The following is a 130,381-nucleotide window of genomic DNA, read 5'->3' on the forward strand; positions in this document are numbered from 1 at the left end:
TTAGAAAATGCTCAGTAGTGGGCTCGATAAAAACACGGCTCAATAAGCGGGATCGATAAGCTGCTTGATAAGCCTATGGCTTGTTTCAATTGCGATCCTTTTTTAAACTCATCACATTGAATGACAGATCAAAGTACTGTACAGAAGATATCATCAAAAAAACAGTCATAAAACGCTGCAAATGAAGGGTATTTACAATAGAAGGGTGGGGGGTGGCAAGGATGGACTTTGTTTTCATTTACCAGTCTCGAGTAGCAGGTTATTGCACAAGACTAGTATTTCGGTATCTTACTCCAGTTTGCTGGCTTTGGTTCAGGTTCTGGAGTGCTGTTTGTCTGGTGAGGTACTTAAAGGCCCAGTTCACCTCTGGGACAACCAGATCTTATTGTATTGTTGTTGGGGACAAGATCAACACAATCCTTAGTTATTTTTTCATGCATGTTATGATATGATATGATATAGTACTTTATTGTCAGTTCACACTGAAATTTGTCTTGCGACACAGCACGTCATGTATGCGACACATAACATATAAACAAACATTTTAACACATGTAACAAAGAAAAACAAGACAGGTTTACATACATAAGGACAATATAGACAAGAGCAGTGTCCACCTACAGGCCTCTGGAACACCATATCTCCTTCCTGAAGGCAGCAACCTATATTCTCTACGCAACACATGGCTACTATTAGAGGTAATATTTCTTGCCAACCTTAGAATGCTGTTATCATACGTAGTCGTATATAGCCTCTGAAGTGGTTGTCCAACTATCTTTGAACAAATGTTCAGTTGTTGCAGCAGTTGTGACTTTAGGGCTGCAGACAAGCATCCATACCAGGTGGTACTACAGTATTGAAGAACACTCATAATGACAGACGTGAAAAACATAAGAAGAATCTGTCTACTAGCACCAAATGATCTTAAACGGCGAAGGAAGTAGATTCTTTGCTTTGTTTTCTTACACACAGATTCAATCTGATCTTTCCATGACAAAAGATGGTCTATTACTACTCCGAGGTACGTATACGAAAATACCTGGTTGATCTGTTCACCATGAACAGTAATGGGAGTTCTGTGTGTATCTGGTGGTGCACCAAAAACAATCTCTTCTGTCTTTTTTGTGTTAATGATGAGAGCGTTGTTATCACTCCATTCAACGACCTTATTCACTCCGAGTTGGTGCAGTCCAGGATCACTGGAACAATCTAAGAGTGAAATTAAAACTGTATCATCAGAGTACAGTATTTGCCCTCTTAGTGTGAATGAATTAACATTCATATTTCGACATATTGAAGGTCTGGGCATTCAGAAATGTTTAGCAACTTGCTTCTCCAGCCTTGTGAGAAGGCAGAGTTGCATCTCCATGAGCTGTTCCAGGTGAGCCATCTGTTGGAAGAACACACACGGAAAGATGAGTAAAACAGGAAAACACTGTTCTTTAAATCGTTCCTACAAAATAATTCAATACAAATCCCATTTATTAATGTATGCTTATATAGTATAATATACCTTCTATTTGTGCAATGTTTGGGCATTTTGAAAATACATGCACACTGTGCAGGTTGAAACTGGTTAAATGATCCACTGTGATGTAAAAGATATACAAAATACAGATCTAAACGATACTCAGGTGTACATCATCAATGCATTAGAACGTTGGGTTCTGGCTGATAAAGCCAGCACAAAAAAAAGCATTATGCCTTAAGCAGAAGCAGTGTGCAGGATAAAATGAGGCGCTTTTCCACTGCAAGGTGGAACCAGAACTTTCAGGAACCAGAACCTATTTTTTTGGTTCTGGTTTTGTTTCCATTGCGAACGGCCCGGTTCCAGACGAGGTTCCTGGAACCTCCTGGAACCTTTTTTCGGTCCTGCTCCTGAGGTAGAACTAAACTTGAGTTCTGGGAACCTATGGGCGGGGCTAGCAGCGCTCCTGCTCTTGATTGGTTGAGCCGAGCCGCTCGAGCAGAGACTACACAACACAGAGGAGAACTGGGAGAAATCCCAAATCTCTCACAACACAACACCGTCATTTTTAAAATCCTATTCCGAGTCCGACAGACAGAAACACACAAACAGTATGGACGCGACGCCAGTCTACACTTCTACATTCATTCGCACGACTCGCAAGGGCGAGACCCGCAGACGAGCTCAGGACATGACTGTTTCCTTGTGTCACTACACAGTGTGTGTGTGCGCGCGCGTGCGAGAGAGAGACACTGTTTGCATTGCATCGCATTGCATTAATTATTTAATAATCTTTACGAGTGTGATATGCGCTCACTCCGTTCAATGAAAATAGGACTAAAATAAAGGGATTGCAAAGTTCAACGTGGTCCACGCGGTGGAAACAGCGGCTCGCGCTGTCGTGTACACACACTGTGGACACACACGCACGCACGCACACGCACACACACGGGAGCAAGGAGGTGATTCTCCCTAGAGCACAGGCAGCGTACCGAGCAAACGCTCAGTACAGTTATAATAGCTGCAGCGTGTTTGAACGTTCTATTGTTATATATTTTTTTATCCAGACGTATTTCTTACTACAGCTGAGCTGTTATTTTAGACTTTAGATTCCCGAATGTGCTGCTGTTCAAATGACCAGCTGTTTTGTCTCAGCCAAATCAGGCTACCAGTGGAGCTTCCCAGTTGGGTCTGGTTATATGGAAACAAAAGCAGAACTTGGTTCTGGAACTTCACAGGTTCTTGAAAGTTCTTGGTTCTGGAAAGTTCTGGTTCTGGTTCTGGCTTGGCCCTGCAGTGGAAATGCGCCTATAATGAGATGAGGATGCTCTGACCTTGGTCTTCAGCTCTACACAGCAGCAGACAGGCCTGTCAGCACCTAGGGTCCAACAAATCAAGTAACAGTGTTCAATTCAACATTTAAACATAACATTGACATTGTTACATTCCATATACAATTCAATTCGATCTTTATTAGCGGACTCGGGTCCATAAAACAAGGTACAAGAAATATACAAAAGAAACACGACAGGCAATAAAAATCATTAAGAAAATATACCCACAGTAACACACACAGGCATTTTAGCCAGTGTACCCTTAGTCTGGATGTATAGTGTGAACTGATCATAATGGGGCTTGAAAGCGCCACAATGATGCCGTTAGTAGATACATCCAGCCGTTGCATGAATTTGAATATTAAAGGTGCTTTAAAAGCAGGTATCATCTAAACATAAAAGAGCAGTTTGCGACATTAGCCACGGATACATAGCCTATAGACAACACTAACAAACAAAACTACTGTATAGGCAGCTACAGTAGCCTCCTAAAGATCCACGCAGCCACGCTGTACAACACTCACTACTGGTGAAGTATATTAGACGTACCTTTACATTCTGTAGGAGGGCTGCCCTGGGGTGTCATTTGCTCCGCCGTCTTCTGTGCAGCATCTCCTTGAAAAGAACCTCACTTAATATTTATTTTTATTTTGAATATTTACACACAGTTTTTAGCTGTGACCTTTAAGTGAATAATGGACTAAGTGAAGTAGTAGTAAATAGTATTTGGAGATTCATAACAATATGTAATCCTTTCTTTACCAGCAACAGCAAGCTCTGCCTCCTCGGGCATCGACCCAGTGACGTCAGCGCTGCCGCTCAGCAGTTCCGGCTCTACGGGGAATCCTGTGGCATCAGCAGTTGCGTCCGTGCTGCCGGCAGGCTGCTCCGGCTCTATGGGTGTAGCTGAGGGAGTAGGGCTCTGCACGGACGCCCCGGCGTGGGCCAGTTGGGGTTCGGGGGCGACTTCAGCTCTGGGAGGAGGAGGAGTCTCAGCCCGTGGCTGGAGTGCGTTCAGCATCAGCGTGTTGAGGTGTCCCCCACCCATGTGGGGGGGCAGGGTGACAGACAACAGGTGGACGGAGTCGTCGCGGCACTCCACGGAGGCGCTGACTCCTTCAGAGAGCAGGGTTTTGAACATGGCCACCTCCTCTGCCGGCCAGACCGAGGGGAATCCCTCCTTACCTGCATGTATTTGTTGCATATGAAATCAAATGTTACTTTTTTGACATGTTAAGCAATTCATCCATCTGAATTCAGATACCTAATCAGAATTTGCCATCATTTAGCACATGACCACTTATTGGCTATATACTTTGTCATATGACGAATAGGGAAATTCACAAAGCATTGCAAGTGGTTATTACCATATTTTGTCACCGTTTTATGATGTTCATCACTGAATCAATTACATGATCAATAGTTTCACCTTTACACTTACCACTTAGTGCACAGTGGGCAATTTGGACGGGGACCTGTAGAAGGTGTGGGGGTATGGGCAGGATGCTGGAGTAGGGAAGGGTCTCTGTGTTGCCATAGTCGGCATACAGGACGGTGACACCACTGTCTGCCGTCTCCAGGACCACGGCTCTGTACCAGTTGTCATCACCTGACATCAAACCATAACGGAAGGAGCAGTTCATCACCTACAGTAGAGCCTACAGCACACCCTCAACACATCCTTAGCCAAGCCTTAACCACCTCAACCAAACCATGAGAGAGCCTGAGGGTGAAACGGTCAAATAATAATGATGTATTTGATCGAGGGATTTGATGAAGGGATCTATTAATAATAGATCCCTATTGTGGGCGTGTCATTCTAAGTGCAAAGGTGGGGTCGAGGGACCTTCGGGGTTCCCTAAGGAGGGTTCCAAATGGACCCTTAACTCAAGAGTTATGGGATTCTTTGGAAATAAGAAAAATTACTTTGAGAACTACTGTACTAGCACACAACAGAAGATGACCGGCCTGAACTCTGGCTCCCCCACCTCTTCCCCCCTTGAGAGAGAGAGAGAGAGAACAGTGCTCGATGCTGACCTGGTATCACAAGGGAATGGACTGCAGTGAAAAACAAACTATTACATTGTACTTGTTACTGCCTGTATGCACAGGCTGCCCAGTGAACTGCAGCGCCAGTGTATTCATGCATCAAATGTCATTTAGATCAGTGGTTCTCAACCTTTTCAGGCCGCAGCCCCCAAAATACACAAAACGAGGCGTTGTGAGCATGTAGATGTGCTATTTTTACAATTTCTGCCTCTACTAATTGACAATTTTGCTAACGTTTAATTTGTCATTTTAGAGGTATAAAAATGTCCTTAGATTGTCACTTTAGAAATGTGCAGATATCCTCTATAAACTTAAACTTTATGCTGGTTTGTTCACTGTTGAGTGAGAAAACAATGTAGCACAATAAGTTAATCATTATGGGGACCCCCAAAATAATTTGGGAGTCCCGACCCACAGGTTGAGAACCACTGATTTAAATGAGCTGTTAGATGGTGCTTGGTGTTTCCATGGACCAGAAAAAAAGAGTTTTCCAACTGAATGATGACATGAACAACCCTGTGTAGACGTTGTGTTTCCTACCAGTGAAACGTGCACAGCAAGCAGCCCCGACAGCTGGAGTTTGACCCTGACACAAGCCCTGGTTGGCGCTGCCGTACACAGCCAGCTCCATCATGACTTGTTGAAGTTCCTCCATTCCAACTGCGTGCTACAACTGGTGCAGCTGCCGTGCGTGCTTCAACAGGTGCAGCTGCCATGCGTGCTTCAACAGGTGCAGCTGCGGCGCGTGCTTCAACGGGTGCAGCTGCCGTGCGTGCTTCAACAGGTGCAGCTGCCATGCGTGCTTCAACAGGTGTAGCTGCAGTGTGTGCTTCAACGGGTGCAACTTCAGTGCGTGCTTCAACAGGTGCAGCTGCAGCGTGTGCTCCAATGGCCGTAGCTGTGGTGTGTGCTCCAACGGGTGTAGCTGCTGTGCGGGCTTCAGCCGTTGTGGCGTGTGCTCCAACGGGAGTAACTGCCATGCATGCTTCAGCATGTGTAGCTCCAGTGGGTGCTTCTACGGGCGTAGTTCCAGAGCGTGCTTCAATGGGCGCAGCTGCATGCTGTGCTTCAACACCGGTTTGTGCATCTACAGACAGAAGTGAGATTTAACACAAAGCTCCCAGGAAGGGTTACATGTACAGTCAGTAGCGATGTGGGCTCTAGGGCCGCGTTCTCTCCTCAGCGTCGTCAGTGCCCACGCTCTAGGTGGTAGCGATGCGTGGGTAATTCTTTTTTTCATAACCCGCACCGCCCACAGCCCGCACGGAACCTAACCCGCCCGCTCCGCCCCGCAGAACAATATGTAAATCAACGAATCGGAAAACATGAAGGCGCATTTTGAATTGTGTGATGTAAGGGTTAGACAGAGTTTAGAGAGAATGTTAAGAGAGTGCGCAGAGCATGTAGTTACCGTAGGCGTGGCTGTGAGCATCCAGCTGCTGGTCGGTGCCAAGAGGAGAGGCGAGGCGGAGGGTCAGCAACAGCTCGGCTACGTCTGCCTGAGGGTCGCTGCTCTCGTCCATCATGGCCACCAGGGCGGTGCCGTCGCGCTTCCCCAGGATCTCCACGCGCACCATGCGGTTGGACACCGCCTGCCGCAGGGCCTGGATGCAGTCATCAGACCAGCCCTCTCCCACTGGTCGCAGTCCTGGAGGAAAAAAATGGGGTAATCGCGATATTTCGACATCTCATTAGTCCCACTTAGGGTTAGGTTTAGGCATAGTTTTACTGAGGTTAGGGTAAAACAGGACAGGGACAAGGCAGTGTGTGCATGTTACTCAATGGATTTCATCGACTGAAACTATGATGAAAAATGTTGGTCGACTATCTTTTTTCCACTGACTAAGCTAAGCTATGATGACTAAAACTAAGACTAAATATAAGGCCAATTTCGTCAACAAATAAAAACTAGACTAAAATGTGGGCTGTGCTCTGAAAATAGCTAGATCAAATAGATCAAATAGAGTAAAACTAAAACACCAAATCAAATCAAAATCTGCTGTCAAAATCAACACTACCGTGTGTGCATGTGACTCAATGGACAATATAGGTGCATCACGTCTAGTAGCATGGCAGTTTCTCCAGAGTCTCAACGGACTTTGTACCCGGAGAACCGATCCCTGTGTGTCCTCACCTGCCAGGGCACAGGGGATGGCCTGCATGGGCAGAGCCAAGAGCGAGGGGCTGATGGGCCGCAGGCATCTCAGCTCCACCTCCTCAGAGGTACCAAAGTCGATGTATCCGACACACACATGGTCCTCGGACGAGTACGCCAGCACCTTTGCCAGACCTGAACCACTGCTTGTCTTCTGTGGGGGAGAGAAACAGAACTTAACTCACAAACAAGCCCGAGACACATATGAAGATTATTTCTAAAAGTCGAAATGGTTGTGTAATGAATTAGCCTAAAGAAATTCTTTGTAAACGCCACTGATTTCTTATGCTATGATCTTAAGTAATCGCATAGATTAGTCAGACTAGTCCTTGCCTGGGGGGGTGTGCACAGTGTCCAAAGTGCAGCCCGGGGACCAAATGCGGCACGATGACAAGTTTTATACAGCCCGCGGCTTCATTCCTAAATTGTACTATAAATGGCCCTCCAGCACCGTTAAACAAGAATATTTTATAGTATAATTTGTCAGTATTCCCTGCAGTCTCATTCTGAAGGGCTCAAAGAAAGGCTATTTTGTTGTATCTAATGTACTGTACTTTACCTGAAATCAAGTTTTCTGGAAATTGTCTGGTTGCAATTTACTGTAGTGTCTTATTGTTGAGAGGTTGCTGCCAACAAAAACTGTCCTCACACTGTGAACCAAAAGACAGATATCCTTGCAGTAGTAGAACAAGTGTTTACTACCTGAGAACTGGGAGCAGCACATGGTTCCAGGAGCTGGTCTGAAGTTATGGTTCACTGGAATCTGACTGCAGTGTTCCCTCAACATCAACTGCTGCCCATGGATCACAGCTGCAAACCACAACCTTTCACTTTAGACAGTTTAACGTTTAATCCATTTTTACTCAAATGCTGCCATCGTTTTCTTTTTTGCAGTACACCCGATTAGTTGCTAGAAGCAATGACACGATACTCACCAGCGTTGTCCACCTTCTGACAAATCATGTCTTGGGGTGACTGGAGGTTAGTGACCACAGCAGAGAAGCTGTCTCCCACACACTGGGTCAGGGGCTCAGGTGGCTGGGACCCTAAATTCTCATCCTTGCCATTGGACAGGCGCTTGTAGTTCTCCAGGGACGCGCTCACCAACTTGTCTGAAGACAAAAGAAAGAAACCGTTCCTCTACAGTCTCAAAGCTCAACTTCATACCAATGTTTCCACTCTCACCTGTATACATCATCATCATCATCCAGTTTTCACATTTCTACTGATTGTGCTGACCAAAATGACCTTTGCTCTAGCTGGCAAATCACTTTGTTTGGTTTGATATAGCTTGCAGGCCCTTTTAAAAAAATTGGTTTAGATGCTGGTGCGTGCGTGCAAGTCAACTCACTGATGTCCTGTTCAGAGGGTTTTTTAGTCTCCTTCGCTGCATAACCCTGGTCCAACAGGAACGTGCTCAGATGTTTACCTACAAGGATTGAAGGGAAGATTCATCATAAAATACAACTGATGAAGTGTTTAATGGGAATGCTTAGTGGTACCTTTATGTAATGAAAAATGTAACTTCTCTATGTAAGAGAAAGTATATTCCAAACGTATTCCTTGCAACAACAACATTAAAGCTTATTACTGTAAATGTTCTAAATCATAAATGTTACTGATTCATAACTCTCAAAACTATTGTTGTTTAATCTCAACAAGTGATCCATTTATTAGCCCTGATTCTGTAGCTTCATAACAATTTAGATTAAGATTAAGAAACACTACCATGTTTGTGTCCGTTATGTGCTCAAAGTGGGGTCCAGGGACCCTAAGGAGTTCTGAATTGATGCTTACAGGTCTATAACTACAACTTCCATTTGGTTCCATTTGTACAACCTCACTCCCTCAGAGCTATGGGGGTCCTTGACTTAATAATGTTTTAGACAGTAATTTAAGTTGACTGCAGACATTACTGTGATGTGGTTTGTTGGTAATGTTGTATTAAACGGAGCTGACCAAAGGCTGACAGCAGGATGTCCACGGTGAAGACGTGTCCATTCTCTGATGTGTCCATCACGCTGACGGGGAGACACTTCCCACTCATCACCTGCTTCACCACCATGCAACACTCTCTGGTCCAGCTGCCAGCCACTGGTTCCACACCAGAAAGACAGCACTCCAGAACCTTAAACCAAACCAAGCAACCAGGAGTTGGATACAATGCTACTGTACCACACCAGACAAACAGCCCTCTACGACCAGAACCAAACCCCAGCAATCTGGAATTAGATACATTGGTACAAGGACTATAACTATTGACTCTTTTCAAAGTCATAAATCTATAGATTACTTTTCTGATTAATCTGTCTAATCTAAAAGTAGTCTCGCAAGCCACTGTTGTCACAATTTTCAAATGCTTCTGTCATACAGTCTGGAGCACTGAAGCTCTGAAAATGATCAAGCGATAAAGCCAATGTGAAGCCTCCTCCCCATTTCAGTTTCATCTTTACAGTAGTGCAAACGTATCCTAATATCATTCATCGAAACATACTGTATACTGTAGCTTGCTGCTTAGTAGAAATGGAAATCAAATAAAAAAAGGATATTTCATGAACAGAAATGAGGAACAGATGACTGTTTCCTGCCTCGGATTTCGTGAGGTGTAGTTTCGGACTCTATAGCATTCAGAGATTGTGGAATAGTTGTCTGACTTTGCAAGACTAATCAAAAAGCTTAATTACAAAAAAAGAACCTGCATTGCAGAACCAATGCAAAGACTTCAGGGCAGTTCATCATGTCGGGATGGCATCAGAATTGGTTTCGAAGCAGTGGCATAAGTTTGCTAGCACCGTTTTCTCTGCTGGCATATCATTATTGAAAGCCCCAATGAATTTACAAGACTAAAGTTAATAAATTGGTAAGACTAATGGATGTACTCACACACGGAGGCAGCGCCTGCAGGTTGACGGGAAGTGGTTTGATCATGTTGCCGTCTATAGGAACGTCCTCCTCATTACCAAAGTCAACGTAGAGGACACTGGCTGTCTTCTGGTCCGCTGACACCGCCAGGACAAGGCCTCTGTACCAATTCTACACACACACACACACTTACTTTTTTTTTGTCTAAGACTGAAAGCATGTCACTAACACCTAGAATACAACAACCTAAACCGACTCATCATCTGTGGCTGCTTGGATGCAGGACTTCATGTATTGTGTGACAGGAGGCCAGGATGAATGGATGAATTCTCTTTTTATATCTGCATATGAACCTGTGTGTGTGTGTGTGTGTGTGTGTGTGTGTGTGTGTGTGTGTGTGTGTGTGTGTGTGTGTGTGTGTGTGTGTGTGTGTGTGTGTGTGTGTGTGTGTGTGTGTGTGTGTGTGTGTGTGATGCATGCGTGTCTCACCCCATCCATAGAGAATTGGACGGTGCACACCTCTCCTTGGTTGGGGGTGTACAAGGTGGTGGTGGGTTCATCGCTAGGAGTCTTCTGCAGCTCTGCGCTGATGCTCTGCATGTTCTCTGACACCTGGGGGTCCTGAGGCAACACGAAGAACCTACTGGGGCTGCTGAACTCTGCCACCATGCCCCACACACACACACACACACACACACACACACACACACACACACACACACACACACACACACACACACACACACACACACACACACACACACACACACACACACACACACACACACACACACACACACACACACACACACACACACACACACACACACACACACACACACACACACACACAGTGTTAAGTCTGTATGTGGGTTGCATAAATTGGAAAACATTGGAGCCAATGGTTATTTTCCCGATGTTCTTAAAGGGGTAGTTCACCCCCAAAATGGGGGTAAACTTATTGTAATCAAATGATTGACTTGACAAAAACCAAAAGATATTATTGAACTCAAGTCTCCATGGCAGGAGTAAAGCCCTTTGCACACAGGCGCGTTTAACCGCACAGATAAAACAGACAATATAATTTTTTGAAAAGAAAACAATGATTCTCTATGGCCGGCTACAGACCTAAAGGCACAAAAACGAGTGCGTGTCGTGTGGGGGAGGCGGGGGGCAGGCACAGCGCAATGCATTCCGGATGGGAGTCGAGTGGTTTGAAGTCGAGTGCGAGTCGTGTGGTGTTGTGTGGTTGCGTCCAACTTGCTCACGACTCGCACTAGACTTCAAACCACTCGACTTCCATCCGCAATGCATTGTGCTGTCTCTGCCCCCCGCCTCCCCCACACAACTCTCACTCAACTTGTGCGTTCCAGTCTGAGTGCAGCGTGAGACCTCATGCACACCGGCTCCGAATTAGCCGTGCGACGAGTGGCTGCCGCTGTGCGTTTTTTTCTCCATCGAAACCAGTTCGATTCGTGCGTCTTATCGCATGCGGTAAAAGACTCATCACTCCTTTTATGACTGCTTTTTGGATCCGCAGCGCCGATTCCGCACAGCCTTGCACACCAAATCCAATGCGTTTTATTCATGCCGCAAACGAAAAAAAACGCAACTGTCCTGTGTGCAAAGGGCTTAATCAATAGAAAAAAGTCTGGGCATACCAGGCACTGCCCAGCAGGGATTATTATGTGTTACAGTAAATATGTTATACACTTCAATCATTTAATGTAATCAATTTAATTATTTAATGTAATCAATTAAAAAAAAAAGTAATTTTGGCGGTGAACTACTCCTTTAAAAGTTACTGTTCTGGGCACACCCGGCAGTGATTATAACGCGTAATACTTTATACACTTTGCCAAATGAACAGCTGACATAAACATAAAGGCACTAGCTGGTTTTTAATTGTCAGGAGGTCTCTAAGCTGAACGGTGTATAGGAGACCTTCAGTTCTGTTCCTCTGGTGATGCTGTGTGTTTTCAGGTCCTTCAGATAGGTTCGCTGAGGGGAGGGGCTTCGCTGGGGAGCGGAGTCATCACTGGCATTCAGCTAAATCAGCCAAGACACAAACGGAGACATGTGTGGATTTTAAGGGACCGTCTTATGGGTCTAAACATGGTTTTCAAAAGTTTTAATTCATCCATTCTATTATTTAGAATTCTTGCCTCTCTGTGTGGATGTCATAAAAATGTCTGTAAAATCGTATGGTAAATATTCATGTCTAGATATAAGGCAAGTAATAAAGGATAGATAGATAAGATAGAGAGAACTTGTTTTCAATGGTTTTTCATTTGTACAAAATGTATATTTTCCAATATCAATCCTGAATATTTTAATGGGTTTCAGATTTGCCTCACTATGAATAAAAGCTGTGCATTCTCAGTCAAGACACACACACACACACACACACACACACTAATTACATGACGTTAAGTCTCTGGTGAAAATGTTCTCAGTACTGATCTGTGTTTTACCTTTGGCTGCAGTGGTGCAGTTGTCTCCCCCACCACGGCTGAAACTTGGCTCTCCAGAGGAGTTTCTCTGTCGATGGACACAATAAAATGTTTAAATTTAATTTGAAAAATAATGAAATGTGAGCACCTCAGAGCTGAGGTTTGCTTGCAAAGGCCACATCCCTGTGGCATCTTATTTTTAAGGTAACTTACTTGAATAACTGATACTCATAATCATTCCCCAGCTAAATTATTTGGTTCTATAAGACAACTTAAGTCGCCCATGGCAGTGAACTGTCGGATTTTGAAAGATCTTTGGTGGTGAATGTGATAATGGGTCAAACTAACAAGGTTGAGAATCAGTAACTTACGTGACACTGGTGTCTGCAGCGCTGGCCCAGCACCTGTGTCTGTGTGTCGGCCAGTCTTGTGTCTGACAGTGAATGGAGCAGTAGAAAGCTTTCTTACAGCGCACACATCGGAAATTCCCTGTCGGACGATAGTGACAGCGATGCTTCATTTATACTCTTGTTGTACAATGATGTCTCACACCCAAAGTGTAGATCTACAATGAGTTATTAGAGCTATTCTCGTTATTCGTATAGTATTATCATATAGTGTGTAAGTGGATGATCTTTATGATGTTAAGTCATATATATAATAAAAGGTGCATTTACAGAAAACAGCATACACAAATTATGTTCATCTGGGTATTCCTCTTCGATCTGGCTTCAGTTCGTAATGTAACATTTTGAATAAACACAAACAAAATGTTCTTAATATATTATGTTAGGGGAGACAGTTTTTTACCTTGCTTACTGCAATAGTTGCACACTGGGACAGTCAATGGATTTTCAGACCCTGCAGCAAATAAAACAACAGATATGAATCATGTTATATACAGTCATCTACTTGTTAACTAGTAGCTGATAATCACATTTCACACTTTAGTAAAGGTTTGGTCAAACATCCATTAAGAATTGGTGACTTGTGATTTCAGTGAAGTGTCAGTGAGGAAGCTGTTGTTACAGAGTACCCCTCTGCCATCTAGTGGCTGTAGTGTGCATTTCACAACATTCAAACTTGTTGACAGCCATTTGACAATAGATCTTAAAGATTTGATTCTTACTTATTTAGTTTGATGGTCAAAATAAATATATTTTGATTGATTACATCGACACTTCTATTACAAACGTGTGCATGCATAAATAATATACTGGGATTGTGGTTGTTTTTTCAACCCTGCAAGACAAATGATTGACTTTCAGAACTACGCCAGATCACAGCCCATATGGGGATGATCTTGACGTCATTACCAGGACGTCATATGGATAGGATTATTGTTATTATTTGTAATGTTAGTTGAAATATGATATATGAAATATAAATGAAGTTGAAATAATATCTTTAATATGTAGGCCAGGCCTATTTATTAACCCACAATAATATATGTATATAATTATAACTTAATTCTATTTACTTGCATAATGGGGATATTTTAGTGTGGTCATATGCATTTATCATGCAGACGTCATCTCTATAATTTATTTCATGAATCAATCAGCCACTGTTATCCAAACGTTCTCTGAGGACCGCTTCAGAACACCGGTCAGCATGCATACACCTACAGTAGTTAGCAGGACACATACTGTATGCAGCTCAAACGACTAGGTGCTGAACTAGAGGAGCAGCGCTGCACCACCACCCCACCTCCAGTACACCCCTGACAGTAGCTTCTATTAGAAACCCTAATTCAAGCTTTTCATTCACAGACTTTGAACCAATGGTGGCACACAAGCACACCTTGCAGCTCCATCCAAGAGGGCCCTCTGGGATCTCCCGTCATGTTCTGGAGTTCACCCGTGTGGACGTCATGTGGATGTCCTCTCATATCTGGAGCGGGTCCACTTCCCATCTGGCCCACATGCACGGGTGGTGTCTGGTGGGGTGGTGGTGCCCTGATGCAGCCCTGACTGGATGCGTACAAACACACAAACAGCGGAGTGAACTTTGAGTGAACAGCCCTCAGACTTGTTACCAGATTTCAAAATTACAAACTTCAGTGTATGTAGTATCACATCCACACACACACTGCAGGTCAGATAATCGCTTAAGATTCTCTCATCAGAGAAATGACTTCTCTTATGGAGGTCCCTACCCAGCTCAAAATATATTTTCAGACGAGGGTCTGTGGTAAAATACATTAAATGTGGGGGTCCTTGACATGAAAAGGTTTGATAACCAGTGGTTTAGGTCACTGGGTCAGGACCAATTTGTGGGTCGCGGACACATTTGTCATGACTATATACAAATAAATCTATTATTTTTCAAAAATACTTTCATGAATACATTTAAAAAAAATACAAAACTGAGAAGTTTCATAAATTAGAAAACAAATGTTTAAGAAGTAGTAAAAATATCAGATATACCGTATACAAGCTCAAAGTGCAGCGCGAAGCAGCGCGTTGTAAGCTTATAGATCTGCTGTTTAGGTCATGTGATTTTGATGAGAGTTCTTACCTTGGCACTATGACAAGCTCTCCAGTGGCAGACCGCAGGGCTCCACCTTTGGGGTCATCGGGGCCATTTCCCAGCAGGCCTCTGGGAGGAAGACCTGAGAGACACAAATCTTATATTAAAACACACATGAAATGCTCTAAAATCAGTGATACTCACTGAAATGTGCACAATCTGGACATGACACTATGCTAGTGTGTCACAGGGACTTATACAGTCTTTGCACACTGCTGTGCTTTTTTTTCCCGGAACACGTAAATAAAGAAATCGACCTCACGTTATGTCAATCACGTTTGCACACTGCTGCCGTTTCCTATTGTTTATTTTCGGACCAGGGTCGATTTTGCGGATTTCCAAAACGCAACAAAAAAACAGCAGTGTGCATTTGTGCAACCAGCTTGAACACAAACCCACCCCTTGGCTTGATGCTTAGTGCCAAGCAGGGGGGCTTTTGGGTCCCCATTTTCAACAGTCTTTGGTGGTTTGACCTGGCTGGGGATTGCAGCCTCTCAGGGCACTCTAACCACAATAGAAGGGTCAGGGGGGGTGGTAAGGATGGGGTTTGTTTTCACAGTAGCAGGTTATTGATCAATCAATCAATATACTAGTAAAACAGACCTAATTTGCAGTGTACTTGAGTTCTTTTTCAATCTATGGCAAACTCTTACACCAAAAATAGCTGATGTACAAACAAAATGTGTCACGTTGTGATTCGTTGTTAGCTTGTAGATCACCTATTTGTGGTGAAACTTCCCCCCACAGAATAGGGATGCTGGGGTTCAAGTGGTTAATTGTATAAAGTTATTTTCAGTCAATTCTGACGTAAACGTGTATTTCTCCATGACATAGCCTACCATATCAGGTGGAAATAAATAAATAAGGTGGAAAAATTATCTTTAATTGAATTGCCCCTAGTTTAGAGTAACTAGGGATATTGAAACAATTCACTACGACTACGACTAATACTGATCTCAGAAAATTAGAATATTGTGTAAAAAATCATCGCAGATGCCTTTGCACCCCAAATCATAACTGACTCTGGAAACCTCCCACTTGAATTCTTAAAATAACTTCAGAAGGTTGACATTTCTCTACTATAAATCTGTGTTGAGTGGTCTCATGTAATATTGTAATATTTTGAAACATGGACTTTTGATATTCATGAGCTGTATGCCATAAAAATGTTAACAAAAAAGGTTTGGAAGAATTCACTGAATGTCCAATGTATCTGGAATACATGAAAGTTTCAAGAAAAGTTTACTTTTACACAATATTCAAAATGTTCAAGATGGAGGAGAGGGTAACCGTTCCACATCCCATCCCCCCCCTGGAGGACCATCCTACTTGACTTCGAGTGATCGCCGATGATGATGGTGTGTGTGTGTGTGTGTGTGTGTGTGTGTGTGTGTGTGTGTGTGTGTGTGTGTGTGTGAGACTGTGTGAGAATGACAGAAAACTGTTGATAGGCATGCAAGTATTGTTACATTACATATACAGGTGAAGATTCAACATTAGTATTGTTACATTGCATATATACAGATACATAAAAGTAACATTTGGTTTCGGCACCTCAACATTGCAGCAACTATGACATTTGCTAAAAACTAATAACTAAAACGATACAATGCCAATCGCACAGTTTGAGTTAGGGCTCAACTTTTTTCTGTGGCAGTAAGACTACAAACTAACAGCCATATGTTCTCTACACACATAAATGTATACCAGCCTTCTCAATGCATACAGTATTACTGTTGCATCTTGTGTGCAGCACCAAATGTACCCAAACTAGAATTTCACCCGCCTTTGGCGGACTCATCCCAGTAGCGTGCGAACATGCACACACGCACAGCTGCTCCAAGCCATGTTGGCCACAAAAAAACACTGTTTCTTCATGTATGTTAAGTGTGTGTTGTGTGTGTGTGTGTGTCATTAATTAACAGTATTATTTATTATTATTAGCTATAAGTAAGCCTACTGAAATTGATTTGATGACTGAGGCAATAGGAGTTATGTTTAATAATAAGCACTAATTACTTAAACGTGACTATCTCTTTATAATCACAATCACTTCAATACATGGAGTGTATACTGTAGACTGTATGTGGGACTGGACTGGAGTTTATCCAGACAAAATAGTAACATTCCCACTCCGTCTGTGGCATTTGGGGGGGTGAGAAAGAACGCTATGACTTACACCTTTCAACAAAGAAAACACTCAAATACATGATACTGCGATAGCGATTTGCATATAAAAGAGGACATTAATAATGGGGCCGTTGAGGAATCCGTGATTAGCACGATTGAGGTGAAACATTTAGGCCAAGTAGAAAGTGATCCAAGTGTGAGCTAAACACGGCATACAGATACAGTACACACATGTGCACGATGTTTGACTGCTTTGCCTTTGTACTTTGGTACGTCTTGGTGTTAGATGCACGCCAGCACGGTCATTATAGTGTCTGTAGGGGTCCATTTTGTTCCATGTATTTGGAGGGACGTGCACGTGAAGTGTCTATTTTCGCAGAGCAGGTAAAATATGTCTTGGTGTTGTTATCTCCCGTAGCCTGCATGCAGAGCCGCGCGTGCGGATCCAAATATACGGTCGCTCGAAATGCGTGCTCACTGGTTGGTTCGCTGCAGGGAGCCGGATCTCTGGGACCCGTTCCTTTCAAAGAGCCGTTCAAAAGACAGTAAGACTGGCTCATTTTAGTTATTAGTTACTTTGTAGACTTCAATCCTACAGTATATATGTCACAGTTAGTTTGAGATTATCAGTTATATTGAGAACAGGAGCGCTCGTTTTTGTGCACAAGGTGGAGCAGGCGCCGCCTCCTTCAGGAAACTAGGAATAATTTGACTGAGGTTAGGATTAGGGTTAGGTTTAGGCATAGTTTTACTGAGGTTAGGTTTGGGGTTAGGTTTAGGGTAAGGTTTAGGGTTAGCGTTTAGGGTAAGGTTTTGGGTAAGGTTTAGGGTTAGGGTTTGGGGTTAGGTTTATGGTAAGGTTTAGGGTAAGGGTTAGGCATAGTAGCATTCACCAGGTTACCATTCACCAGCGTGGGACTAAAGCTGACTGCATGCTCTACCACTGGGACATGAGCTTCTTCCACATCCAGGTGAAAAAAACAAGTGCTCCTACCCCAATCTAACTGAGTTACCCAAACTAACTAACATATACACTCATGTGCATTTTAATTCCGAAGGTCTCCCAGCAAGCACGGTCAGGACCTGGACCAATCAGTGACGCCATGACTAGTCAGATCTGGCCTAGAATATCACCTGATTTCAACCAACATAAATCCTGCCCACGAAAACGGGCGTCCTGGATTAATCAGAGAGGGTTCGATCGAGGCCAGATAAATATCATAACTAGTCAGATATGTCCCAGAATATAACCTTACATTCTCATATTTCTACAATCAGCTCCGCATACGGAGATTTCGAACGTTTCGCAACAGTTCGGGAAAACCGCCATCGGGTCGAGCCGAGGCCTGGCACTGCACTCCGCGCCGGGGAACTCGCCTGAAGCCGGTGGGATGAACGGTTCTCGAGATATGTGGATTACATAGACGCAGACACGCACGCAGAGACTTCTCACATTATTCTAAGATAACAATAATCCTGTCAAACTAAAAAGTCAATATCACGTCCTGGTAATGATGTCACGATCATCCCTATATGGGCTGTGATCTGGCCTAGTTCTGAACGTCACCGGAGTCACCAGAGGACGTTATCATAACGTTAGCATGACGTCATTTGGCTTGCAGGGCTACTTGTGGCATTTCTATATTGCACAGGGGTTGACACTAAGGTCTCAGAGGCACTTGCCCATCGGGCAAGTACAGGTCATGTTCTACTTGCCCGAAGGTCATGCCCACTTGCCCGAAAAGTAAATCGTCCATTATAAAATGATAGGTACGATTTTAATTACCGCTCAATTTAACACTTATTTCTTTACTTTCTGGGGCTGTGCGATAAAATGTCATACCTCAATACCTTCAAATCCAAATACCAAATACTCTAGCTATGATTGAATATTAGTAAGGGGAACATAAGAAAATCTGCGAAGTAAATCGTTACCAAGAAATGTCTTCACCAATGTGTTTCTAAAGGTGTGTAATAATATGTACTAAAAGGTTGAAATTCAACTCCCGGGGGAAACCTCATAAAAAAAATTATTTGTGTTTGTGTCCCATTAATTTACTATACAGGAAAAACTACACAAAATAAATCTGCTTTAAGTAACATGTGAGGGGTCAAACTAGGGGTTTTTCATGATGCTGAATCCATTGCAAGAATTTGTTTTCCACGAAAAACATTCCATGGGCGACAAATGGACCCCACAAAACAGTGAAAAGTGATGATTCATCACTAAACCATCGTTTTGTGGGTCCGATTTTAGCCCAAGGAATGTTTTTCGTGCAAAACAAATGCTTGCAATCGATTCAGCATCATGAAAAACCCCTAGTTTGACCCCTCACATGCTACTTGAAGCAGATTTATTTTTTGTATTTTTATCCTGTATAGTAAATTAATGGGACACAAACACAAATCAGTTTTTTTATGAGGTTTCCCCCGGGAGTTGAATTTCAACCTTTTAGTACATATTATTACACACCTTTAGAAACACATTGATGAAGAAATTTCTTGGTAACGATTTACTTCGCAGATTGGTCAAATATCTTATAAAATCCCCTTACTATATGTCTATGGTTTCACACTAAATGTAGCAACAGTAAAAACAGCACATTATAGAGCTCTTATTTTACATTCCACAGACCAGAAGACACAGCGCACTGGCCACATTCAGGTGTTTAGACAGATATCTCGTGTTGTGTTTATAGACATTTGGGTCCCCTCTCAAATGAGCACTTGCCCTGTCGGGCAACCTGAAAGCCAACTTCACCTGCCCTGACGTCTTATTTACCTTCCGGGGGCAGGTGGGCAAGCCTTAGTGTCAATGCCTGTTGCAGTATTGATACTTTTACTTTTACTTAAAGAATTTACTCCCCCTCCTCAAAAAAAGGAACTGCTCAAAGGACTTGATTCGTTCGAGTCCCACCTCTAAGTTGGGGTTGGGGGGTAAGGAGGAGGAGTCTCAGCCCATGGTTGGAGTGCGTTCAGCATCAGCGTGTTGAGGTGTCCCCCACCCATGTAGGGGGGCAGGGTAACAGTCAACAGTTGGACGAGTCGCCCCGCTGCTCCACGGAGGTGCTGACGCCTTCAGAGAGCAGGGTTTGGAACATGGCCACCTCCTCTGGTGGCCAGACTTGGGGGAATCCCTCCTTACCTGCATGTATTTATTGCATATAAAAACAAATGTTACTTTTTTTAACAGCCGTTATTGACTGAATTCAGATGACCTAATCAGCATTTGCCATTGTTTAGCACATGACCACTTATTGGCTATATACTTTGTCATATGACAAATAGGGAAATTCACAAAGCATTGCAAGTGGTTATTACCTTATTTTGTCACATTTTATGGTGTTCATCACAGCTCGATGAATAGACTTAGTGCAAAGTGGGCGATTTGGACGAGGACCTGTAGGTGTAGGGGTATGGGCAGGATGCTGGAGTAGGAAAGGGTCTCTGTCTGCTTTCTCCAGGAGACCAGGACCAAGGCTCTGTACCAGTTGTTATCACCTGACATCAAACCATAAAGGGAAGAAGTTCACCCTCTACAGATCCTTAGCCCAGCCTTAACCACTTCAATCTAACCATAAGAATACCTGAGGGTGCAACAGTTAAAGAAAAAATATCTTGATTTGATGATATTGTAGGCATGGCATTGTAAGTGCAAAGGTGGGGTCGAGGGACCTTTCCCTGAAGACAGTCTAAAGAAATCCCATAGTTCAAATCAGATAATTTGAAGACTATTAAAGATTATACAGTAAGGTAAATGGTTTTCTGCTAGCTTCTTACATTTCTGAAGAGAAATTCTTGCCATAGGTAGAATCATTTTTTCCCCCCTATGCAAAATTGGTAATTCTTTACCTGAATTGACGCTTGAAATCAAGTTTTCTGGAGGATTGTTGCTGCCAACAAAAGATTGTTCTCACACTGTGAACCAAAAGACAGATGTCCTTGGAGGAATACATTACCTGAGAACTGGGAGCAGCACATGGTTTGCCCACTCAGATGAGAACGGTTGCGGCGAAGCCGCCCTCCAGGAGTGTCCACCACAGAGAGGACCCTTGTGTCTTTGCTGGCATGACCCACACTTTCTGTCCTGCTAGTAGAGGTGGCAGAGTCTGGGTGTGGTGCGATTGTATAGCTTTGCTGTGTTTTCAGAGCCTCGTCCTTCTCCCTGAAGTCCTCGAGATCTGGCCACTGTGGTTGTATGCTACAACCCAGGCAGGAGAACCGGGGCCCACCTGCAGAAGACTGCCTTGCACCTCTCCATGACCTGTTTTGCGGTAGTGTTACTGGGCAGGTTGCACACTTCTATATATCTGGAGAAGCAATCAACCAGGACTAGATAATCATTATTCCAATGGAAATGGAATCAGCCCCCACTCCCTGCCATGGTCCACTTGGCAAATCTGTTGTGATCAGGGGTTTGACTGGTGCCGGGGTTTCTCGTGGGCCATGCATGGGAAATCACGCAGGAGATGTTTAAGTCTTATTCTTGCGTGTGGGAGAAAGTTCACCATTTTCGCTTTTTCCTGATCATACTGCTCTCCTTGTCCTGTGAACTCAACAGCAATACCGCTTTCGAACTCAGCAATGGCTTTCTTGTACCACTCAATAGCCTCTTCCTTCACATTCATATCTCCTTCAATATGTACAGCCAGAGATAGGTATTCGAAAGCCCTCTTGTAATGGCCTTGAAAAACATTGACATTATTGTCTTTGTCACTACAATCATTTGTTGGTGTACATGTTTCTCTGGTGTTGTCCAAACCCATAGCCAAGTTAACACCAGGTTTGACGAACAACACAAAATACTGTTGCACTGTTTCACAAAACTGTCAACTTAGGTCAATCTACCTAATGTACTGTATATACGTGTTTCCTTCTGTCTCCTACCATGACAGTCTATATAAGATTCGGACAAGGGCTGTGGTCTGACATCACACATACAGTACATACATAGCAATGCCAATTTGCACAGGTCCATTCAAGTCGTATACCACTATACTGTACCAGGCTTTCCTCCGAGGTGGAAAGTGTGGTGGCGCGAGGTTAGCTGTCATGTGATACAACTTCACCCCCGACTTTCGGCACCTCCACGTGGTCCAAGTGAACACAATGGAGCTCTCCCTACCTCCGGTTTAGCCAATCTCAAGCTTCCGCGGTCGAATCTTAACTGTATCGGGGTGGGTTTTAGATACACGTCATGGTCTGGGACTGTATGAGTGCTGCCGGCACTGGGAAGCTACAGTTCATTGAGAGAACCATGAATGGCAACATGTACTGTGACATACTGAATCAGAGCATGATCCCCTCCCTTCGGAAACTGGGCCGCAGGGCAGTATTCCAACACGATAACGACCCCAAACACATGGGATGGACTGGCTAAGCATGTCTCCAGACCTAAACCCTATTGAGCATCTGTAGGGCATCCTCAAATGGAAGGCGGAGGAGCGCAAGGTCTCAAACATCCACCAGCTCTGTGATGTCGTCATGGAGGAGCGACCAGTGAAACCTGTGAAGCTCTGGTGAACTCCATGCCCAAAAGGGTTAAGGCAGTGCTAGAAAGTAATGGTGGCCACACAGAATATTGACATTTGAACCCCATTTGGTAATTTTCACTTAAGATGTACTCACTTTTGTTGCCAGCGGTTTAGACATTAATGGCTGTGCGCGGAGTTATTTTAACCGATTTAGTGCCAATCCCGAGAATACTCGTGAAAAGTACTCGAAAAGTACATGGTGCCGATCCAGAGTATACTCGTGAAAAGTAATATATTACTGTAACGGCGGGTATCCTACCAAGTACAATGGCGGAAGCTCCGGAGTCCATCTCCGTCGCTGATTCATCATCATCACGGCTCCACGGGCACAAAATAGTAATCCCATAACATTGAGGTGGACGGGGGATCTCATCTTTAATGTCCATTTTCTCAAAACTACACTTTAGAAGCGAAGATGGAGGCAGATTGCTCGCTTATAAAGCACATGTTGGAAAGCACGGAACCGATCCAGCATGGCACCACGTAAACACGATCGCTTCCTGTGAATGACGCGATGACGTCAGACCGGAAGTGTTCACGCTATGGACTTCTGGCCTTCAAAATAAGACAACGCTAGTGAATGGGACCGGGGGGAGGCGCGCTGGACATGTTAACCTGTTAATTTCAGGAGCACTAAATGAGTTAATGGGACAATACAACTACACTGTTATGCAAGCTGTACACCGAGTCACTGACTACTTTACATTCTATCAAAGTGTAATTTCTTCAGTGTCACATTAAAAGATATAATATTTGCAGAAATGAGAGGGGTCTAAAGTAAAAGTTGAAATTCCACAATGTAGAAATACTCTGAGTCGGTTACAAGTCAAAGATCATGTGCAAAGGTGGGGTCGAGGGACCTTTCCCTGAAGACAGTCTAAAGAAATCCCATAGTTCAAATCAGATAATTTGAAGACTATTAAAGATTATACAGTAAGGTAAATGGTTTTCTGCTAGCTTCTTACATTTCTGAAGAGAAATTCTTGCCATAGGTAGAATCATTTTTTCCCCCCTATGCAAAATTGGTAATTCTTTACCTGAATTGACGCTTGAAATCAAGTTTTCTGGAGGATTGTTGCTGCCAACAAAAGATTGTTCTCACACTGTGAACCAAAAGACAGATGTCCTTGGAGGAATACATTACCTGAGAACTGGGAGCAGCACATGGTTTGCCCACTCAGATGAGAACGGTTGCGGCGAAGCCGCCCTCCAGGAGTGTCCACCACAGAGAGGACCCTTGTGTCTTTGCTGGCATGACCCACACTTTCTGTCCTGCTAGTAGAGGTGGCAGAGTCTGGGTGTGGTGCGATTGTATAGCTTTGCTGTGTTTTCAGAGCCTCGTCCTTCTCCCTGAAGTCCTCGAGATCTGGCCACTGTGGTTGTATGCTACAACCCAGGCAGGAGAACCGGGGCCCACCTGCAGAAGACTGCCTTGCACCTCTCCATGACCTGTTTTGCGGTAGTGTTACTGGGCAGGTTGCACACTTCTATATATCTGGAGAAGCAATCAACCAGGACTAGATAATCATTATTCCAATGGAAATGGAATCAGCCCCCACTCCCTGCCATGGTCCACTTGGCAAATCTGTTGTGATCAGGGGTTTGACTGGTGCCGGGGTTTCTCGTGGGCCATGCATGGGAAATCACGCAGGAGATGTTTAAGTCTTATTCTTGCGTGTGGGAGAAAGTTCACCATTTTCGCTTTTTCCTGATCATACTGCTCTCCTTGTCCTGTGAACTCAACAGCAATACCGCTTTCGAACTCAGCAATGGCTTTCTTGTACCACTCAATAGCCTCTTCCTTCACATTCATATCTCCTTCAATATGTACAGCCAGAGATAGGTATTCGAAAGCCCTCTTGTAATGGCCTTGAAAAACATTGACATTGTCTTTGTCACTACAATCATTTGTTGGTGTACATGTTTCTCTGGTGTTGTCCAAACCCATAGCCAAGTTAACACCAGGTTTGACGAACAACACAAAATACTGTTGCACTGTTTCACAAAACTGTCAACTTAGGTCAATCTACCTAATGTACTGTATATACGTGTTTCCTTCTGTCTCCTACCATGACAGTCTATATAAGATTCGGACAAGGGCTGTGGTCTGACATCACACATACAGTACATACATAGCAATGCCAATTTGCACAGGTCCATTCAAGTCGTATACCACTATACTGTACCAGGCTTTCCTCCGAGGTGGAAAGTGTGGTGGCGCGAGGTTAGCTGTCATGTGATACAACTTCACCCCCGACTTTCGGCACCTCCACGTGGTCCAAGTGAACACAATGGAGCTCTCCCTACCTCCGGTTTAGCCAATCTCAAGCTTCCGCGGTCGAATCTTAACTGTATCGGGGTGGGTTTTAGATACACGTCATGGTCTGGGACTGTATGAGTGCTGCCGGCACTGGGAAGCTACAGTTCATTGAGAGAACCATGAATGGCAACATGTACTGTGACATACTGAATCAGAGCATGATCCCCTCCCTTCGGAAACTGGGCCGCAGGGCAGTATTCCAACACGATAACGACCCCAAACACATGGGATGGACTGGCTAAGCATGTCTCCAGACCTAAACCCTATTGAGCATCTGTAGGGCATCCTCAAATGGAAGGCGGAGGAGCGCAAGGTCTCAAACATCCACCAGCTCTGTGATGTCGTCATGGAGGAGCGACCAGTGAAACCTGTGAAGCTCTGGTGAACTCCATGCCCAAAAGGGTTAAGGCAGTGCTAGAAAGTAATGGTGGCCACACAGAATATTGACATTTGAACCCCATTTGGTAATTTTCACTTAAGATGTACTCACTTTTGTTGCCAGCGGTTTAGACATTAATGGCTGTGCGCGGAGTTATTTTAACCGATTTAGTGCCAATCCCGAGAATACTCGTGAAAAGTACTCGAAAAGTACATGGTGCCGATCCAGAGTATACTCGTGAAAAGTAATATATTACTGTAACGGCGGGTATCCTACCAAGTACAATGGCGGAAGCTCCGGAGTCCATCTCCGTCGCTGATTCATCATCATCACGGCTCCACGGGCACAAAATAGTAATCCCATAACATTGAGGTGGACGGGGGATCTCATCTTTAATGTCCATTTTCTCAAAACTACACTTTAGAAGCGAAGATGGAGGCAGATTGCTCGCTTATAAAGCACATGTTGGAAAGCACGGAACCGATCCAGCATGGCACCACGTAAACACGATCGCTTCCTGTGAATGACGCGATGACGTCAGACCGGAAGTGTTCACGCTATGGACTTCTGGCCTTCAAAATAAGACAACGCTAGTGAATGGGACCGGGGGGAGGCGCGCTGGACATGTTAACCTGTTAATTTCAGGAGCACTAAATGGGTTAATGGGACAATACAACTACACTGTTATGCAAGCTGTACACCGAGTCACTGACTACTTTACATTCTATCAAAGTGTAATTTCTTCAGTGTCACATTAAAAGATATAATATTTGCAGAAATGAGAGGGGTCTAAAGTAAAAGTTGAAATTCCACAATGTAGAAATACTCTGAGTCGGTTACAAGTCAAAGATCTGTATTCAAAACTTTACTTTAGTAAAAGAACAAAAGTGTTGGCATCACAATATGATTAAAGTACAAAAAGTAAAAGTACAAGCTTTTAAACTTAAAATAATCTATCTATAAATGCGAGAAGTCTCTGCGTGTGTGTTTGTAATCCGCGTATCTCGAGAACCGTTCGTCCCACCGGCTTCAGATTCGGCACGCGCGTTCTCCGCCGCGGCATGGAGTGCAGTGCCGGGCCTCGACCCGACCCGACGCGCGGTTTTCCCTAACCGGCGCGAAACGTTCGGAATCTCCTTATGCGGAAATCGGCGCAAGCGCTGACTCATTGTGACATCACTGCAGTGCCGGGCGCAAGCACTGAGTCATTGTGACATCACTGCAGGCAGATACAGGGGCCTAGCCTCGACCCGACAGACTGAGATCTCCATATATGGGCATATGGGCAGATAGAGATCTCCATATATGGGCAATACAGGGGCCTTGCCTCGACCCGACAGATATCTCCGTATATGGGCATAAAAGGGACACAGACAGATATATCTCCGTATATGGGCATAAAAGGGACACAGACAGATATATGGGCATAAAAGGGACACAGACTGAGATCTCCATGACAGATATCTCCGTATATGGGCATAAAAGGGACACAGACTGATACAGAGAATGGGCATATGGGCAGATACAGAGATCTCCATATATGGGCATATGGGCATAAAATGGACGCAGATATATGGGCATAAAAGGGACACAGACTGAGATCTCCATATATGGGCATATGGGCAGATACAGAGATCTCCATATATGGGCATATGGGCATAAAATATGGACACAGATAGAGTATATGGGCATAAAAGGGAAACAGACAGATACAGAGATCTCCATATAATGGGGTTTGCATTAAAGGGTGGGGTATTCATTCCCTATTTACATCGTTCCCGAGTTGGCCAGGTCGCAAACTCCATATATGGGCATAAATGGGCACAGGCAAACAGATGGTCAAACCAGGTCCTACAGAGATCTCCATATATGTCAGAAAATGGACGTAGACAGACATATCTCTCCATATATGGGCATAAATGGACACACACAAACAGATGGTCAAAACGGATCCTATGACAACAGGTATAATGGGGTTTGCATTAAAGGGCGGGGCATTCATTCCCTATTTACATTGTTCCCGAGTTGGCCAGGTCGCCGACTAGACGCTCGGCCGCCCGAAGGGCGGCCGAGCTTCTAGTGTATAAAATAAGGCTTAATCCGTTAATATTAATTTGTAATAATTCGACACAGTAACTTGTAACTAAACTACAGTATTTGCCCTCTTAGTGTGAATGAATTAACATTCATATTTCGACATATTGGAGGTCTGGGCATTCAGAAATGTTTAGCAACTTGCTTCTCCAGCCTTGTGAGAAGGCAGAGTTGCATCTCCATGAGCTGTTCCAGGTGGGCCATCTGTTGGAAGAACACACACGGAAAGATGAGTAAAACAGGAAAACACTGTTCTTTAAATCTTTCCTACCAAAGAATTCAATACAAATCCCATTTATTAATGTATGCTTATATAGTATAATATACCTTCTATTTGTGCAATGTTTGGACATTTTGAAAATACATGCACACTGTGCAGGTTGAAACTGGTTAAATGATCCACAAGATATACAAAATACAGATCTAAACGATACTCAGGTGTACATCATCAATGTATTAGGACGTTGGGTTCTGGCTGATAAAGCCAGCACAAAAAAAGCAATATGCCTTAAGCCAGGGGTCTTCAACGTTTTCAGGCCGGGGACCCCCAAACTGATGGGGAGATGGAGCAGGGACCCCCTACCACCTCGTAGGGTGGGGGGGTCGGGGCTACGACATATTTTTTATTTTAAACAAGTACAAGTTACAGCGAGCAGGGTGGGCCGTACCACTACCATTTCTAAACATACTACTTATTAACTGAGAACAAATGTCAATAATATCAACAATCTGTCAATTGCATAGTAATCATGTATTCAAGCTATTCAAAATGGATAGAATCATGATTTATTTTTTAACATAAATGTGGAAAAAGGCAAAAAAATAAAAAACATTTTTTGAAATCTTTTTTTTTTTTTAAGCAATAATTTCGGACCCCCTGCAGTACCTCCGCGGACCCCCTGTTGAAGACCCCTGCCTTAAGCAGAAGCAGTGTGCAGGATAAAATAATGAGATGAGGATGCTCTGACCTTGGTCTTCAGCTCTACACAGCAGCAGACGGGCCTGTCAGCACCTAGGGTCCAACAAATCAAGTAACAGTGTTCAATTCAACATTTAAACATAACATTAACATTGTTACAGTCCATATACAATTCAATTCGATCTTTATTAGCGGACTCGGGTCCATAAAACAAGGTACAAGAAATATAAAAAGAAACACAACAGGCAATAAAAATCATTAAGAAAATATACCCACAGTAAAACACACAGGCATTTTAGCCAGTGTACCCTTAGTCTGGATGTATAGTGTGAACTGATCATAATGGGGCTTGAAAGCGCCACAATGATGCCGTTAGTAGATACATCCAGCCGTTGCATGAATTTGAATATTAAAGGTGCTTTAAAAGCAGGTATCATCTAAACATAAAAGAGCAGTTTGCGACATTAGCCCTGGATACATAGCCTATAGACAACACTAACAAACAGAACCACTGTATAGGCAGCTACAGTAGCCTCCTAAAGATCCACACTGTACAACACTCACCACTGGTGAAGTATATTGAGTTAGACGTACCTTTACATTCTGTAGGAGTGAGTTAGACGTACCTTTACATTCTGTAGGAGGGCTGCCCTGGGGTGTCATTTGCTCCGCCGTCTTCTGTGCAGCATCTCCTTGAAAAGAATCACAAAAACCTCACTGAATATTTATTTTTATTTTGAATATTTACACACAGTTTTTAGCTGTGACCTTTAAGTGAATAATGGACTAAGTGAAGTAGTAGTAAATAGTATTTGAAGATTCATAACAATATGTAATCCTTTCTTTACCAGCAACAGCAAGCTCTGCCTCCTCCGGCATCGACCCAGTGACATCAGCGCTGCCGCTCAGCAGTTCCGGCTCTACGGGGAATCCTGTGGCATCAGCAGTTGCGTCCGTGCTGCCGGCAGGCTGCTCCGGCTCTATGGGTGTAGCTGAGGGAGTAGGGCTCTGCCCGGACGCCCCGGCGTGGGCCAGTTGGGGTTCGGGGGCGACTTCAGCTCTGGGAGGAGGAGGAGGAGGAGGAGTCTCAGCCCGTGGCTGGAGTGCGTTCAGCATCAGCGTGTTGAGGTGTCCCCCACCCATGTGGGGGGGCAGGGTGACAGACAACAGGTGGACGGAGTCGTCCCGGCGCTCCACGGAGGCGCTGACTCCTTCAGAGAGCAGCGTTTTGAACATGGCCACCTCCTCTGCCGGCCAGACCGAGGGGAATCCCTCCTTACCTGCATGTATTTGTTGCATATGAAATCAAATGTTACTTTTTTGACATGTTAAGCAATTCATCTGTCTGAATTCAGATACCTAATCAGAATTTGCCATCATTTAGCACATGACCACTTATTGGCTATATACTTTGTCATATGACGAATAGGGAAATTCACAAAGCATTGCAAGTGGTTATTACCATATTTTGTCACCGTTTTATGATGTTCATCACTGAATCAATTACATGATCAATAGTTTCACCTTTACACTTACCACTTAGTGCACAGTGGGCGATTTGGACGGGGACCTGTAGAAGGTGTGGGGGTATGGGCAGGATGCTGGAGTAGGGAAGGGTCTCTGTGTTGCCATAGTCGGCATACAGGACGGTGACGCTACTGTCTGCCGTCTCCAGGACCACGGCTCTGTACCAGCTGTCATCACCTAACATCAAACCATAACGGAAGGAGAAGTTCATCACCTACAGTAGAGCCTACAGCACACCCTCAACACATCCTTAGCTAAGCCTTAACCACCTCAACCAAACCATGAGAGAGCCTGAGGGTGAAACGGTCAAATAATAATGATGTATTTGATCGAGGGATTTGATGAAGGGATCTATTAATAATAGATCCCTATTGTGGGCGTGTCATTCTAAGTGCAAAGGTGGGGTCGAGGGACCTTCGGGGTTCCCTAAGGAGGGTTCCAAATGGACCCTTAACTCAAGAGTTATGGGATTCTTTGGAAATAAGAAAAATTACTTTGAGAACTACTGTACTAGCACACAACAGAAGATGACCGGCCTGAACTCTGGCTCCCCCACCTCTTCCCCCCTTGAGAGAGAGAGAGAGAGTGAACAGTGCTCGATGCTGACCTGGTATCACAAGGGAATGGACTGCAGTGAAAAACAAACTATTACATTGTACTTGTTACTGCCTGTATGCACAGGCTGCCCAGTGAACTGCACAGCCAGTGTATTCATGCATCAAATGTCATTTAGATCAGTGGTTCTCAACCTTTTCAGGCCGCAGCCCCCAAAATACACAAAACGAGGCGTTGTGAGCATGTAGATGTGCTATTTTTACAATTTCTGCCTCTACTAATTGACAATTTTGCTAACGTTTAATTTGTCATTTTAGAGGTATAAAAATGTCCTTAGATTGTCACTTTAGAAATGTGCAGATATCCTCTATAAACTTAAACTTTATGCTGGTTTGTTCACTGTTGAGTGAGAAAACAATGTAGCACAATAAGTTAATCATTATGGGGACCCCCAAAATAATTTGGGAGTCCCGACCCACAGGTTGAGAACCACTGATTTAAATGAGCTGTTAGATTGTGCTTGGTGTTTCCATGGACCAGAAAAAAAGAGTTTTCCAACTGAATGATGACATGAACAACCCTGTGTAGACGTTGTGTTTCCTACCAGTGAAACGTGCACAGCAAGCAGCCCCGACAGCTGGAGTTTGACCCTGACACAAGCCCTGGTTGGCGCTGCCGTACACAGCCAGCTCCATCATGACTTGTTGAAGTTCCTCCATTCCAACTGCGTGCTACAACTGGTGCAGCTGCCGTGCGTGCTTCAACAGGTGCAGCTGCCATGCGTGCTTCAACAGGTGCAGCTGCGGCGCGTGCTTCAACGGGTGCAGCTGCCATGCGTGCTTCAACAGGTGCAGCTGCCATGCGTGCTTCAACAGGTGTAGCTGCAGTGTGTGCTTCAACGGGTGCAACTTCAGTGCGTGCTTCAACAGGTGCAGCTGCAGCGTGTGCTCCAATGGCCGTAGCTGTGGTGTGTGCTCCAACGGGTGTAGCTGCTGTGCGGGCTTCAGCCGTTGTAGCTGTGGCGTGTGCTCCAACGGGAGTAACTGCCATGCATGCTTCAGCATGTGTAGCTCCAGTGGGTGCTTCTACGGGCGTAGTTCCAGAGCGTGCTTCAATGGGCGCAGCTGCATGCTGTGCTTCAACACCGGTTTGTGCATCTACAGACAGAAGTGAGATTTAACACAAAGCTCCCAGGAAGGGTTACATGTACAGTCAGTAGCGATGTGGGCTCTAGGGCCGCGTTCTCTCCTCAGCGTCGTCAGTGCCCACGCTCTAGGTGGTAGCGATGCGTGGGTAATTCTTTTTTTCATAACCCGCACCGCCCACAGCCCGCACGGAACCTAACCCGCCCGCTCCGCCCCGCAGAACAATATGTAAATCAACGAATCGGAAAACATGAAGGCGCATTTTGAATTGTGTGATGTAAGGGTTAGACAGAGTTTAGAGAGAATGTTTAGAGAGCGCGCAGAGCATGTAGTTACCGTAGGCGTGGCTGTGAGCATCCAGCTGCTGGTCGGTGCCAAGAGGAGAGACGAGGCGGAGGGTCAGCAACAGCTCGGCTACGTCTGCCTGAGGGTCGCTGCTCTCGTCCATCATGGCCACCAGGGCGGTGCCGTCGCGCTTCCCCAGGATCTCCACGCGCACCATGCGGTTGGACACCGCCTGCCGCAGGGCCTGGATGCAGTCATCAGACCAGCCCTCTCCCACTGGTCGCAGTCCTGGAGGAAAAAAATGGGGTAATCGCGATATTTCGACATCTCATTAGTCCCACTTAGGGTTAGGTTTAGGCATAGTTTTACTGAGGTTAGGGTAAAACAGGACAGGGACAAGGCAGTGTGTGCATGTTACTCAATGGATTTCATCGACTGAAACTATGATGAAAAATGTTGGTCGACTATCTTTTTTCCACTGACTAAGCTAAGCTATGATGACTAAAACTAAGACTAAATATAAGGCCAATTTCGTCAACAAATAAAAACTAGACTAAAATGTGGGCTGTGCTCTGAAAATAGCTAGATCAAATAGATCAAATAGAGTAAAACTAAAACACCAAATCAAATCAAAATCTGCTGTCAAAATCAACACTACCGTGTGTGCATGTGACTCAATGGACAATATAGGTGCATCACGTCTAGTAGCATGGCAGTTTCTCCAGAGTCTCAACGGACTTTGTACCCGGAGAACCGATCCCTGTGTGTCCTCACCTGCCAGGGCACAGGGGATGGCCTGCATGGGCAGAGCCAAGAGCGAGGGGCTGATGGGCCGCAAGCATCTCAGCTCCACCTCCTCAGAGGTACCAAAGTCGATGTATCCGACACACACATGGTCCTCGGACGAGTACGCCAGCACCTTTGCCAGACCTGAACCACTGCTTGTCTTCTGTGGGGGAGAGAAACAGAACTTAACTCACAAACAAGCCCGAGACACATATGAAGATTATTTCTAAAAGTCGAAATGGTTGTGTAATGAATTAGCCTAAAGAAATTCTTTGTAAACGCCACTGATTTCTTATGCTATGGTCTTAAGTAATCGCATAGATTAGTCAGACTAGTCCTTGCCTGGGGGGGTGTGCACAGTGTCCAAAGTGCAGCCCGGGGACCAAATGCGGCACGATGACAAGTTTTATACAGCCCGCGGCTTCATTCCTAAATTGTACTATAAATGGCCCTCCAGCACCGTTAAACAAGAATATTTTATAGTATAATTTGTCAGTATTCCCTGCAGTCTCATTCTGAAGGGCTCAAAGAAAGGCTATTTTGTTGTATCTAATGTACTGTACTTTACCTGAAATCAAGTTTTCTGGAAATTGTCTGGTTGCAATTTACTGTAGTGTCTTATTGTTGAGATGTTGCTGCCAACAAAAACTGTCCTCACACTGTGAACCAAAAGACAGATATCCTTGCAGTAGTAGAACAAGTGTTTACTACCTGAGAACTGGGAGCAGCACATGGTTCCAGGAGCTGGTCTGAAGTTATGGTTCACTGGAATCTGACTGCAGTGTTCCCTCAACATCAACTGCTGCCCATGGATCACAGCTGCAAACCACAACCTTTCACTTTAGACAGTTTAACGTTTAATCCATTTTTACTCAAATGCTGCCATCGTTTTCTTTTTTGCAGTACACCCGATTAGTTGCTAGAAGCAATGACACGATACTCACCAGCGTTGTCCACCTTCTGACAAATCATGTCTTGGGGTGACTGGAGGTTAGTGACCACAGCAGAGAAGCTGTCTCCCACACACTGGGTCAGGGGCTCAGGTGGCTGGGACCCTAAATTCTCATCCTTGCCATTGGACAGGCGCTTGTAGTTCTCCAGGGACGCGCTCACCAACTTGTCTGAAGACAAAAGAAAGAAACCGTTCCTCTACAGTCTCAAAGCTCAACTTCATACCAATGTTTCCACTCTCACCTGTATACATCATCATCATCATCCAGTTTTCACATTTCTACTGATTGTGCTGACCAAAATGACCTTTGCTCTAGCTGGCAAATCACTTTGTTTGGTTTGATATAGCTTGCAGGCCCTTTTAAAAAAATTGGTTTAGATGCTGGTGCGTGCGTGCAAGTCAACTCACTGATGTCCTGTTCAGAGGGTTTTTTAGTCTCCTTCGCTGCATAACCCTGGTCCAACAGGAACGTGCTCAGATGTTTACCTACAAGGATTGAAGGGAAGATTCATCATAAAATACAACTGATGAAGTGTTTAATGGGAATGCTTAGTGGTACCTTTATGTAATGAAAAATGTAACTTCTCTATGTAAGAGAAAGTATATTCCAAACGTATTCCTTGCAACAACAACATTAAAGCTTATTACTGTAAATGTTCTAAATCATAAATGTTACTGATTCATAACTCTCAAAACTATTGTTGTTTAATCTCAACAAGTGATCCATTTATTAGCCCTGATTCTGTAGCTTCATAACAATTTAGATTAAGATTAAGAAACACTACCATGTTTGTGTCCGTTATGTGCTCAAAGTGGGGTCCAGGGACCCTAAGGAGTTCTGAATTGATGCTTACAGGTCTATAACTACAACTTCCATTTGGTTCCATTTGTACAACCTCACTCCCTCAGAGCTATGGGGGTCCTTGACTTAATAATGTTTTAGACAGTAATTTAAGTTGACTGCAGACATTACTGTGATGTGGTTTGTTGGTAATGTTGTATTAAACGGAGCTGACCAAAGGCTGACAGCAGGATGTCCACGGTGAAGACGTGTCCATTCTCTGATGTGTCCATCACGCTGACGGGGAGACACTTCCCACTCATCACCTGCTTCACCACCATGCAACACTCTCTGGTCCAGCTGCCAGCCACTGGTTCCACACCAGAAAGACAGCACTCCAGAACCTTAAACCAAACCAAGCAACCAGGAGTTGGATACAATGCTACTGTACCACACCAGACAAACAGCCCTCTACGACCAGAACCAAACCCCAGCAATCTGGAATTAGATACATTGGTACAAGGACTATAACTATTGACTCTTTTCAAAGTCATAAATCTATAGATTACTTTTCTGATTAATCTGTCTAATCTAAAAGTAGTCTCGCAAGCCACTGTTGTCACAATTTTCAAATGCTTCCGTCATACAGTCTGGAGCACTGAAGCTCTGAAAATGATCAAGCGATAAAGCCAATGTGAAGCCTCCTCCCCATTTCAGTTTCATCTTTACAGTAGTGCAAACGTATCCTAATATCATTCATCGAAACATACTGTATACTGTAGCTTGCTGCTTAGTAGAAATGGAAATCAAATAAAAAAAGGATATTTCATGAACAGAAATGAGGAACAGATGACTGTTTCCTGCCTCGGATTTCGTGAGGTGTAGTTTCGGACTCTATAGCATTCAGAGATTGTGGAATAGTTGTCTGGCTTTGCAAGACTAATCAAAAAGCTTAATTACAAAAAAAGAACCTGCATTGCAGAACCAATGCAAAGACTTCAGGGCAGTTCATCATGTCGGGATGGCATCAGAATTGGTTTCGAAGCAGTGGCATAAGTTTGCTAGCACCGTTTTCTCTGCTGGCATATCATTATTGAAAGCCCCAATGAATTTACAAGACTAAAGTTAATAAATTGGTAAGACTAATGGATGTACTCACACACGGAGGCAGCGCCTGCAGGTTGACGGGAAGTGGTTTGATCATGTTGCCGTCTATAGGAACGTCCTCCTCATTACCAAAGTCAACGTAGAGGACACTGGCTGTCTTCTGGTCCGCTGACACCGCCAGGACAAGGCCTCTGTACCAATTCTACACACACACACACACACTTACTTTTTTTTGTCTAAGACTGAAAGCATGTCACTAACACCTAGAATACAACAACCTAAACCGACTCATCATCTGTGGCTGCTTGGATGCAGGACTTCATGTATTGTGTGACAGGAGGCCAGGATGAATGGATGAATTCTCTTTTTTATATCTGCATATGAACCTGTGTGTGTGTGTGTGTGTGTGTGTGTGTGTGTAATGCATGCGTGTCTCACCCCATCCATAGAGAATTGGACGGTGCACACCTCTCCTTGGTTGGGGGTGTACAAGGTGGTGGTGGGTTCATCGCTAGGAGTCTTCTGCAGCTCTGCGCTGATGCTCTGCATGTTCTCTGACACCTGGGGGTCCTGAGGCAACACGAAGAACCTACTGGGGCTGCTGAACTCTGCCACCATGCCACACACACACACACACACACACACACACACACACACACACACACACACACACAGTGTTAAGTCTGTATGTGGGTTGCATAAATTGGAAAACATTGGAGCCAATGGTTATTTTCCCAATGTTCTTAAAGGGGTAGTTCACCCCCAAAATGGGGGTAAACTTATTGTAATCAAATGATTGACTTGACAAAAACCAAAAGATATTATTGAACTCAAGTCTCCATGGCAGGAGTAAAGCCCTTTGCACACAGGCGCGTTTAACCGCACAGATAAAACAGACAATATAATTTTTTGAAAAGAAAACAATGATTCTCTATGGCCGGCTACAGACCTAAAGGCACAAAAACGAGTGCGTGTCGTGTGGGGGAGGCGGGGGGCAGGCACAGCGCAATGCATTCCGGATGGGAGTCGAGTGGTTTGAAGTCGAGTGCGAGTCGTGTGGTGTTGTGTGGTTGCGTCCAACTTGCTCACGACTCGCACTAGACTTCAAACCACTCGACTTCCATCCGCAATGCATTGTGCTGTCTCTGCCCCCCGCCTCCCCCACACAACTCTCACTCAACTTGTGCGTTCCAGTCTGAGTGCAGCGTGAGACCTCATGCACACCGGCTCCGAATTAGCCGTGCGACGAGTGGCTGCCGCTGTGCGTTTTTTTCTCCATCGAAACCAGTTCGATTCGTGCGTCTTATCGCATGCGGTAAAAGACTCATCACTCCTTTTATGACTGCTTTTTGGATCCGCAGCGCCGATTCCGCACAGCCTTGCACACCAAATCCAATGCGTTTTATTCATGCCGCAAACGAAAAAAAACGCAACTGTCCTGTGTGCAAAGGGCTTAATCAATAGAAAAAAGTCTGGGCATACCAGGCACTGCCCAGCAGGGATTATTATGTGTTACAGTAAATATGTTATACACTTCAATCATTTAATGTAATCAATTTAATTATTTAATGTAATCAATTAAAAAAAAAAGTAATTTTGGCGGTGAACTACTCCTTTAAAAGTTACTGTTCTGGGCACACCCGGCAGTGATTATAACGCGTAATACTTTATACACTTTGCCAAATGAACAGCTGACATAAACATAAAGGCACTAGCTGGTTTTTAATTGTCAGGAGGTCTGTAAGCTGAACTGTGTATAGGAGACCTTCAGTTCTGTTCCTCTGGTGATGCTGTGTGTTTTCAGGTCCTTCAGATAGGTTCGCTGAGGGGAGGGGCTTCGCTGGGGAGCGGAGTCATCACTGGCATTCAGCTAAATCAGCCAAGACACAAACAGAGACATGTGTGGATTTTAAGGGACCGTCTTATGGGTCTAAACATGGTTTTCAAAAGTTTTAATTCATCCATTCTATTATTTAGAATTCTTGCCTCTCTGTGTGGATGTCATAAAAATGTCTGTAAAATCGTATGGTAAATATTCATGTCTAGATATAAGGCAAGTAATAAAGGATAGATAGATAAGATAGAGAGAACTTGTTTTCAATGGTTTTTCATTTGTACAAAATGTATATTTTCCAATATCAATCCTGAATATTTTAATGGGTTTCAGATTTGCCTCACTATGAATAAAAGCTGTGCATTCTCAGTCAAGACACGCACACGCACGCACGCACACACACACACACACACACACACACACACACACTAATTACATGACGTTAAGTCTCTGGTGAAAATGTTCTCAGTACTGATCTGTGTTTTACCTTTGGCTGCAGTGGTGCAGTTGTCTCCCCCACCACGGCTGAAACTTGGCTCTCCAGAGGAGTTTCTCTGTCGATGGACACAATAAAATGTTTAAATTTCATTTGAAAAATAATGAAATGTGAGCACCTCAGAGCTGAGGTTTGCTTGCAAAGGCCACATCCCTGTGGCATCTTATTTTTAAGGTAACTTACTTGAATAACTGATACTCATAATCATTCCCCAGCTAAATTATTTGGTTCTATAAGACAACTTAAGTCGCCCATGGCAGTGAACTGTCGGATTTTGAAAGATCTTTGGTGGTGAATGTGATAATGGGTCAAACTAACAAGGTTGAGAATCAGTAACTTACGTGACACTGGTGTCTGCAGCGCTGGCCCAGCACCTGTGTCTGTGTGTCGGCCAGTCTTGTGTCTGACAGTGAATGGAGCAGTAGAAAGCTTTCTTACAGCGCACACATCGGAAATTCCCTGTCGGACGATAGTGACAGCGATGCTTCATTTATACTCTTGTTGTACAATGATGTCTCACACCCAAAGTGTAGATCTACAATGAGTTATTAGAGCTATTCTCGTTATTCGTATAGTATTATCATATAGTGTGTAAGTGGATGATCTTTATGTTGTTAAGTCATATATATAATAAAAGGTGCATTTACAGAAAACAGCATACACAAATTATGTTCATCTGGGTATTCCTCTTCGATCTGGCTTCAGTTCGTAATGTAACATTTTGAATAAACACAAACAAAATGTTCTTAATATATTATGTTAGGGGAGACAGTTTTTTACCTTGCTTACTGCAATAGTTGCACACTGGGACAGTCAATGGATTTTCAGACCCTGCAGCAAATAAAACAACAGATATGAATCATGTTATATACAGTCATCTACTTGTTAACTAGTAGCTGATAATCACATTTCACACTTTAGTAAAGGTTTGGTCAAACATCCATTAAGAATTGGTGACTTGTGATTTCAGTGAAGTGTCAGTGAGGAAGCTGTTGTTACAGAGTACCCCTCTGCCATCTAGTGGCTGTAGTGTGCATTTCACAACATTCAAACTTGTTGACAGCCATTTGACAATAGATCTTAAAGATTTGATTCTTACTTATTTAGTTTGATGGTCAAAATAAATATATTTTGATTGATTACATCGACACTTCTATTACAAACGTGTGCATGCATAAATAATATACTGGGATTGTGGTTGTTTTTTCAACCCTGCAAGACAAATGATTGACTTTCAGAACTACGCCAGATCACAGCCCATATGGGGATGATCTTGACGTCATTACCAGGACGTCATATGGATAGGATTATTGTTATTATTTGTAATGTTAGTTGAAATATGATATATGAAATATAAATGAAGTTGAAATAATATCTTTAATATGTAGGCCAGGCCTATTTATTAACCCACAATAATATATGTATATAATTATAACTTAATTCTATTTACTTGCATAATGGGGATATTTTAGTGTGGTCATATGCATTTATCATGCAGACGTCATCTCTATAATTTATTTCATGAATCAATCAGCCACTGTTATCCAAACGTTCTCTGAGGACCGCTTCAGAACACCGGTCAGCATGCATACACCTACAGTAGTTAGCAGGACACATACTGTATGCAGCTCAAACGACTAGGTGCTGAACTAGAGGAGCAGCGCTGCACCACCACCCCACCTCCAGTACACCCCTGACAGTAGCTTCTATTAGAAACCCTAATTCAAGCTTTTCATTCACAGACTTTGAACCAATGGTGGCACACAAGCACACCTTGCAGCTCCATCCAAGAGGGCCCTCTGGGATCTCCCGTCATGTTCTGGAGTTCACCCGTGTGGACGTCATGTGGATGTCCTCTCATATCTGGAGCGGGTCCACTTCCCATCTGGCCCACATGCACGGGTGGTGTCTGGTGGGGTGGTGGTGCCCTGATGCAGCCCTGACTGGATGCGTACAAACACACAAACAGCGGAGTGAACTTTGAGTGAACAGCCCTCAGACTTGTTACCAGATTTCAAAATTACAAACTTCAGTGTATGTAGTATCACATCCACACACACACTGCAGGTCAGATAATCGCTTAAGATTCTCTCATCAGAGAAATGACTTCTCTTATGGAGGTCCCTACCCAGCTCAAAATATATTTTCAGACGAGGGTCTGTGGTAAAATACATTAAATGTGGGGGTCCTTGACATGAAAAGGTTTGATAACCAGTGGTTTAGGTCACTGGGTCAGGACCAATTTGTGGGTCGCGGACACATTTGTCATGACTATATACAAATAAATCTATTATTTTTCAAAAATACTTTCATGAATACATTTAAAAAAATACAAAACTGAGAAGTTTCATAAATTAGAAAACAAATGTTTAAGAAGTAGTAAAAATATCAGATATACCGTATACAAGCTCAAAGTGCAGCGCGAAGCAGCGCGTTGTAAGCTTATAGATCTGCTGTTTAGGTCATGTGATTTTGATGAGAGTTCTTACCTTGGCACTATGACAAGCTCTCCAGTGGCAGACCGCAGGGCTCCAACTTTGGGGTCATCGGGGCCATTTCCCAGCAGGCCTCTGGGAGGAAGACCTGAGAGACACAAATCTTATATTAAAACACACATGAAATGCTCTAAAATCAGTGATACTCACTGAAATGTGCACAATCTGGACATGACACTATGCTAGTGTGTCACAGGGACTTATACAGTCTTTGCACACTGCTGTGCTTTTTTTTCCCGGAACACGTAAATAAAGAAATCGACCTCACGTTATGTCAATCACGTTTGCACACTGCTGCCGTTTCCTATTGTTTATTTTCGGACCAGGGTCGATTTTGCGGATTTCCAAAACGCAACAAAAAAACAGCAGTGTGCATTTGTGCAACCAGCTTGAACACAAACCCACCCCTTGGCTTGATGCTTAGTGCCAAGCAGGGGGGCTTTTGGGTCCCCATTTTCAACAGTCTTTGGTGGTTTGACCTGGCTGGGGATTGCAGCCTCTCAGGGCACTCTAACCACAATAGAAGGGTCAGGGGGGTGGTAAGGATGGGGTTTGTTTTCACAGTAGCAGGTTATTGATCAATCAATCAATATACTAGTAAAACAGACCTAATTTGCAGTGTACTTGAGTTCTTTTTCAATCTATGGCAAACTCTTACACCAAAAATAGCTGATGTACAAACAAAATGTGTCACGTTGTGATTCGTTGTTAGCTTGTAGATCACCTATTTGTGGTGAAACTTCCCCCCACAGAATAGGGATGCTGGGGTTCAAGTGGTTAATTGTATAAAGTTATTTTCAGTCAATTCTGACGTAAACGTGTATTTCTCCATGACATAGCCTACCATATCAGGTGGAAATAAATAAATAAGGTGGAAAAATTATCTTTAATTGAATTGCCCCTAGTTTAGAGTAACTAGGGATATTGAAACAATTCACTACGACGACGACTAATACTGATCTCAGAAAATTAGAATATTGTGTAAAAAATCATCGCAGATGCCTTTGCACCCCAAATCATAACTGACTCTGGAAACCTCCCACTTGAATTCTTAAAATAACTTCAGAAGGTTGACATTTCTCTACTATAAATCTGTGTTGAGTGGTCTCATGTAATATTGTAATATTTTGAAACATGGACTTTTGATATTCATGAGCTGTATGCCATAAAAATGTTAACAAAAAAGGTTTGGAAGAATTCACTGAATGTCCAATGTATCTGGAATACATGAAAGTTTCAAGAAAAGTTTACTTTTACACAATATTCAAAATGTTCAAGATGGAGGAGAGGGTAACCGTTCCACATCCCATCCCCAGCACCCCCCTGGAGGACCATCCTACTTGACTTCGAGTGATCGCCGATGATGATGGTGTGTGTGTGTGTGTGTGTGTGTGTGTGTGTGTGTGTGTGTGTGTGTGTGTGTGTGTGTGTGTGTGTGTGTGTGTGTGTGTGTGTGTGACTGTGTGAGAATGACAGAAAACTGTTGATAGGCATGCAAGTATTGTTACATTACATATACAGGTGAAGATTCAACATTAGTATTGTTACATTGCATATATACAGATACATAAAAGTAACATTTGGTTTCGGCACCTCAACATTGCAGCAACTATGACATTTGCTAAAAACTAATAACTAAAACGATACAATGCCAATCGCACAGTTTGAGTTAGGGCTCAACTTTTTTCTGTGGCAGTAAGACTACAAACTAACAGCCATATGTTCTCTACACACATAAATGTATACCAGCCTTCTCAATGCATACAGTATTACTGTTGCATCTTGTGTGCAGCACCAAATGTACCCAAACTAGAATTTCACCCGCCTTTGGCGGACTCATCCCAGTAGCGTGCGAACATGCACACACGCACAGCTGCTCCAAGCCATGTTGGCCACAAAAAAACACTATTTCTTCATGTATGTTAAGTGTGTGTTGTGTGTGTGTGTGTGTCATTAATTAACAGTATTATTTATTATTATTAGCTATAAGTAAGCCTACTGAAATTGATTTGATGACTGAGGCAATAGGAGTTATGTTTAATAATAAGCACTAATTACTTAAACGTGACTATCTCTTTATAATCACAATCACTTCAATACATGGAGTGTATACTGTAGACTGTATGTGGGACTGGACTGGAGTTTATCCAGACAAAATAGTAACATTCCCACTCCGTCTGTGGCATTTGGGGGGGTGAGAAAGAACGCTATGACTTACACCTTTCAACAAAGAAAACACTCAAATACATGATACTGCGATAGCGATTTGCATATAAAAGAGGACATTAATAATGGGGCCGTTGAGGAATCCGTGATTAGCACGATTGAGGTGAAACATTTAGGCCAAGTAGAAAGTGATCCAAGTGTGAGCTAAACACGGCATACAGATACAGTACACACATGTGCACGATGTTTGACTGCTTTGCCTTTGTACTTTGGTACGTCTTGGTGTTAGATGCACGCCAGCACGGTCATTATAGTGTCTGTAGGGGTCCATTTTGTTCCATGTATTTGGAGGGACGTGCACGTGAAGTGTCTATTTTCGCAGAGCAGGTAAAATATGTCTTGGTGTTGTTATCTCCCGTAGCCTGCATGCAGAGCCGCGCGTGCGGATCCAAATATACGGTCGCTCGAAATGCGTGCTCACTGGTTGGTTCGCTGCAGGGAGCCGGATCTCTGGGACCCGTTCCTTTCAAAGAGCCGTTCAAAAGACAGTAAGACTGGCTCATTTTAGTTATTAGTTACTTTGTAGACTTCAATCCTACAGTATATATGTCACAGTTAGTTTGAGATTATCAGTTATATTGAGAACAGGAGCGCTCGTTTTTGTGCACAAGGTGGAGCAGGCGCCGCCTCCTTCAGGAAACTAGGAATAATTTGACTGAGGTTAGGATTAGGGTTAGGTTTAGGCATAGTTTTACTGAGGTTAGGTTTGGGGTTAGGTTTATGGTAAGGTTTAGGGTAAGGGTTAGGCATAGTAGCATTCACCAGGTTACCATTCACCAGCGTGGGACTAAAGCTGACTGCATGCTCTACCACTGGGACATGAGCTTCTTCCACATCCAGGTGAAAAAAACAAGTGCTCCTACCCCAATCTAACTGAGTTACCCAAACTAACTAACATATACACTCATGTGCATTTTAATTCCGAAGGTCTCCCAGCAAGCACGGTCAGGACCTGGACCAATCAGTGACGCCATGACTAGTCAGATCTGGCCTAGAATATCACCTGATTTCAACCAACATAAATCCTGCCCACGAAAACGGGCGTCCTGGATTAATCAGAGAGGGTTCGATCGAGGCCAGATAAATAACATAACTAGTCAGATATGTCCCAGAATATAACCTTACATTCTCATATTTCTACAATCAGCTCCGCATACGGAGATTTCGAACGTTTCGCAACAGTTCGGGAAAACCGCCATCGGGTCGAGCCGAGGCCTGGCACTGCACTCCGCGCCGGGGAACTCGCCTGAAGCCGGTGGGATGAACGGTTCTCGAGATATGTGGATTACATAGACGCAGACACGCACGCAGAGACTTCTCACATTATTCTAAGATAACAATAATCCTGTCAAACTAAAAAGTCAATATCACGTCCTGGTAATGATGTCACGATCATCCCTATATGGGCTGTGATCTGGCCTAGTTCTGAACGTCACCGGAGTCACCAGAGGACGTTATCATAACGTTAGCATGACGTCATTTGGCTTGCAGGGCTACTTGTGGCATTTCTATATTGCACAGGGGTTGACACTAAGGTCTCAGAGGCACTTGCCCATCGGGCAAGTACAGGTCATGTTCTACTTGCCCGAAGGTCATGCCCACTTGCCCGAAAAGTAAATCGTCCATTATAAAATGATAGGTACGATTTTAATTACCGCTCAATCTAACACTTATTTCTTTACTTTCTGGGGCTGTGCGATAAAATGTCATACCTCAATACCTTCAAATCCAAATACCAAATACTCTAGCTATGATTGAATATTAGTAAGGGGAACATAAGAAAATCTGCGAAGTAAATCGTTACCAAGAAATGTCTTCACCAATGTGTTTCTAAAGGTGTGTAATAATATGTACTAAAAGGTTGAAATTCAACTCCCGGGGGAAACCTCATAAAAAAATTTATTTGTGTTTGTGTCCCATTAATTTACTATACAGGAAAAACTACACAAAATAAATCTGCTTTAAGTAACATGTGAGGGGTCAAACTAGGGGTTTTTCATGATGCTGAATCCATTGCAAGAATTTGTTTTCCACGAAAAACATTCCATGGGCGACAAATGGACCCCACAAAACAGTGAAAAGTGATGATTCATCACTAAACCATCGTTTTGTGGGTCCGATTTTAGCCCAAGGAATGTTTTTCGTGCAAAACAAATGCTTGCAATCGATTCAGCATCATGAAAAACCCCTAGTTTGACCCCTCACATGCTACTTGAAGCAGATTTATTTTTTGTATTTTTATCCTGTATAGTAAATTAATGGGACACAAACACAAATCAGTTTTTTTATGAGGTTTCCCCCGGGAGTTGAATTTCAACCTTTTAGTACATATTATTACACACCTTTAGAAACACATTGATGAAGAAATTTCTTGGTAACGATTTACTTCGCAGATTGGTCAAATATCTTATAAAATCCCCTTACTATATGTCTATGGTTTCACACTAAATGTAGCAACAGTAAAAACAGCACATTATAGAGCTCTTATTTTACATTCCACAGACCAGAAGACACAGCGCACTGGCCACATTCAGGTGTTTAGACAGATATCTCGTGTTGTGTTTATAGACATTTGGGTCCCCTCTCAAATGAGCACTTGCCCTGTCGGGCAACCTGAAAGCCAACTTCACCTGCCCTGACGTCTTATTTACCTTCCGGGGGCAGGTGGGCAAGCCTTAGTGTCAATGCCTGTTGCAGTATTGATACTTTTACTTTTACTTAAAGAATTTACTCCCCCTCCTCAAAAAAAGGAACTGCTCAAAGGACTTGATTCGTTCGAGTCCCACCTCTAAGTTGGGGTTGGGGGGTAAGGAGGAGGAGTCTCAGCCCATGGTTGGAGTGCGTTCAGCATCAGCGTGTTGAGGTGTCCCCCACCCATGTAGGGGGGCAGGGTAACAGTCAACAGTTGGACGAGTCGCCCCGCTGCTCCACGGAGGTGCTGACGCCTTCAGAGAGCAGGGTTTGGAACATGGCCACCTCCTCTGGTGGCCAGACTTGGGGGAATCCCTCCTTACCTGCATGTATTTATTGCATATAAAAACAAATGTTACTTTTTTTAACAGCCGTTATTGACTGAATTCAGATGACCTAATCAGCATTTGCCATTGTTTAGCACATGACCACTTATTGGCTATATACTTTGTCATATGACAAATAGGGAAATTCACAAAGCATTGCAAGTGGTTATTACCTTATTTTGTCACATTTTATGGTGTTCATCACAGCTCGATGAATAGACTTAGTGCAAAGTGGGCGATTTGGACGAGGACCTGTAGGTGTAGGGGTATGGGCAGGATGCTGGAGTAGGAAAGGGTCTCTGTCTGCTTTCTCCAGGAGACCAGGACCAAGGCTCTGTACCAGTTGTTATCACCTGACATCAAACCATAAAGGGAAGAAGTTCACCCTCTACAGATCCTTAGCCCAGCCTTAACCACTTCAATCTAACCATAAGAATACCTGAGGGTGCAACAGTTAAAGAAAAAATATCTTGATTTGATGATATTGTAGGCATGGCATTGTAAGTGCAAAGGTGGGGTCGAGGGACCTTTCCCTGAAGACAGTCTAAAGAAATCCCATAGTTCAAATCAGATAATTTGAAGACTATTAAAGATTATACAGTAAGGTAAATGGTTTTCTGCTAGCTTCTTACATTTCTGAAGAGAAATTCTTGCCATAGGTAGAATCATTTTTTCCCCCCTATGCAAAATTGGTAATTCTTTACCTGAATTGACGCTTGAAATCAAGTTTTCTGGAGGATTGTTGCTGCCAACAAAAGATTGTTCTCACACTGTGAACCAAAAGACAGATGTCCTTGGAGGAATACATTACCTGAGAACTGGGAGCAGCACATGGTTTGCCCACTCAGATGAGAACGGTTGCGGCGAAGCCGCCCTCCAGGAGTGTCCACCACAGAGAGGACCCTTGTGTCTTTGCTGGCATGACCCACACTTTCTGTCCTGCTAGTAGAGGTGGCAGAGTCTGGGTGTGGTGCGATTGTATAGCTTTGCTGTGTTTTCAGAGCCTCGTCCTTCTCCCTGAAGTCCTCGAGATCTGGCCACTGTGGTTGTATGCTACAACCCAGGCAGGAGAACCGGGGCCCACCTGCAGAAGACTGCCTTGCACCTCTCCATGACCTGTTTTGCGGTAGTGTTACTGGGCAGGTTGCACACTTCTATATATCTGGAGAAGCAATCAACCAGGACTAGATAATCATTATTCCAATGGAAATGGAATCAGCCCCCACTCCCTGCCATGGTCCACTTGGCAAATCTGTTGTGATCAGGGGTTTGACTGGTGCCGGGGTTTCTCGTGGGCCATGCATGGGAAATCACGCAGGAGATGTTTAAGTCTTATTCTTGCGTGTGGGAGAAAGTTCACCATTTTCGCTTTTTCCTGATCATACTGCTCTCCTTGTCCTGTGAACTCAACAGCAATACCGCTTTCGAACTCAGCAATGGCTTTCTTGTACCACTCAATAGCCTCTTCCTTCACATTCATATCTCCTTCAATATGTACAGCCAGAGATAGGTATTCGAAAGCCCTCTTGTAATGGCCTTGAAAAACATTGACATTATTGTCTTTGTCACTACAATCATTTGTTGGTGTACATGTTTCTCTGGTGTTGTCCAAACCCATAGCCAAGTTAACACCAGGTTTGACGAACAACACAAAATACTGTTGCACTGTTTCACAAAACTGTCAACTTAGGTCAATCTACCTAATGTACTGTATATACGTGTTTCCTTCTGTCTCCTACCATGACAGTCTATATAAGATTCGGACAAGGGCTGTGGTCTGACATCACACATACAGTACATACATAGCAATGCCAATTTGCACAGGTCCATTCAAGTCGTATACCACTATACTGTACCAGGCTTTCCTCCGAGGTGGAAAGTGTGGTGGCGCGAGGTTAGCTGTCATGTGATACAACTTCACCCCCGACTTTCGGCACCTCCACGTGGTCCAAGTGAACACAATGGAGCTCTCCCTACCTCCGGTTTAGCCAATCTCAAGCTTCCGCGGTCGAATCTTAACTGTATCGGGGTGGGTTTTAGATACACGTCATGGTCTGGGACTGTATGAGTGCTGCCGGCACTGGGAAGCTACAGTTCATTGAGAGAACCATGAATGGCAACATGTACTGTGACATACTGAATCAGAGCATGATCCCCTCCCTTCGGAAACTGGGCCGCAGGGCAGTATTCCAACACGATAACGACCCCAAACACATGGGATGGACTGGCTAAGCATGTCTCCAGACCTAAACCCTATTGAGCATCTGTAGGGCATCCTCAAATGGAAGGCGGAGGAGCGCAAGGTCTCAAACATCCACCAGCTCTGTGATGTCGTCATGGAGGAGCGACCAGTGAAACCTGTGAAGCTCTGGTGAACTCCATGCCCAAAAGGGTTAAGGCAGTGCTAGAAAGTAATGGTGGCCACACAGAATATTGACATTTGAACCCCATTTGGTAATTTTCACTTAAGATGTACTCACTTTTGTTGCCAGCGGTTTAGACATTAATGGCTGTGCGCGGAGTTATTTTAACCGATTTAGTGCCAATCCCGAGAATACTCGTGAAAAGTACTCGAAAAGTACATGGTGCCGATCCAGAGTATACTCGTGAAAAGTAATATATTACTGTAACGGCGGGTATCCTACCAAGTACAATGGCGGAAGCTCCGGAGTCCATCTCCGTCGCTGATTCATCATCATCACGGCTCCACGGGCACAAAATAGTAATCCCATAACATTGAGGTGGACGGGGGATCTCATCTTTAATGTCCATTTTCTCAAAACTACACTTTAGAAGCGAAGATGGAGGCAGATTGCTCGCTTATAAAGCACATGTTGGAAAGCACGGAACCGATCCAGCATGGCACCACGTAAACACGATCGCTTCCTGTGAATGACGCGATGACGTCAGACCGGAAGTGTTCACGCTATGGACTTCTGGCCTTCAAAATAAGACAACGCTAGTGAATGGGACCGGGGGGAGGCGCGCTGGACATGTTAACCTGTTAATTTCAGGAGCACTAAATGGGTTAATGGGACAATACAACTACACTGTTATGCAAGCTGTACACCGAGTCACTGACTACTTTACATTCTATCAAAGTGTAATTTCTTCAGTGTCACATTAAAAGATATAATATTTGCAGAAATGAGAGGGGTCTAAAGTAAAAGTTGAAATTCCACAATGTAGAAATACTCTGAGTCGGTTACAAGTCAAAGATCTGTATTCAAAACTTTACTTTAGTAAAAGAACAAAAGTGTTGGCATCACAATATGATTAAAGTACAAAAAGTAAAAGTACAAGCTTTTAAACTTAAAATAATCTATCTATAAATGCGAGAAGTCTCTGCGTGTGTGTTTGTAATCCGCGTATCTCGAGAACCGTTCGTCCCACCGGCTTCAGATTCGGCACGCGCGTTCTCCGCCGCGGCATGGAGTGCAGTGCCGGGCCTCGACCCGACCCGACGCGCGGTTTTCCCTAACCGGCGCGAAACGTTCGGAATCTCCTTATGCGGAAATCGGCGCAAAATCGGCGCAAGCGCTGACTCATTGTGACATCACTGCAGTGCCGGGCGCAAGCACTGAGTCATTGTGACATCACTGCAGGCAGATACAGGGGCCTAGCCTCGACCCGACAGACTGAGATCTCCATATATGGGCATATGGGCAGATACAGAGATCTCCATATATGGGCAATACAGGGGCCTTGCCTCGACCCGACAGATATCTCCGTATATGGGCATAAAAGGGACACAGACAGATATATCTCCGTATATGGGCATAAAAGGGACACAGACAGATATATGGGCATAAAAGGGACACAGACTGAGATCTCCATGACAGATATCTCCGTATATGGGCATAAAAGGGACACAGACTGATACAGAGAATGGGCATATGGGCAGATACAGAGATCTCCATATATGGGCATATGGGCATAAAATGGACGCAGATATATGGGCATAAAAGGGACACAGACTGAGATCTCCATATATGGGCATATGGGCAGATACAGAGATCTCCATATATGGGCATATGGGCATAAAATATGGACACAGATAGAGTATATGGGCATAAAAGGGACACAGACAGATACAGAGATCTCCATATAATGGGGTTTGCATTAAAGGGTGGGGTATTCATTCCCTATTTACATCGTTCCCGAGTTGGCCAGGTCGCAAACTCCATATATGGGCATAAATGGGCACAGGCAAACAGATGGTCAAACCAGGTCCTACAGAGATCTCCATATATGTCAGAAAATGGACGTAGACAGACATATCTCTCCATATATGGGCATAAATGGACACACGCAAACAGATGGTCAAAACGGATCCTATGACAACAGGTATAATGGGGTTTGCATTAAAGGGCGGGGCATTCATTCCCTATTTACATTGTTCCCGAGTTGGCCAGGTTGCCGATTTTATACACTTCTAGTGTATAAAATAAGGCTTAATCCATTAATATTAATTTGTAATAATTCGACACAGTAACTTGTAACTAAACTACAGTATTTGCCCTCTTAGTGTGAATGAATTAACATTCATATTTCGACATATTGGAGGTCTGGGCATTCAGAAATGTTTAGCAACTTGCTTCTCCAGCCTTGTGAGAAGGCAGAGTTGCATCTCCATGAGCTGTTCCAGGTGGGCCATCTGTTGGAAGAACACACACGGAAAGATGAGTAAAACAGGAAAACACTGTTCTTTAAATCTTTCCTACCAAAGAATTCAATACAAATCCCATTTATTAATGTATGCTTATATAGTATAATATACCTTCTATTTGTGCAATGTTTGGACATTTTGAAAATACATGCACACTGTGCAGGTTGAAACTGGTTAACACATCTACTGCCTCTTAATCTGAAGGTTGCTTGGTGCCTCGGCGCCACGTCGTTTCCTCCGTCGGCCGCCGCTATTATTTTGAAGGGCCGGAAGGGGGTTGTTTTTGTTTTTTTGGATTATCACTTGACGGCAACGATTACGTCATCTAGTCACATGACAGTGTGCGACAAGAAGATGAAGATGGCTGCGCCCTGCCTTGGGCCTTGTTTACATTTAGATCTGCTGCAAAATGTCTCAAAATGGCTATTTTGTTTAAATGAAGTTTCTTTATGGGCCTCTCCATTGACTTAACATTGAGGAGCTTCACTTCGCGTGCACGCCCAACGTGCGTTGTAAACAAATCGCCGACATTACCGATGCGAGCGGGACCGGAGCGACATTAAGTAAGTAATAATATCTTTACTGTATATACAGTAAGATTCACAGTCCTCACCGTCAACGGCGCCATGGTATTAACCCTTTCAATGACGGTGAGGACTGTCAACGGCGGCGAAAAAGTTAAATGATCCACAAGATATACAAAATACAGATCTAAACGATACTCAGGTGTACATCATCAATGTATTAGGACGTTGGGTTCTGGCTGATAAAGCCAGCACAAAAAAAGCAATATGCCTTAAGCCAGGGGTCTTCAACGTTTTCAGGCCGGGGACCCCCAAACTGATGGGGAGATGGAGCAGGGACCCCCTACCACCTCGTAGGGTGGGGGGGTCGGGGCTACGACATATTTTTTATTTTAAACAAGTACAAGTTACAGCGAGCAGGGTGGGCCGTACCACTACCATTTCTAAACATACTACTTATTAACTGAGAACAAATGTCAATAATATCAACAATCTGTCAATTGCATAGTAATCATGTATTCAAGCTATTCAAAATGGACAGAATCATGATTTATTTTTTAACATAAATGTGGAAAAAGGCAAAAAAATAAAAAACATTTTTTGAAATCTTTTTTTTTTTTTAAGCAATAATTTCGCGGACCCCCTGCAGTACCTCCGCGGACCCCCTGTTGAAGACCCCTGCCTTAAACAGAAGCAGTGTGCAGGATAAAATAATGAGATGAGGATGCTCTGACCTTGGTCTTCAGCTCTACACAGCAGCAGACGGGCCTGTCAGCACCTAGGGTCCAACAAATCAAGTAACAGTGTTCAATTCAACATTTAAACATAACATTAACATTGTTACAGTCCATATACAATTCAATTCGATCTTTATTAGCGGACTCGGGTCCATAAAACAAGGTACAAGAAATATAAAAAGAAACACAACAGGCAATAAAAATCATTAAGAAAATATACCCACAGTAAAACACAGGCATTTTAGCCAGTGTACCCTTAGTCTGGATGTATAGTGTGAACTGATCATAATGGGGCTTGAAAGCGCCACAATGATGCCGTTAGTAGATACATCCAGCCGTTGCATGAATTTGAATATTAAAGGTGCTTTAAAAGCAGGTATCATCTAAACATAAAAGAGCAGTTTGCGACATTAGCCTTGGATACATAGCCTATAGACAACACTAACAAACAGAACCACTGTATAGGCAGCTACAGTAGCCTCCTAAAGATCCACACTGTACAACACTCACCACTGGTGAAGTATATTGAGTTAGACGTACCTTTACATTCTGTAGGAGTGAGTTAGACGTACCTTTACATTCTGTAGGAGGGCTGCCCTGGGGTGTCATTTGCTCCGCCGTCTTCTGTGCAGCATCTCCTTGAAAAGAATCACAAAAACCTCACTGAATATTTATTTTTATTTTGAATATTTACACACAGTTTTTAGCTGTGACCTTTAAGTGAATAATGGACTAAGTGAAGTAGTAGTAAATAGTATTTGAAGATTCATAACAATATGTAATCCTTTCTTTACCAGCAACAGCAAGCTCTGCCTCCTCCGGCATCGACCCAGTGACATCAGCGCTGCCGCTCAGCAGTTCCGGCTCTACGGGGAATCCTGTGGCATCAGCAGTTGCGTCCGTGCTGCCGGCAGGCTGCTCCGGCTCTATGGGTGTAGCTGAGGGAGTAGGGCTCTGCCCGGACGCCCCGGCGTGGGCCAGTTGGGGTTCGGGGGCGACTTCAGCTCTGGGAGGAGGAGGAGGAGGAGGAGTCTCAGCCCGTGGCTGGAGTGCGTTCAGCATCAGCGTGTTGAGGTGTCCCCCACCCATGTGGGGGGGCAGGGTGACAGACAACAGGTGGACGGAGTCGTCCCGGCGCTCCACGGAGGCGCTGACTCCTTCAGAGAGCAGCGTTTTGAACATGGCCACCTCCTCTGCCGGCCAGACCGAGGGGAATCCCTCCTTACCTGCATGTATTTGTTGCATATGAAATCAAATGTTACTTTTTTGACATGTTAAGCAATTCATCTGTCTGAATTCAGATACCTAATCAGAATTTGCCATCATTTAGCACATGACCACTTATTGGCTATATACTTTGTCATATGACGAATAGGGAAATTCACAAAGCATTGCAAGTGGTTATTACCATATTTTGTCACCGTTTTATGATGTTCATCACTGAATCAATTACATGATCAATAGTTTCACCTTTACACTTACCACTTAGTGCACAGTGGGCGATTTGGACGGGGACCTGTAGAAGGTGTGGGGGTATGGGCAGGATGCTGGAGTAGGGAAGGGTCTCTGTGTTGCCATAGTCGGCATACAGGACGGTGACGCTACTGTCTGCCGTCTCCAGGACCACGGCTCTGTACCAGCTGTCATCACCTGACATCAAACCATAACGGAAGGAGAAGTTCATCACCTACAGTAGAGCCTACAGCACACCCTCAACACATCCTTAGCTAAGCCTTAACCACCTCAACCAAACCATGAGAGAGCCTGAGGGTGAAACGGTCAAATAATAATGATGTATTTGATCGAGGGATTTGATGAAGGGATCTATTAATAATAGATCCCTATTGTGGGCGTGTCATTCTAAGTGCAAAGGTGGGGTCGAGGGACCTTCGGGGTTCCCTAAGGAGGGTTCCAAATGGACCCTTAACTCAAGAGTTATGGGATTCTTTGGAAATAAAAAAAAATTACTTTGAGAACTACTGTAGTAGCACACAACAGAAGATGACCGGCCTGAACTCTGGCAGCTGAGTTCCCCCCACAGTGCTCGATGCTAACCTGGTATCACAAGGTAATGGACTGCAGTGAAAAACAAACAATTATATTGTACTTGTTACAGCCTGTATGCACAGGCTGTGCACAGTGAACTGCACAGCCAGTGTATTCATGCATCAAATGTCATTTAGATCAGTGGTTCTCAACCTTTTCAGGCTGCAACCCCCAAAATACACAAAACGAGGCGTTGTGAGCATGTAGATGTGCTATTTTCACCATTTCTGCCTCTACTAATTGACAATTTTGCCAACGTTTAATTTGTCATTTTAGAGGTATAAAAATTTCCTTAGATTGTCACTAGAAATGACATTAGAAATGTGCAGATACCCTCTATAAACTTAAACGTTATGCTGGTTTGTTCACTGTTGAGTAAGAAAAAATGTTGCACAATAAGTTAATCATCATGGGGACCCCCAAAATAATTTGGGAGTCCCGACCCACAGGTTGAGAACCACTGATTTAAATGAGCAGTTAGATGGTACTTGGTGTTTCCATGGACCAGAAAAAAAAAGTTTTTTCAACTGAATGATGACATGAACAACCCTCTGTGTAGACGTTGTGTTTCCTACCAGTGAAACGTGCACAGCAAGCAGCCCCGACAGCTGGAGTTTGACCCTGACACAAGCCCTGGTTGGCGCTGCCGTACACAGCCAGCTCCATCATGACTTGTTGAAGTTCCTCCATTCCAACTGCACACAACAAGGATGCACTTTATTTGTACTAGAAAATGTAATGTGAACAAACACACAAACAAAACAAAAAATATAAATAACCACTTAAACTCTTTAGACTTAGTAAGCAGTCAGTAAGCTGTGTACTTGGACCGCTTTTTTCTATCTAAAGCAAATCTTCCAACACTACAGATAACATGAATGTGCTGTGTTGCGAGCTTGTAGGTCGGCTATTTAGGGCTGTGTGTGTGTGTGTGTGTGTGTGTGTGTGTGTGTGTGTGTGTGTGTGTGTGTGTGTGTGTGTGCAGCAGCAGCTAAACATCTTGCAACATCTCTTCTATTATTGGTAGCCAACAAAATATGGCGAAAACGTTGCTACTTGTACCCTTGAGGGGTGTGTGGGTAATGGATATCTGTCCAAGATTAGCTGACTGTACATTATTTACAGCACCTTGTAATATTTGTGTCCTTGATTGTATAAATAAACGATTAAGAGTGTGTGTGTGTGTGTGTGTGTGTGTGTGTGTGTGTGTGTGTGTGTGTGTGTGTGTGTGTGTGTTCTCTCACTCTGGCTGGGGGCGTGCAGGTAGAATAAGGAGGGGCTGATGATAGCAGCCACGCGAGGCTGGAAGACCTCGTTGAGAGGCAGCTCCCCTGCCTTCCAGTCCACTGGGAAACAGCCAGCCGGAGGAGCTACACAACACAGAGCACCATCATACATACTTACAGTACGGCTCGATTCCTACCGTAAACCACACACACACACGTTTATAACTAAGATACATAATCGTCTAATCGCAATTATTTGAGGTAATCGCAATTACTTTGCATTATCGTCATAATCGTTTCCATGTTGAAAAATGTTCATATAGTTTCAAACATTTCAAAAAGTAGTGTAAATAGCAGATCTACAACCTCGCATCGTGACGTGTTGTGAGCTTTTACATCTGCTATTTACATTATATCAACTTTCTTTTTTTTAAGTATAAAGTTGTCAAATAATATGCAAGTAATTCTTTTTGTATATTTAGGTTTATGTGTCCTATCTGCCATGTGCAACTACAAAGTCTTCAAGCCAAACAGAAATGTGATTGTCACAACGACAAAAACACAATTAATCGCAAGTATTTGAGTGGCGATAAATCGTCATGTAAAATGTCAGTCCTACTGACCTGAGAAGTCAGGAAGCCATGACTGACCTGGTGGTGATTGTCGAGTCAGGGGGCGGGGCTACATCCTGGGTAATGGGCGGGGCTACATCCTGGGTAATGGGCGGGGCCACATCCTGGGTAATGGGCAGGGCCACATCCTGGGTAATGGGCGGGACCAGGCTCTGATTGGTCTCTCTGCTCACATCCATCTCCGGAGCAACAGTGACACTGCTTCCACAACTCTCTGTCAAGTGTCACAACAAACACAGACAGCATAGACAGTCATCCAAGTCTATAGAATGTACAAAGTTCTTATTGTCTTTAAATCTGCCTGCGTTGGCCAATATTTGGGAATAATAATAATTCTTTCGTTTTAGCTGAGCCCAGTCAGATTATTATCTACGACAGGCCAACGGTAGGAGGAGAGATTATATCATTTGTCCCTCCGCCTGTCTGTGGCTAATCACGCAAACCACTACACAATCAGCATCAACATTTGCTGCCAGCAAGCCAAGAAACTCAATCCCTGGATAATCCTCAAATCCATCAACAACAACCATGTTATTTTTGTGTATTTATAAACTCTATACTATCCAGGCTATGAGATCAGATCAGAATATGTCTGATCCGATCAGTGTACAGCTTTGCCTAAATATGGAGTTCCACCCAGCTTCCACTAAGCGTTTAGTGGAGTTTCAGGTGAATTACGAGGTTGTCTCTTTAAAGGGGAAGACCACCCATTTTCAATATTGAACTATGTCATTAATATACCTTAAGAGGAGTTGTGTGGAAATAGAAAAAAATTTCCCCCTCTTCTGTGTTGCCTAGAACTAGAGGATTGATTTTGGGGGTTGTATTGTTAAGTACAACTTGATGACATCACACATTGTACTTACAAACCCCAAAATCAATCCTCCAGTTCTAGGCAACACAGAAGGGGAGGAACTTTTTTCTATTTCCACACAACTCCTCTAAGGTATATTAATGATATATTTCAATATTGAAAATGGGTGGTCTTCCCCTTTAAGAACTGTCAGTAAGGCTGGAGTTATTCTCCATCGTATGGCGGTGTCAGTGTCACTTGCCAACAACATCAGATATACAAACAGTGCAGTGCGACCCATGGTTTCCTTGAAGATCTGTTTTTGTTTACTGAATGAACTTTGTAGTCAATGATTTTGCTTAACAACCCATTTAGGCCTAGAATTATTGAATGCTTTAACCACTGAAAAATAGCAGATATACAAGCTCACAGCGAGCTTGTAGATCTGCTATTTTTGAAAAAGTCGTGAAAATGTGTGCAAATCTTTGAATATATGTATTTTCAAAGCGAACGTTTTTAACTCAGATTTAGTTTCTGGGTGGTCCCTGGAACTAAATATTTGGAGATGGGTGTCCGTGGCCAAATACATATAATTTTGGGGGTCCTTCAAATGGAAACGTTTGAGCACCACTGATATAGTAGTCTATCAAGAACAGATTAACTGAGCTCCAGTTGAATTGAAAAGGACCTTTTCTTTGACGATGGCTGGCCAGATTGCTGACATAGAAAGAGGTTTTTCAAAAAACATTAGAAGGACTCAAAAGACACTTAAAGAATCGGGTAAAATTTATAATTTTCACGATTTTTGAATAGTTAAAGCATAAAATAATAATACACAATAATGTGTACCCGTTCTAAATGTAATAGATGTATGACCAAACAATGCATGGTGTGTGTGTGTGTGTGTGTGTGTGTGTGTGTGTGTGTGTGTGTGTGTGTGTGTGTGTGTGTGTGTGTGGTGACCCTCACCTTGCGGAGCAGCGGCAGGGGGAACTGTGGCCAGCTGATCCAGGATCAGGGCAGTGGCCACGCTGTGCCCAGCGGTCTCCAGCTCCACCTTGTAGCCACACTCTGACATGGAGACCACACGTGCCTTCAGATCCTCCACCATCATCAGAGATGGGCCAGACGAGATGTCGGTATCAAAAAGGTGGCAAAGGTTATCATGCATTTTATAAAAGCTCTATATCAGTAGATTATATTTTGGTATGATAACCCTTTCTTAGACCCAGCTAAATTGGTGTTATCAGCCGCTAGAGTTGGTGCCCCATTAACTTTACATTACAGGGTAAAAATCAAAAAAATAATCTGCTTTTAGTAGCATAAGAGGGGTCAAACTAGGGGTTTGTCATGATGCCGAATCCATTGCAAGCATTTGTTTTGCACAAAAAACATTCCTTGGGCTATAAATGGCCTCAGAAGACAATGCATGTATGGGTGTGCATTCATGTTAGTCAGAGGCCTTAGGGTTTTATTTCTCGTGCTAATCAGTCTAAAAGCGCCAAATTTTGCACAGATGTAGCCCAGGGCATGCTCTAATGATTTAGCTTGGGTGCCCGAGTCGGTGACCTTCGGGGTCGCCACAGCTCCAGAAAAACAATGGTTTAGTGATGAAAAGTGATGAGTCATCACTTTTCAGAGTTTTGTGGATGTTTTCTGGAGCCCGAAGGTCACCGACTCGGGCGCCCTAGCTAAATCATTAGAGCATACCCTGGGCTACATCTGTGCAAAATTTGGCGCTTTTAGACTGATTAGCATGAGAAATAAAACCCTAAGGCCTCCGACTAACATGAATGCACACCCATACATGCATCATCTTCTGAGGCCATTTATAGCCCAAGGAATGTTTTTTGTGCAAAACAGATGCTTGCAATGGATCCGGCATCATGAAAACACCCTAGTTTGACCCCTCTTATGCTACTAAAAGCAGATTAATTGTTTTACCTTTTTTCCTGTAATGTAATGTTAATGGGACACCAACTCTAGCGGCTGATAACACCAATTTAGCTGGGTCTAAGAAAGGGTTATCATACCAAAATATAATCTACTGATATAGAGCTTTTATAAAATGCATGATAACCTTTGCCACCTTTTTGATACCGACATCTCGTCTGGCCCATGGCCTCACTGCTCCACTCAGGGCCCACTGGCTGCACGCCTAGACGTTGAAACACACAGACACACACTAGGGAATTCACCAAATATTCGAATATCAAAGTCACTATTCGACGTTGTTCAAGTCGAATATTCTCTTATTTTTATTCTTTCTCTTTAAAAAAAATCTATAGAATATAAAACTTGGCTAGATAGGAAGTCATAAGAATGAGTTGTCAATGCCCCTGTTGGATGAATTTGTTAATGCTCTATACCAGGGGTTCTCAAACCTTTTTAGGTTGTGACCCCCAAAATAAACATATTTGAACTGGGGACCCCCCACCCTGACAAGCACTTGGAATTGTAGGTATTACATTTAATGTGACTCGGTTCTGCAGATAAATATTAGACTATTCGAATACTTTGAGGTTGAATAATTCAAATACTAAAAATCACTATTCGTGAATGACCCAACACACACCGGGGTTCTTTACCTGGCCATACAGTAATTCCTAAACCACACACAAAAATAGACGATATACCTATACCTGAAGAATAGCATACCTGAAGGTGCTACAAGCTGCTATTGGTTAGCAAGGAAATGCATCACGACACAGTGCTGAAAATTTGCCTTTTCTTGAACATTTTAACAAGGGAGTCAATGGAGAATTGGTTTCCGATTTTGGATATTATTTATCTATTTTTTTAATTCTCTGGAAATGGACCAACAGGTATTTCTTGGGAATCTCAGGGTCGAGGCAGTCAATGAGTTAAAAAAAAATTAAGAATAGCACTGACAGTTTACTGAATGAGGGAACTCAAGAACATGGTGTCCCATGTTAACTTGTGTTGGTCAATTCCCTGGTCTCACCAGAGAACATGGCGCAGCACGGCTCTCCCGCTCTGGGCCTGAAGGTGGCGCTCTCTGCCTCACAGTGCTGATGCAACTCAGTCCTCAGGTTCATCAGCTTCTGGAACACACACACACACACACACACACACACACACACACACACACACACACCACCCCCCCCCCCCCCCCCACCCCCCACCCCCCACACACACACACACACACACACCACCCCCCCCCCCCCCCCCCCTTTCGGTGTTTTATTTTGACTGTTTATGTATTGTTGTAAAATTGTGGAAAAGACTGTTGTAGATGGGATATTTTTGGTGAGATTTGTTGTGGAGGTTCAACCCGCTATAAGACTATAAAAATGGGACCCAATGCCTCCCTGCTTGGCATCAAGGGTTGTATTGGAGGTGTGACGGCCCTATGGCAGCAACATAAGTTATTGGTTAAGTTTTGCTGTAATTCCTGGCAGTTTTTGTTAATGGGTCCTTATCCTTTAACTTAACGGACAACATCGCACTAAATAACATCTAGGCTAATTTTCCCAAATGACTGTCCATGGGGTCTGTTTGACAGAAATGCCCTGCTGCCCAGAAGCCCTCATATCATAGAGTAGAGCAATAATTTTACATTTTGTCGTGGTCAAAAGTGATTTTGTTTTTTCAGGAATGTGTTAACTGTTCTGCTGCTGTTGACGATCCTCACCGTCATTAAAATCGGTTACTACATGACGCCATTGACAGCGCTCACCATCAATCTTACTGTATTTACAGTAAATGTAATAATACTTGCAGTATGTCGCCTCGGTCGCGGCCGCATCGGTAATGTCCGCGATTTGTTTAAAATGCATGTTGGGCGTGCACGCGAAGTGAAGCTCCTAAGTCAATGGAGAGGCCCATAAAGAGACTTCATTTACTCCAAATAAGACTTTTAAACCCAAAGCACAGCTCCAAACAGCAATAACAAGGCAAGCCTGGCGGCCGCCATGACACACTGTCACATGACACATGTCATGTGACTAGATGACGTAATCGTTGATGTCATTCACCAGTCCGTGTGTGTACACACATTCCAGCCAGGCCTTTCACAATAACAGCGTGTGCTAATGGGCGGATCTGCGTGGCGTCAAAGAAAAGTTAACCCTTCATACCCTGCAGCACTAATTGTGTTAATAGTTGTAATTACAAACACATCCATGCCTTGGTTGTCCAGTATGAGCTGCCACACGTCTCATAAATCATGTTTTGGGGTGAGCATTGGGCACAACTGCCAATCAAAGCCACTGTACTGGCCAATCACAGCACTCGTGTGGACAATGATGGCATGGTGTGTAATGACAACTAATAATAATAAATAAACTTCTGACTGTACAACAAATAGTGTAAAAGCAATAGGCTTATGGGCTCCACTCTATGCCATGAGGGCTGCTGGGTTCTGCTGGGGAAACTGGCCGACAGGGGCATTTCTGTCTAATAGGACAGTCATCTGGGATCAATATAAGTTGTCCTTTAAGTCCCGAAACTGTAGCAATACACACACAGCAATTATTTGTACCTTTGTGTTTGATTAACGAGCATATTGGTGACTAGTTGCAAGTCGTTTCATTTAGCCGACCCCTGGTAGATGATAGGGGGTTTCCCCTTTGGGACTCGTGAGCTTTTAACAACTAGAGTTTGAATAAATAGCTTTTCAGAAAACGTAACTTGGTTAAACTGTGCAGAGCAAAATTACCTTCAGGATTGTACAGGTAACAGTAAAACTCTCCAGGGTTCTCCACCACGCTGCTCACTACTGCCACCGCCTGGCCGTCACTGGGAAGCTCTGCGCAATACCACAGCAGGGGTGGAGCCTCCGGGCCGGCAGCCGCGCAGGGCGATTCAACAGGTGTAGCTGCGACGCGCACTTCAACGGGTGCAGCTGCGACGTGTGCTTCAGGGGGTGCAGCTGCCATGCGTGCTTCAACAGGTGCAGCTGCCATGCGTGCTTCAACGGGTGCAGCTGCCATGCGTGCTTCAACGGGTGCAGCTGCCATGCGTGCTTCAACGGGTGCAGCTGCGACGCGTGCTTCAGCGGGTGCAGCTGCCATGCGTGCTTCAACAGGTGCAGCTGCCATGCGTGCTTCAACGGGTGCAGCTGCGACGCGCACTTCAACGGGTGCAGCTGCGACGCGTGCTTCAGCGGGTGCAGCTGCCATGCGTGCTTCAACAGGTGCAGCTGCCATGCGTGCTTCAATGGGTGCAGCTGCCGTGCGTGCTTCAACAGGTGCAGCTGCGGCGTGTGCTCCAATGGGCGTAGCTGTGGCGTGTGCTCCAACGGGTGTAAGTGCTGTGCGTGCTTCAGCAGGTGTAGATGCTGTGCAGGCTTCAGCCGGTGTAGCTGCTGTGCGTGCTTCAGCCGGTGTAGCTGTGGTGTGTGCTCCAACGGAAGTAACTGCCATGCATGCTTCAGCAGGTGTAGCTGCACAGGGTCCTTCAACGGGCGTAGTTCCAGAGTGTGCTTCAATGGGCGCAGCTGCATGCTGTGCTTCAACACCGGTTTGTGCATCTACAGACAGAAGTGAGATTTAACACAAAGCTCCCAGGGAGGGTTACATGTACAGTCAGTAGCGCAGTGGGCTCTAGGGCTGCGTTCTCTCCTCAGGGTCGCCATTGCCCACGCTCTAGTCTAGGTGGTAGCGATGCGTGGGTCAGGTTTTTTTTCATAACCCGCACCGCCCACAGCCTGCACGGAACCTAACCCGCCCGCACCGCCCCGCAGAACAATGCAAAATCAAATCAACAAATCCGAAAACATGGAGGCGCATTTTGAATTGTGTGATGGAAGGATTAGACAGAGTTTAGAGAGAATGTTTAGAGAGCGCGCAGAGCATGTAGTTACCGTAGGCGTGGCTGTGAGCATCCAGCTGCTGGTCGGTGCCAAGAGGAGAGGCGAGGCGGAGGGTCAGCAACAGCTCGGCTACGTCTGCCTGAGGGTCGCTGCTCTCGTCCATCATGGCCACCAGGGCGGTGCCGTCGCGCTTCCCCAGGATCTCCATGCGCACCATGCGGTTGGACACCGCCTGCCGCAGGGCCTGGATGCAGTCATCAGACCAGCCCTCTCCCACTGGTCGCAGTCCTGGGGGAAAAAATTGGGTAATTGCGATATTTCGACATCTCATTAGTCCGACTTAGGGTTAGGTTTAGACGTAGTTTTACTGAGGTTAGGGTTAAACAGGGCAGTGACAAGACAGTGTGTGCAATGTGACTCAATGGATTTCATCGACTGAAACTATCCTGCTTTTAAGCCGTGACATCATTTTGTAGGCAGAGGAGAATCTGCCCCCAGAGCATTTTCTGTCCCTCGCTATTTAAAAAAACAACGACTAAAAAATAACGACTAAAGTATCATTCTAACACTTTCCTTTCAATAACAAAGAGAAGAAAAATGTGTAAATAGTAAAAATAGTAAAAAGATTCACGGAAACTGGGGGCAGAAATTCTCCTCTGCCTACAAAATGATGTCATACTTAAAAGCAGGATGATGAACAATGTTGGTCGACTATCTTTCACTGACTAAGCTATGCTATGATGACTAAAACTAAGACTAAATATAATGCCAATTTTGTCAACAAATTAAAAACTAGCTGAAAATAGCTATATCAAATGTAGATTTAGTCGACCAAAAACCTATGATATTAACTCATATGCTGCTACGGCCGTCAATCCCGTAAAAATCCCGTTGTAACACCCTGCCACGCCCGTAAATCCCGTAAATATTCCCGTTTTTGAAAAAAAATAATAATAATAATTTTACCCCAAAAAATGTAGTAGGCATGATAGCAGTCGCGAAATTGCATGTTTAACCCCCATAGCAACCCCATCTTTCAAACATGGCAGCCATCTTTGTTTACATTTTAGGAAAACATAATGGCTGTTATCTCTTGAATCCTGAACGGATTTCCATTCAGATTTTTTTGTTTGAAAGCTGTGAGCAATGTGGACACACGTGGTGCAATATCTAGGCATGGGTGTGCATGATCCGTGCACTATGAATTACATGGAAGTCTATGGAGACGAATGGCAGTTAAAGAGTACGAAGGTATTGTTAAATGGCAGCAGTTGAGTTAAGTCGACTAAAACTAAAACATTTCAGATGAATAAAATATGACTGAAACCAAATCAAAATCTGCTGTCAAAATCAACACTACCGTGTGTGCATGCGACTCAATGGACAATATGGGTGCATCACGTCTAGTAGCATGGCAGTTTCTCCAGAGTCTCAACGGACTTTGTACCCGGAGAACCGATCCCTGTGTGTCCTCACCTGCCAGGGCACAGGGGATGGCCTGCATGGGCAGAGCCAAGAGCGAGGGGCTGATGGGCCGCAGGCATCTCAGCTCCACCTCCTCAGAGGTACCAAAGTCGATGTATCCGACACACACATGGTCCTCGGACGAGTACGCCAGCACCTTTGCCCTGTACCACTGCTTGTCTTCTGTGGGGGAGAGAAACAGAACTGAACTCACAAACAAGTCCGAGACACATATCTAACAGATAATTTTCCAAACGCACTCACGCCTCACTCACGCCTCACGGGGGGGGGGGGGGGGGTTCTGGCCCTGTTACAGATGTTGTCCAAAAATCATGCAGATCGGTACACAGTATCTCTGTAGCCGTTAAATGGAACGGGTATTTCTTACATTGATGCTCCTACATATTAGCATGCAAGCACCAGTTAAAGTTACTTTCCATCCCTCATCTACTGTGTGCACACTGCACATCATTTCGGAGCTCATATCTTTGAACGGGTAAGGGCTAGTGAAGATTTCTAAAAGACGAAATGGTTGTGTAATGAATTAGCCTAAAGAAAATCGTTGTAAACGCTTCCGATTTCTTATGTTATGTATTAAGTTATCAAATAGATTAATCAGACTAGTCCTTGCCCGGGGGGGGGGGGGGGGGGTGCACAGAATATGAGGGATTGAATGTAGGAGTCTCAGAAGTAATGGTGGAGAACCGAGCACCTGTCACTATGGGCTAAAAATAAAATAAATTATATTTAAGTCTCAGTCTAAGGAGTATTCCTTAAATATATATGCAGTGTGCGAGTCCTCTACCAGCCTTCCTTCATTTCCTCCAGACCTCCGCACCTGCAGTTAAACAAAGACAAAGGACAAACAAGGGCGCAGCAGTTTTCTCTAAAGTACTGTGCTTAGTAGAAATGGAAATAAAATAAAAAAAGGTAAAGATATTTAAAAATATATTTTCATGAACAGAAATGAGGAACAGATGACTGTTTCCTGCCTCGGATTTCGTGAGGTGTAGTTTCAGACTCTATAGCATTCAGAGATTGTGGAATAGTTGTCTGGCTACGCAAGACTAATCAAAAAGCTTAACAAATAATTTAAAAAATAAATAACTGCATTGCAGAACCGATGCGAAGACTTCAGGGCAGTTCATCATGTTGGGATGGCATCAGAATTGGTTTCGAAGCAGTGGCATACGTTTGCTAGCACCGTTTTCTCTGCTGGCATATCATTATTGAAAGCCCCAATGAATTTACAAGACTAAAGTTAATACATTGGTAAAACTAATGGATGTACTCACACACGGAGGCAGCGCCTGCAGGTTGACGGGAAGTGGTTTGATCATGTTGCCGTCTATAGGAACGTCCTCCTCATTACCAAAGTCAACGTAGAGGACACTGGCTGTCTTCTGGTCCGCTGACACCGCCAGGACAAGGCCTCTGTACCAATTCTGCGCACGCACGCACGCGCACACACACGACAGGACAAGGCCTCTGTACCAATTCTGCACACACACACCTAGAATACAACAACCTAAACCGACTCATTATCTGTGGCTGCTTGGACGCAGGACTTCATGTAGTGTGTGACAGGAGGCCAGGATGAGACACACACACACGTAAGACTGAAAGCATGTCACAAACACCTAGAATACAACAACCTAAACCGACTCATTATCTGTGGCTGCTTGGACGCAGGACTTCATGTAGTGTGTGGCAGGAGGCCAGGATGAACACACACAGAAAGCATGTCACAAACACCTAGAATACAACAACCTAAACCGACTCATTATCTGTGGCTGCTTGGACGCAGGACTTCATGTAGTGTGTGACAGGAGGCCAGGATGAATGGATGAATTCACACACACACACACACACACACACACACACACACACACACACACACACACACACACACACACACACACACACACACACACACACACACACACACACACACACACACACACACACACACACACACACACACACACACACACACACACACACACACACACACACACACACACACACACACACACACACACACACACACACACACACACACACACACACACACACACACACACACGTAAGACTGAAAGCATGTCACAAACACCTAGAACACACACACGTAAGACTGAAAGCATGTCACAAACACCTAGAATACAACAACTTAAACAGACTCATTATCTGTGGCTGCTTGGACGCAGGACTTCATGTAGTGTGTGACAGGAGGCCAGGATGAATGGATGAATTCTCTTTTTATATAGGTACAGTAGGTAGGTAGGTAATGTATTGATCCCAGAGGGGAAATTCAAGCGTTACAGCAGCTCATAACGACATAAATGAAAACACATGATGATAATAGATATCTAAAAGAAATGCATCTAAGCAAGTTAAAATGTTAATAAATAACTGACAAACCAAACCAAAACATTACTAATAGAGATCTGAAAAACTTGTATCCCACATCCCCCCTTCCTAACTGGCCTGGTCAAGCCAACCAGATGAGGAGTTGTACAGTCTTATTGCTGTGGGCAGAAAAGATCTCCTATAGCGTTCGTTTGTGTCTGTTGCTAAAGGAGCTTTTCTGCCCTTTCACAGCGTCATGTAGGGGGTGAGAGGGGTTGTCCATGATGGCCAGCAGTTTAGTCCTGATCCTATTATTGGCCACCTCCTCCACAGTATCCAAGGTGGTACCAAGGACAGAACCCGCTTTCTTGATAAGCCTATACAGCACTGCGCTGGCCACCACTGATTGATAGAACATGTTCAGCAGAGTCCTACACACACCAAAGGAGCTGAGCCTCCTCAGAAAGTAAAGCCAGCTCTGCATATGAACCTGTGTGTGTGTGTGTGTGTGTGTGTGTGTGTGTGTGTGTGTGTGTGTGTGTGTGTGTGTGTGTGTGTGTGTGTGTGTGTGTGTGTGTGTGTGTGTCATGCGTGCGTGTCTCACCCCATCCATAGAGAATTGGACGGTGCACACCTCTCCTTGGTTGGGGGTGTACAAGGTGGTGGTGGGCTCATCGCTAGGAGTCTTCTGCAGCTCTGCGCCGATGCTCTGCATGTTCTCTGAAACCTGGGGGTCCTGAGGCAACACGAAGAACATACTGGGGCTGCTGAACTCTGCCGCCACACACACACACACACACAACACACACAACACACACTATCTGACCGACTATATTAGGCGAGAAGTTGACCAGGGCAAATACTGTGGCATGGTCATGTTGGACCTTCAGAAGGCCTTCGACACAGTAAACCATTTGATACTATTGAATAAACTAAGGGCGATTGGATTTGATAGCCCATCGATAGACTGGATGAAATCCTACCTTGAAGGAAGAGTGGTTGACATAAATGGAACCATGTCCTCGTCCCTAACAGTGAGCTGTGGCGTTCCTCAGGGAAGTATTCTAGGGCCGTTACTATTCCTTCTTTATATTAACGACATGAACGCGGCCTGTAACTGCAAGTTATTCCTGTTCGCCGACGACTCTGCACTCCTGATCTCAGGAAAGGACAAATTGCAGGTTGAGGAAGCTCTTAGCTCAGAAGTCACCAAAATCCGTACGTGGCTTACCGATAACAAACTGTCACTACACCTTGGCAAAACAGAATCTATTCTTTTTGGGACCAGACATTCACTAAGAGAGATAAATGTTAACGATTTCAAGATCAAAGTTGATGACACAGTAATCTGTAGCAAGGAAGAGATTACCTATTTAGGCTGTATTTTGGATAAATACCTGTCTGGGGATAGCATGGCAACAACGGTGATAAAAAAGGTAAATCAAAGAACGAGATTCCTGGGTAGAATGTCTGCTTTTATCAACAAGAGTTCCCTCAGGACTCTCGCGATGGCCCTCATTCAGTCCCTCTATGACTACGCCTGTACCTCCTGGTACTCCAATACCAAAATGACATTAAAGACTAAGCTCCAAACCTCTCAAAACAAACTGATTCGTCTACTCCTTAACTTAGGGCCCATGACCCACGTTTCCCCGACCCACTTTGCTAGGCTAGGGTGGCTCAATGTAGACGACAGGGTAAAGCAACTAAAAATGGGACTGTCTTTCAAAATAGTAAATGCAAATCTGCCCTCAACCCCCACAGTACCTGCATATCTGACCAATCACCTTCAGAAAGTTAGCGACACCCACAGCTATAACACCAGAGGAAGTGTACACAACGACCTGATAATACAGCCATTTGGCACAAATATGGGTAAATTCTCCTTCTACAATACTGCTACTCAGGTGTGGAACTCCATGACTGTTTCCCTTAAGACATGTAGCTCGCTGGGCCCCTTCAAGGCTGCCCTGAAAATCCACCTATCAGGTGACCAGAGGAGAAGGTAGTCACATATCCGGTGTGAAATTGTGAATTTTACCTGTATTTTATCGTTATTGCACAGTGAATGTAGTCTTTACTCCGTACATGGGATGTATTTTTTAGGACATTGCGTGTTGTGCTAGCACTATTTTACGATGAATTGGTATGAAGGGCTTCCAACGTAAACAAGGCTGTAACAGGTCTTATTGGGATGTTCCTTTTTGGACTGGATGTTTTAACCTGCCTGTGCTGCACTAATGTGTTGTATGTACTGTCTATGTTATTTCATGTTTTTGTCCAAATAAATAATTCACACACACACACACACACACACACACACACACACACACACACACACACACACACACACACACACACACACACACACACACACACACACACACACACACACACACACACACACACACACACACACACACACACACACGTTAAGTCTGTATGTGGGTTGTATAAATGGGGGGGAAAGCAAGAGATTAGGGCTAAATGATAAGATTGGAGCCAATGGTTATTTTCCAGATGTTTTTAAAAGAGTAGTTCACCCCCAAAATGGGGGTACATTTATTGTAATCAAATTATTGACTTGAGAAAAAACTACAAATATTATTGAACTCAAGTCCCCATGGCGTAATCAAAAAAGGTCATTTTTGCAGTGAACTACTCCTTTACAAGTTACTGTTCTGGGCATACCAAACACTACCAGGCAGTTATTATTATGTATATACAAATACTATACACTTTGCCAATGAACAGCTGACATATACATAAAGACACAGCTGGTTTTAATTGTCAGGAGGTCTCTAAGCTGAACGGTGTATAGGAGACCTTCAGTTCTGTTCCTCTGGTGATGCTGTGTGTTTTCAGGTCCTTCAGATAGGTTCGCTGAGGGGAGGGGCTTCGCTGGGGAGCGGAGTCATCACTGGCATTCAGCTAAATCAGCCAAGACACAAACAGAGACACGTGTGGATTTTAAGGGACCGTCTTATGGGTCTGTTTTTTTAATTCATCCATTCTATTATTTAGAATTATTGCCTCTGTGTGGATTTCATAAAAATGTCTGTAAAATTGTATTGTAAATATTCATGTCAGAGACAGACAGATAACTTGTTTTCAATGGTTTTTCATTCGTACAAAATGTATATTTTTCAATATCAATCCTGAATATTATAATGGGTTTCAGATTTGCCTCACTATGAGTAAAAGCTGTGCATTCTCAGTCCACACACACACACACACACACACACACACACACACACACACACACACACACACACACACACACACACACACACACACACACACACACACACACACACACACACACACACACACACACACACACACACACACACACACACACACACACACACACACACACACACACACACACACACACACACACACACACACACACACACACACACACACACACACACACACACACACACACACACACACACACACACACACACACACACACACACACACACACACACTTTTATTGAGTGACGTTAAGTCTCTGGTGATAATGTTCTCAAAACTGATGGTCCTGGTTTTACCTTTGGCTGCAGTGGTGCAGCTGTCTCCCCCACCACGGCTGAAACTTGGCTCTCCAGAGGAGTTTCTCTGTCTGTCCAAAATTATTTGGTTCAACAACTTCAACAGCCAAGGACAACTTAAGTCGTCCTTGGTGGTGAACCGTCGGAATTTGAAAGACGACTTGAGTCGTCTTTGGCGGTGAATGTGATAATGGATCAAATTAAAAAAGGTTGAGAATCAGTAACTTACGTGACAATGGTGTCTGCAGCGCTGGCCCAGCACCTGTGTCTGTGTGTCGGCCAGTCTTGTGTCTGACAGTGAATGGAGCAGTAGAAAGCTTTCTTACAGCGCACACATCGGAAATTCCCTGTCGGACGACAGTGATGCTTCATTTATACACTTGTTGTACAATGAGTTCACACACCCAAAGTGTAGATCTACAATGAGTTATTAGAGCTATTCTCGTTAATCATCATACTACATATCATATAGGGTGTAAGTGGATGACCTTTATGATGTTAAGTCATATATCAGGGGCAATAAAAAGTGCATTTACAGAAAACAGTGTACATAAATTATCTTCATCTGGGTATTCCTCTTTGATCCGTCTTCAGTTTTGTAATTTAACATTTTGAATAAACACAAACTCTTAATATATTATGTTAGGGAAGACAGTTTCTACCTTGCTTACTGCAATAGTTGCACACTGGGACAGTCAATGGATTTATAGACCCTGCAGCAAATAAAACAACAGATATGCGTCATGTTATATACGGTCATTTACTTGTTAACTAGTAGCTGATAATCACATTTCACACTTTAGTAAAGGTTTGGTCAAACATCCATTAAGAATAGGTGACTTGTGATTTCAGTGAAGTGTCAGTGAGCTGTTGTTACAAAGTACCATTCTGCCGTCTAGTGGCTGTAGTGTGCATTTCACAACATTCAAACTTGTTGACAGCAATTTGACAATAGATCTTAAAGATTTGATTCTTACTTATTTAGTTCGATGGTCAAAATAAATATATTTTGATTGATTACAATGACACTTCTATTACAAACGTGTGCATGCATAAATTATATACTGGGATTGTGGTTGTTTTTCCAACCCTGCAAGCCAAAGGATTGACTTTCAGAACGAAGCCAGATCACACACCATATGGGGATGATCTTGACGTCATATGGACTATAGGATTATTGTTATTGTTTGTAATGTTAGTTGAAATATGAGATATGAAATTGAAATTAAGTTGAAATAATATCTTTAATATGTTGGCCAGGTCCATTTATTAACCCACAATAATATATGTATATAATTATAATTTAATTCTATTTACTTGCATAATGGGGATATTTCAGTGTGGTCGTATGCATTTATCTTGCAGACGTCACCTCTGTAATTTATTTCATGAATCAATCAGCCACTGTTATCCAAACGTTCTCTGAGGACCGCTTCAGAACACCGGTCAGCATGCATACACCTACAGTAGTTAGCAGGACACATACTGTATGCAGCTCAAACGACTAGGCGCTGAACTAGTGGAGCAGTGCTGCGCCACACCCAACCTCCAGTACACCCTGACAGTAGCTTCTATTAGAAACCCTAATTCAAGCTTTTTATTCTCAGACTTTGAACCTATGGTGGCACACAGGCACAGTTACCTTGCAGCTCCATCCAAGAAGGCCCTCTGGGATCTCCTGTCATGTTCTGGAGTTCACCCGTGTGGACGTCATGTGGATGTCCTCTCATATCTGGAGCGGGTCCACTTCCCATCTGGCCCACATGCACGGGTGGTGTCTGGTGAGGTGGTGGTGCCCTGATGCAGCCCTGACTAGATGCGTACAAACACACAAACAGTGAACTTTGAGTGAACAGCCCTCAGACGTGTTACCAGATTTCAGAATTACAAACTTCAGTGTATGTAGTATCACATCCACACACACACTGCAGGTCAGATAATCGTTTAAGATTCTCTCATCAGAGAAATGACTTCTCTTCTGGAGGTCCCTACCCAGCTCAAAATATATTTTCGGCAAAATACATTAAATTACATTACATGAAAAGGTTTGATAACCAGTGGTTTAGGTCACTGGGTCGGGACCAATTTGTGGGTCGCGGACACATTTTTCATGACTACATAAAAAAAAATCTATTATTTTTCAAAAATACTTTCATGAATACATTAGGAAAAAAATACAAAACTGAGAAATTCCATAAATTAGAAAACAGATGTTTAAGAAGTAGTAAAAATATCAGATATATACAAGCTCAAAGTGCAGCGTGAAGCAGCGCGTTGTAAGCTTGTAGATCTGCTGTTTTCACTAGTTTTGGGTGCCGGGCAAGCGTCTTAATTTCTTTTTTGGTCCGAGCTAAACAGTTTGGGAACCAGTGGTTTAGGTCATGTGATTTTGATGAGCGTTCTTACCTTGGCACTATGACAGGCTCTCCAGTGGCAGACAGCAGGGCTCCACCTTTGGGGTCATCGGGACCATTTCCCAGCAGACCTCTGGGAGGAAGACCTGAGACACAAATCTTATATTAAAACACAAATGAAATACTCCAAAATCAGTGATACTCACCCTGTGGGCCGTGTGGATATTGCAAGTGGACCCCCAAACAATCGCTTTTCAGATGAGTAAAATAAGACTAAACCTAAATCAAAATGAGCTGTAAAATGTACACAATCTGGACATGACACTATGCTAGTGTGTCACAGGGACTTACGGTCTTTGCACACTGCTGTGCTTTTTTTCCGGAACACGTAAATAATGAAATCGACCTCACGTTATGTCAATCACGTTTGCACACTGCTGCCGTTTCCTATTGTTTATTTTCGGACCAGGGTCGATTTTGCGGATTTCCAAAACGCAACAAAAAAAAACTGCAGTGTGTAGCTTGAACACAAACCCACCCCTTGGCTTGATGCCTAGTGCCAAGCAGGGGGGCTTTTGGGTCCCCATTTTTAACAGTCTTTAGTGGTTTGACCTGGTTGGGGATTGCAGCCTCTCAGGGCACTCTAACCACAACTACATGCTCACAACGCCTCGCAACGCGAAGTGTTGTGAGCATGTAGTTCAGCTATTTTCACAATTTCAGCCTCTAATATTTGACAATTTATTATTATTAGGTATATATTAGGTATTAAAAAGTCCTTAAATTGTCACTTTATAAATGTGTAGATACCCTCCTATACACTTAAACTTTATGATGGTTTGTTCCCTGTTGAGTGAGAAAACAATGTTGCACATTAAGTTAATCATCTGGGGACCACCAAAATAATTTGGGGACCCCAAAGAAAAGACAACATTTGTATCAAAACCAGAACGGCGGGGGAGAGGAAAAAGGAATCAATGGAGTAATCCATAAGAAAAGAATGGATAGTTGCAGCTGTAGATAGATACCTGTTCTAGGAAAGGCCGGGGTGACCGGAGCAGCGGTGGAGGGCTTCCTCAGAGGCAGGTTGGGACCAGCCGCAGTGGGTCTGAACGAACCGCTCATTTTGTATCAAATATCTGTCAAGTTGAAGAAAAACAAAAACGTGCAATTACCATCCAAGCTGTAAAGCCAGATTCATTCATACTAGGGATGGGACGATATGACAACTTAATGTCACGAAATTACGATATTATCGTTATACTCAAAATATCCCAAACATCCATTATTCTGGGGCGTAACATTTGCCAAAAGTAGTAGACATACAAGCTCACAATGCATCACATTGCGAGCTTGTTGTAGATCGGCTATTTTTGGCAACAAGATTTGGTAGAGAGTGAAAAAAGGACTATTTACAGGTCCGTTTTACCAATTATAGGGGGCTTACTGTAAATGGTACCACATTATGCAGCTCAGCAAATAAATGGTCAAGTGATTTGTTCCCAGTGCATGACGGAGGACAATTTCATGATAAATTAAATCTCCACCATATGATTATAGTGTTTTTTTTTTATCACGATAAACGATAACAGCGATTATCGTCCCATCCCTAATTCATACTTCATCTCATAGCTGGGTCGCTTGCCGAAAAACAGCAGACCATCTCACACAACGTGTCGCCCCAGTCTGCCATAGGCTTATGGTTCAACAAGATAAGACTTACACATTTTATACATCACTGTTTCTCAAGGTCAGTTTTGGGGACCAACATTAGTCCAAAATGGGTCCCTGAGAGCCAAGCTCATATCTCCAACCATGACAGTCAATATAAGATTCGGTCACCTTATGCTGACAAGGGCTGTGGTCTGACATCACACATACAGTACATACATAGCATTGATAGCAATGCCAATTTGCACAGGTCCATTCAAGTCGAATACCACTATACTGTACCAGGCTTTCCTCCGAGGTGGAAAGTGTGGTGGCGCGAGGTTAGCTGTCATGGTAGCTTGCTAAGGACAATGAGTACAATATATCATTTGTCAGTGAAGTTGTATGATACATTGTCTGTACAGTCATGTTGCCCCCTCACCCATTCACCTTAGAAAGTAGGGGAGCCTGAAATATATTAAAGGTCAGGATTCTCAGTCATACTACATTCCTCTGCGTGATAGACACGGGTGTCAGCAAGGCGACAGGGGTCAGGGTGATGTCACTGGGAGTGAGTGGGGCTAAAGTGAAATCCCAGCAAACATTTTGAGGTATATTAGACATCTAATATACATCTAAACTTATACCAGACGTCTAAGTTTATACGTATAAAAATGGTCTAGATTTGCAAGTTTTTTAGACGTCTAAACTTAGACTAGACGTCTAATATACGTCTAATAGACGTCTAAGTTTATACCTGGGTCTAAATTTAGACTTCTAATAGACGTCCGGCCGTAAGGTCTAAATATAGACGTCTATTAGACGTCTAAATTTAGACCCAGGTATAAACTTAGACGTCTATTAGACGTATATTAGACGTCTAGTCTAAGTTTAGACATCTAAAAAACTTGCATATCTATACCTCTGGTAGACCATTTTTTATACGTATAAACTTATACTTCTAGTTCAAATTGTTTAGTGGGATGAGAGGGGGTACATAAAACAGATGGAGGGAGTCGTGTCGGTAGATAAAATAATGGAATTGGCAGGATGCACAGGTTTGACCGTGAAATCTGTCTTTGGAGGGAAAAGGAAGGTAGGACTGGCCAACATACTCTTGGGGGGGGGGGGGCTCTGCACATCAATGGCTTGGGTGTAGGGAACACAGAGATGGGTTTGGGAGGAAGATGGGGATAGACCAGACAGTCAAGACGCCCCATCTGTAAACAAAAAGGCAGGGGAAAAAAATATGAGCAAAGAAAATGGACAATGGTTAATGAGAAATGTCCATTATTTTCAGTGATAAAACACCAATGTCTTAACATACCAGCTATGCATGTGCTCAATGATGTGATATGTCCATGTACATCTCTACATGTAGGTTAACTATCCATTGAAACAGTACACACATACACACACAGTCTTTGTTGATAATGTAATACAGTTCCTCACCTGGTTAGCAATTCACTAGTTTAAAAGCAAAGACATTGTGCCTTGCCACATATTTTTAAAATAACAATAAAAAGGAACGGTTTTGGACATGCAAGGTTTCCACCCAACAGTGACAATGGCCTAAAGAAATCCCATAGTTCAAATCAGACAATAAAATATTTTACAGTAAGGCACATGGTTTTCTGCTAGCTTCTTATATTTCTGAAGTGAAATTCTTGCCATAGGTTGAATTTTTTTTTTGCCCTATGCAAAATTGGTAATTCTTTACGTGACTTGACGCTTGAAATCAAGTTTTCTGGAGGATTGTTGCTGCCAACAAAAATATGTTCTCACACTGTGCGATGCCGATCACTATGCGATGCCGATTTATCTGGACAAACTCACGGCAGGAGAACTGGTGCCCAATTGTCGCTGAAGAAATAAGGGCAGCCCCAACTGCAGAAGATGGCTTGCACCTCTCAATGACCCGTTGTGCAGTAGTGTTACTGGGCAGGTTGCACACATCTCTGGAGAAGAAATCAACCAGGACTAGATAATCATTATTCCAATGGAAATGGTCAGCCCCCACTCCCTGCTGTCCGCTTGGCAAATCTGTTGAGATCAGTGGTTTGAATGGAATGGGCGGCGTTCCCCGTGGGCCATGTACAGTAGATTTTCTAACACGTCAAGTCTTTTTTTTGCGTGTGGGAGAAACTTCTCCATTTTTGCTTTTTCCTGATCATACTGCTCTCCTTGTCCAGTCAACTCAACAGCAATACCGCTTTCAAACTCAGCAATGGCTTTCTTGTACCAGTCAATAGCCTCTTCCTTCACATCATAATCTTCTTCGGTCCGTAGAGCCAGCCATTGGTAGTCGAACGACCTCTTGTAATGGCTTTGGAAAACATTTACATTATTGTCACTACAATCATTTGTTGGTGTACGTGTTTCTCTGATGTTGTCCAAACCCATAGCCAAGTTAACACCAGGTTTGACTAGGGATGGGTATCGTTCACCTTTGAATCGATACATTACCTTTTTCGATACCTGGGAATCTATACCCTTTTCGATAACATTTTCGATTTTTTATTTAAGTTTAACTTCAACACGCAAAGAGTGGTGACTCGCTGGCTGCTGCGGTAGAGCAGAGGTAATGATTATGATCACACAGTGTGGCGGAGCGGAGAGTATAGACGTTGGATAATCATCATAATAATAAACATTATAGGCTATTGTCGGCTATTTTCCACAGTAACAAGTGTAGCCTACTAAAGCAGTCATTAAACTCTCAGTAGCCCAACTGTTACAGATGTGACCTGCCAGGGGTGCGTTCCAGAGTATCGAAACGAGGTATCGTTCGTTTTTACGTGAACCGATACCCGATAGTATCGACGTTGATTAAAAGGATAGTGCTCTAGGTTTAGGGCTGGTTAGGTTGTTGCCGGTTACATCACCACGACTACTTCGGTCAGGAAGTGCAAGAGGAGTCCCATGACGAGATGTTATGGTTTTTAATTCTACAAGACAAATAAATACAATAATATTACATTTAATATAATTCAACATCATTAAACAGTCTCTAAGAAATCATTGGTATGGCAACTACATTCAATAGGTAAAATGGCTTTCCCTGGAGTCTAAATGAGTACTAATATGCACTGGGCATCAAACTAGGAATGGATATCATGGAAACAACAATAACCAATAAAACATTGAACACGCATAGATATCATGGAAACAACAATAACCAATAAAACATTGAACACAACTTACTCATTCACGCATAACCCCTATAGGACTCAAGTCCAACCTTCTGGTGTTACTTCTGCCTCACAACTGAGAGCATAGAGCACAGTGTATATCTGGTTACTAATTGGGTGAGTGATCACAGGTGTGTGGATTAGAGCAGGTGAGGAGGTGGGGCCAATCACGAGGAAAGACCAGGGGGAGGGACTGTCCAGTGTGAACTTTTGTACAGACGTCATGCGATCGATACCATTAAAAGTATCGCAGGCCATACCCATCCCTAGGTTTGACGAACAACACAAAATACTGTTCCACTGTTTCAAAATAACAGTTGCAATTCGTCTGAAAACATCAACTTATGTCAGTCTACCTAATGTATATAATGTACGTGTTTCCTTCTGTCTCCTACCATGACAGTCTATATAAGGTCACCTTAAAGATGACAAGGGCTGTGGTCTGACATCACACATACAGTATATACATAGCAATGCCAATTTGCACAGGTCCTTTCAAGTCAAATACCACTATACTGTACCAGGCTTTCCTCCGAGGTGGAAAGTGTGGTGGCGCGAGGTTAGTTTGTCATGGTAGCTTGCTAAGGATGACAATGAGTACAATATATGATTGCTCAGTGAAGTTGTATGATACATTGTCTGTGCAGTCATGTTGCCCCCTCATCCATTCACCTTAGAAAGTAGGGGAGCCTGAAATATATTAAATGTCAGGATCCTCAATCGTACTACAGGGGTCAGGGTGATGTCAGTGGAATTGGCAGGATGCACAGGTTTTACCGTGAAATTTGGCTTTGGAGGGAAAAGGGAGGTAGGACTGGCCAACATACTCTTCGGGGGGGGGGGGCTCCGCTCGTCAATGGCTTGGGTGTAGGGAACACATGGGTTTGGAAGGGAGATGGGGTTAGACCAGACTGTCAAGACGCTCTATCTGTAAACAAAAAGGCAGGGGAAAAAACAGAAATGGAGAAAAGAAAATGGACAATGGTGAATGAGAAATGTCCATTATTTTTAGTGATAAAAACACCAATGTCTTAACATGTAACCAGCTATACATGTGCTTAATGATGTGATATGTACATCTAGGTTAACTATCCATTCAAACAGCACACCTACACACACAGTCTTTGTTTACAATGCAATACAGTTCCTCACCTGGTTAGCAATTCACTAGTTTAAAAGCAAAGACATTGTGCCTTGCCACATATATTTTAAATAATAAAAAGGAACGGTTTTGGACATGCAAGGTTTCCACCCGACAGTATTCCATAGGTAACTTTGACTTCCACAGACCACTGGCCCTTGCTGTGACAGATAGACAGAGTTTGGTTAGTAGTACGGCAGACTGACCATTTAAATTAAAGCTGCATTCAAATTAACCACTTAAAATAATACCTCTTGTTGAGCGGTCCAGAGGAGTCTATAGGAGCCCCCCCATCCTTTTTTTGCCCTCTACACGAAATATTTCATCTGAAAATACCGATTTTCAAGATCACAACATTGTGTATCTACTTCTTTTGCCAAACGTTTGCCCCAGAATAGGGGCAAAAGTGTTTGTGTGGTGTCGTAATCAGGGCAAAGGTTTGAAATAATCGTGATATGGATTGGAAGTCACATCGTCCAGTCCGAGTTTGAGGAGTCTGCAGACCTGCATTGGTTGTAATGCATCTCCTGCCTTTGGGCATGTAGAGCCTTGCAGGACTGGTCTCATTCTACAACTGACCACCTGGGACAGCACCTGGCCTATTTAGAGCCCCACGCTAGATTGGCATTCAGCATTTGTAGGGGGTTTGGGGGTGGGCTTTTTCGGTTTTGGGGCCCAAATTCTCTGAATTAATATACCCATAAGGGTCCATTTGGTTCCCATCTCAAAGCATTTGTGTGATGTTTGGACAAAATCTGTGGGAGTACTGTCAAAAATGTTAGTTTCTTCAGAGCCAAATAAAGTATGGTTTGCAGCAACATGTTTGAATTTATAATCTATTCTAGATTATCTCGAAAAAAGGTGGAAATATCTGTAAAACAAGTTTCAACAGATCTTGTATAGGGGTCCTTATTGACACAAAATCTTTTCAGGTGGGGGTCTGTGGCCAAATGCATATTCATTTGGGCGTCCTTGACATGACATCCTAGAACATTACAAAGTTTGAAAACCATTAATCTAAAGCAGTGGCTCTCAGCCTTTTCAGACAGCCCCCCCCCATTTTGTTCGATTCGGATCCACAGAAATATTGTTAAAACAGCAGATCCACAAGCTCAAGATTGTAGATTGGCCATTTTCACAATGTTTGCCTCTTTCTTATGTATTTTGACAATTTGGCGTCTTAGAACACAGAGGGTTCTCGAAGACACACACACAGCATCAAATTGGTCTGTTTGTCTGTATGGCTGTCGTCCCAGAAGGAAGCCTCTTCTAAAGATGATACACAAGAAAGCCCGCAAACGGTTTGCTGAAGACAAGCAGACTAAGGACATGGATTAGTATTACTGGAACCATGTCCTGTGGTCTGATGAGACCAAGATAAACGTATTTGGTTTAGATGGTGTCAAGCGTGTGGCAGCAACCAGGTGGGGTGGGGAGTACAAAGACAAGTGTGGGGAGTGTCATGGTCACGTGAATCCTAAAACCAACACGGTACAGTTAGATTCTTGTAAAGTGACGCTTGTTTTCTAACCCACATTAGACACCGCCAAGTGAGTTGCCATGTCGAGTGTTGCAAAGGTAGCATGAGCCGACTCAGTGTACTCACTTTTCTATAAGTAAAAGTTGAAATTCCACAATGTAGAAATACTCTGAGTCGGTTACAAGTCAAAGATCTGTATTCAAAACTTTACTTTAGTAAAAGAACAAAAGTGTTGGCATCACAATATGATTAAAGTACAAAAAGTAAAAGTACAGGCTTTTAAACTTAAAATAATGTATAAAATAAGGCTTAATCCGTTAATATTAATTTGTAATAATTCGAGACAGTAACTTGTAACTAAACTACAGTATTTGCCCTCTTAGTGTGAATGAATTAACATTCATATTTCGACATATTGAAGGTCTGGGCATTCAGAAATGTTTAGCAACTTGCTTCTCCAGCCTTGTGAGAAGGCAGAGTTGCATCTCCATGAGCTGTTCCAGGTGAGCCATCTGTTGGAAGAACACACACGGAAAGATGAGTAAAACAGGAAAACACTGTTCTTTAAATCTTTCCTACAAAATAATTCAATACAAATCCCATTTATTAATGTATGCTTATATAGTATAATATACATTCTATTTGTGCAATGTTTGGACATTTTGAAAATACATGCACACTGTACAGGTTGAAACTGGTTAAATGATCCACTGTGATGTAAAAGATATACAAAATACAGATCTAAACGATACTCAGGTGTACATCATCAATGCATTAGAACGTTGGGTTCTGGCTGATAAAGCCAGCACAAAAAAAAGCATTATGCCTTAAGCAGAAGCAGTGTGCAGGATAAAATAATGAGATGGGTTAGGGTTAGGGTGCTCTGACCTTGGTCTTCAGCTCTACACAGCAGCAGACAGGCCTGTCAGCACCTAGGGTCCAACAAATCAAGTAACAGTGTTCAATTCAACATCTAAACATAACATTAACATTGTTACAGTCCATATACAATTCAATTCGATCTTTATTAGCGGACTCGGGTCCATAAAACAAGGTACAAGAAATATACAAATTATTAAGAAAATATACCCACAGTAACACACACAGGCATTTTAGCCAGTGTACCCTTAGTCTGGATGTATAGTGTGAACTGATCATAATGGGGCTTGAAAGCGCCACAATGATGCCGTTAGTAGATACATCCATCCGTTGCATGAATTTGAATATTAAAGGTGCTTTAAAAGCAGGTATCATCTAAACATAAAAGAGCAGTTTGCGACATTAGCCCCAGATACATAGCCTATAGACAACACTAACAAACAAAACTACTGTATAGGCAGCTACAGTAGCCTCCTAAAGATCCACACTGTACAACACTCACCACTGGTGAAGTATATTGAGTTAGACGTACCTTTACATTCTGTAGGAGTGAGTTAGACGTACCTTTACATTCTGTAGGAGGGCTGCCCTGGGGTGTCATTTGCTCCGCCGTCTTCTGTGCAGCATCTCCTTGAAAAGAACCTCACTTAATATTTATTTTTATTTTGAATATTTACACACAGTTTTTAGCTGTGACCTTTAAGTGAATAATGGACTAAGTGAAGTAGTAGTAAATAGTATTTGGAGATTCATAACAATATGTAATCCTTTCTTTACCAGCAACAGCAAGCTCTGCCTCCTCCGGCATCGACCCAGTGACGTCAGCGCTGCCGCTCAGCAGTTCCGGCTCTACGGGGAATCCTGTGGCATCAGCAGTTGCGTCCGTGCTGCCGGCAGGCTGCTCCGGCTCTATGGGTGTAGCTGAGGGAGTAGGGCTCTGCACGGACGCCCCGGCGTGGGCCAGTTGGGGTTCGGGGGCGACTTCAGCTCTGGGAGGAGGAGGAGTCTCAGCCCGTGGCTGGAGTGCGTTCAGCATCAGCGTGTTGAGGTGTCCCCCCACCCATGTGGGGGGGCAGGGTGACAGACAACAGGTGGACGGAGTCGTCCCGGCGCTCCACGGAGGCGCTGACTCCTTCAGAGAGCAGCGTTTTGAACATGGCCACCTCCTCTGCCGGCCAGACCGAGGGGAATCCCTCCTTACCTGCATGTATTTGTTGCATATGAAATCAAATGTTACTTTTTTGACATGTTAAGCAATTCATCCGTCTGAATTCAGATACCTAATCAGCATTTGCCATCATTTAGCACATGACCACTTATTGGCTATACACTTTGTCATATGACGAATAGGGAAAATCCCAAAGCATTGCAAGTGGTTATTACCATATTTTGTCACCGTTTTATGATGTTCATCACTGAATCAATTACATGATCAATAGTTTCACTTACCACTTAGTGCACAGTGGGCGATTTGGACGGGGACCTGTAGAAGGTGTGGGGTATGGGCAGGATGCTGGAGTAGGGAAGGGTCTCTGTGTTGCCATAGTCGGCATACAGGACCACCTGTATGACAGCTGGTACAGAGCCGTGGTCCTGGAGACGGCAGACAGTAGCGTCTGCCGTCTCCAGGACCACGGCTCTGTACCAGCTGTCATCACCTGACATCAAACCATAACGGAAGGAGAAGTTCATCACCTACAGTAGAGCCTACAGCACACCCTCAACACATCCTTAGCCAAGCCTTAACCACCTCAACCAAACCATGAGAGAGCCTGAGGGTGAAACGGTCAAATAATAATTATGTATTTGATCGAGGGATTTGATGAAGGGATCTATTAATAATAGATCCCTATTGTGGGCGTGTCATTCTAAGTGCAAAGGTGGGGTCGAGGGACCTTCGGGGTTCCCTAAGGAGGGTTCCAAATGGACCCTTAACTCAAGAGTTATGGGATTCTTTGGAAATAAAAAAAATTTACTTTGAGAACTACTGTAGTAGCACACAACAGAAGATGACCGGCCTGAACTCTGGCAGGTGAGTTCCCCCACCTCTTCCCCCCTTGAGAGAGGGAGAGAGAGAACAGTGCTCGATGCTAACCTGGTATCACAAGGTAATGGACTGCAGTGAAAAACAAACAATTATATTGTACTTGTTACAGCCTGTATGCACAGGCTGTGCACAGTGAACTGCACAGCCAGTGTATTCATGCATCAAATGTCATTTAGATCAGTGGTTCTCAACCTTTTCAGGCTGCAACCCCCAAAATACACAAAACGAGGCGTTGTGAGCATGTAGATGTGCTATTTTCACCATTTCTGCCTCTACTAATTGACAATTTTGCCAACGTTTAATTTGTCATTTTAGAGGTATAAAAATGTCCTTAGATTGTCACTTTAGAAATGTGCAGATACCCTCTATAAACTTTTATGCTGGTTTGTTCACTGTTGAGTGAGAAAACAACGTAGCACAATAAGTTAATCATTATGGGGACCCCCAAAATAATTTGGGAGTCCCGACCCACAGGTTGAGAACCACTGATTTAAATGAGCTGTTAGATGGTGCTTGGTGTTTTCATGGACCAGAAAAAAAAAAGTTTTTTCAACTGAATGATGACATGAACAACCCTCTGTGTAGACGTTGTGTTTCCTACCAGTGAAACGTGCACAGCAAGCAGCCCCGACAGCTGGAGTTTGACCCTGACCCAAGCCCTGGTTGGCGCTGCCGTACACAGCCAGCTCCATCATGACTTGTTGAAGTTCCTCCATTCCAACTGCACACAACAACAAGGATGCACTTTATTTGTACTAGAAAATGTAATATGAACAAACACACAAACTAAACAAAAAATATAAATAACCCCCAAAATAATTTGGGAGTCCCGACCCACAGGTTGAGAACCACTGATTTAAATGAGCTGTTAGATGGTGCTTGGTGTTTTCATGGACCAGAAAAAAAAAAGTTTTTTCAACTGAATGATGACATGAACAACCCTCTGTGTAGACGTTGTGTTTCCTACCAGTGAAACGTGCACAGCAAGCAGCCCCGACAGCTGGAGTTTGACCCTGACCCAAGCCCTGGTTTGCGCTGCCGTACACAGCCAGCTCCATCATGACTTGTTGAAGTTCCTCCATTCCAACTGCACACAACAACAAGGATGCACTTTATTTGTACTAGAAAATGTAATATGAACAAACACACAAACTAAACAAAAAATATAAATAACCACCACTTAAACCACTTTTTTCCCCCCCATCTACAGCAAATGTCTTCGACAACAATATCGACAAGAAAGTGCCGTTGTAATGATGATCCTGGATCAGTCACGGACAACAGAAGTATGATTTATATATTAATAAATCATAATGTACACCTTTTGTGTTATGACCTGAACACAAGGGAGAGACTCTCTTTTCCTTTTAGAGGAACAAGGAACTCCTTGGCTAAACCAACCCCCATACTTTTCAGTGGAAGGGGAGACTTTTATTGCCCCTTGGAATGTTTACCTAGAGATAAGAAATCATGCCAACATGGGTTTCCTCTGCCATGCACTATTCAGTCTCTCACTGACTGAAGACAACCAATGGAAAAACATGGAATGTGATGATAACTTCTCAATGAAATGACATTTATAACATTCAAATATATGGTGGTATTGCCATATGATGTACATCAACTATACTTTGAATTTAACGTGTACAAATATGTTTTTCTTTCTTTATTTGACTTGTATCATCATGTACTCTCTACACAATTTGAAGCAATGATGTTTGGTATCTGTACAAGTGCATATTAATGATGATTACAAATTTCTGGTCAGATGTAGGAAATGAATGTTCCTTAGAACTCTATCATAGAATTTAGTTTTCATTTTTGTTCAAAGAACACAGACACTTCTGCCTCCTCCCATTGCGGTCCTACAGACTAAAAGGGTCCGCCTCCCATTAAAAAGCCTGAACCTTTCAGGACCAGGCAGTTCCCCATTGACTTGAGTTCAGACAAGCAGGGAGGCAGGATCAGACTTCGGTCTCCTGCACCTTCTCTCTGCTCAGTTCTTCCAGGACTCCTACCAAACTCATAGCAGAGTCGACTCAGGTCCTCTGTCTGTGAGCTCAGCTTCGCGCTCAACCAGCAGGGACTCGAGAGTTGGACTCACATCCTCTCGCTGTCTCTCCTGCAAAGAGATCACAGAGTGGGACACGCATTGTCCTCTGTGGCCTCATCTACACAGGGTCGACACACGTCCCCTGCCAGACTCTCACCAGCGGCCGGGCAAGTTACCCTGCCTCTCTGACAGACTCTCTCGACTAGTGGGATTGGAGCCAGCGCTCTCTCACTCCATTGACGGCAAAGACACCAGACTTGGGTGATAACCACCAAAGATACCTCCAGCTCTACTCCAGCAGCACGCCTCGACTTCCAGCCTCTCTTCTCCTGCCCTGAGGGAAGCACGTCGACGCCCTGCTCCACCAACTCCAAGATGGCCACCGCCACTCAGCACATGGAAGCCGCATGGGCCGACGCCTTGCTACCATGCTAGCAGCTACACGACGCAACACCACATGGTCACCATCCAGCTCTAATCCTCCTCCTTTTCTCCTCTCCTCATCCTGCTAGGCTGCTAGGCTAGCAGCCACACTCTTCATCTACAACACGCTAACGGACGCGCCGAAATCAGATGTTTGCAGGCAAGCAGTTTCTCGTGTCAAGTGGCAACCATTACAGTGTGTAGTGCAGTGTAGGGGAGATATGTTTTATTGATGTTGTTTGACTTTATTTCTTTTATTCCCTTTTATTAGGATGTACCCATCTGACCATCTGTTCTGCTTGTAGATCTGTCTTTTTCACTGCATACTTTAACGCACATGCTTTTGGGTTTTTAACCTAATTTTGACCTTTTATCCTTTACTCCATTTATGGTTGTTTCTATGAATTATTATATGCCTTTTTCCTTTTTAATAAATGAGCATTATTGATAAGGGAATTTGTCATTTTTCGTAAATATTCATATTTTACAGTATGTATGCACAGTAATGAACATTTATTGCAACTCTGCCAAGAACTCACGCTTAGAACTCACAATAGCGAGTGAGTACGAGTGAGTTCTCACAATAGCGAGAACTCACAATAGCGTGATAGAAAAATTATGTTTCATAATTTGTTTTATGAAATATTATTTTTAATATTACGATCTATTAATACTGTATCCATATTCAGTATTCATATGTTCGCTACATATTTGGCACCCGACGTGGGGCAGAGTCTTGTTCTATTACTGTATACTGTAAATATGAATTTATGAAAATTCATAAATTTCATATTTTTGAAAAAAAATAGATTTTTGGTCTAAAATAGGTCTTCCCTCCAAAAGCCTAATTTCCCTGTGTCGCAGGACAGAAAGGAAGTGTCGTGTGACTAACCACACCCCTTTCTGACCTGACCCTCAGGGATGTTTGGAGTATGCACTTTAGCGGCATCTGGTGGTCAAACTGCAGAATACATGTTGGTGTTTTCAAGTCGAGTGTTTGGTGTTAAAACTTGTGCCCATTTTGCTTCTAGAGTCGAGAGCCTAATTGTGTGGTAGCCTCACTAGCCTGGTAGGATTAGCGATCTAACAGAGCGAATTTAAATCCATGAAGGTCTCCCTTCATGTGAAACAAGGTCAAATACCCTTGTAACCCCTTGGATGTCCCTCTCCTAAATTGAGGAAGTTTGAAATACAGATGTTCACTCCCTGTAGAGTAAAAAATAGGTAATCACTAATCTTTAGTATAACCAATAACTACCAATAAGTATACTGCACTAAATTGGTAGGTAGAAGTGAAACTGTGACCTGAAAAGGTTTATAATTGGATAGTAACAGATGTGTTCTCCTTTTATAACTTTTAGTGACACGTAGCAGTAATCTAAACTACATTTATAGTTTAAAGCACCTCTCCACAAAGTGTGTAGAGGAGTACAGCCGTAGGTGCGTTGGTGCATGTCAGTCTCTCTGTGGGGGCAGCCCCTAGATTCACCCACACGCGCACACACACACACCTAACCCTACCCCAGCAGAAAAGGGGGGGGGGGCTGTTTGTTTTCCGACAGGTCGTAAACCAGCCTGTGATCCTGCTGACCAGTCAGAAGTCTGTAAGTCTCTTGTAAGTGACTGGCCAATGCTGTAACAGTGTAAGACACTTTCATAGCAAAGGGCTAATGTTATTTTAAAGATTTATACACTTTTGGTTGGGTTTAGTTTCTAACTCACTTCTAATCTAAGACTAACCTGTTGTAGGCTATATGTTTACTGTGTAAACATCCTGTCTTTGTCTTTTACCTCCCATAGTGATGATTCATTTCAGTGTCAAATATATGTATGTGTTCTATGTTGCGATAACCACACCTAATTAAAGTACTAGCCAACTTAATTGAACTAAAATTACCTTTAATTTGTTTTAGCTGGAACAGCCCATACTCAAAGCAAACCTCTCAATTTGCAATTGTGTAACTTTTAAGGAATTAAATGGTTTAAGTGAAATTCTTCAACTTTGGAAATTATACCCAAATTTGAATTTGAATTAATTTTTGTAGTAAACTACAACCGATTGAATTAGAGAAGAATATTTTAAACACATTTTAAATTCTAAAAGTTATCTTAATTCCAGGGCCGTTCACACAAAAAATTGTACATATCATATTGGGTATACTTCGATGATATAACTTGTAGACTTTAAATAAGTGCGTGACCCTAAAAAGTAATATCAACGTAAGTTCTAAATTAAACTAGACACAGTGTTGCTTTCAAACAAAACTAGTTTCCCAAGTCATAAAGATAGTATTAAAAAGGTTGGTGCATTATATATAGAACATTTAACTATTTTTGCCATCTCACTTTTGAGAAAAAGACTGACTGCCTTTTAACACAGGCTGAGTCACAATTAGAATCTTGCTTACTCACAAATTTCTTTATTCTGACTATACAGAAAGAGCAAGATGACTAAATCCTCCAAATTATCCGGCTACCCGGACATTTTTGGTCAGTTAATGACCTTATGGGCAGTTCAAGATGACTGTATCAGTCCAACTGTTCCATGCCAACTAGTCACACCAGTACAAATGTCTCAATGTCAAACCGACATGGAACAGACTGCGTATGTTCTACAGGCTAACAAACAGCTAAGAGCCGAATTAGAGCAACATAAGGCCGTTCTGAAAGTTGCGCGACTCCGCATAACAGAGCAAGCTGCCATGCTTGATACAGCCAGGGAGACAGCACAACAACAGACAGCCACGCTGAATGTTGCAAATAGTTTTGTAATAATGCTACAGAAGATTAATACAGGACTAGAGCAAGCAAAAATCCAGGAAAATGTTGAGCTAACTTTGGCCAAACAGCAAATTTGTAAATTACAAGACACAGTCGTTGAACTAAAAGTGTGTATTGCAGAAAACTCCACACTTAATAGTGTGAAATTGCAAATAACACAAGATAGTATCAGCCAATTGCAAAAGAGAACTGAATGTCTAGAGCATGGTAATTGGATCAGCGAGGATGACTTTGTTGAAAAGGTCAACGACCTCGTCATCAGAGTGCAAGCACTCTCAGGTCAGCCTTGCTATGATCATTACCAGGCCATGGGAGTTACCCAGCCACCCCAGGAACAAATACAGTGCCACGCACTAAGTGTTTCTCCCTCTATTCTGCAGAAGGCACAGGGAAATCTCCCTGCAGCCTCACAGTCACAGCAGGGTGGCCAGGCACCACCGATTTTACGACGGCAAACCCCCTTAGAGCCACCTAGCTCCAGTCACTACCCTGTGACACAACATCAGCTTCCTGCAGTTGGTCAAACCGCTCAGGCTGATAACCATGTCCATGGACATGCCTCAATTGTCTTGCCCACCATGTTACCGTCTTTTCAGACCATGCCTCCAGCAGTCAAGCAACCTGCCCTTGAACCATATGCCCATAACCAGGGCCATGACACATTGAATGCATGTGGCCCAGGCCAGCCACAGGATGCCCTACTTCAAAGCAAGGGCAACCTGCCGCCACAACCACTGGGTAATACTGATTTATCCTTAGTTGTACAAGGCATCAATTATTTTGATCCTAAGCCTGGCGACGCTAAAGATGCCCACATTTACCTGGAGGAGATAAACCACAATTTAGCCTTGAATAATTTCGACAACGTTGATGCAAATACCAAGGTTAAATTGATTTATCTCACCGCAAACCAAGAGGTAACAGGTTTTGTCAGGCGACAGAGTGACAAAGTTAGAGCTAACTGGCCTGTTCTGTGTGAAGCAATAATCGACGAGTTTGCAGATTATCGAGCATTAGAAGGTCTGTCATCTGCCGCGCGCGTCTGTCAAAACAGAGGTGAGGATGTGGACCGATTTTATAGCCGTTTGAGGATTGCCTATTTTGGTAATCGAAACCTTCCTGGTATGGAGAAAAATGTATATTTCAAGGAGTTGTTCCTACAAAATCTACATCCATCTATTAAAAGACACTTAGGTATTGGTATTGATTTGAACAGTTTGTGTGCCACAGAGCTACGCAATCTGGCGCGTGAAGCTTCCAAAAGAGAATGCAACGAACCTCAGACTCAGTGTGCATTCTGTGTCCCTGACTACACCCAAATCGATAAATGGCAGCCCAGACAGTACGACCACAGTCGATCTAGTCAGGACTCATCATGTGACCCAACCTCAAGAAGTGTCTCTAGTAGAGCATGTAAGAGCCCTGAATTTGTAAAGGATCTCCCATTGGAGTCTCGGCGCCAAAGAAAAGCCCGTAGATATGATGAGAGACAAAAATCAGGCCCAGCCCGTGAGAATTGGAGGGACACTATGTCTCCTAGCTCGTACTATGCCTCCTAGAGTTAAGCCAAACACGGCGATAATTCTTATGCATGTTTCACATGACACATTTTCACAGTAGTTCGTGTGCCATGGTGTAACATGAGGGGGGTGAGTGCATATACCGTATTTTTCAAAAATTTTAAACTTTTTTGATCAAAAATATTTCTCTGTGCAGCTCATTAATCTAGTGAAATAATAAAGAGTCAACAGCCAAATGTGTTCATAAATGGTAGATCAGGTTACACAAAAGTCATGGGCCTCTCCCCAGATGCTTAACAAGTACTTTTGTGTCTCCCCTAACTAACCTCCAATGTCATTATATGACAATGAACATTTTCTGTTTGTGTGCTTGAACATTTTACTAATCCTAGGTGGACTAACAGCATGTTACTACCAAGTTACACTGTAACTCCACCCAACTTTAAGTGTGTTTTCTCCTCTTTGCCCTAATGAAGGTGATTTACACTGACAGTATATTGTATGGTCGTTGTTCAGTCAACAGGAACTGGACTAATTCAGACTTGTAGTATTGTTTATCCAACTCAGCTACCGTATATAGAATTGTTGTCTCCCCACTCATGCGACACAGTTGCCTAGGGGGGGGGTGCCTGCTTATTTCTTATACGTACCTCAAACTGTACTTCTTACAAAGAATGATTTATAATTGGTTGTCTTTAAACAGGAAGTAAGTAATTATTATCCAGGCTAACACATAATCCATTTCCTTATCTTCAAGGTAAATCAGGATTTAGTCTAGCGTACAACCAGCCAAACTATTCTTTGAGAGAAATAGCGTTTTTGTTTCTCTGCTCTTGTGTAACCAAGCCAAAAGGTATACTGTATGTATATATCCCAGCAAGCCGTGGTAGAAAAGAAAAACGGATGGAATATCTTTGTGTTAAGAAATGACGCTTTTCATGTCAATCTGGTACACAAAAGCAGAGACCTGTGAGAGTACTCGTTGGAAAACTTACTAGCTCTCAAATCTAAAAGTCACAAAGTTACACCTCCTCACATATATTTAGATAGTTTGTAAATTATTTAAAATCTTAATTGATATTGTCCTAATGGATGTTTTCAAGTGTACACCATATGCTTAATCAACTTTCGACTTGTGTGAACTATTAGGTCCACTTCATTAGGTGACCCAGAAGCCGGCTTGTGAACTGTGTATTCTTGTAATGCATGTTTAGGAGTTTTTACTTTTTGTTCTGATTTATGGTTTTCATGCAATGTGTTTATGACTGTCCTAATGCCCTCTCCGAGAACTGTCAATTCATGATAAAAATACTGTCTTTCGATCAGTCGTATCCATTGTCACTAGATCAGATTAGTAAAAAAATAATAAGAGTTGCCATTTGACATGTGTATATAACTGCTACGACTTCTGTGTCCTAAATCCTGCTCTCATCTTTTGTGTCATCAAAACTCTGTGACTTCAACATTCCGTTTCGTCTGACCTTGATGACACAGGGGGGACTTGTAATGATGATCCTGGATCAGTCACGGACAACAGAAGTATGATTTATATATTAATAAATCATAATGTACACCTTTTGTGTTATGACCTGAACACAAGGGAGAGACTCTCTTTTCCTTTTAGAGGAACAAGGAACTCCTTGGCTAAACCAACCCCCATACTTTTCAGTGGAAGGGGAGACTTTTATTGCCCCTTGGAATGTTTACCTAGAGATAAGAAATCATGCCAACATGGGTTTCCTCTGCCATGCACTATTCAGTCTCTCACTGACTGAAGACAACCAATGGAAAAACATGGAATGTGATGATAACTTCTCAATGAAATGACATTTATAACATTCAAATATATGGTGGTATTGCCATATGATGTACATCAACTATACTTTGAATTTAACGTGTACAAATATGTTTTTCTTTCTTTATTTGACTTGTATCATCATGTACTCTCTACACAATTTGAAGCAATGATGTTTGGTATCTGTACAAGTGCATATTAATGATGATTACAAATTTCTGGTCAGATGTAGGAAATGAATGTTCCTTAGAACTCTATCATAGAATTTAGTTTTCATTTTTGTTCAAAGAACACAGACACTTCTGCCTCCTCCCATTGCGGTCCTACAGACTAAAAGGGTCCGCCTCCCATTAAAAAGCCTGAACCTTTCAGGACCAGGCAGTTCCCCATTGACTTGAGTTCAGACAAGCAGGGAGGCAGGATCAGACTTCGGTCTCCTGCACCTTCTCTCTGCTCAGTTCTTCCAGGACTCCTACCAAACTCATAGCAGAGTCGACTCAGGTCCTCTGTCTGTGAGCTCAGCTTCGCGCTCAACCAGCAGGGACTCGAGAGTTGGACTCACATCCTCTCGCTGTCTCTCCTGCAAAGAGATCACAGAGTGGGACACGCATTGTCCTCTGTGGCCTCATCTACACAGGGTCGACACACGTCCCCTGCCAGACTCTCACCAGCGGCCGGGCAAGTTACCCTGCCTCTCTGACAGACTCTCTCGACTAGTGGGATTGGAGCCAGCGCTCTCTCACTCCATTGACGGCAAAGACACCAGACTTGGGTGATAACCACCAAAGATACCTCCAGCTCTACTCCAGCAGCACGCCTCGACTTCCAGCCTCTCTTCTCCTGCCCTGAGGGAAGCACGTCGACGCCCTGCTCCACCAACTCCAAGATGGCCACCGCCACTCAGCACATGGAAGCCGCATGGGCCGACGCCTTGCTACCATGCTAGCAGCTACACGACGCAACACCACATGGTCACCATCCAGCTCTAATCCTCCTCCTTTTCTCCTCTCCTCATCCTGCTAGGCTGCTAGGCTAGCAGCCACACTCTTCATCTACAACACGCTAACGGACGCGCCGAAATCAGATGTTTGCAGGCAAGCAGTTTCTCGTGTCAAGTGGCAACCATTACAGTGTGTAGTGCAGTGTAGGGGAGATATGTTTTATTGATGTTGTTTGACTTTATTTCTTTTATTCCCTTTTATTAGGATGTACCCATCTGACCATCATTTCTGTTTGTAGATCTGTCTTTTTCACTGCATACTTTAACGCACATGCTTTTGGGTTTTTAACCTAATTTTGACCTTTTATCCTTTACTCCATTTATGGTTGTTTCTATGAATTATTATATGCATTTTTCCTTTTTAATAAATGAGCACTATTGATAAGGTAATTTGTCATTTTTCGTAAATATTCATATTTTACAGTATGTATGCACAGTAATGAACATTTATTGCAACTCTGCCAAGAACTCACGCTTAGAACTCACAATAGCGAGTGAGTACGAGTGAGTTCTCACAATAGCGAGAACTCACAATAGCGTGATAGAAAAATTATGTTTCATGATTTGTTTTATGAAATATTATTTTTAATATTACGATCTATTAATACTGTATCCATATTCAGTATTCATATGTTCGCTACACCGTGTTGCTATGTGTTGTGAGCTTGTAGATCGGCTATTTTGGGCTGTGTGTGTGTGTGTGTGTGTGTGTGTGTGTGTGTGTGTGTGTGTGTGTGTGTGTGTCTTCAGCAGCTAAACATCTTGCAAGATTATGTCCTCTATTCTATTATTGGTAGCTTGGCGTTGCTACTTGGGGTAATGGATATCTGTCCAAGATTAGCTGACTGTACATTATTTACAGCACCGTGTAATATGTGTGTCCTTGTATTGTATACATAAATGATTAAACGTGTGTGTGTGTGTGTGTGTGTGTGCGCGCGCGCGCGCGCGTGCGTGCGTGCGTGCGTGCGTGCGTGCGTGCGTGCGTGTGTGTGTGTGTGTGTGTTCTCTCACTCTGGCTGGGGGCGTGCTGGTAGAATAAGGAGGGGCTGATGATAGCAGCCACGCGAGGCTGGAAGACCTCGTTGAGAGGCAGCTCCCCTGCCTTCCAGTCCACTGGGAAACAGCCAGCCGGAGGAGCTACACAACACAGAGCACCATCATACATAGGCTACTTACAGTACGGCTCACAGATTCCTACCGTAAACCACACTCACATTTATAACTACTGACTAAGATACATAATCGTCTAATCGCAATTATTTGAGGTAATCGCAATTACTTTGCATTATCGTCATAATCGTTTTCCATGTTGAAAAAATGTTCATATAGTTTCATACATTTCAAAAAGTAGTGTAAATAGCAGATCTACAACCTCGCATCGCGACGTGTTGTGAGCTTTTACATCTGCTATTTACATTATATCAACTTTCTTTTTTAAGTATAAAGTTGTCAAGTAATATGTAAGTAATTCTTTTTGTATATTTAGGTTTATGTGTCCTATCTGCCATGTGCAACTTCAAAGCCTTCAAGCCAAACAGAAATGTGATTGTCACAACGACAAAAACACAATTAATCGCAAGTATTTGAGTGGCGATAAATCGTCATGTAAAATGTCAGTCCTACTGACCTGAGAAGTCAGGAAGCCATGACTGACCTGGTGGTGATGTCGAGTCAGGGGGCGGGGCTACATCCTGGGTAATGGGCGGGGCCACATCCTGGGTAATGGGCGGGGCCACATCCTGGGTAATGGGCGGGACCAGGCTCTGATTGGTCTCTCTGCTCACGTCCATCTCCGGAGCAACAGTTACGCTGCTTCCACAACTCTCTGACAACAAACACAGACAGCATAGACAGTCATCCGAGTCTATCGAATGTACAAAGTTCTTATACGTCTTTAAATCTGCTTGCGTTGGCCAATATGTAGGAATAATAATAATTCTTTCGTTTTAGCTGAGCTCCGTCAGATTATTATCTACGACAGGCCAACGGTAGGAGGAGAGATTATATAATTTGTCCCTCCGCCTGTCTGTGGCTAATCACGCGAACCACTACACGATCAGCATCAACATTTGCTGCCAGCAAGCCAAGAAACTCAATCCTTGGATAATCCTCAAATCCGTCAACAACAACCATGTTATTTTTGTGTATTTATTTATAAACTCTATACTATCCAGGCTATGAGATCAGATCAGAATATGTCTGATCCGATCAGTGTACATAAGCTTTGCCTAAATATGGAGTTCCACCCAGCTTCCACTAAGCGTTTAGTGGAGTTTCAGGTGAATAACGAGGTTGTCTCTTTAAGAACTGTCTCAGTAAGGCTGGAGTTATTCTCCATCGTATGGTGGTGTCAGTGTCACTTGCCAACAACATCAGATATACAAACAGTGCAGTGCGACCCATGGTTTCCTTGTAGATCTGTTTTTGTTTACTGAATGAACTTTGTAGTCAATTAGGCCTAGAATTATTGAATGCTTTAACCAGTGAAAAATAGCAGATATACAAGCTCACAGCGTGGCACCGAGTACCGCGCTTCAAGCTTATAGATCTGCTATTTTTGAAAAAGTCGTGAAAATGTGTGCAAATCTTTGACTATATGTATTTTCAAAACGAACGTTTGTAACTAAAATTTTGCTTCCGGGTGGTCCCTGAAACTAAATATTTTGAGATGGGGATCCGTGGCCAAATACATATCATTTTGGGGGTCCTTCAAATGAAAAGGTTTGAGCACCACTGATATAGCAGTCTCTCAAGAACAGACTAACTGAGCTCCAGTTGAATTGAAAAGGACCTTTTCTTTGACGATGGCTGTCCAGATTGCTGACATAGAAACATAGGTTTTTCAAAAGACACTTATAGAATCGGGTCAAAATTATAATTTTCACGATTTTTCAAAAATAGCTGATCTACAAGCTTGTATATCTGCTATTTTTCAATAGTTAAAGCATAAAATAATGATACACAATAATGTGTACCCGTTCTATGACCAAACAATGCATGGTGTGTGTGTGTGTGTGTGTGTGTGTGTGTGTGGTGACCCTCACCTTGCGGAGCGGCGGCAGGGGGAACTTTGGCCAGCTGATCCAGGATCAGGGCAGCGGCCACGCTGTGCCCAGCGGTCTCCAGCTCCACCTCGTAGCCACACTCTGACATGGACACCACACGTGCCTTCAGATCCTCCACCATCATCAGAGACTGGAACCTTAAGATGGCCTCACTGCTCCACTCGGGGCCCACTGGCTGTACGCCTAGACGTTGAAACACACAGACACACTAGGGCATTCACCAAATATTCGAATATCAAAGTCACTATTCGACGTTGTTCACCGAAGTTAAATATTCGCTTATTTTTATTCTTTCTCTTTAAAAAATCTATAGTTTATAAAACTTGGCTAGATAGGAAGTCATAAGAATGAGTTGTCAATGCCCCTGGTGGATGAATTTGTTAATGCTCTATACCAGGGGTTCTCAAACCTTTTTAGGCTGTGACCCCCAAAATAAACATATTTGAACTGGGGACCCCCACTTGGAATTGTAGGTATTACATTTAATGTGACTCGGTTCTGCACTCGGTTCGCCTCGCAACGCGAGGCGTTGTGAGCATGCAGATCTGCTATTTTCACAATGTTCGCCTCTTGCTTACTTAATATTTGACAGTTTGGCCAGTCCTGTCGAATATTCGAATACTTTGAGGTTGAATAATTCGAATACTAAAAATCACTATTCGTGAATGACCCAACACACACCGGGGTTCTTTACCTGGCCATACAGTAATTCCTAAACCACACGCAAAAATAGACGATATACCTATACCTGAAAAACCTAACTATCTTTGAAAATATGATGGCCTAAAAAAAGTTAATCTGACAAGGGAATCTGATGCGACATCACTCTGGGGATTTAGGATTACAGAATGCAGAACGCACTGAACTCTCCCCCATGTCCTTTGCTTTTTCATCCAGATTTTGAGAAATGCTTGTTGACAGGACACACACACACAGAATACCTGCAAGGGCACAGCGGATAGCCTGGAAGGGCAGTGTGAGGAGTTGAGGTGTGATGGTTCGTAGGTAGATGTTTTCCACCAGACTGCTGTTCCCGTAGTCCACAAAGAACACCTCCACCTTGTCCTCAAACACCCGAGGACCATGGCCCGATACCATGCACCATCACCTACACACACACACACACACACACACACACACACACACACACACACACACACACACACACACACACACACACACACACACACACACACACACACACACACACACACACACACACACACACACACACACACACACACACACACACACTATCTGACCGACTATACACACACACACACACACACACACACACCTTTGAATATTATGTCTCTTCTCGACTACAGAGGGTAACTCAACTTTCCAGAAGCTGCAAGGTTCTGGGATGTTTTTTCTTTATGTTTCCAGTACAGTATATCCAGAACCACCCCTGAAGGGCAAAGTCATACAAAGGAACTCATTTACTGCCACGATAAAAAGTCGACTTTCAGGGTTCCCTGCCACGCTTATCTTGATAGGATTTTCTTACCTTTTAACGTGGTCGCGGCATCTCCATCATGCACGATCTGTGTGCTAGTCTCTGTCCGAGGCAAATCAGTAAACACTGCATGATAACGTGGTGAACGGTGCTACAAGCTGCTATTGGTTAGCAAGGAAATGCATCACAACGCGGTGCTGAAAATTGGCCTTTTCTTGCACAGTTTAACAAGGGAGTCAATGGAGAATTGGTTTCCGATTTTGGATATTATTTATTTATTTATCTATTTTTGTAATTCTCTGGAAATGGACCAACAGGTATTTCTTGGGAATCTCAGGGTCGAGGCAGTCAATGAGTTAAAAAAAATTAATTATAGCACTGACAGTTTACTGAATGAGGGAACTCAAGAACATGGTGTCCCATGTTAACTTGTGTTGGTCAATTCCTTGGTCTCACCAGAGAACATGGCGCAGCACGGCTCTCCCACTCTGGGCCTGAAGGTGGCGCTCTCTGCCTCACAGTGCTGATGCAACTCAGTCCTCAGGTTCATCAGCTTCTGGAGGTCTGACGCACGCGCGCGCGCGCACGCACGCACGCACGCACGCACGCACGCACGCACGCACGCACGCACGCACGCACGCACGCACGCACGCACGCACGCACGCACGCACGCACGCACGCACGCACGCACGCACGCACGCACGCACACACACACACACACACACACACACACACACACACACACACACACACACACACACACACACACACACACACACACACACACACACACACACACACACACACACACACACACACACACACACACACACACACACACACACACAGCTCTGTTAGGGTGCCTTTCAGTGTTTTTTGTTTTGACTGTTTATGTATTGTTGTAACATTGTGGAAAAGATTGTGATCTTGTCGATGGGATATTTTTGGTGAGATTTGTTGTGGAGGTAAAACCCGCTATAAGACTATAACAATGGGACCCAATGCCTCCCTGCTTGGCATCAAGGGTTGTATTGGAGGTGTGACGGCCCTATGGCAGCAACATTTGTTTAGTTATTGGTTAGGTTTTGCTGTAATTCCTGCCAGTTTTTGTTAATGGGTCCTTATCCTTTAACTTAAAGGACAACATCGCACTAAATAACATCTAGGCTAATTTCCCCAAATGACTGTCCATGGGGTCTGTTAGACAGAAATGCCCTGCTGCCCAGCAGCCCTCATATCATAGAGTAGAGCAATAATTTTACATTTTGTTGTGGTCAAAAGTGATTTTAGTTCAGGAATGTGTTACTAGTTGTCATTACAAACACATGCATGCCTTGGTTGTCCAGTATGAGCTGCCACACGTCTCATAAATCATGTTTTGGGGTTAGCATTGGGCACAACTGCCAATCAAAGCCACTGTACTGGCCAATCACAGCACTCGGCCAATCACAGCACTCGTGTGGGACAATGATGGCATGGATGTGTGTTTAATGTCAACTAATAATAATAAATAAACTTCTGACTGTACAACAAATTGTGTAAAAGCAATAGGCTGGGTTCTGCTGGGGAAACTGGACGACAGGGGCATGTCTGTCTAATAAGACTAGTCTAATAGGACTAAAAATGTGACTAGATGTTATTTAGTCTGGAGTTGTCCTTTAAGTCCCGACACTGTAGCAATACACACACAGCAATTATTTGTACCTTTGTGTTCGATTAACGAGCATATTGGTGACTAGTTGCAAGTTGTTTCATTTAGCCGACCCCTGGTAGATGATAGGGCGTTTCCCCTTTGGGACTCGTGAGCTTTTAACAACTAGAGTTTGAATAAATAGCTTTTCAGAAAACTAACTTGGTTAAACTGTGCAGAGCAAAATTACCTTCAGGATTGTACAGGTAACAGTAAAACTCTCCAGGGTTCTCCACCACGCTGCTCACTACTGCCACCGCCTGGCCGTCACTGGGAAGCTCTGCGCAATACCACAGCAGGGGTGGAGCCTCCGTGACGGCAGCCGTGCAGGGCGATTCAACAGGTGTAGCTGCGACTCGCACTTCAACGGGTGCAGCTGCGACGTGTGCTTCAGGGGGTGCAGCTGCCATGCGTGCTTCAACAGGTGCAGCTGCCATGCGTGCTTCAACGGGTGCAGCTGCGACGCGCACTTCAACGGGTGCAGCTGCGACGCGTGCTTCAGTGGGTGCAGCTGCCATGCGTGCTTCAACAGGTGCAGCTGCCATGCGTGCTTCAACGGGTGCAGCTGCCGTGCGTGCTTCAACAGGTGCAGCTGCGGCGTGTGCTCCAATGGGCGTAGCTGTGGCGTGTGCTCCAACGGGTGTAAGTGCTGTGCGAGCTTCAGCAGGTGTAGATGCTGTGCGGGCTTCAGCCGGTGTAGCTGCTGTGCGTGCTTCAGCAGGTGTAGCTGTGGCGTGTGCGCCAACGGGAGTAACTGCCATGCATGCTTCAGCAGGTGTAGCTGCACAGGGTCCTTCAACGGGCGTAGTTCCAGAGTGTGCTTCAATGGGCGCAGCTGCATGCTGTGCTTCAACACCGGTTTGTGCATCTACAGACAGAAGTGAGATTTAACACAAAGCTCCCAGGGAGGGTTACATGTACAGTCAGTAGCGCAGTGGGCTCTAGGGCCGCGTTCTCTCCTCGGAGAATATATCTAGGTGGTAGCGATGCGTGGGTCAGGTTTTTTTTCATAACCCGCACCGCCCACAGCTTGCACGGAACCTAACCCGCCTGCACCGCCCCGCAGAACAATGCAAAATCAAATGCAAATCAACAAATCCGAAAAAATGGAGGCGCATTTTGAATTGTGTGATGGAAGGATTAGACAGAGTTTAGAGAGAATGTTTAGAGAGCGCGCAGAGCATGTAGTTACCGTAGGCGTGGCTGTGAGCATCCAGCTGCTGGTCGGTGCCAAGAGGAGAGACGAGGCGGAGGGTCAGCAACAGCTCGGCTACGTCTGCCTGAGGGTCGCTGCTCTCGTCCATCATGGCCACCAGGGCGGTGCCGTCGCGCTTCCCCAGGATCTCCACGCGCACCATGCGGTTGGACACTGCCTGCCGCAGGGCCTGGATGCAGTCATCAGACCAGCCCTCTCCCACTGGTCGCAGTCCTGGGGGAAAAAATAGCTGGTCAGCCCCCCCTGAGCCCCCTCCAGTCCAGTCGCATGAGCAGACTCAGCGCCGTTACCGAGTTATAGAATAGTAAATCTTCGTCCCCCCGACTTTCGGCACCTCCGCGCGGTCCAAGAGGATACAACCAAGCGCTCCCTACACCCTTGCCCAACCCTGGCCCCCACCGCTGTGCTTAGGTTGCTAGGGAAACCTACCCGGAAGCAGTCTAGGCTTCTATCACAACACGCGCGGTGGTGCAAAAGTAAACACAGAAACATGATTACTTTATGGTGGACTGTGTGTTTTGCTTCATTAATTTGCAACACATCACTTTAATACCAAGGGATTATTGCATGACATCATGGACAGTTCATTCGCTATCAAGGATAAAGTGAGGTTTTAACAAGGTAAGAAGATTGACTTTATAATGTGCGCTCTCTCTCTCTCTCTCTCTCTTTCTCTCCCCCTTATTTGCAAAACTGTCTGGTCTGACTGCCGCCGTGCAAAGACCCTAACCCTTTTCTGATGTGGGCTTTGCGCTGTCGTTTATTATTCTGCATGGCTGGGAGTTTTATATTTTTGAAACACACTGTTGGTGAAACAGAGCAGGGCATTGTAGTGTGTGTGTGTGTGTTGCCTGTCTGTCTGTGGCTCCTTGCTATACCATTGCGTTGGGGGAAATCACCGACCGAAACCTTGATAAAAGTCCCCCAAAACCGCTATAGAAATCACCCAAATCCGCCCAAAAAACGCAAATTTTTCGGACACGTCTCAATGCTCAGCCCAGCCCACCCTGGGATTTATTAGTTCCCGCGCGCCTGAGCGAAGCGCTCACCAACTTGTCTGAAGACAAAAGAAAGAATCCATTCCTCTACAGTCTCAAAGCTCAACTTCATACCAATGTTTCCAGTCTCACTGGAGCCACTCTCACCTGTATACATCATCATCATCCAGTTTTCACATAATGTCAGATGCCACCAGCATCTAAACCAATTTTTTTAAAAGGGCCTGCTAGCTATATCAAACCAAACAAAGTGATTTGCCAGCTAGAGCAAAGGCCATTTTGGTCGGCACAATCAGTAGAAGCCATCGCCAGGGGAGCATGACGGTGCACAACATATTCCCTGGTAATCCAGCCAGCCGTTATAGTGATATGATGTTTGGGACCAAAAATACGGTGTACTATTACAGTAGGTTCATTTTACACTTCTAGTCGAAGATTTGAAAGATATTATGTTGCACTTGCGCGTGCGTGCGTGCAAGTCAACTCACTGATGTCCTGTTCAGAGGGTTTTTTAGTCTCCTTCGCTGCATAACCCTGGTCCAACAGGAACGTGCTCAGATGTTTACCTACAAGGATAGAAGGGAAGATTCATGTATTTTCGTAGATGAACAGTAAATTACTGTCGTGTGTAAACATGTGAATGTGGATGAAACTTGAGAATTATTATCATAGAAATACATCATAAAATACAACTGATGAAGTGTTTAATGGGAATGCTTAGTGGTACCTTTATGTAATGAAAAAGTTAACTCTCGTAGCTTGATTCAAAACAATTATTACATTGTGGCCAGCTGGCTATGTAAGAGAAAGTATATTATATTCCAAATGTATTCCTTGCAACAACAACATTAAAGATTATTACTGTAAATGTTCTAAATCATAAATGTTACCGATTCATAACTCTCAAATCTATTATTGTTTCATCTCAAAAAGTGATACATTTATTAGCCCTGACTCTGTAGCTTCATAACAATTATTTCGATTAAGATTAAGATTCTTGTTTGAAAAGAAACACTACCATGTTTGTGTCCATTATGTGCTCAAAGTGGGGTCTAGGGACCCTCAGGAGTTCTAAATTGATGCTTACAGGTCTATAATTCCAACTTCCATTTGGTTCCAATTGTTCAACCTCAATCCCTCAGAGCTATGGGGGTCCTTGACTTAATAATGTTTTAGACAGTAATTTAAGTTGACTGCAGACACTACTGTGATGTGGTTTGTTGGTAATGTTGTATTAAACGGAGCTGACCAAAGGCTGACAGCAGGATGTCCACGGTGAAGACGTGTCCATTCTCTGATGTGTCCATCACGCTGACGGGGAGACACTTCCCACTCATCACCTGCTTCACCACCATGCAACACTCTCTGGTCCAGCTGCCAGCCACTGGTACCACACCAGAAAGACAGCACTCCAGAACCTGAAACCAAACCAAGCAACCAGGAGTTGGATACACTGATATTGTACCACACCAGACAAACAGCCCTCTAGGAGCAGAACCCAACCCCAGCAATCTGGAATTAGATACATTGGTACTTGCGTTTCAACCAGGCCTGGAATTTCATCATTTTAGGGGCAAGGCCACTTGGCCACTTGTCCATTTTTGAGGGCACAAAGGCCAAATGCCAGGGTAGGAAGGCCATCAAATAAAACACGATTTTAGTCCATTGAAAGAATTTGTTGAATATAAGGGTTAACCTAATCTGCAGTGAAATAGATCAATGATGGCATTTACATTTATCTGATCCCTGCACCAGTCAAAGTCACACATTGGTTTAAAGATGGGGACTCTGGGGAGTTAAGTTAACAACACTGGTGTTACATGACAAGAAAGAGACACCCATTGACAAGAAAGAGACAGAGGAGAAAGTGGTACAGACAGCTTGGGCATTAAGGCCACTGTGGCCTCAGGTCAAGCCATTTCTTTGAGGGGCACAAGGCCTAACTGAGGGGCAACGGCAGCCATGGCCTTCATGGCCTCCATGAAATTCCTGCCCTGGTTGCAACTATTTACTCTCTTCAAAGTCATTATTCTATAGATTGCTTTTTCGATTAATGCGTCTAATTGAAAAGTGGTCTCGCAAGCCAGACTGTTGCCTCTCACAAATTTCAAATGCTTCCGTCATTCAGTCTGGAGCACTGAAGCTCTGAGAATTATCACGTTTCATCTTTACAGTAGTGCAGACGTATACTAATATCATTCAAAATCATCGAAGCATACTGTATATACTGTAGCTTGCTGCTTAGTAGAAATGGAAATAAATAAAATTACATAATGAATTTACAAGACAAAAGATTATACATTGGTCAAACTAATGGTTGTACTCACACATGGAGGCAGCGCCTGCAGGTTGACAGGAAGTGGTTTGATCATGTTGCCATCTATAGGAACGTCCTCCTCATTACCAAAGTCAACGTAGAGGACACTGGCTGTCTTCTGGTCCACTGACACAGACAGGACAAGGCCTCTGTACCAATTCCACACACACACACACAGTGTGTGACAGGAGGCCAGGATGAATGGATGACACACACACACACACACACACACACACACACACACACACACACACACACACACACACACACACACACACACACACACACACACACACACACACACACACACACACACACACACACACACACACACACACACACACACACACACACACACACACACACACACACACACACAGTGTGACAGGAGGCCAGGATGAATGGATGAATTCTCTTTTTATATAGGTAGGTGGGTAGGTAGGTAGTGTCGTCGCGTGGGGTTAAATTCTACCGCTGTACAGCGGTCCCAATAGGCTCTCTGTATAACAGGTCAAATTCCCAGGTGTCTTAATTGAACCCCTGTTCAATCCTGGAAATGTACTTAAGCCTATGGTGCAGGATATTCGCTCCAGCTCGCTCACTGACTCAAAATCTTGAAGTGTCTCCCGTTTCAACCATTAGCATTGAACTAGCCCTTACCCGTTCAAAGATATGAGCTCCAAAATGATGTGCAGTGTGTGGGTTATGGGGGTGCACACAGTATATGAGGGATGGAAAGTAACTTTAACTGGTGCTTGCATGATGTAGGAGCATCAATGTAAGAAACCCGTTTCGTTTAATGGCTACAGAGATACTGTCCCCCCCCAGCCCGCCCGCCCGCCCGCCCGCCCACACACACACACACACACACACACACACACACACACACACACACACACACACACACACACACACACACACACACACACACACACACACACACACACACACACACACACACACACACACACACACACACACACACACACACACAGAGCTGGTTAAACATTTTGCCTCATGCTAGATGCAGAATAGATGTGCCTCATGCTAGATGCAGAATAGATAGTAGATACACCATAAACATGCTAATATACAGCATATGATTTGTGAAAGTGACAAACGGGCTTCACAGTTATGTCAGGTGTGTTCATATGCTAATGGTGATGCGATTTCAGATCAATTGCTCCAGCCACTGAGGAGAAACGCTGTTTCAGACAGACAGACAGACAGACAGACAGACAGACACTCACTCACTCACTCAGACATTCGCAAAATTATAGTATAGATATGAACAACCCCTTTAATAATCAACACCCATGGTCACTTCAATTAACGTCAGCTATCCCGCTTAACGCGTGCCTGTTGGAGTAACGCTGGTTTTGGTGTTCAAGGTCTTGATTAGACCTAGGGAGCTCTTGTGTAGATTATAAAATTATAATCCTGGTCAGAAATAACCACTAAAACCTAATGACGCATTAACCTATGTTTTACTCTTGTGAAGAAGTTAAAAACCCAATTAATTGAGGTTAAAAACACTCAATAGTGACCTGAAATAATTCTATGAAGCTTCTCTTTAAATACAGGAAATTGTAAATTTATTAAAATAATTGCAAGACAGCTTTATGCAAATAGGATAAAAATATAATAATCAGGTAGAAAGTATAGAAATGATGCAAAGCCTAATTAAATAATTAACATCAGTACCTCCAATAAGGAATAATCAAAAAGTTCCAAATAAAAGTTTTCAGATAGTGACTTCTGATAGCGTATCGCAATCCTGTACTGGATTGCGTGAATCAACAACAAATGCTCACTTAATTCTAGAAGTACATGATATCAATACCTAACAATTAAAATCAAAAGAACTTACTCTGCACCTGTTCATTTGGGAGAGAGAGAAAAATAAGTTGCACAGGCTTACCTCCTCTTCTATAAAAATAACCCATCAGTGAATGCCAAGGCCTGTTAACCAAGGTCATCCACTATCTGGCATAGAATCTTTGGCTAATTTTAGGTTCTAAGAATCATCTATTTTAGTATAAGTGCTATATTGTCTCTATTTAAAAGGAGATCAAATTGATTCTCCTGGCTAGGTCAATATATGCCGTAACCAATGATAACCTCAGGTATTCAGATTCTATGCGCTGAGAGCCCCAAAAATCCTCCTTGTCCTGCATCTTTTAAAGGGCAGAGGGCCTGCCCCCAAAGTTTCTCTCTTCCTCCATATGAACCAATCATACATAGCTCCTCCACCAAATTTGCTTACATTATTTCCGGAGTATCTATTACAGATTACAAATTACATTACATGTACAGTATATCAGCTGTTATTCATGCTGTGACTTTCCATTTGGCACATACAGTCTTGCGCAGTTTCTTCCCTGTCGGCAGCGCCCTGTTGCGCCACTTCCCTGTTCTGACACAATGTTACATAACTGCTTTTACAGTAACAAACAACATTTGTGACCCTTTGACTTCTTCAGTGAACATGGTTACATCAACTGAAAAGTAAAACATATTTTTTTTTATATATATATATATATATATATATATATATATATATATATATATATATATATATATATATATAAAATCCTGACCTTAAAGATTTAGAAAGAACAAATATAAAGACTAGAATAACTTAACATATATATATATATAAAGTCTAGAAATTAGTGCAATAGAATAGTAGCAAAACAACACATCAGCTCAGATTAGCCCCCACTTCTCCTAATCCGTTCTCCCTCCAACTCCTCCTCATCACCGTTCAGAGTCCTTGCTGTTGACCGTCATAATTTGCACCTGCATCGAATACTGCATCGTATACCCCTGCGCCAGTATGCCCCTCGCTATCACTGTCCCTATCACTGTCACTGTCAATCTACTGGTGACCCTCCTATGGGAATTTGCCTTCCATCTTGCCCAACCGTCGATGGGCCCTCTCCTGGGTCCTGTAAAGCCTCAGTTTGATTCAGCGGATCTGTGCCTGCCTGGGTTTGGTTCAACAGGGACATTTGAGAATGTAATTTTGGCTTCACGAACGCCACGGGCCTCTCATATGGGGTTTTTGCCTTACGGTAACAATTTTTCAGAAAATACCTGCCCAGTGGGTCTCCTGCAGTCCTGACTAGCGAACCAGGTTCCGCGACAGTAGGTACTTTATTGATCCCTGAGGGGAAATTCAAGCGTTACAGCAGCTCATAAAGACATCAATGAAAACACATGATGATAATAAATATCTAAAATAAATGCATCTAAGCAAGTTAAAATGTTAATAAATAACTGACAAACCAAACCAAAACATTACTAAGAGATCTGAAAGACTTCCCCCTCCTAACTGGCCTGGTCAAGCCAACCAGATGAGGAGTTGTACAGTCTTATTGCTGTGGCCAGAAAAGATCTCCTGTAGCGTTCGTTTTTGCAACTTGGATGTAAAGGAGCTTTTCTGCCCTTTCACAGCGTCATGTAGGGTGTGAGAGGGGTTGTCCAGGAGTTTAGTCCTGATCCTATTATTGGCCACCTCCTCCACAGTATCCAAGGTGGTACCGAGGACAGAACCCGCTTTCTTGATAAGCCTATACAGCACTGCGCTGGCCACCACTGATTGATAGAACATGTTCAGCAGAGTCCTACACACACCAAAGGAGCTGAGCCTCCTCAGAAAGTAAAGCCGGCTCTGCTTATAAACCTGTGTGTGTGTGTGTGTGTGTGTGTGTGTGTGTGTGTGTGTAATGCATGCGTGTCTCACCCCATCCATAGAGAATTGGACGGTGCACACCTCTCCTTGGTTGGGGGTGTACAAGGTGGTGGTGGGTTCATCGCTAGGAGTCTTCTGCAGCTCTGCGCTGATGCTCTGCATGTTCTCTGACACCTGGGGGTCCTGAGGCAACACGAAGAACCTACTGGGGCTGCTGAACTCTGCCACCATGCCCCACACACACACACACACACACACACACACACACACACACACACACACACACACACACACACACACACACACACACACACACACACACACACACACACACACACACACACACACACACACACACACACACACACACACACACACACACACACACACACAGGTTAAGTCTGTATGTGGGTTGCATACATTGGAAAACATTGGAGCCAATGGTTATTTTCCCGATGTTCTTAAAGGGGTAGTTCACCCCCAAAATGGGGGTAAACTTATTGTAATCAAATGATTGACTTGACAAAAACCAAAAGATATTATTGAACTCAAGTCTCCATGGCAGGAGTAATCAATAGAAAAAAGTCTGGGCATACCAGACACTACCCAGCAGGGATTATTATGTGTATACAGTAAATATGTTATACACTTCAATCATTTAATGTAATCAATTTAATCATTTAATGTAATAAAAAAAAAAGTCATTTTGGCGGTGAACTACTCCTTTAAAAGTTACTGTTCTGGGCACACCCGGCAGTGATTATTACGTGTAATACTTTATACACTGTAATGAACAGCTGACATAAACATAAAGACACAGCTGGTTTTAATTGTCAGGAGGTCTCTGAGCTGAACTGTGTATAGGAGACCTTCAGTTCTGTTCCTCTGGTGATGCTGTGTGTTTTCAGGTCCTTCAGATAGGTTCGCTGAGGGGAGGGGCTTCGCTGGGGAGCGGAGTCATCACTGGCATTCAGCTAAATCAGCCAAGACACAAACAGAGACACGTGTGGATGTTAAGGGACCGTCTTATGGGTCTGTTTTTTTAATTCATCCATTCTATTATTTAGAATTCTTGCCTCTCTGTGTGGATGTCATAAAAATGTCTGTAAAATCATATTGTAAATATTCATGTCTAGATATAAGGTAAGTAATAAAAGATAGATAGATAGATAGAGATAGAGATAGAGATAGAGAGAGAGAGAGAGAGAGAGAGAGAACTTGTTTTCAATGGTTTTTCATTCGTACAAAATGTATATTTTCCTATATCAATCCTGAATATTTTAATGGGTTTCAGATTTGCCTCACTATGAATTAGCCCTATTCACGACCCGCCCACTCAGCATCCCCCGGGTGCTGAAGTCACATTTTGAAGGGGTAAAACCCTGCTAAGCCTATAGAGTTAACACAGAAATTGCAAATTTAATGCAATTTCCGAATAGTAAAGTATAAAATACAGCTAGCATGATCAAGAACACAAGATAGTAAAAGGCACAAAGCATTATAATTTACTTTACCGTTCGAAATAATGATTTGTTGGCTTTAAGTCCAGCTATCTCTGTTATAGTTTCCCCTTCTCAGCAACCCCGGGGGATGCTGAGAAATCTGCTGAGTGGGCGGGTCGTGAATAGGGCTAATAAAAGCTGTGCATTCTCAGTCAAGACACACACACACACGCACGCACGCACGCACGCACGCACGCACGCACGCACGCACGCACGCACGCACGCACGCACGCACACGGATAATAATTACATGACGTTAAGTCTCTGGTGAAAATGTTCTCAGTACTGATCTGTGTTTTTCTGGTCCTGGTTTTACCTTTGGCTGCAGTGGTGCAGCTGTCTCCCCCACCACGGCTGAAACTTGGCTCCCCAGAGGAGTTTCTCTGTCGATGGACACAATAAATATTTTAAATTTCATTTTACAAATAATGAATATGAGCACCTCAGAGCTGAGGTTTGCTTGCAAAGGCCACATCCCTGTGGCATCTTATTTGTAAAGGGGAAGACCACCCATTTTCAATATTGAGCTGTGTCATTAATATACCTTAGAGGAGTTGTGTGGACGTAGAAACTGTGTTGCCTAGAACTGGAGGATTGATTTTGGGGTTTGTATTGTAAAGTACAACTTGATGACATCACACATTGTACTTTACAATACAAACCCCAAAATCAATCCTCCAGTTCTAGGCAACACAGAAGGGAATTTCCACACAACTCATGACATATTTCAATATTGAAAATGGGTGGTCTTCCCCTTTAAGGTAACTTACTTGAATAACTGATACTCAATAATCATTACCCAACTAAATAATTTGGTTATAGAAGACAACTTAAGTCGCCCATAGCAGTGAACCGTCGGATTTTGAAAGATCTTTGGCGGTGAATGTGATAATGGGTCAAAATAAAAAGGTTGAGAATCAGTAACTTACGTGACACTGGTGTCTGCAGCGCTGGCCCAGCACCTGTGTCTGTGTGTCGGCCAGTCTTGTGTCTGACAGTGAATGGAGCAGTAGAAAGCTTTCTTACAGCGCACACATCGGAAATTCCCTGTCGGACGATAGTGACAGCGATGCTTCATTTATATTCTTGTTGTACAATGATGTCACACACCCAAAGTGTAGATCTACAATGAGTTATTAGAGCTATTCTCGTTAATCATCATACTACATATCATATAGGGTGTAAGTGGATGACATTTATGATGTTAAGTCATATATCAGGAGCAATAAAAAGTGCATTTACAGAAAACAGCGTACATAAATTATGTTCATCTGGGTATTCCTCTTTGATCTGGCTTCAGTTTTGTAATGTAACATTTTGAATAAACACAAACAAAATGTTATATATATATTATGTTAGGGAAGACAGTTTCTACCTTGCTTACTGCAATAGTTGCACACTGGGACAGTCAATGGATTTTCAGACCCTGCAGTGAAGAAAACAACAGATATGCATCATGCAATATACAGTCATCTACTTGTTAACTAGTAGCTGATAATCACATTTCACACTTTAGTAAAGTTTGGTCAAACATCCATTGTTACAAAGTACCCCTCTGCCATCTAGTGGCTGTAGTGTGCATTTCACAACAAACAGCAGGTGACCTTAAAACATGTTGACAGCAATTTGACAATAGATCTTAAAGATTTGATTCTTACTTATTTTGTTCGATGGATTACAAACGTGTGCGTGCGTGCATAAATTATATACTGGGATTGTGGTTGTTTTTCAAAAATATACATACGGTCCAGTATGCAGCTCAAACAACTAGGTGCTGAACTAGTGGAGCAGCGCTGCACTACCACCCCACCTCCAGTACACCCTGACAGTAGCTTCTATTAACTCAGTTAGCGCCGGGCGACTTTACGAGCGACTAGTTCACTATGGCGTTTGGTGCCGAGCGACTCGGAGCGACTTTTATATAAAAGCATTGTTTAAGCTTTTAATATGTGTTTATAGACGGAGCGAAATGGTTAGCTTACCTCAGCTAATGTCCACACGTAAACCGTGAAAAAAAAGGATACGATTATGACGTCACCTTTAAACCAGGGCTTCCTGTTGACAACAGGCCTCTGCTAGCGTTAGCCTCAATGCAACCATCCGACCCTCACGTAGCTTCACTAGGTCGGATTTTGATTCTGAAACTTTCTGTGTGGCATCTATATACGTCCCGATGCCCATACCAATGGTGGTTTGAGACGATCAAGCACGAATTGAACAGTATTGAGCTGAAATGGTGACCGGCGGCCCGTCCATGTTAAGTCAATGAGGACCAAGTCAGCGTCTCATCCTGTTATGTGGATTTAAACAGGCTTAACATGGGACCATGTCAGTGTATGGTGTATGGTGGTCTCTAGTGGTCATCTGGTGGTATGGTATGCTGAACGTGCATTCGTTAAGGTGGTCTGGTTAAGGTGGTCTGGGGGGATACAAAATAGCTATTTCCTGGCGTTATAAGCGCACATTCATATTCATATTTTGGAAATCTGGCCCTGTATGGGTTAAAAACCCTAATTTAAGTTTCTCATTCTCAGACTTTGAACCAATGGTGGCACACAGGCACAGTTACCTTGCAGTTCCATCCAAAAAGGCCCTCTGGGATCTCCTGTCATGTTCTGGAGTTCACCCGTGTGGACGTCATGTGGATGTCCTCTCATATCTGGAGCGGGTCCACTTCCCATCTGGCCCACATGCACGGGTGGTGTCTGGTGGGGTGGTGGTGCCCTGATGCAGCCCTGACTAGATGCGTACAAACACACAAACAGCGGAGTGAACTTTGAGTGAACAGCCCTCAGACTTGTTACCAGATTTCAAAATTACAAACTTCAGTGTATGTAGTATCACATCCACACACACACTGCAGGTCGGATAATCGTTTAAGATTCTCTCATCAGAGAAATGACTTCTCTTCTGGAGGTCCCTACCCAGCTCAAAATATATTTTCAGACGAGGGTTTGTGGCAAAATACATTAAATTTGGGGGTCCTTGACATGAAAAGGTTTGATAACCAGTGGTTTAGGTCACTGGGTCGGGACCAATTTGTGGGTCGCGGACAAATTTTTCATGACTATATAAAAATAAATCTATTATTTTTCAAAAATACTTTCATGAATACATTTAAAAAAAATACAAAACTGAGACATTCCATAATTAGTAAACAAATGTTTAAGAAGTAGTAAAAATATCAGATATACACAAGCTCAAAGTGCAGCGCGAAGCAGCGCGTTGTAAGCTTGTAGATCTGCTGTTTTCACTAGTTTTGGGTGCCGGGCAAGCGTCTTAATTTCTCTTTTGGCCCGAGCTAAAAAGTTTGGGAACCAGTGGTTTAGGTCATGTGATTTTGATGAGAGTTCTTACCTTGGCACTATGACAGGCTCTCCAGTGGCAGACCACAGGGCTCCACCTTTGGGGTCATCGGGGCAATTTCCCAGCAGACCTCTGGGAAGGAGACCTGAGAGACACAAATCTTATATCAGGGTTACCGCACATTTTACCAATTAATTTCCAAAACCTTTCCAGAATATTTAACCCAATTTCCAGGACTATATAACAATAATTCAGCTGAATAACAGGTCGCTTACTCCTATGCACAATGACCAAAGACAGGTAGTGTATGCCAGTGGTTCTCAACCTTTTCAGAACGTGACCCCCGAAATAATCATATGTTTTAACTGGGGAGTTGAGGAATTTTGTATAACACGATTCTATTGTGAAAATAGCAGATCTACATGCTCACAACGCCTCGCAAATGTAGATCGGCAATTTTCACAATTTCTGCCTCTATATATTTGACAATTTGGCCCATGTTTAATTTGTCATTTCAGAGGTATTAACACAATCAATAACCAAAGACAATGCATAGCTATTTTTTCCAGAACCCTTGATAAATTCCCAAACTTTTCCAGTACTGGAAAATATTTTTCTAATTTCAAAATATTTCCAGGAATTTCATGACCGTGGGAACCCTGTTATATTAAAGCACACATGAAATGCTCTAAAATCAGTGATACTCACCCTGTGGGCCGTGTGGATATTGCAAGTGGACCCCCAAACAATTGCTATTCAGATGATTAAAATAGGACTAAACCTGAATCAAAATTAGCTGTAAAATGTACACAATCTGGACATGACACTATGCTAGTGTGTCACAGGGACTTACGGTCTTTGCACACTGCTGTGCTTTTTTTTCTTTTCGGAACACGTAAATAAAGAAATCGACCTCACGTTATGTCAATCACGTTTGCACACTGCTGCCGTTTCCTATTGTTTATTTTCGGACCAGGGTCGATTTTGCGATTTCCTAGTGTTCGCACGCTTCGCGTGCTCACATGCACACAGGCACAACTGCTCCAAGCCATGTTGCCCACAAAAAGCACTGTTTCTTCATGTATTTTGAGTGTGTGTGTGTGTGTGTGTGTGTGTGTGTGTGTGTGTGACACAGCCCTCCCTCTCTGTTGTAAATGTAATTCGATACACTGCCCCGCTCCTCTCCCCTCCCCCCCCCCCCCCCCACTGCCCCGCTCCTCTCCCCTCCCCCCCCCCCCCTCTCTCTCTCAGTGCCTGTGTGAGGGACATGTCCGTTACTGCCCTGTGCCTATGCTTGAAGTGGACTATAGTTATGATTTGTATTTTGTAGGATCTCTCTCTCTCGCCTGTGTCCTGTGTCCTGTGTCCGAAGTGGGATGCGGCTTTAAGCCAATTGTAAATATATGCCCACATGCCCATATGCCCATGGAGATCTCTGTATCTGCCCATATGCCCATATATGGAGTTCTCAGTCTTATGCCCATATGGAGATCTCTGTATCTGCCCATATGCCCATGGATATCTCTGTATCTGCCCATATGCCCATATATGGAGTTCTCAGTCTTATGCCCATATGGAGATCTCATATGCCCATATATGGAGTTGCGGCGGGGAGCGCCGATCCCATATATGGAGATCTCTGTATCTGCCCATATGCCCATATATGGAGTTGCAGTGATGTCACAATGACTCAGCGCTTGCGCCCGGCACTGCAGTGATGTCACAATGACTCAGCGCTTGCGCCGATTTTGCGCTGATTTCCGCATAAGGAGATTCCGAACGTTTCGCGCCGGTTAGGGAAAACCGCGCGTCGGGTCGGGTCGAGGCCCGGCACTGCACTCCGTGCCGCGGCGGGCCTTCGGCGGGCGAATCCTAGTGTTCGCACGCTTCGCGTGCTCACATGCACACAGGCACAACTGCTCCAAGCCATGTTGCCCACAAAAAGCAGTTTCTTCATGTATTTTGAGTGTGTGTGTGTGTGTGTGTGTGTGTGTGTGTGACACAGCCCTCCCTCTCTGTTGTAAATGTAATTCGATACACTGCCCCGCTCCTCTCCCCCCCCCCCCCCTCCCCCCACTGCCCCGCTCCTCTCCCCTCCCCCCCCCCCCCCCCTCTCTCTCTCTCTCTCTCTCAGTGCCTGTGTGAGGGACATGTCCGTTACTGCCCTGTGCCTATGCTTGAAGTGGACTATAGTTATGATTTGTATTTTGTAGGATCTCTCTCTCTCGCCTGTGTCCTGTGTCCTGTGTCCGAAGTGGGATGCGGCTTTAAGCCAATTGTAAATATATGCCCACATGCCCATATGCCCATGGAGATCTCTGTATCTGCCCATATGCCCATATATGGAGTTCTCAGTCTTATGCCCATATGGAGATCTCTGTATCTGCCCATATGCCCATGGATATCTCTGTATCTGCCCATATGCCCATATATGGAGTTCTCAGTCTTATGCCCATATGGAGATCTCATATGCCCATATATGGAGTTGCGGCGGGGAGCGCCGATCCCATATATGGAGATCTCTGTATCTGCCCATATGCCCATATATGGAGTTGCAGTGATGTCACAATGACTCAGCGCTTGCGCCCGGCACTGCAGTGATGTCACAATGACTCAGCGCTTGCGCCGATTTTGCGCCGATTTCCGCATAAGGAGATTCCGAACGTTTCGCGCCGGTTAGGGAAAACCGCGCGTCGGGTCGGGTCGAGGCCCGGCACTGCACTCCGTGCCGCGGCGGGGAACGCGCGTGCCGAATCTGAAGCCGGTGGGACGAACGGTTCTCGAGATACGCGGATTACAGACAGACACACACGCAGACACACACGCAGAGACTTCTCGCATTTATAGATAGATAAAAAAGTCTGTAAATTGTCACTTTAGAAATGTGTAGATACACTTAAACTTTATGATGGTTTGTTCCCTGTTGAGTGAGAAAACAATGTTGCACATTAAACCCCTTTGCAAGCCCCAGGGAGCCCCTTAAAAACCCCTGAACATAAGTACTGCCGATCAATCTTCTATTTATTTATAAACATGTTTAAAAAAAACAATGCACCAAATGATAACAACACGTACTGGAGCGCTCGGTACGAGCGAAAGATACGTGTACAAAGTACGATTTGGGGCCGCGGACTTACGTTCATGAGGCTGCTAAATAATTATCATTAATTTCATTTTTAATGACCTAGTACGATAAAAGACGACCGGCTAATTGAGCCGACTGGACAAGTACGGGCAAGTACGGCCTGCTAGCAAAGTGTTAAGTTAATCATCTGGGGACCCCCAAAATAATTTGGGGACCCCAAAGACAAGACAAAATTGGTATCAAAACCAGAAAGGCGGGGGGGGGGGGGGAGGAATCAATGGAGTAATCCATAAGAAAAGAATGGATAGTTCAACATATGGATACTCTCCTCAGTCTGTAAACACAACGGAGATGCTAACTTGCGCTAATTATTTTTAGAGATGTGGTGGACAATGTTTTAGATGCCACACACTCACACAGGTCTTCATCGAGTCTTTACAACTATAGCGACGACTAACGTCGGGTGAACATAGTCAAATAATAACTTTATTGGCCAAACTACACAAAGAAGAGTAGAGGCTAGTTGCGCTAGCATACATGCTAAGCTACAGTACAGTACATGTAGGCTACTGTAGATTCTTTCCCCCATTCAACACTGAGATGTGGTGGACAATGTTTTAGATGCCACACACTCACACAGGTCTTCATCAAGTCTTTACAACTATAGTGACGACTAACGTCGGGATGTTCATGGTCAAATAATAACTTTATTGGCCAAACTACACAAAGAAGTAAGCTAATGTAGAGGCTATGCTAGCGCAGCAACAGTACAGTACATGTAGGCTACTGTAGATTCGTTCCCCCATTCAACACACGCAGTTACAAATACAAACAGGAGACATCTCACTGAGATCTATATAAAATAACGGATTGCCGACGCATTTGCCGTTGATAATTGCGACTCGCGACGATATAGCCTATGTGTATGTCCACTGTTTGTGTTGGTTAATGTTCTTGGTGCTTCGTGGTATCTCAACTGCAGGGCTGGGGAATACAATTCTGCCTAATCGTCCTCTTTTAAAAACAGATATATAAAACAAACAGGCTTTGCTTTTATATTTGATTTGCAGCCGTGACTGCATACTAAAATCTGTCTCAAGTTGTTGTGTTGAAAGACACAGCTCAGCCGTGAGACTCTGTCTCTGACCAATCAGTATCAGCAGCGTGTATACGTCACTGATTTGGCCTCACTTGGCATAGGGGTACTAAAACGGCTCCACTCGAGAGTGGAGCCGTTTTGGTACCCCGTTAAGTACCACTTTCACACCACTCTACCCAGTTCCTTGTAGTGGAAAACCTGACACAAGTGGGCGGTGTGGTGTGGAGTGGTGTGGAGTTGGGCCTGTGGAAAACCGGCTATAGATACCTGTTCTAGGAAAGGCCGGGGTTACCGGAGCAGTGGTGGAGGGCTTCCTCAGAGGCAGGTTGGGACCAGCCTCAGTGGGTCTGAACGAACCGCTCATTTTGTATCAAACTACAAATATCTGTCAAGTTGAAGAAAAACAAAAACTTGCAATTACCATCCAAGCTGCAAAGCCCGATTCATACTAGGGATGGGACGATATGACAATTTCATGTCACGAAATTACGATATTATCGTTATAATCAAAATATTCCCAACATCCATTATTCTGGGGCGTAACATTTGCCAAAAATAGCAGATCTACAAGCTCACAATGCATCACATTGCGACAAGGTGTGAGCTTGTTGTAGATCGGCTATTTTTGGCAACAAGATTTGGTAGTGTGAGAAAAAAGGACTGTATTTACAGGTCAGTTTTACCAATTATAGGGGGCTTCCTGTAAGTGGTACCACATGATGCAGCTCGGCAAATAAAAGGTCAAGTGAATTGATCCCAGTGCATGACGGAGGACAATTTCATGATAAATTAAATCTCCACGAACGATTGTGAGTGTTTTTTTTATCACGATAAACGATAACAGCGATTATCGTCCCGTCATACTTCATCTCATAACTGGGTCGCTTGCCGAAAAACAGCAGACCATCTCACATGTCGCCCTAGTCTTCCATATCCAGCACAGGACATCTTTCATATAGCAGAGCATAAATTAGGCTTTTCGGGTCAACAAGACTCCCACATTGTATACCTCACCGTTTCTCAAGGTCAGTTTTGGGGACCAAACATTAGTCCAAAATGGGTCCCTGAGAGCCAATCTCATTTACCCTCGTCTTAAATCTGAGGTTTTGAGTTCCAATATTGTTAGTTATTTTTCATGTTAAGGACCCCCAGTTTGATATGTGTAACCTAGGCACCAGTTGAAACGTAAATACGTGTTTTATTAATTCAAGAAGAATGATATAGCTTACTTAATATCAAGGGCAAGAATGGAGTTAGAAATATGTATATTTATTTCAATACAAAATAGCAATATCGTCATAAGGTGTCACTTTATTACAAATATAACATCAAAGGTTAAACTAACCTGTGTGGGCTATGGGCAACTATACCAGGTGGGCAGGTGTGCAAAGGTGTCCTCTACAGGAGGGTGGCAAGGAGGTGAGGGGAGTGAGGGGAAAGGGTTAAACCGCCACCAGAGGAGCGCACGCCAACACACTGCAAAGAGAAACACACATTAGCCACACAATAAAACCAGGAAAACATGCAGACATGTTATCATGCACTAGTATTTAAAAGCACTAAAACCCCCCAAGTAAAACACCCGTTGTGACCAACCACCTGTTGGGACTTAACTCTGCCCACCCTTCCACTGGCAATGATATGTCAGCCCTATTTGTTTAAATAATAATCTAACAAAATTAACAGTTGGTTTACACAAACAAATAAAGTTAAACAAATGAACTCAAACAAAATAACTAAATTAAAGAGGACAAAAACAGCAGAGGCAAAACAAAAAGGCATAATTAATATAAACTAGAAGGCGGCCCAGCGTCTAGTCGGCGACCTGGCCAACTCGGGAACGATGTAAATAGGTAATGAATGCCCCGCCCTTTAATGCAAACCCCATTATACCTGTTGTCATAGGACCCGTTTTGACCATCTGTTTGCCTGTGTCCATTTATGCCCATATATGGAGATATCTGTAGCTGTCTGTCTGTCGGTGTCCATTTTATGTCCATATATGGAGATCACTGCAGATATAGTTCTGGGTCCATTTTATACCCATATATGGAGATATCTGTCTATCTGCGTCCATTTTATGCCGCAGATAGTGTCCCTTCAGATAGGACCCGTTTTGACCATCTGTTTGCCTGTATCCATTTATGCCCATATATGGAGATATCTGTATCTGTCTGTCTGCATTCATTTTATGCCCATATATGGAGATCTATGCAGACACAGTGCCAGTTCCGGAAAATCCTGATGTCAGACATCAGAATCCGAACCTTTCATGCTGGTTCCAGAAAATCGTGTATCGGGTCGGGTTGAGGCCGAGCACTGCACTACCTGCTGCGGTGGGGAACGCGCATGCCGAATTTGAAATAGGGAATGAATGCCCACACCCTTTAATGCAAACCCCAATATACCTGTTGTCATAGGACCCGTTTTGACCATCTGTTTGCCTTTGTCCCCTTATGCCCATATATGGAGATCTCTGCACACACAGTACCGGTTGCGGAAAACTCTGATGTCAGACATCAGTTCCGCATACGGGCATTCATTTCATGCCCATATATGGAGAACGCGTGTGCCGGTGGGAAGAACGGTTTCGAGATACGCGGATTACATACATACACATTCACAGAGATTTTTTGTTGACTCACGTGGCGTACGTGATGTCAGAGCCTTTTATGAAGTGATGTCACAATGAGTCAGCGCTTCCTCCGGAACAGCCTGATGTCAACAATCAGCTCCGCATAAGGAGATTCTGAACGTTTTGCGCCGGTTTCGGAAAACCGCGCATCGGGTCGGGTCGAGGCCCGGCACTGCACTCCGTGGCGTGGAGCGGGCGTGCCAAATCCGAAGCCGGTGGGACGAACGGTTCTCGAGATACGCGGGGCACATACATACATACATACTCACAGAGATTTGTCGCATTTATAGATAGATTATAATCATTAATCAGTGTCTTAACAATATGATATTCACGGCCAAACATACGGGCAGACATGGAACGGCACAGCGCAGCACAGGTGAACAGTGCTGAACAAAAGGATATAATTAATAGTTGGTCAATGCCTTAATAGACCAACCAAATCCAAATCAAATCTTTGTGTGATTTCTTTCTTTTTTTTACATTATCCCTATTCCGAAGAGAACTTTAGCCAAAAATAGCAGATCTGTGAGCTTGTAGATCAGCCATTTTCAGCAAAGAGGTTTGGTTTGGTGGAGGGGAAACACGAGCAGAATAAGTAAACAGTGAAAGTTTACAAAGTATTGACGGTTTAATTGGTTAGTGGAAATCTATGTAAAAGTTTAATCAGCAAAACAATTTTATACAGTTATATAGTGGGGCTCCCTGCTTCATCTCTTTCACAGCTTAGGGTCCTTGTAGGGCTGTAATCTAACCCTGATTTAGGGATTCGAACTTCGGGGGGGATTTTCCGAACGGACCATCGAACCTTCGATTTTAATTACTTTCATAAAAACCGAACAATCGGACCATCGAACCATCAAACGTACTGTACCTTTAACCAGCTAAAACAGTGTAGGAAATGTGTTACTTCTACAAGCTCACGGCAGCATGTTTGTTTGTTTGCGACCACAAACAAAATAGGTCACACAAGGGTGAAAGTGGACAGAGACATGCTGTACATCAGGGGTCTTCAACAGGGGGTCCGGGACCCCTAGGGGGTCCTCAGAGTGACTACAGGGGGTCCTCCAAATCTTTGTGTGATAGAATCTTTGTGTGATACAAGCTCACAACGCCTCGCAGCGCGAGGCGTTGTGAGCTTGTAGATCAGCTATTTTCGGCAAAGAGGTTTGGTGTAGAGGAGAAAAAGAGTAGACTAAGTTCAAGAGGTTCAATATTTGAAAACACAAATTGACATGAATCCGAAATACACTGATGATTGTGCCGTCAAACGATGAAACTATGGTATATATGGGTTGGGAGGTCCCTGCTTCATCTCTCTCTCAACTAAGGGGTCCCTGGCCTGAAAACGTTGAAGACCCCTGCTGTATATGATGTCAGGCAGAAACCAGCCTGACAGGAAATGTAAAAACTAAAAGCTCAAGTAGAGTGGACCTCCAAGCTCACAATGAGGTAAAAAGGGTGGAGCCTGGAGTTAGCTGGTTTTGTCAGACAGCAACGAATACAGGTACATACCTTTCTGATGGTCGTCCAGTCTTCTAGGATGTCCAGGTCAGGTAGCATGTAGACTATATATGGGCGTGGGCGGAGTTAAAGACCAGTGATTGACACATGGGATTAGCAGTATGATTCATTTATTTTGCGTTCGCTTATTCAATTTCCCAAGGCGGATAGAGGATGTATGTTGTTGCACAACCAGTGTATTCAGTCAGTGTCTGTTGGGTAAAGCGAGGTTATACAAATCTCAAGGTTCAGCGACAGTTTGAGCCGAGTTAGCTTAACCACTTAAACCCTACGCTTAGTTGACTGGAATCCCCCAGGGCTCTATACTAGGGGGCCTCCCATTTAAGATTTACACGCAAAATATCTACAGATCTGCAAATGTTGCTAAATGTTCATCCCAAAATAGGAGGCTCAATGTGTTTTAAAACCGATTTAGACCTGGAACATGGTAACCTTTAAATCCGGGAACCCCTTTTGGTGTAATTGTTGCTGTATCACATGTAACGTTTTATGTTTTTTTGTATTTCATTTGAATACATTTTTAAGTTTCACTTTGTGTGTATGGTTCTCCATGTATGGAGATCTGCACCGCTCACTTCGCACAGGTGCGATTTATCAGAAAAGGTCAGGATTTAGAATGGGCCTCGGGTCTAAATGGGTCTGAGAGAGTCTCCAAGTAAATTAACTCTAAGGATTGTGCTATGGTGGGGATGGCAATAAACATAGAAATGACCATTTCTAACACAACCTATATGATAACCCTAGTGTGGTGCGTCTGCAGAGCTGGGGGTCTAGCAGGGCGAGCAGAAGGATATCAGACACCACAGAGGGTCTTCTCTTCTTCTTGTCTGGACTTAAGGCATCTCTCCTCTTCCTCCTCCCTGTGACCTCGTCACTCCACAGCTCTGTCAACACGCACGCACGCACGCACGCACGCACGCACGCACACACACACGCATACGTGAGCGCATGTAATTTCACTCTTAGATAGTTCCAGTGATCCTGGACTGCACCAACTCAAAATAAGGTGGTTGAATGGAGTGATAACAACGCCCTCATCATTAACACAAAAAAGACAGAAGAGATTGTTTTCGGTGCGCCACTAGATACACACAGATCTCCCATTACTATTCATGGTGAACAGATCAACCAGGTATGTTCGTATGTATACCTCGGAGTAGTAATAGACCATCTTTTGTCATGGAAAGATCAGATTGAATCTGTGTGTAAGAAAACAAAGCAAAGAATCTACTTCCTCCGCTGTTTAAGATCATTTGGTGCTAGTAGACAGATTCTTCTTATGTTTTTCACGTCTGTCATTATGAGTGTTCTTCAGTACTGTAGTACCACCTGGTATGGAAGCTTGTCTGCAGCCCTTAAGTCACAACTGCTGCAACAACTGAACATTTGTTCAAAGATAGTCGGACAACCACTTCAGAGGCTATATACGACTACATATGATAACAGCATCCTAAGGTTGGCAAGAAATATTTTGTTTTTGTTACCTGTGTCAAATGTTTGTATATATGTTCTGTGTCGCATACATGGCTGCTGTGTCGCAAGACAAATTTCAGTGTGAACTAAGACAAATTTCAGTGTGAACTGACAATAAAGTACTATATCATATCTATATCATATCATGATGACCCCTAGTCGGTGGCCCCAGGGCAATAAAAGGACTGTTTGGTTCAGATTCTCGCAAATTCGCAAAATTTGGCACAGATGTTGTCCATAACATATACTTAATCATTTTAAGATGGGTGCCAAGATGGGCACCCCATGGTACTGCCATAATTGAGCAATGCAATTGGTGTCCCATTAACTTTACATTACAGGGAAAAAAAGCAAATCTGCTTTAAGTAGCATATAACTGGTCAAACTAGGGGGTTTTCATGATTCTGAATCCATTGCATTAAAAAACATTCATTGGGCTAAAACGGCCACCACGAAAGTGTTAAAAGTGATGACTCGTCACTTTTCATCACTAAACCATAGTCTTGTAGGGCAGTTTTTTAGCCCAATGAATGTTTTTTTGTGCAAAACGGATGCTTGCAATGGATTCAGAATCATGAAAACCCCCAATTTTGACCAGTTATATGCTACTTAATGCAGATTCTTTTTTTGCTTTTTTTCCCTGTAATGTAAAGTTAATGGGACACCAATTGCATTGCTCAATTATGGCAGTACCATGGGGTGCCCATCTTAAAATGATTAAGTATGTTATGGACAACATCTGTGCCAAATTTGGCGAATTTGCGAGAATCTGAACCAAAATATCCCTGGGGCCTCCGACTACCCTGCCTGGCAGGGATTGTGACTGTGTCAACTTTTGGCAGCCCTCTTTATGCAGAGTCAAGACTTTAGGACAGACGAAAGGCAACATTGCTTTTATTGAGGAGCTTAGCCGTGCCTATCAAAATACAAGTCAGTTTGTGTGCAACCAACAATGCCTTTGGATGTCATGGTGGCTATTTGAGTAGATTGTCTTTTTTTAAAGGTGGTGATATTCATAAATCATGCACAATATACATCACACAGGTCAACAAGGGTATAGGGTTACCAGTAGCTTGCAGGAGTTGATGAACATGCAAAGTCCTGCAAAATCTTCAGTTAGAAGAAAGTTAGAAAAGCGTGCAACTGAGGTGCTGGCTACACGGAGCTGGATATTTCTGAAGCTAGACATTTGCTAGACATTTTTTTTGTGCGGTTGGGGCTTGCAGCCACATGAAGCTGGCTATTTCGGCCGCGAAGCTGGATATTTTTTAAACCGAATAATTAAGTGAAGACATTGAAAAATATACGACTCACTGGATCCGTGTAGACATGGTACTTGGATATCGCTTAAAGGGCAAGGTCACCCCTGAGACAAAAACCCTGATATTCAAGTTGTTTGGGAGTTTTGGAACACCATACTGGTGTCATTTTTATGTTTAAACTCTGTTTTTAGAAAATTGCATATAACACCTTGCCACAACGCGTCAAATGATGCGTTGTAGCAAGGTCTCTTTTCCTTTCCGGACTACGTGCTCTGTGGACTGAAAAAGCAGAGGGTTGTCCCAAAGATTTCGTTCAGTCTATGGTTCCACCCAGAACGTTATACGACCCCACCCCCACTTGGCACTTGCACTCTGCTGAGTTTGTTTGTTATGTTGGCTGCAGGCACACTTTGACTGGAAGAAAATGAGTATTTCCAGGTTATATAGTTAGAGAGAGACAGCCCAAATACACAGGAATAATTCCGAGCAGAAGGCAGATGGACGGCGTTGGTTATCCTCTCGACTTGAGTAAGTAAATAACGTTGTGAACTAATAGCCCTGAATACGTCGGCCGCTGACGACCGTAATAAATTCACTTCAACCTGGTGTTGAGCAGTTAAACCTATTTGCTACGTACGTCTACAAAAACGTTGATATTTCAAAGATAAAGTGCTTACTGAAGTCTCACAGATGTCACAGTATGGTACGCTCAAGCAGAATTACCTGTATCTTTCGTATTGTTTAATAAACAGCATTTTAATCCGATCAGACGCCATTTTCTGTTGTTTTTCAGCCATGCAACCCCATCGGTTGCGAGGTGTACTGCACTTAGATACATTAATACCTTTTTAAGGAAACGACGACCGATCGGATTAAAATGCTCCTCGTTAAATAATACGATCATTACGGGACATTCTGCTGGAGCGTACCCTATGGTGACATCCGTGAGCCTTCACTAAGCAATTTATCTTTGTAATCTGACCGTTTGTGTAGACGTAGGTAGCAAATTGGTTAAACTGCTCAACAGCAGATTGTGTTGAATTCACGGTTGGCGCAGCGTAGCGTCTTTACATTTAGCCCAATAATGCTATGCTAAAATAGTTGCCTACCGATCTATTAAACTAATGTTACTACTTGTTGTTTCATTCTTTTTTCAGACAACAGCGTCGCCGTTGTCTAGCCACTGACAGAAAATGATTCAACAGCTGCAGTGTAATGGATTAACATGATCAAATAATAGGCTACTGTGCTAATAATAATTTGTAATTGCCAATCCTTTGTGTAAATAAACTGCTATTCATACTATTGTACGACTATTTCTTTATCATGTTGGTTCCACAAACATTTGGTTGGATGTGAGATCGTTTGGTCTATGCCAGTGGTAACTGGCGTAACTAAGTACATTTACTCAAGTACTGTACTATCCTTTGTAGAGCCTACATTTTTTAGGTATTTTATACTTTATTTGTATTTCTAGTTTTCAATACTTTAGTTCTAGACTACTCCACTACATGCTCACAACGTGTCGCAACGCATTGCTTGGAGATCTGCTATTTTCATTTCATTCCATTTTGTACTTCACTTTTGGTACTTTGAGTATATTATGCCAATACCTTTGTAGGCTACTTTTATCCAAGTACATTATTTTATTCCTGAACTTTTACTTGTAACAGAGTATATTTATATTGCAGTATTGATACTTCCACTCAAGTAAGACATGTTAGTACTTTTTAATTCCTTTTATTTCTTTTTTTTTCGGGGGGCGGGGGGGGGGGGGGGGGGGGGGCTACTTGAATACAGGCCTACTTGCATATTCCCTGTGTATTCAACTGGTAATCATTTAGCTGAATAGTTGATAATGTTTAGAACACGGATAAATGCATAGTCTGTCTATAGCCTACTGTACATAGTAAAGCATGTTTTGTTGTAGCTGAACTATATAAATGCATACTATATACATTTTGGTGTGCTGGACCTGGACGGTGCATGATGGAATTCCAATGCAGGGCCCAGGCCAGCCATCACGCAACAGAGGAAGACTTCAATGGACAGGAGCATCATGTTTTATCTTCATGAGTCGTCAGTGAAATTAATTTACATCTGAGCAAACAATAGCCTATTTAACACAACAATAAGGTAGGCCTATATATCTCAGTTGTAAAACTAAGGTTTGAGGTGAATACTTTGCAATCCAATCCATAACAACACACTTCGACACCATGTGACTACTACATGTGTGTTTGTTTATGTTTTGTGTGGGCAGAGTCTAGAGGGAAGGACATCCTATATGGGTGGGAATTTAGGAGGAGTCGAGGAATGGTGATATGCAAAGCAATCTGGGAGTTGGAGTTATTCAGTCAAACACAGAATATCATGAAATACTAAGATTTCTAAAGACACATTTTGAACACATAAGAACCCCAAGAGTGTGTTTATTGTGTCACAAACAACATTAAAATAAGATTTGGTTGTCCCAGGGGTGGCATTTCCCTTTAAGACTTTACTATTTGTGTGCTTGTCCCCCTAGTGGAGGTCAGGGGACTCAGATTATTTTAGATCTAGATATCTTTGTTGTGTGGACCTAGATATTTTTCTATGTGGATATATGAAAAACCGGGATATATGAAAAATCCAGCTCCGTGTAGCCTATGCCTGAGAGTATACAGATTTAACTAGATGGACCTGTAATGTCCATGTTGGTTCCATTTGTACACTCTCTAGAAGAGATACACTTCACAGTGTGTCCTTGTGGCACAACAGACAGGCGGAGCTCACCTCAACAAGGAAAGCCTTCCTCTCGTTCTCGCTCTCGATGGTCTCGATGGCAATATCTTTGCCTTTCCACTTGGCCTTGACGACAACTCCGAATGTCCCTCTGCCCACCACCTGGGGAAGGGAAGGCAAGGGACAATATGATGATTGTTTGGGACACTCAGAGTAAAAGGATCTTGTCGAGTTGTGGGCAAAGCAGCTGGAAAGTTGCATTATAGAGCAGTGGTTCTCAGAGTGGGGTCCGGGGACCCCCAGGGGTCCTTGAGGGAGTTCCAGGGGGTCCCCAGCTAAATGATAGAGTAAAGGGCCATTTATAGTTAGGTATGGTTGATTTTGTGTACGTTTTTGGGTGAGACAGTACGTACGGTAGTTACGTCGACATATATAGTTGCTCTATGCTTTATGTACGTGCCGACCCACTCTCCGCTCCAATTCTGCTCCCGTTGGAGCCGTGCGCCACATGGAGGGGATCTTCTGCTCAGCACACACGTGTAAAAACCGAAGCATTTTTAGCCAAAATATGTAGAACCACAGAATGTCTTGACCCGGCGACCGACATGATGTTTTGTAACAGTCTGGACTGGTTCTGCAGCTGCTGTCTGTCGCAACATTATCGCAGTAAATGCAACTCCGCGAGGGTACAGATTTAACCACCCAGACCGAGTAATAATAACAACACACACTGCACCCATCTCGCTTTTGGATGAGAGGCGGTGTGAGTGTGTGCGCGCGCGTTTGTGTGTATATGTATCATGCCAATGTACAGCCGTTCCTGTGAGGAATGACGTCTTCTTGGTTGCAATGACGTTCCTTTTTTTACCGTTTCTTGCTAAAATTATATTTCTTGTTGGGACACATATAGTTTGTTTCAGAACCGCTGTTATAAGTAATTAAGTGTGCCTGCCATGCAATGGCAAAACACTTATTGTAATCCGCCATACTTAATAATGATCCCACAAAATTTCGGCACGTAATAAGTGCCGCACGATTTACGCCACCGCCGCAATATATACATCAAAACGTGCGGCTTCGCCGGGAATGGGGTGCTATTACTTTTCTAAGAGAAAAGTTGTATCGTTTAATTGATATTAATTTATTAGTGAATTAATTTTACCCATTGACTTATAATGGGAATTGCAAAAACTCACATTTAATATTTTTTTTCTCGCAAACCATAGGGGCTACAGTTTCAAAACTTGGAGAGGAGATTTATAATGATATCAAGGATTAAATAAAAAATAATTCTGTCAGTTGGCCTCATGGTGGCGCTATAACAGTCCACTTTACCTTTCGGCCTGTAACTCTTGAACCGTGGGTCGGAAAATTAAAATTCCCTTTTCCCTGGATTCCTTGGGTCATGACGCATCTCCTCATATAGGCCACGCCCATTTGCGTCAGGATAGATTTTCCGCCATTTTGAATTTTCTTCAAAACACACTTTTTGCTCCTTTTCCTACATATTTTCTCCAAATGTCACAAAAATTGATACACACGACCTATGGACTCATGCCATAAACATATTTAAACGATATTTTGATAGTCCATACCGTTCTTCCGTAACAGGGTTCCAAAGTTAGCGGGAGGAGCCCGTTTTGTAAGAAGTAGCCATAAATCACAAACGAAACATCCAGTCAACACCAAATTTTAACCACAAGTGGGGGGCGCTATACTGAACATATACCCAAAAGCATTTCCACTTCGACCCATAGGGGGCACCACAAACGCGCAAAACGTAACACCAACACTAACACCAACCGCTACACAAGGTTGCACAGACTTAGCGAGCTGCAGGCACACTTAAAATTTCTTAGAAATTTTCTTTTCTAGTTGTCCTCACTACTGCCACAGTTGACAAAAGTTCGCCACGGCCGGGTAGTTCAAGCGTACGTACGTTTTTATCGGTTTTGATCCGTCAGGTTGAGTGTTGTCCGTAAGGTTACGGAGACAAACAATTACGTCCGGACCTACGGAGCAACCGGATTAAATGACTCTCCCCCTCCGTTTCTTGTGTATTGCTGCGGTCCTTATGTATTACTATGCATGGTACTTAAGTAGGAACCAAATGGACCTGATTATGGGTGTGTAACTCAGAGGGCGGCTTGCACCAACACGGTTTAAGCCTTAAACCGGTTTAAATCAAGGTTTATCTTTTAATCAGCTTGCACCAAACCTTAAATCTAGTTTTCATTAATCAGGTTTAGTTTTAAACCATCCTTTTAATCTTGGTTTGAATTTTCACTGTAAACCTGAATTACTGTTAATCCTGTTGCACCACTACTTTAAACTTTGATTTAAACATCAGTAAGGGATTCATTTTAAACCTGCTGTGGAGGTGGTTTAAATGCAAACATGCCATTGACATGAATGGGGGTCCCCCTCCTGTGAGGGAAGCCCTGCAGGCTTGCATCTGTAAACTGCAGACAGTGTTTCACAGCTGAAAACAAACATCTCATCATATTGTTGTCTTCAATACATCCTTGTTACTGTACATCGGCTATTTTAAATTAGCGAACATTTAAATATTTACAGGGACATAATACAGACATTTGTTATGGAAGCTTGTGGACTTCCCAAGCAACATGGAACTGCAGTCACGCCATCTGCACTTAAGGAAAAGCTTGTCGCGCTATCCTCGCTTCAAAATACGTTGCGCATCTACATTGCTGTTTACGGTTTGACAAGGTGATGGTGCGTTCAAGGCAAGCTGGTAAATTATACTTTCTAGATTCGATGGCCACAAAAGGTCTATAAAATATGGAAATACATACTATTCAATGAACAGATGCTTTAAATTAGACAAAAAAAATAATAATAAAAAATAAATTAAATAAAAGTATAAATTATATTGCATTTATTTTATTGATGGATAAGTTTACATCTCGAGTGGGACTTGAACTCACAATGTCTGGCTTTTGTGGGGCCTTCACTGCTCCGCTCGCATCAGACCGAGGGGCCTCGGCCTCCAGAGCGGCGGACCCCGGGGACCACCACCAGGGACCCCTGGCGATATAACGGCGCCCCTGGGGATATAGAGACTGAGAACCGGGCGGCGAGGGGGCGACGCCGCTCCTTCTCGCATCCAACCAAGGGGCCTCGGCCGAGGGACCCCTGGAGCCCCGGGGACCCCCGCGGACTCCCAAGCGCCGCTCCGATTTTTGGACCTCCAATGTTAACTACGATCGGCCAAAATGTTTTGGGGGAAATTCGGGACTTTGACCATGCGGACCCCCTCCAGGGGTCCCAGGGACCCCGGCAAAATTGACAGCGCCGCCTGGTGGCGGCCCCCGGCACTGCAGCGAACAAAAACGTCCATAACTTAGGCTAGGAGCGACTGGGAGAGACGGGACCGGTACCCACGCATCCGCCTCGGGGCCCCGGAGCCGGCCGTGCGTAGAGCGCCCCCCGGCGGCAGAACACCGCCACTGCAGCCCGCCTAAAAGGCCGTAACTCGGCCCCCTGGCCCCCGGAAGACACGGGGCCGGCTCTGGGGGGGTCCCTGCCGGCTCAACCACCCTGGGGACCCCTGCAGACCCCCGTGCCGCCACCCAAAAAATACCCAAAAGTAGCCGATCTACGAGGCGCCGCTCGACTCTGTGGGCCGTAACTCACCCAGGGAGGGGTCCCCAGAGCTCCGCTTCTGAGGGGGGGTCCCCGGGGGTCCCGGGCTGCCTTCCGAGCACCAGGGCTCCGCCGCGCTGCTCGGAGACCCCGGGGCCCCCCAAATAACAGCATGTGGTAGCATATAACCAAGCTTGGATTCTGTGACTCTAAAAAAATAAGAAATCTGAGAAAAATAATGAAAAGTTGTTATCATAAAACAACTATATCCCCTTGTTCATGTTGTAAATAAGTACCTCTGAAAATATTCCCAACCTGTTTTACTGTACCAATAATTTCTAATAAATTCTACAAATATTACCATAATCCATCCGCTATACAGCGAAAAGTATAAAATCAGATAAAGATCAAGAAGATTTGTTACCATAAAACAACTATATCCCCTTGTTCATGATGTATCTAAGTACCTCTAAAATATTCCCGACCTGTTTTACTGTGCCAATAATTTATAATAAATTCTACAAATATTACCATAATCCATCCGCTATACAGCGAAAAGTATAAAATCAGATAAAAATCAAGAAGATTTGTTACCATAAAACAACTATATCCCCTTGTTCATGATGTACCTAAGTACCTCTAAAAATATTCCTGACCTGTTTTACTGTGCCAATAATTTATAATAAATTCTACAAATATTACCATAATCCATTCGCTATAGAGCAAAAAGTATAAAATCAGATAAAAATCAAGAAGATTTGTTACCATAAAACAACTATATCCCCTTGTTCATGATGTACCTAAGTACCTCAAAATATTCCCCACCTGTTTTACTGTGCCAATAATTTATAATAAATTCTACAAATATTACCATAATCCATCCGCTATACAGATGGTGGCGCTAGATGGGACAGATGCGTTTTGATTACATGACTGTGTACTGGTTTGCGTGATTTTAGGGCAACATCTGTAAGAGCAGTGTCTAAAAATGTGTCTTGCAAGAGTCGGCATCATGGTGGCGCTAGAGCCCATGTGAGAAATGAGTTGTGGGGGAGTTTGTGGTATGACTGTACGGCTTTGCATGATTTCAGGGCAAATTCTGTTAGAGCACTGTCCAAAAATTTGTTTTTCAAAAATCGGCCAGATGGTGGCGCTATATGGGACAGATGCATATTGATGACATGACTGTGTATAGATAGTGGCCCTCATTTATCAATGTGGTGCAGATCAAAATTTGGGTGTACACCGAAATTTAGGGAAGTCTCGACATTTATCATTTCAACTTGACTTTGACGTTGGCGTAGGGTAGGATCAAATCTCACGTCAAGTCCAGAGGTGGTGTAGGATTCATCCTACACCACTTTGTTCCATTATAGACGTGCAGAGCAGCATTGTGTAACTATTTGACTGGCAATGGACACATGTATCCACTCGAAAATGTAAATCCAACACAATAATAAATAATCCTGTGAAAATATAACATTTTATAAAAGTATATTATAGCCAGCTACATCATGGACATGCACGCCGATTTTATTTCCAAGTTACAATGGCAAGCAATCAAAATCTAGCAACATGGAAGCAATCTACTGTTAAGTGCTTTAACAGTCTATATTTCAAGATTGCAGACCTGGCTCAGAACAAGCACATTATAGCCTACGTGAGGCGTGAGCCTCAATTTATACAGTGACTCGAGTCCTTTTAAATATGGATAAAACCCGAAGCTCCAAACCTGGCTGTGCCCAGCCCCGCGCACGCACGCTGCGGATGATTTATTTGGGGGTCCACGGCCCACCTGGGAGAAGACCAGCCCGCGCAGGAACGGTACATGATCGCTTGTTCAAGCACTCAAAAGTGCATTGCGCTCGTCACCGAAATTGGGTTAAATTAATATCCAAAACGTAACCGTGGGGTCTCTCAATTTATACAGTAGATACTGTACACTATGCTGGAGTTAATGATGACACCCGACGTGGCGAGCCTTGAGATCATGGCCATGGGGAATTATGATTGCTTGTAACCAAATGAACGCGCTCTGTCTGCGCACGCACGGCAAGGGTAGGCAATGGTTTAAATTAATATCCAAAAGTATTCATGGCAGTGACCAGTGACTTGTGTCATTCATGTCGGCTGCGGTGCTATAGCCTCCTTGTCAAAGATTGTACCGTTGGTTAATCCCACGTTTCCACTGTCAA

At 43.6% G+C, this 130,381-nt stretch overlaps 5 protein-coding genes, 1 long non-coding RNA gene and 1 pseudogene across 9 annotated transcripts; all 7 read right to left on the reverse strand.

The window, feature by feature from the left end:
* Positions 1 to 1,922: 1,922 nt before the first annotated feature.
* LOC308306191 (tudor domain-containing protein 1-like) lies at positions 1,923 to 5,506 on the reverse strand (the record flags this gene model as incomplete). Its single annotated transcript, XM_080751093.1, has 5 exons — positions 1,923 to 1,973; positions 2,803 to 2,846; positions 3,565 to 3,987; positions 4,244 to 4,411; positions 5,392 to 5,506. 5 exons carry the CDS (start codon positions 5,504 to 5,506, stop codon positions 1,923 to 1,925), a joined length of 801 nt encoding a protein of 266 aa, XP_080607219.1.
* A 21,869-nt stretch (positions 5,507 to 27,375) lies between these two features.
* LOC308306192 (tudor domain-containing protein 1-like) lies at positions 27,376 to 31,030 on the reverse strand (the record flags this gene model as incomplete). Its single annotated transcript, XM_080751094.1, has 6 exons — positions 27,376 to 27,514; positions 28,279 to 28,322; positions 28,856 to 28,921; positions 29,078 to 29,509; positions 29,766 to 29,933; positions 30,916 to 31,030. 6 exons carry the CDS (start codon positions 31,028 to 31,030, stop codon positions 27,434 to 27,436), a joined length of 906 nt encoding a protein of 301 aa, XP_080607220.1. The 3' UTR covers positions 27,376 to 27,433.
* An 18,949-nt stretch (positions 31,031 to 49,979) lies between these two features.
* LOC308306193 (tudor domain-containing protein 1-like) lies at positions 49,980 to 72,690 on the reverse strand (the record flags this gene model as incomplete). The annotated part of the gene is made up of 21 exons (XM_080751095.1): positions 49,980 to 50,092; positions 51,363 to 51,406; positions 51,938 to 52,003; positions 52,160 to 52,591; positions 52,848 to 53,015; positions 53,987 to 54,106; positions 54,656 to 54,781; positions 55,152 to 55,156; positions 55,288 to 55,483; positions 57,032 to 57,133; positions 60,744 to 60,902; positions 61,890 to 62,126; positions 63,315 to 63,485; positions 64,133 to 64,140; positions 64,602 to 64,747; positions 66,256 to 66,387; positions 68,478 to 68,582; positions 69,441 to 69,502; positions 70,854 to 71,023; positions 71,618 to 71,711; positions 72,594 to 72,690. The coding sequence occupies 21 exons, from the start codon at positions 72,688 to 72,690 to the stop codon at positions 50,012 to 50,014; spliced, it is 2,721 nt and encodes a 906-aa protein (XP_080607221.1). The 3' UTR covers positions 49,980 to 50,011.
* Positions 72,691 to 78,938: 6,248 nt separating this feature from the next.
* Positions 78,939 to 81,303, reverse strand: LOC308305253 (uncharacterized protein). 2 transcript variants are annotated; one of them, XM_080750017.1, is made up of 4 exons: positions 80,684 to 81,303; positions 80,471 to 80,533; positions 79,916 to 79,959; positions 78,939 to 79,539 (listed from the first exon to the last, which is right to left on the reverse strand). In XM_080750017.1, exons 1-4 carry the CDS (start codon positions 81,111 to 81,113, stop codon positions 79,459 to 79,461), a joined length of 618 nt encoding a protein of 205 aa, XP_080606143.1. In that variant the 5' UTR covers positions 81,114 to 81,303; the 3' UTR covers positions 78,939 to 79,458. The 2 variants fall into 2 exon arrangements, with proteins under 2 accessions (XP_080606143.1, XP_080606142.1); XM_080750016.1 differs by having other exon boundaries at positions 80,471 to 80,536.
* Positions 81,304 to 82,043: 740 nt separating this feature from the next.
* Positions 82,044 to 105,093, reverse strand: LOC308306194 (tudor domain-containing protein 1-like; annotated as a pseudogene). Its single transcript, XR_013963383.1, has 13 exons — positions 105,038 to 105,093; positions 102,284 to 102,422; positions 101,206 to 101,374; positions 100,445 to 100,522; positions 98,935 to 99,171; positions 97,933 to 98,610; positions 96,509 to 96,616; positions 95,535 to 95,701; positions 94,573 to 94,776; positions 93,183 to 93,353; positions 92,540 to 92,665; positions 82,921 to 83,040; positions 82,044 to 82,674 (listed from the first exon to the last, which is right to left on the reverse strand). The product of XR_013963383.1 is annotated as a tudor domain-containing protein 1-like (transcript).
* Positions 105,094 to 105,877: 784 nt separating this feature from the next.
* On the reverse strand, positions 105,878 to 110,170 carry LOC308305252 (tudor domain-containing protein 1-like). 2 transcript variants are annotated; one of them, XM_080750014.1, is made up of 6 exons: positions 110,042 to 110,170; positions 108,848 to 108,898; positions 108,402 to 108,519; positions 107,789 to 107,855; positions 106,840 to 106,944; positions 105,878 to 106,191 (listed from the first exon to the last, which is right to left on the reverse strand). In XM_080750014.1, exons 1-6 carry the CDS (start codon positions 110,151 to 110,153, stop codon positions 106,018 to 106,020), a joined length of 627 nt encoding a protein of 208 aa, XP_080606140.1. In that variant the 5' UTR covers positions 110,154 to 110,170; the 3' UTR covers positions 105,878 to 106,017. The 2 variants fall into 2 exon arrangements, with proteins under 2 accessions (XP_080606140.1, XP_080606141.1); XM_080750015.1 differs by lacking the exon at positions 105,878 to 106,191 and having other exon boundaries at positions 106,400 to 106,944.
* Positions 110,171 to 110,848: 678 nt separating this feature from the next.
* Positions 110,849 to 116,401, reverse strand: LOC308305616. Its single transcript, XR_013963122.1, has 3 exons — positions 116,308 to 116,401; positions 115,230 to 115,347; positions 110,849 to 110,923 (listed from the first exon to the last, which is right to left on the reverse strand). It is a non-coding gene; the product is annotated as an uncharacterized lncRNA (long non-coding RNA).
* Between the last annotated feature and the right edge of the window lie 13,980 nt (positions 116,402 to 130,381).

This window comes from Nannobrachium achirus (assembly GCF_963921795.1).
Source record: "Nannobrachium achirus genome assembly, chromosome: 20".
Classification (NCBI taxonomy): Eukaryota; Metazoa; Chordata; class Actinopteri; order Myctophiformes; family Myctophidae; genus Nannobrachium; species Nannobrachium achirus.

Excerpts from the sequence above, each read along its gene's own strand:
- LOC308305253 (XM_080750016.1), bottom strand. The coding sequence starts at position 81,113 with ATGCAGGTAAGGAGGGATTCCCCTCGGTCTGGCCGGCAGAGGAGGTGG. Across the intron at positions 79,960-80,470 it reads CCCTCCTACAGAATGTAAAG|GTGCTGACAGGCCTGTCTGC; the intron begins GTACGTCTAACT and ends GTTGGACCCTAG. Across the intron at positions 79,540-79,915 it reads GTGTAGAGCTGAAGACCAAG|ATGGCTCACCTGGAACAGCT; the intron begins GTCAGAGCACCC and ends TTCTTCCAACAG.
- LOC308305252 (XM_080750014.1), bottom strand. The coding sequence starts at position 110,153 with ATGGGAAGTGGACCCGCTCCAGATATGAGAGGACATCCACATGACGTC. Across the intron at positions 108,899-110,041 it reads TTTTTGGATGGAACTGCAAG|GGTCTGAAAATCCATTGACT; the intron begins GTAACTGTGCCT and ends TCTTCACTGCAG. Across the intron at positions 108,520-108,847 it reads CAACTATTGCAGTAAGCAAG|GGAATTTCCGATGTGTGCGC; the intron begins GTAGAAACTGTC and ends ATCGTCCGACAG.